Consider the following 144,179-nt stretch of genomic DNA (forward strand, 5'->3'; position numbering starts at 1 on the left):
GGACCTTAGCTGTCATCTGGCTTAACCCTTTCATTTTCTAGATGAGACAGCAGAGGCCTAGAGAGGTGAAGTTTCTTATCCAAAGCCCCAAAGGCAGTGCATGTTGAAGCTGGTATTAGAAACTTGCGTCAGTGACTCCAGTCCCCTCTCCACATTGCCTCCCATTAATCTCCCCATTGCCTCACCCAGTACAATGCACGTGTTTGGCACTTGGTAAGGATTTATTGAATCGAAAGATTTACATACTTTATGTTGAACTGCTTCAGCTGAAAAGAATGAGGCAGTGAAATGATTGCTAGGCATTATTACGTTTAAAAAAAAAACACAAAACATTACACATCATGTAGCAGGCCATCATTTATAAAAGCTCACTTATGTGTATTGTACATGTTCGTATAAAGTTCTTACCTTATGGTATTAATACATTCATAATAAAAGCCTTTTGTGGCAGTAGTATTAGGGGACGTGAATAAACCCTATATTAACAGAGTTCTTGGGTGTTTTCTTTTGAGAACAGCTTTTGTGTGTGTGTGTGTGATCTGGCTTCTTGGTGGAATTTTGTCTACTTAATTCCACTGTTCTTTCATGTGGGAATATGAAGACTTCAGGGATTTGAATGGGAGATGGATTGTTTTTAGGAGAGAAATCATAAATAAAAATCAGTGTTATTTATTCAGCACGCATTGAGTGTTTGGCATTGTCCCAAGTCATTGGGGAGTTACTGAAAATTCACATGGTAGGTTCTTCGATCTTTAAGAACTCACGATCTGAAGGACCATACCAGGGGTGGGGAACTGTGGCATCAAGGCCACATATGGCTCTCTAGGTCCTCAAGTGCGGCCCTTTGACTGAAGCTAAACTTCACAGAAGAAATTCCTTTAATAGAAGAATTTGTTCTGTAAAACTTGGCCTCACTCAAAAGGTCACACCCAAGGACCTAGAAGGTCATACGCAACCTTGAGGATGAAAGTTCCCCACTTCTGGGCCATACATACACACATTTATTTAATTTTTGAGATGCTAAATAATCTTTAAATCTGACATCAATAACTACAGTTAGAGTTGAAATCATGCTGATCCTTAGGAGGGGCTCCTATCCTTGAGGTCAACAGTACTAGGGAGCTTCCGACTCCCCATTTTTGTGTCTTCTAAAAACTTTCTACCTGAGCATGTACTTCAACAATATATGCAACACTTTTGTGGGTCTGTCTTCCTCTTCTTCTTCAGAATGTTTCAACTGCAGGACAAGGGAAAATCGCTCCTTGGAGGATGAGATAATCTCTCCTCTCCCAGGGAGGAGCTCTCTAGAGGCCCAGGCTTTTTATACATTGTATGTATCACATAGCTTCAAAGAGTAATGCTGTTGTGGTTCAGTCATTTTAGTTGCATTTGACTCTTTGTGACTGCATATGGTGTTTTTTTTGCAAAGATTTGCAGTAGTTTGCCATTTATTTCTCCAACTCGTCTTTCTCCAACAGATGAAGAAACTGAGGTAAACAGGGCTAAGTGACTTGCTCAGGGTCACATAGGTAGTAAATATCTGAGGCCAGATTTGAACTCAGGAAGGTAATTCTTTCTGCCTGCAGGTGTGGCACTCTATCTATTGTACCACCTAGCTGCCCAAAAGAGTAATAATACCACTTTTAACCTCTTTCTCTTCTCCCTTACTCAGAGTAGGTAAGTGCAAATACATCCAGCACCCAAATGAATTACCAAGATAAACAAAATAATTCCTTTCCGTATAGAAGGACCTATGCAAAATCTTGACCAACAGCTATGTGTTTGGGAGCATTTTGGAAACTTTTAGAAGAAAAATGGCTAGTCAAGGCTAACTCTACACCTGGTACTGTGTCAAATGGCTGTGTTTGCAAAGAATGGCAAAGATATGGTCTTTACCCTTAAGGAGCTCTCGGTTTTAATGGGGTAGACAAAATGCCACACACAAAAATACATATGAAATATACAATGGAAGTGGAAAGCACTCTTAGAGGAGAGTGTTCTCATTTGCCTCAAGACCTCTGTTCCAACATGTACCTTTCATTCTGCGATTTTTATTTACTAATTCCCTTAAGCTAACAGAACAGCCTCTTTGTGAACTATTTGCTTCAGTTTCTTCATCACCTACCCACTGAACTCCATTTCCTTCACATTGGAATTCCCATTTTCTCAAAATTTTAATACCATGGAATTTCAGAATTTGAAGGACTCTCAGAGGCCATTTAGTATAATCTTTATCTGAATCATAATCCTCTCTGTAATATACTAGACAAGTAGTCATCCACCCTTTGCTTGAAAAATTCCAGAGGGGGAACCCCAACCTGCTTAGGAAACCCATTCCATTTTTGAATAACTCTGTTAGGAAGTTTTTCCTGAAACCAAGTCAACATTTGCCTCTTTCCAACCTTCCCCCTTCCTCCTTTGGGGCTAAATAGAATTTTGCCCTCTGAGGACAAATGAAATAAAATCTTCATCATGAAAGTCTTTCAAATATTTGAAGGCAGCTCTCATGTTCCTCCAGTCTTGCCTTATTCTGGCTAAGCATCCTCAGTTCCTTCAGTCATAATTCAAGGTCCCTCATCAGCCTAATTTCCTTCCTCTGGACATTTAAGCTTATCAATGTTCTTCCTAGAGTATGGTTCCCAGAAATGATTACATTATTCTAGGTGTCATCTGGCTGGTATGGAATAGTCAGAAGGACCACCCTCTCCTTATTCCTGGAAGCTATGCAAGCTTCTCAATTTAGCCAAGATTAAGAGGGGCATAATTTCCTGTTCCTTCTTTTGAAGACAGGGCTTTCCTTTCCCCACTTGGCATAGTTACCTTCCCTGGGAAAATGTCTCTGTCTGTCTGAAGGTGGAGATCAGCTCATCCATAAAGAACCTTTATCTTTTCAATGTCTTGTGCCTTGTACCAGGAGTCTTGGCTCATGCCTGCAGCTTTACTCCCTGTTTGGGGTTTCTTTATTTTGAAGTGCTTCCTCTGTGAAAGATATGCCTCATAAAGCAGAGTTCATGAGGAAAAATCCCTGGATAGCAGAGCATGCCAGCACCCAGACTTATGGCAGCATCTGGTCCCAGAGAAAGGCTGTTTTCAATGGGAGGGTATCTGGGTTGGAAAAGTCTTTCGGAAATTCTGCCAATGGATACCTGAGGCTGCATCAGAAGGAAAGAGCTCAGGAAAAGGGAAAATCTTGTTTTGGTATTTTCACTCTTGTTCTCATCCAAGACAAGTTGGCAAGTAGCTTTGTTTTAGACTTACTTTCTGCATCTCTCAAAAGAATAGTTTTACACAGAAGCTTTGTAGTTGTGACTCCTCAGCCACCCACCCTCTTTTCTAGGTTTCGATCAAAGAAAATGCCCTCACCAGGTGGGAGCAGTGGATTCATGCTTCCTGTTCAAATGCTGTAGAGATGAATCTTAACTCACACACCAGCATGTCCTCAGTCATTCTATCATATTCCCTTGATTGGAATTAAAAAATCGATAAAAATCAGGCAGATGGATAAAACACTTACTATGTAGAGGGTACTGTGCTAAGCACCTAGGACACAGATAGAAGCAATCAAGAGACTCTGCTTTATGAGCTTATATTCTAATAAGGGAAGACAAGACATAAAGAGGTATTGGAAAACAGGGGAGGGGGCATGGTAAATAGGCAGCAGGAAAGTGGGGTAGAGGCCTGAGACTCGGCAGGATAAGGTGAAATTTCATCCATCAATCTATTAATGTATGCTGAACCCAGATAATCTTAATATTAAAGTTGGAGTCAGATGGGGCAGACCTGGGGAAGTCACTTAACCCTGTTTGCCTCAGTTTCCTCAGCTGTAAAATAAACTGGGAAGGAAATGACAAACCACTTCAGTATCTTTGCTAAGAAAATTCCAAATGGGGACACAGAGAGTTGGATGTAACTGAAAAATGACTTAACAATAAACAGTAATGCGGAAGTCATTAGTATGTGGAAATACAACAATTTATAAAATATCAAGCCTGTCAAGGACATCTTTTCTTGTTACTCCTGAGGAACTCACTGGAATACCTGGGTAGTTTGTTCATGTGTGCATTATTTTAATATTTTGAAGAGCCTTTAAAAATTCTTAATATTTTATTTTTTCCAATTACAAGTACAAACAATTTTTGAATTTGTCCTTTTTTAATTTTAATTCCAAATTCTCTCCCTTCCTTCCTCCCATCACCTCTCATTGAGAAGGCAAGCACTTCCATATATTTCATTCAGGGGCAGTCATGTAAAATATTTCCGTATTAGTCATGTTGTGAAAGAAAACAGACCAGCAAAAGAACAAGTAAAATAAAGAAAAGTATGCTTCAATCTGCAATCAGACTCCATCAGTTCCGTCTCTAAAGGTGGATAGCAATTTTCATCATGAATCCTTTCAAATTGTCTTGGATTTTTGCATTGCTGGGAATAACTAAGTCATTCACATTTGATCGTTGTACAATATTGTTGTTACCGTGGTCTCCTGGTTCTGCTCACTTCACTTTGCATCAGTTCACATAAACATTTCCAGGCTTTTTTTAAAGCATCCTACTCATCATTTCTTATAGCACAATAGGATTACATCACAATCACATACTACTACTTATCAGACATTTCCCAATTAATGAATATCCCTTCAATTTACAGTTCTTTACCACCACAGAAAGGGCTACTATAAATATATTTGTAGCCATATGTCCTTTTCCTTTTTTTTACATCTCTTTGGGATACAGACTTAGGATCAAAAAAAATTATACAAGGTTTTATAGCCCTTTGGGCATAGTTGCTAATACAAATTAAAAAGCAAAATAGTCCCTGGTTTAAGCTGGGTTGAAAAGTGTGGAAGAGGAGAAAATAAAGAAGTGTAAAGGCCAGGGGGTTAGGAGAGTAATGCCTGATGATAATAATAGTTTGCATTGACTCTGTTTTGTTTCCCCAACCCTGCTCTCTGCTTCCTCCCCCGCCCCCCACCCCTCAGTTTAATAACAATTGGGTCACCTTAATGAGAATTATATCTCATGACAGTGAGATAGTTTACTTAAAGTATCTAGTCATGTTTACAGCAATAACTCAATATATGCTTAGTTTATGTGAAGTGACCTTCAAAAGACAGAGAGTGGGTTAGAGATAGGGAGAGAAAGAGAACAGAGTTGTATGGAGAAAGGCAAAAAGAAAGGGAGAAGAGATGAGGGAAGGGGGAGAGAGACTGAGGGAGAAGCAGACAGACAGAGGTATAGAGAGACATAGAGAGATAAAAAGAGACAGAGGTAGAGAGAGACAGAGAAACTGGGGGAGTTGATAACAGAAACATGGAAGAGGGGAGGAAGCAGATAAAGAGGAAGGGGAGAGTGAGGGAAAGGAGGGAAGGGAGAGCAAAGGAGAGAAAGGGTGAATAATTCTGAAAGTCCTCTTTGGAAAGCCTTTCTACTGGTTAACAGAGGGTGCTCAGACACTTAAAACAAAGCTGCTCAGCACATTTGCTTCAGTAGACCTTTTCCGAGGAAACCAGGAAGGAAAGATGCTTTAACTGAGACCCCATTCAGGGGAAAAATGCTTTCCCCTTCAATATTATTAAAACATACACTGTTGCCTTTTACACTTGTTCTATGATGCATGTCAGAATTTTGAATTAAATATTTTTTAGGTGTTTATGTGCAAAGAATGTTTGTTGTTCAAGCAGACTGAAGACTGAGGAGTGGGACATCTCTATATGGGCAGTAAATCTCCATTATCAACATGACTTTAAGAGCATAGTTTTGTTATGTTATCTAAATATTATGATAGGCCAAAATATTAATAGATATCGACCATTCTGTTCTAGAAAATCTAATAGCAAGCTCGTTGGCCAGGTTAGACAGTGGTTTTATCGAGGTTTCTTTTTTTCCTTTATTCTTTCATTCTTTGGTTGTGAGCTCACTGACCTCACTGAGCTAAATCGAAGGTACTAGAAACCATTTCCTATGTTCCCCTCCTTATAGTCGAGGATAAAAGTCCACATGCTAACTTTACGGAGCTTTTTCATCAGCTCCTGAAGTTTCTACAAAAGCCTGTTGCTGACCAGGAAACTGGGTCATGCAATTGTTCTGCAATAAAGATGATCTTTTGAAGTACCTCAGCAGCAGCCAGCCTTTAACAGGAGTCATGCGGTTCATGCTCTTCACAAATTGAGCTTCAGGCCTCAGATATTATTTCTCTTGCTTTAATAAAAAAAAGTCTTGCCTTCCCCAGCCTCTGGGCCCCTAACCCCCGTTTGTCTTAGGATTTTCTGACTGATGAGCGTATTCACTTAAATGGAAAGGTTTAAAATTGCTTTAAAAATTGAACCACTCCCCCAAATCCATTGGCAAGCAAAGAGTATCCCCCCAAATTGTGCTAAGCTGGTAGGCATCTTGCTATATTGTCATAGGATACATGTCACTGGCATGGCCAGGCAGTGAATGATGCCATGACTCAAGTTGGATAAGACCTAATCTTTTGTAGTCATTGCAGGTATTTTGCCTGCCAAGGAACCATTAAAAACAATTCCCCAGTGTTGTAAAGAAGGTAGCTGTGGTTTTATTCTGGCCAGAACTGACAACATGGGCAAATGCAGAATGATAGAATAGTGCTGCTGTAAGTCATTGAATCAGAAACGCTTTCACGGGCATATGAATTATGAATCAACGAAGTGAGCTGTCACCAGCTATGTTACCTTGTTATTCATAGACCAAGCAGGCAAATGTGGGAAGCATCTGCAGCACACTTTGTGATAGGCCCATTTCCTCTTTCAAGATTGACTTAGAGAACAAAGGAGAAGAGGAAAGGATGGTGGAGGAAATATTTATGAGGGCACATTTTGGTTCTCAGGAGAAAATACCAAGTGATCAGCAAGATGGTATAGTGGAGGAGAGAGGGCTGGGTTTGGAGTCAGGAAAGCCTGAATTTGTATCTTGTCTCGCAATAGTCTCTCCAAGTCTCAGTTGTATCATCCATAAAATGGGGCTAATAATAGCATCTACCTCACAGGGTTGTCTCAAGGATCAAATGACATAACATATACAAAATTTTTTGCAAACCTTAGAGTGCCATACTTTTTGTTGGTTTGTTGTTTTGGTCGTGTCTGATTCTTTGTGACCTCGCTAGGGGTTTTCTTGGCAAGGATGCTGGAGTGGTCTGCCATTTTCTTCCCCAGCTCATTTTTCAGATGAGGAAACTGAGGCAAAGATGGTTGAGTGACTTGCCTAGGGTCATACATCTAGTAAGTGTCTGAGGCCAAATTTGAACTCGTGAACATGAGTCTTCCCAATTCCAAGCCCAGCACTCTATCCATTGCACCACTTAATGGCCAGCTATCTATCTATCTATCTATCTATCTATCTGCCTATCCATCTACTAGTCATCAATATCATATTGTTAGGTGAGGGCCCCAATTAATTTGGGGTAGGCTGAAATCTGTCAACCTGGGCAAAAATCTATTGATGTTTGATTAAACTGACCTGAAGATTTAACAACCCCATTTTCATGCATATACTTACATACATATGTACATACATATATATGTGTATATATATACATATATGTGTGTTTATATATGTATATGTATACACACATACACACACACACATATATATATATAATATATATATATATATTATATATATATATATATATATATATACATATATATATATATGAGGTATTAAAACAACAGGAAGAAAAACAACCCTCTCCTGTATAAAACAACCATTTTCTTTCCTACTTGTTTGTTTTTTTGTCTTTTTTTTAAGCCGAGCAATGCAAGCACTGAATCATCATAACTATGTATCTCTCTATCCCTGTGTTCATACTTTGCCAATGGAAGCAGCACTGGGCAGCCACACAAAGAAATGTTTTATTTGAGGATGTACGTACCTTGATAAAACTCAAAGTGCTAGATATTTACTCTGGCTGACACGGTAGTATATCCACTTGGAGCCCAGGCCATAAAGTGATCAAGGATACCTCCAATAACAACTTCAGAGGTGATATAAAAATGTTAGTGGTAAATATGCTCAGGCCTTAAATTTCCATTCAGGGTGGCAAAATTCATTTCCTTTCACCAGTGGCTAAAAGGGGATTTAAATTCTGGCTCTCTACCTGTGGGTTATTTAAACTCTGTTTCAAATGAGGATTCAAGGAGGAGCTTTAAGAATGTTACTTCCGTTGGGAGCTTTTCGATTCTAAAATAATCAAAATTAGATTTAAAAAATAGGGCAACTAATCTACATGTATGATCGCCAGGTCTTTAGCTTCCCAGTGTTCCTAGTAAAATCTCTGAAATTGAAGCAAAGGTGATATGGGATAACTTCTTTTCTAAGAAAAGATAACTGGCCTATAAGAAATGAAAACAGAAGATGGTGGCTGGAAAGCAGGGACTAGCGTGAGCTCCCCACCAAGTCCCTTCAAAATCCTATAAAAAAATGGCTCTGAACCAATTCTAGAACTGCAGAACCCACAAAATAGTAGAGGGAAGCAGGGCTCCAGCCCAGGACAGCCTGGATGGTCTCTGGGTAAGGTCTATCCCGCACGGAGCTGGGAGCAGAGTGGAGCGGAGCAGAGCCCAGCGTGGGTGGCATGGACCAACCAGACCCGGAGCCCGGCGGGGCGTGCCCTAGCGCCCTGAATCAGTGAGCTGCAGCAGTTACCAGACTTCTCAACCTGCAAACACCAAAGACAACAGAGAAGGTTAGTGGGAAAAGCTTGGGGAGTGGAAGGAGTTCCCGGTTTGGCTACCACCCAGGGAGCAGCAGAGGTGGGGCAGCTACAGAACTACAGCTGCAGTTGCTTCCGGCCCCAGGCCCACCAGGTGGGAGGAATTAAGTAGCGGATCAGAGCAGGAGTGAAGAGCCTGTGGAAGATCTAAGTCCAGTCTGGGTTGGGGGTTCTTGGGGAAGGAGGAGTGCTGGTGTGGCAGAGTTGGCACATCCCCCCAGGCATGGAACATAGTTCTTTTAACTCTACAAGCCATCAAACCCCGCTGAAAAACTCAAGGGTCAAGTTAGTTGGCTGGGAATATGACCAGGCAATGAAAACGCACCCAGATTCAGTCTCAGACTCTGGAATCTTTCTTTGGTGACAAAGAAGACCAAAACATACAGCCAGAAGAAGTCAACAAAGTCAAAGAGCCTACAACAAAAGCCTCCAAGAAAAACAGGAACTGGTCCCAGGATTTGGAAAAGCAAGTTAGAGAAGTACAGGAAAAATTGTGAAGAGAAATGAGAAGAATGCAAGAAAACCATGAAAAACAAGTCAATGACTTGCTAAAGGATACCCAAAAAAATACTGAAAAATACACTGAAGAAAACAACACCTTAAAAAATAGACTAACTCAAATGGCAAAAGAGCTCCAAAAAGCCAATGAGGAGAAGAATGCCTTGAAAGGCAGAATTAGCCAAATGGAAAAGGAGGTCCAAAAGGCCACTGAAGAAAATACTATCTTAAAAATTAGATTGGAGCAAGTGGAAGCTAGTGACTTTGTGAGAAATCAAGATATTATAAAATAGAACCAAAGGAATGATAAAATGGAAGACAATGTGAAATATCTCATTGGAAAAACCACTGACCTGGAAAATAGATCCAGGAGAGATAATTTAAAAATCTTTGGACTACCTGAAAGCCATGATCAAAAAAAGAGCCTAGATATCATCTTTCAAGAAATTAACAAGGAGAACTGCCCTGATATTCTAGAGCCACAGGGCAAAGTAGAAATTGAAAGAATCCACTGATCGCCTCCTCAAATAGAGCCCAAAAAGAAATCTCCTAGGAATATTGTCGCCAAATTCCAGATCTTCCAGATCAAGGAGAAAATACTGCAAGCAGCCAGAAAGAAACAATTTGAGTATTGTGGAAACACAATCAGAATAATCCAAGATCTGTCATCTTCCATATTAAGAGATTGAAGGGCTTGGAATATGATATTCCAGAGGTCACTGGAGCAGGGAGTAAAACCAAGAATCACGTACCCAGCAAAACTGAGTATCATGCTCCAAGGCAAAATATGGATTTTCAATAAAATAGAGGACTTTCAAGCTTTCTCAGTGAAAAGACCAGAGCTGAATAGAAAATTTGACTTTCCAACACAAGAATCAAGAGAAGCATGACAAGGTAATCAAGAAAAAGAACAAGAAAAAGAAATTGCAAGGGACTTACTAAAGTTGAACTGTTTTGTTTACCTTCCTACATGGAAAGATGATGGGTATGATTCATGGAACCTCAGTTTTGGAGTAGCTGAAGGAAATATGCATATATATATATATATGTATATTTATGTATATATATGTATATGTGAGTGTGTATGTACGTTTATATGTGTGTGTATGTATATATATATATATATATATATATATATATATATATTAAAAGAGAGAGAGAGAGAGAGAGAGAGAGAGAGAGAGAGAGGGCACAGGGTGAGTTGAAGATGAAGGGAAGATATCCAAAAGAAATAAAATTAAAGGATGAGAGAGGAATATATTGAGAGAGGGAGATAGGGAGAGATAGAATGGGGTAAATTATCTAGCATAAAAGTGGCAAGAAAAAGCAGTTCTGTAGGAAGAGAAGAGAAGGAAGGTGAGGGGGAATGAGTGAATCTTGCTCTCATCAGATTTGACCTGAGGAGGGAATACCATACATACTCAATTGGGTTATCTTACCCCACAGGAAAAAAGGAGGAAGAAGATTTAAAAAAGGGGGGGAATGATAGAAGGGAGGGCAGATGGAGGTGGAGGTAATCAAAAGCAAACACTTTTGAAAGGGGACAGGGTCAAGGGAGAAAATTCAATAAAGGGGGATAGGTTAGGAAGAAGCAAAATATAGTGAGTCTTTCACAACATGAGTATTGTGGAAGGGTTATCCATAATGATACTCATGTGGCCTATGTTGAATTGCTTGACTTCTTAGGGAGGGTGGGTGGGAAGGGAAGAGGGGAGAGAATGTAGAACTGAAAGTTTTAAAAACAGATGTTCAAAAACAAACAAAAAAACGTTTTTGCATGCAAATAGAAAATAACATACACAGGCAATGGGGCATAGAAATTTATCTTGCCCTTCAAGAAAGGAAGGGAAAAGGGGATGGGAGGGGAATGGGGTGACAGAAAGGAGGACTGACTGGGGAACAGGGTAACCAGAATATATGCCATCCTTGAGTGGGGGGAGGGTAGAAATGGGGAGAAAATTTGTAATTCAAACTCTTGTGAAAATCAATGCTGAAAACTAAATATATTAAATAAAACAAAGTAAATAAATGAATAAATAAATAAATAAACAAACAAACAAACAAATAAAGGTGAACAGAATAGGAAGACTCTTATGTTTTAAGGGCTGGGATCAAAGGGCACTGAGAACAGGAAAGGCAAATATCTGAATTTCTGGTTGTCTCCTAGGGAAGTCTCTATGTGTGTTTTTGTGTGAGTGTGTGTGTGTGTGTGTGCATGTAATATATCCCCCCCCCACACACAAACAATATAGCAGGGGCCTGTGATGATTTTATCAGTGTGAAATATTCCCAACGTAGGAAGTTCCTCCTCACCAAAGCTGGTAACAACCCATCTGATTTAGTAAATAAGTCCTACAGAGTTTCTTTAGGATCACTGAAGTTAAATCACTTCCGTGGGGTCACAAAGCAAATAAATGTCACAAGTAGAATTCAGACATAGCTCTTTCTGAGTTGAAGTCCAACACCCATACTCTAGGCTCCATTGTCTCTATAGATGCTTCATATAATAAATATATTCCATGTTCAAAACAGCATAACATCCCTCCAATGTGATTACTGTCTTCAGAGATATTTGGGATTGTCACATGGAAAAAGGAATATACTTATTTTGCATGTCTTCTAAGGGAGTAAAAATAGGACACATGGGTGGAACTCACAGGGAGAGAGTTTTCAGGGCACTAGAAAAAGAAATGCCCTAACCAATAGACATTGACAAAATTAAATAAATGAGTTGCTCTATGAGACCAACTTCACAGGATTTTGACTGTTAAAATATTAGTTTCATCACTAGCAGTTATGGAGAGGAACTTGTTTTCTTGTGAGAGTTATGGGACTGCATCTTAAAATATAACAATGACTTTTATTTTGCATTCTTTTACATGTTCACTGTTCTCATTTTCTCATCACAGACCAAGTCCATGTTTAAAACTAGATTTGACTGTAATAAAAAAATTTGTTATGCTGTGCTTAGATCTATTAGCATCTAATTTATCAGATATATATATATGTATATATATGCATATATATATATACATATATATACATATATATATCTGATAAATATATATACATATATATACATATATATATATATATATATATATATATATATATATATATATATATATATATATATAATTAGAGTTTCTATAGCAAAGGCTGGTTCTCCATTTGTCAGGGATGTGGTAGGTAGTATTCTTGTTGTTCCAGGTCAGAGATAACTCAATGAATTCTGAGAGTCCTTCCAACTTAAATTTTTGCAGTATGTCAATCACTATGTCATAAAGTACTGTTATATGCTCATGAAATTAGAAAAACAAAAAAAATAAAAAAAATCTATCTGGGTGTATTCATACATTGCTAGTAGAATTGCAGAAATGTAGTCTCTCTGGAAAGCAATCTGACTATATACTTTAAAAATGATTGAAAATAGTCAAACTCTTGACCTAATAATTCCATTGGTAGAAATATATCCCAAAATGTTTTCAAAAAAGAAGGAAATAATTCTGTTTAAATATATGTCTAGCAAAATTACTTGCAGTTACAAAAATGAGAACTCATCTGAATGCCTAATAAAAGAGAATAGCTGAATAAATGGTGATATAAATAATATAATTAATACTGATAAGTATGAGACTATAAGGAAATATATAGACACATATAGAATAATTCACAGAAAAAAATGTACACTGTGATCTTATAAAAAGAAAAGTATAGGAATGAATTAACAAACATGAGAAATGAATAGGGATACAAAATTAATGACTACCAAGTGCTTATGGTGATCTTATAGTAGAAATTCATTTCTTCAAATGAAAATAGCTGTGCGGCAAATTTCATTGACTTTGATATTTAAAGTTAAGTTTAAAATAAAATATCTGCTTTTTTTTTGTTTTGGCAAGGCAGTCAGGGTTAAGTGATCACTCAGTTAGTAAGTGTCAAGTATCCGAGGCCGGATTTGAACTCAGTCCTCCTGACTCTAGGGCCAGTGCTTTACCACCTAGCTCCCTCTACTTACTTATTTAAGAGAAGCAAGAAGAAGTAGAGAAGCTGGACTCCTGACCCACTCTTACATAACTAACACTATAACGTTCCCAAGTGTGCTTTATTAGACATAGGAGAAGGCAAGGACCCTGTTATTTTGGAGTTTTTGGTCAAGGCTAGGGCAAGATGGTGCACATTCAAAAAATTAAATTCAATTAACATTTATTAAGAACCAATTATTTGCATAGCACTGTTCTTGGCACTAGAGATGTAAGGGAAAAAAGAATAAGTCTACATCCTCAAGAATATTGCATTATACAAGGGGATACACAGATAGAAGAATAGATATACCAAATCAGTAGGTAAACGGGACAATAAGATAACACAACAGTGCCTGAGCTCAAGGGTACTTGTAGTTGAGGAGAAGGTGACAAGAACTAGACAGTGTAGACAGAATCAGCCTTGGGGAAATTTTTTAATGAGAGTGAATTTTGTCCAGTGTACATCTCTTGTTCCCCCTTTGTATCCCTTATCTTTGTGTCCTAAGTTTCCTATACATCATATAATCAAAGCGGGGCGTATGCTCTAATGTGATGAATAAGCTGCTCATGGGATTTAATGGTCATTTCCCTCTTCCCTGGAATTTATTACACCCCAGTTCTTCAGGCACCCCTGGTAGCATCCCATGAAAATAATGGTTCATATTTCTTTAGTACTTTGTAGTTAACAAAATACATTCATGTATATTTTTTTTCATTTTATACTCACAACCTTGTGGGATAGCCCCATTAGGCATTATTACATTCATTTGATAGCTATATTAAATCCCATTTAAAATTGAGGTTAAGTGATTTCCCCAAGGTCAGACTATGATATAATATACCTGTGGCTTAAAGGCTGTTATAGATATCAAATCACTCCTTTGGGCTGTCCCTGAAAATAGGAACTATGAGCTGGTGAAAACATTTGGGGACATCAGTGTGTGCCACATTTACTCTCTTTAGGCATTGGGCCAACTTGGCCTAAACAAGGGGGTCAATGGGGAAGTTAGCCCTGACAGTGTTGTGGGCAGATGCTAAGAATGAGACACAAGTACTATCCACTTTCTGTCAGCAGCTCTTCTTGGTTTGGACTTTATGAAACATCATGTCCTCGTGCTTGGGACCACATGGTAGCTTCCCCAGCCCTTTTCACCTTCCTTCTGTGGCTTGTCTCTGTGCATTATGTTTTCTGCTTCTTGAGGGCAAGGACTTTCTCTTTCATGTTTGTATCTCTTTCACTTTGAACAGTGCCTGGCATGTAGTAGGCACTTAATAAATGTTAACTGAAATGAATTTATTGAATTATAGAAGAAAGTCATCAGTTTTCCCCTGATCAATCTGGGAGGATTTCACTGAAGAGGCAAGATTTGCGTAGTTACAGACATGACTTCCCCTCAGCTAACCTGTGAATTGCTGATTATTCCAGGACTGAATTGGTTCCCTTAGAGACTAAGGGTAGTAGTACTTGTGCAGTAGCATCATTACAAATCAAGGTCCATAGATAAGTAATGTAAATCAATCTTAGCAACACTGTCTTTGGGGTTTCAGCATTGTTACTGAATCTATGTTTGAGGAAGACTTTTTCTTTTTTGTGGGAAACAAAATCACCCAGATAAAGGTAAGGCACTTAATGAAAAAAGCAGCAGTGAATTTCAGATTGAACAGCCAACTGAAATCACTTTAACAAGCAGTAAATGTCAGTGTTCAAGAATTCATTTTTGCATTAGATAATTTCAGATGCTAATTTGAGTCAATGAATTAGATAGTTTAAGTTAGAGAGAATAAACCAAAACACTTTCTCTGAAATGAAAATGTGTTTTCTCTTTAGCAGATTATATTGCGAGGAGTCTTAAGGGAAGACATCATGAGAGGTGACAAATGGTAGCATTCTTTATAGAGACAGTCAGCTTGCATTTATTAAGAAGTCATAGCAGTGCCAGAGTAGAAACCATTCTGGACTCTGAGACAGGAGTACTGGGTTCAAGCCAATGCTGTAATGCTTTGCTAAATGTGTGATGATGGGCAAGTCATTCAGTGTCTCTGTGCCTCAGTTTCCCCATCTGTAGATTAAGTTTATAATTGTGTTATTATTTATTTTTTTTTCCTTAATGTACTTGTTTTTTTTTTAAATTAAATAAATTTCTTTATTTATTTTTAGTTTACCACACACGGTTCTACATAGTTTTGAGTTCCAGGTTTCTCCCCTCCCTCCCCCCTCCCTCCCCAAGACGGCATGAAGTCCCATATAACTGTCATGTATAACTTCGCATTGAATTAATTTATGCTCTAGTCAGGTCGTGGAGAAGAATTTTGACCAATGGAATGAATCATGAGAAAGAAGAAACAGAACCAAAAAAAAAAAAAAACCCAAAAACACAAACAAAAGAGAAGCAGAAAAGGCGAGCATGTAGTGTGCCTCAGTCTGTATTCAAACTTCGCAGTTCTGTCTCTGAATGAAGATAGCATTCTCCATCGTGAGTCCCCTGGAGTTGTCCCTGCCCTTTAGGTTGCTGAGAAAAGCGCAGTATGTCAGGGTTGGTCCTCACAGAATCCATATATCTGTGGCTGTGCACAACGTTCTCCTGGCTCTGCTCCGCTCACTCAGCACTATGTCGTGTAGGTTTTTCCAGGTTGTTATGTAGTCTGCATCATCCCCATTTCTTATGGCACAATAGTATTCCATCACCTTCATATACCACAGCTTGTTCAGCCATTCCCCAATTGATGGGCATCCCTTTGCTTTCTAATTCTTGGCTACCACAAAGAGAGCTGCTATAAATATTCTTGTACATATGGGTCCTTTTCCCGCTTGCGTGATTTCTTTGGGATACAACCCTAGAAGTGGTATTACTGGGTCAAAGGGTATGAACATTTCTATAGCCCTTTGGGCATAGTTCCACACCGCCCTCCAAAATGGCTGGATCAGCTCACAACTCCACCAGCAATGCAACAATGTTCCAATTTCCCCACATCCTTTCCAGCATTTATCATTCTCCTGATTTGTTATTTTAGCCAATCTGACAGGAGAGACGTGGTATCTAAGAGTTGTTTTGATTTGCATTTCTCTAATCAGCAGCGATCCAGAGCATTTTTCCATATGCCTGTAGATAGCTTTAATTTCTTCCTCTGAAAACTGCCTGTTCATATCCTTTGACCATTTCTCAATTGGGGAATGGCTTGTATTCCTATATATTTGGCTTAGCTCCCTGTATATTTTAGAGATGAGGCCTTTATCAGAGATACTAGTTGCAAAGATTTTCTCCCAATTTTCTGCTTCCCTCCTAATTCTTGTTGCATTGGCTTTTTTTGTACAAAAACATTTCAATTTGACATAATCAAAATTATCCATTTTGCATTTTGTAATGCTCTCTATCTCTCGTTGGGTCATGAATTCTTTACTTTTCCACAAATCTGATAAGTAAACTATTCCTTGTTTTCCCAAATTACTTAGAGTATCAACTTTTACTCCTAAATCATGAACCCATTTTGACTTTATTTTGGTATATGGTGTAAGATATTGGTCTATGCCCAGTTTTTGCCCTACCATTTTCCAATTTTCCCAACAGTTTTTGTGAAATAGTGAATTATTAGCCCAGAAACTGGCTTCTTTGGGTTTATCAAAGAGTAGATTGCTAAACTTGTTGATTTCACCTGCTTGTGTACCTATCCTATTCCACTGATCCACACCCCTGTTTCTTAACCAGTACCAGGCAGTTTTAATGACTGCTGCTGTGTAGTACAGTTTAATATCTGGTGTGGCTAAACCACCATCTCTAGCATGTCTTTTCATTAACATCCTAGATACTCTAGACCTCTTGTTTTTCCAAATGAATTTTGTTATTATTTTGTCCAGCTCAGTAAAAAAAAAATTTGGTAGTTTGATTGGTATGGCACTGAATAGATAGATTAATTTAGGTAGAATTGTCATTTTTATTATATTAGCTCAGCCTAACCATGAGCAACTGATATTTCTCCATTTATTTAGATCTGATTTTATTCGCGTGAAAAGTGTTTCATAGTTATGTTCATATAGGCCCTGAGTTTGTCTTGGCAAATAGATTCCCAAATATTTTATAGTGCCTTCAGTAACTTTGAATGGAATTTCTCTTTCTATCTCTTGCTGTTGGGCTTTGTCAGTAATGTATAGGAATGCTGAGGATTTATGTGGGTTTATTTTATATCCTGCAACTTTGCTAAAGTTGTTTATTATTTCAAGTAGTTTTTTACTTGATTCTCCAGGATTCTCTAGATAAATCATCATATCATCTGCAAAAAGTGATAATTTAGTTTCTTCTTTTCCTATTCTAATTCCTTCAATTTCTTTTTCTTCTCTTATTGCTACAGCTAATGTTTCTAGAACCAAATTGAATAATAGGGGTGATAATGGACATCCTTGTTTCACCCCTGATCTTATTGGGAATGCATCTAGTTTATCCCCATTACAAATAATGCTTGTTGATGGTTTTAGGTAGATGCTATTTATAATTTTGAGGAAGGTTCCCCTTATTCCTATGCTTTCTAGTGTTTTTAATAGGAATGGGTGTTGTACTTTGTCAAAGGCTTTTTCTGCGTCTATTGAGATGATCATATGGTTTCTGCTAGTTTTGTTGTTGATATGGTCAATTATGCTAATAGTTTTCCTAATATTGAACCAGCCTTGCATTCCTGGAATAAATCCTACCTGGTCATAGTGTATTATTCTCGTAATGAGTTGCTGCAATCTTTTTGCTAATATTTTATTTAAAATTTTTGCATCAATATTCATTAGAGAAATTGGTCTATAATTTTCTTTCTCTGTTTTAACTCTACCTGGTTTGGGTATTAGTACCATATTTGTGTCATAAAAAGAATTTGGTAGGACTCCTTCTTCACCTATTTTCCCAAATAGTCTACAAAGTATTGGAATTAGTTGTTCTTTAAATGTTTGATAGAATTCACATGTAAAACCATCTGGCCCTGGAGATTTTTTCCTAGGGAGTTCATTGATGGCCTGCTCAATTTCTTTTTCTGATATGGGGTCATTAAGAAATTTCACTTCCTTCTCTGTTAGTCTGGGCAGTTTATGTTTTTGTAGATATTCATCCATATCTCTAAGGTTGTCAAATTTATGGGCATACAGTTGGGCAAAATAATTCCTAATTATTGTTTTGATTTCCTCTTCATTAGAGGTGACCTCACCCTTTTCATTTTTTATACTGGTGATTTGATTTTCTTCTTTCTTTTTTTTAATCAAATTGGCCAAAGGTTTGTCAATTTTATTGGTTTTTTCATAAAACCAGCTCTTTGTTTTATTTATTAATTCAATAGTTTTCTTGGTTTCAATTTTATTAATCTCTCCTTTGATTTTCAGTATTTCTAATTTGGTATTTAATTGGGGGTTTTCAATTTGCTCTTTTTCTAGCTTTTCCAGCTGTCTGCCCAGATCATTGATCTCCTCTTTCCCTATTTTATTCATGTAGGCATTTAGAGATATAAAACTTCCCCTAAGAACTGCTTTTGCTGCATCCCATAAGTTTTGGTATGTTGTTTCATTATTGTCATTCTCTTGAATGAAATTATTAATTGTTTCTCTGATTTGATCTTTGGCCCACTCACTCTTTAGAATTAAATTATTTAGTTTCCAATTAGTTTTTAGCTTATTTTTCCATGGTACTTTATTAAAAATGATTCTTATTGCATCATGATCTGAAAAGGATGCATTGACTACTTCTGCTTTTCTGCACTGGATTGTGAGGTTTTTATGCCCTAGTACATGGTCAATTTTTGAGTATGAGCCATGTACTTTTGAGAAGAAAGTATATTCCTTTTTATCCCCGTTCAGTTTTCTCCAGAGGTCTATCATATGTGCCTTTTCTAAAATTCTGTTTACCTCCTGAACTTTTTTCTTATTTATTTTGAGGTTAGATTTATCAAGTTCAGAAAGGGGGAGGTTGAGGTCTCCCAATATTATAGTTTTGCTGTCTATTTCTTCCTGTAACTCCCTTAACCTCTCCTCTAAGAATTTGTATGCCTTACCACTTGGTGCATATATGTTAAGCAATGATATTGCTTCATTGTTTATGGTGCCTTTTAGCAGGATATAATGTCCTTCCTTATCTCTTTTAATTAGATCTATCTTTACTTTTGCTTTGTCTGAGATTAGGATTGCTACACCTGCTTTTTTTACTTTAGCTGAGGCACAATATATTTTACTCCAGCCTTTTACCTTAACCCTATGTGTATCCCCCTGTTTCAGATGCGTTTCTTGTAAGCAGCATATTGTAGGATTATGGTTTTTAATCCATTCTGCTATCTGCTTCTGTTTTGTGAGAATGTTCATCCCCTGCAAGTTCAGGGTTATGATTTCTATCTGTGTCTTTTTCTCCATCCTGATTCCCCCTGTTTATGCTTTTATTTCTCCCTTTCCCCTTCTCCTCCCCAACAAAGTTTTGCTTTTGACCGCCGCTTTCCTCAGTTGACCCTCCCTCTTTATTCCCCTCCCTTATCTTACCGTTACCCACTTGCTACTTCTCCTCTTCCTTCTGCCCTCCCCCCTCCCTTTTTCCCCCCTTTCCCTCCCACTTCCCGTAGGACAAGTTAGATTTCTAAACTTATCAGAGTATGTTATTCCCTTCTTGAACTAGATCAGATAGATAGTAGATAGTAGATAGATAGTAGAGCTCAAATACTGCTCTTCTCCCTCCCTTCTTTCCCTCTACTATAATATGTTTTTTTGCCACTTCCTTTGGTGTAATTTACCCTTTTCTACAACCTCCTTACCACTTCCCTCATATCCCTCCCTTTATATCTCTTATTTATATTTTATATCTTTACATCAGTTAATTTATACAGGCATTCACAACCTATGTATATCCCTTTCATTTGTCACAATAGTTGTACCATTCCCAAGAATGACTTATATATGTATATGTGTGTATACATATATATATATATATACATATATATATATATATATATATATACACATAGAGACATAAAAAACATACATAAGACGATATAATCCCACATAGAGATGTAAACAACCTAAGCTTATTGGTTAATGAGGTTTGTGGGGCTTTTCCCCCTGGTTACCTTTTTATGTCTCTCTTGAGTTTTGTATTTGGAGATCAAATTTTCCATTGAGTTCTGGCCTTTTCATCAGGAAGGTCTGGAATTCCCTTATTTCGTTGAATGTCCATCGCCTTGCCTGGAAAATTATGCTTAGTTTTGCTGGGTAGTTGATCCTTGGTTGTAGTCCCAGCTCCTTTGCCCTTCGGAATATCATATTCCAATTCCTCCTGTCTTTTAATGTGGAAGCTGAGAGATCCTGCGTGATCCTGACTGTAGTTCCACGATATTTGAATTGCTTCTTTTTGGCTGCTTGCAGTATTTTCTCTTTAAGTTTATAGCTCTGAAATTTGGCTATAATATTTCTTGGTGTTTTCAGTTTGGGATCTCTTTCAGGGGGTGATCGGTGAATTCTTTCAATAACTATTTTGCCCTCTGGTTCTAGGACCTCTGGGCAGTTGTCTTTGATAATTTCTTCGAAGATACTGTCAAGGCTCCTTTTTTCATCGTGGATTTCCGGTAGACCAATAACTCTCAAATTGTCTCTCCTGGATCTATTTTCCAGGTCAGTTGTTTTGCCAATCAGATATTTCACATTTTTTTCTATTTTTTCATTCTTTACGTTTTGTTTTATTACTTCTTGATGCCTCATAGATTCATTAGCTTCCACTTGCTCAAGTCTAATTTTAAATGAGTTAGTGTTTACATTTTGCTTTTGAGCCTCCATTTTCAATTGGTTGATTTCACCTCTCAGGGTATCCTTTTCTCTCTCTAGATTCTGAATCTCCGTAGCCATTTCGCCAATCTTATTCTTTAGGGACTTGATTTCATCAGTGAATTTTTTTTCCATATTTTCTTTTAGCTCCCTAATTTGGTTTTTAAAGTCCTCTTTTAGCTCTTCCAGCAGTGCTTTTTGGGCTGGAGACCAGATCATATTAGCTTTTGAGGTATCTGATGTATCTACCATGTCATTGCTATCTTCTTCTATGTCGATATTTTGATCCTGCCTGTCTCCATAAAAAGAATCTATTGTCCTCGGTTTTTTTGTGTTCTTCTTCATGTTGGATTGCCTTTTGCTGGCGTTAGAACGAATTTCTATCTGTGAGTCTCAGGGTTTTCTGTCCCAGCTTTCTTATTCTGGGGGTTGTGAGTCTAGAATTATAACCTTCAGTTTCCTGAGGTGTGGGGGAGGGGTCTGGCTCCCTGGCGTCTCACTCCCTATGGGTGTTCTCCAGCACTTGCTTTTCAGCAATGGTCTCAGCTGTTTGTTGTTTGAGCTGATGACTGGCGCTTCCCCTGGGGGAGCAAGATTACGTCTGGGCTCCTGGCGTTGACCCCTGCCCACTCTTCCCCTCTGGGACTAATAAGCTGCTGGTATTTGTCCAGTGAGGCCCTGCTACTCTCTCCTCTGTTTCAGTTCTCTTTTATTTTTTTCCCGAGGAATTCTCTGGATGAGGGGGGGAGGGGTTAGAGCCGTTTACCTGGCCATTGAGTCTTGCGGAAGTTCAAGAAGCCGGGTTCCTGGGTTTTGCAAGCGTGAGGAGTGGGTGTTTTCACGGCCGGTGGCGCTGCGCTGCCTCTCGTCGCTCCCACAGACTGCCGTCCTGTGTTGGGAGTCCTGGGGATCTCCGCCGGTTTCAGGCACCCAGCTTTCTCCCAGCCCGTCTCCCACGTGGATTTCCCGGCCAGCCGCTTCCGCCTTGGTCTGGAGCAGCTCCGCACCGTGCACTCTCTGAGCCTGCAGGTTCGTTCCTCCGGCCTTTCAAACTCTCCCGGCTCGGAAATTTGCCCCACGCACACTGCTCTCGGTTTCTGACTCTCTCAAATCTGCTCAAATTCACTTTTTTATGGGAATCTGACAGACCTTGTGAGAGAGCTCCGGTAAGACTCTGCCTTCATGCGGCCATCTTGGCTCCGCCCCTGTGTTATTATTTATTGCATGAGGTTTTTGGATGGAAAGTGATTTGCAAATTATGGTACTCTAGATAAGCATGAGTCTCAAGGGACTTTAACAATACTTTACGTCAGTCCTCTCATTTTCCAGATCAGGGAACTAAGGTTCCATCATGGATTCCATCATGGAATCATCAATTCATTGTTGGAAGGGAACTTAGAAATCACTGAGTTCAATTACCTGGGTATAAAGTTGAGGAAACTGCTTTTGTGGCTTGTCCAAGGTCACACAAGTATTTAATAGCAGGATTGGGATTCCAATATAGGTCTTTTGAATTCAAATTTAGTAATCTTTTCACCACCCAATGAAGTTTTTGTGGTATTTTATAAAATGTGAGTTGTGTGTTTCTTTCATGGAGTGGGGGAAGTGGGGAAACTTATCTGGAAAGTAGAAAAAACAAATGTGGAAACTAATTTAAATGTTTCTGAACAATGTTTGAGCAGGAAATTTATTTTTAAGATGAAAAAATGTAAGGGAACGGTCCATTGGCGGTGATAGGATTACATGACATTACCATATAAAAATGACTCCCTTTAAGATGATTCACTTATGCCCTAGCTGGGTGTATCCTTACATAGAGTACTAGAAGGATTTGTCATCCTGTTGTGTTGATACCTGTTAATTAAAGGGATCTCTCCCATAGAAAGAGCCCTTTAATGTTGGAGACTGTGGTCAATGCTACTGTTCCCTTATATACAAAAAATTCCTGGTCCCCACCTTTTTCTTCTGTTCTTGTGATCCATACTAGCCATAGGAGCTCAATTCAATTACATTCAACAGGATTTTAATTTTTTATAATAATAGCTAGCATTTATATTTTGCTTGAAAGTTTGGAAAGCACTTCCCAAATTTCTCATCTTGTCTCAAAAACCCTTGGAGGTAAATTCCCTTATTTTCCTCATTTTACAGATGAGAAAACTGAGGCAAAAAGAGGTCAATGACTTGTCCAGGATCACACAGCTCCAGTGGTCTATCCATTGTGCCACCTAGCTGCCATTAAAGTACATGATATATAAGACAATATGTATAGGATTTTTTCCCCTGAGTTTCAGGGGTCCAAATCTAAAAATGAAATAATTTCTGTCCTCAATGAATGAAAAAAATACTTATTAAATGATTATTATATGCAAAGCACTGAGTGAATTGTTAATACAATTTGAAAAGCAAAATAGTCCCTGTCTTCAAGCAGCTCTCATTTGTAATGACAAGCAGGGTGGGACTTTTTTATTGTCTTTTGTTTTGGAATGCTTCTCAGCATTAGGGAAATCAAGTGCCTTTGAGTCTTGCCTTTGTTTAAATCAAGAGTCATTGATTGGAAACTATACATATGATGTGGTGGTAGTGATTAAAGATCTTTCCCACACCCTTTTGCTAAGTAAATGTTAAGCCCCAGGGCCGTAAATAGGGTACATATCCTCTGAGGTTGGCATTTTGCTTTGGAGTCACACTCCTTGGAAGAATGGTGGTGTGGAGACTCTGGGTAACCGTTAAGGAACTCCAGCTTTGAAAACCCAGATGTTGGTGCTATTCTCTCTGGTAACTATGTATGTATTGCTATGGTCAGACAGAAGTCTGTCTGTTGATCTGTTTATATTTTCTCTGTTTGTAATTTCTGTTTGTATTTACTCTGAAGTTCAGGGTGCTGACTTTACCCCCTGAACTAAGTGAAAAAATATATGTATGTTTAATTAAAGTGAAATTGCTTTCCTTAGAAAATCAGATCAAAGAATCTGGGCTAGCAGCCCTTTTGTGTGTTGGTGCTATTGGCCTTACACAGCCACAGTAGCTGCAAGTAACATTGTTGTTGCATCATTCTAAAAAATGGAAGAGACAACTTCGACTGGAAGTTTCAGCTTCAATTCAGATGGAAAAGCTTAGTGGTCCTTAGGGTGTGTTGGCAAGCAGATTTCAATACACATTCTTTTTTTTTTTTTTTTTTTTTTTTTTTTGCTTTTTGGCAGGGCAGTTGGGGTTAAGTGACTTGCCCAAAGTCACACAGCTAGTACATGTGTCAAGTGTCTGAGGCCGGATTTGAACTCAGGTACTCCTGACTCCAGGGCCGGTGCTCTTCTGATTACGCCACCTAGCTGCCCCTCAATACACATTCTTAATCAACAAGTACTCATCAAATTGTGCTTGGTGCAAGATATAATTATAAAGAATGAAACAATTCCTATTTACAAGGAGGTTACATTTTAGTGGGAGCGGCAAGTATAAATGTAAACATGTACTTTAATGTTTAGTATCTATAAATACGTACTTAATATATTTTTAGTGTTATGATATCAAATATTATTGGTTTCTGATATTGAACCATTTGCCAAGGAATTTGGTGGCAGGAACTTTGTTTGTCCGGTCTTCAGTAATTTTGAGGAGGCAGGTGCTGTAGCATCCACAGAAACACTTGCCACTTGGCATCTTCACAAAGATTGATTCAATTGATGATGTTTTTTGAAACTGGGATGGACTGGACTGGAAATGGTGTTGTGGGACTGGGTCTCCTGAATGCCCTTGAGGTCAGGATCCTGGACTCTTTCCATCAGGGACATAGTGGGAGCAGTGGTCAAGGTGTTGCACTCACCTACATATGCCACCTCCTGAGAGAGCCCAGAATACCATGTTCCTTCAGCTAGACTTGCATTCTACTGCAGTAGATGGTATGCAACCCTCAGTTTCATTATTTACAGTTGAGTAGATATAAAGTATATGGAAAGGAATTCAGTAGTCATTGGTGGACTAACAACTGGAGGAATCAGGAAAGATTTTATGGAGCAGGTAGCATTTAAGTTGACCCTAGAAGAAAGCCAGAGATGCCAACAGGAATAGGCAATGCCATGTTCTAATAGGAGTTAGACCAGTACAGTGCATGAAGGGAATAATTGTAGATAAGTCTAGAAAGATGGTTAGGAAGAGGCCAGATTATGAAGGCTTTAAATGATATAGACTTTGGAAAAAGTAGGGAACCACTGAAGCTTCTTTAGTGATATGGTCATCCCTTTGTTTTAGGAATATTAATTTGGAATCTGTATGGAGGATGGATTAGAGAGAGGAAAATGCAAATTATGCAGCTATTGCAAAAGTCCAGGGTAGAGGTGATGAGGGCCTGAACCATGGTAATGGCAACCAAAAAACCTAATATGATCTTGTGTTATATAGCATCCAAGAACAAAAAGGCAATGGTCCTTACATATCCTACCCTGGTCAGACATATCTGGAGTATTCTGCTTATTTCTGGACACCACAGTTTGGTAGATAATCAGGGGAGCATCTGAAGAAAGGCAGCTCAGACGGTGAAGGGCCTTCAGTTCATGTCATGTAGGGATTAGTGGAAAGAATTATGGATATTAATTAATATTAATTAATGGATATTAAGCCTGAAAAGAGAAGATGAGATGGGAAAGCAAGGGAGAAACATGATAGCTGTCTTCATGTATTGGAAATGACTTCTTGTGGAAGAGGAATTAGAGTTACACTCTTTGGCCTTAACGAGTCAAACCAGAGACAATGGTCGGCAGTTGCAAAAAAAAGGAAATTTAGGACTGATGTCAGGAAGTTTCCTTGATTATTAAAACTAACTAAAAGTGGAATGGTTCACCTCAGAAGCTCTCACTCAGAGCTTTTCTAAGAAGCTAAATGACGTTAAGTTGGGTATGTTATGCTAGGGATTCCTTTTGGAATGTGACTGTGATTATTTGGTACATAAGTAATGAGAAGGGCATGGACAACCCTGTGGAGACAAACCAGTAAGACTAAGCAACCGATTGGGTATGGGGAGGTAGTGAAGCATGAAAGATGATCTCACCTATATTACTGCGACAGCCTCCCAACTGATCTGCTGCCTCATCTCTCCCTTCCTCAGTCCATCCAACACAGTGCTGCTAAAGTAATTCTTCTTAAACAAAGATCTGACCACGTGACTCCTCAATTCCAGTGGCTTCCTATTGCCTCTCAGATAAAATATAAGCTTCTCTGTTTAGCTTTTTAAGAACTACATGATCTGGCCTCAACCTATATTTCCAGTCTCCCTGGACATTAATCTCCTTCTCCCACAGTCTCTGATCTCTCCAAACTGCCCTTCTCTGTGTTCCTTAATAAATATAGAACAGGCAATTTTCTCTCTTTCTGTGCCTTTGTGTGGGCTATCCCACATGCCGAAAATGCATTCCCTCCTTCCCTCTACCCCATGGAATCCTTCCTTTAAAATGCAGCTCAGGTACGATCTTTGGGAAATTGCTTCTACATTTTTTATTTAAAAAATTAATATTTTACTTTTCCACAATTACATGTAAAAATAGTCTTTATCACTCATTTAAAAAAAATTTCAGTTCCAAATTCTCTTCCTTTCTCTGTCTCCTCCCCCCCTCATTGAAAAGGCAATTTATATAGATTTAATATAGATTAATACATGTACAGTCATGCAAAACACATTTCCATTTTAGTCATGTTGTGAAAGAAAACACAGACAAAAAACCCCAAGAAAAAGAAAGAAAAGGAAAAAGTTCTTTCTCTGGAGATGGCTAGCATTTTTCATCCTAAGTCCTTCAGAAATTGTCTTGGATCATTGTATCTGCAAGTGCTTTAGCCATGGCTGCTAAAGACTTAGAAAGGAAACTTCCTTCCATCCAAGTCCTTGGCAACTTCAAATGGTTCAGCATCAGAAACTGATAAGATTTTATCAGGAGAAGTGATGTTAAAGCAGAAGCATGAACATCTGCTTTGCTGCTGCAACTTAACAATCATGGGATTTTTCCATCTGGCTTGTACCTCAGACCTTCTTAGGCATTGTCTCACTGATTAATATGTGAACTTTCTTACTATTTTTTTTTTACTATTTTGTATTTCCAGTGAATCTCACACAACTTTGTACATCGCAAGTACTTAATAAATGCTTCATTCATTCATTCTGTATGAAATCTTTCCTGATCCCCCAAGTGGTAGTGTTCTCTCTTCAGAATGTATATATAGTAACTGTGTATATTTGAATTAATTTAATTTATATTTGTGAGAAATAAATACACACACAAATATATACGTGCATATTGTCCTTTGTTTTCAAAAAGAACCAGTGACATCACGGTTTGATATCTTGACTTGCACATGAATTGGATTTAAATGAGAAAGAGTTGTGCAAAGGCCTCAGCCTCAGTCTCTCATCCTGTGTCATAGAAGTCCAACAGCTTGGTATGCAGTGGATGACCTTGGCATCTTCTATGCCTGACTAAGCTCTAAGTGCTCCACAGCGCCTGTTTCAGCCATCTTCGTGGTCATTGGAATAAATTGTTCTCATTTGTCCATTCTGCTAGGGGAATCTTCACATGCTTGGGATAGACACCTCCCCCGCCTACCCAACTCACCAACAGATTTGATGCCTCTTGGTTACCCTCATGGTTCTGTGTGTGTGTGTGTGTGTGTGTGTGTGTGTGTGTGTGTATGTGTGTATGTGTGTGTGTGAAATTGTTATGTCTCACATTAGAATGTAAGGTCTTTGTGAATAGATTTTGTTTCATTCTTTGTAATTTTATCAGTAGCACCTAGCATAGATCTTAGCACATAGTAGACAATAGCAAAATGCATATTGATTGATTGAATTAATGATATTAATTAATGACTGGGATGACATCCTGGATGACTCAAGTGATAGTGGTACCCCTCAACAGAAATATGGAATTTCAGAGGATCAGTTGGTTTAAGGGAAAGAAAATGCATACTGTTTGGACTTGTTGAATTTAATGCTCTTATGAGACATTCAAATGGAGTTGTCTGAAAGCTAGCTGGTGAATCAGGACTGGACCTCTGGAGATAGCAGTGTTGGAGGTGTCAATTTGGAAGCTATCTGCATAGAAATAATAATTGAAATGATGGGAGACTAGAAGATCATCAAGAGAAAAGGTGTAGAGAGAATCAAGAAGAGAGGTTGAGACAGAATTCTGGGCTGCACCTATGCTAAGGACATTGGGAAGGGATGATGATATAGGAAAAGAAATGAAAGGGAAGTCAGAGAAGAACCAAGTGACATCAATGTCATGGAATCCAGAAAGGAGAAAATATTCAGAGGCAGGTCAGAGTTTACAAAGCTACAGAGAGATCAAGAAGGATTGGGTCTGAGAAAAAAATTGCAAACTGCAGACTGGCATTTCTGATCCAGGAGCTAAACCAAATTCAATCATGAGAAGTTATTTAGAAAACTATACTTATTAAAATTTGCCTTGCAAAAAATGGAAATAAATATAATGGGCAGAAATATATTGTCTGAGTTATATCTAGATGGGCTATAACACATTCTGTTGTGTCTTCACTTTTGTTCCAATGTTATAAACACACCTGCATTCTTGTATGGCTAGATAGACAAACTCTGAGCATTTTCCTTTTGAAGGATAGCCAATGTACTTCTAACACAGCAAAACATGGAAAAGCAAAGACTGACTGTAGTTGCTCTTTTGAGTCAGAAGTTGTATGCCACCACTTCCTTTAGTCACATTTTGCAGAGGGTTACCAGACCCCAAATTTGAATCATGTGGGTTAAGAAGGTCTGTTTAGTAGGCTATTATCTCTGGAAGGTGGAACTCCTGAAGACCTGAAAACAAAACAAAGACCTCACACTGATTAATTACATCTGGGCAAAGTTTATTAATATCTGCTTGTTAAAAGTTTTAGTTACTTGGTACTCTTTTCTTTCAATGCTTTCCTCTGCTGTCATTCTTCAGACATAGAAAAGAGTATTTCATAAGATACTTTCTAGTATGTGCTATTAAGCAAAACCTCCATGGGTGATCCTACCAGGCAATTTCCACTGTGGTTTATCTGACTATGGCCATCTTTCTAGCTTCTTAATCTTTCCCTTCAGACCCGTGAAGATGAAGGAGGAGAAAACCTCCTAATAAATTTACCCTGAATTGGAATGGGGTGCCTTGGGAGGAAGTGAATATCCTGTCCCTGGGGATCTTCTAGTCAGCAACAAACATTTATTAACTGCTTGCTATTTGCCAGGCCTCATGCTAAGTTCTGGAAAAGCTTTGTCTGCACTTGTCAAGTGTGTTGTAAAAGGGACCCTTGTTTGAAAACAGTTTGGACAAAATGACCTCTGACGACTCAAAGTCAGTGATTTTGTGGCTCTGTGATAGTGTGACCCCATGGACATTTATAGACCACTGACCTTTACCTCTCTCTTTGCCCTCCCCCAAACCTTCATTCCCCTGAACTATTTGCAGATAGGACTTAATCCTTCTAGGTGATTCTCATAGCAGTAAACCAAAGAGAGCCATAGAAAACTCACACAAGAAAAAGAACTCTATGTCACCACAGGCATGGGAAATCATTACCCCTAGTCTTCTAGTTTTCCTCAATGTACCATCCAAAAATGAACCTATGTAGGCTCTAGTTAGCCAAAAATAATCCAGCTGATTTCAACAATCCCAAATTCCAGTAGAATTTGGCCATTGCTAATAAATAACTCCTGGAGGTGGAATTATCATCTGCTGTTCCCATACTATTAGTCAACATTTCTATGTACTCAGTACTCATAAGGACAAAAGATTTAGAAAGCCCTAGCTCTGCATGACTGTGTGTTTACCTGTGCTTACTGACAGGAACAGGATTTCATCATGCACTTTGCCTAAAACACTTTTTAAAAATAGCAGTTGATTTAATTAATGTTAGAATGTCCTTTGCATTTAATGAATACAAGAGTGTTTTAATGAAACTAAGATACATTTATGTTAATGAAATAATGCAGAATCAGGGGAAAGCCTGCCGTGTTTCATTTGCAAAGACATCAATCAAGAAAAAGTAACATTATTGACAGGGTCATTGTTGTTTAAGGCCTTGGGAATAGAAACTTATGTTCAACAACTCTACACCCCAGAATCAGAGTGAATAACTCTGAGTGGTCCCTAAATCAACATGTTCAAATAGTAATGCTAATAATGAGAGGCACCAGATTCTCCTCCTTATTCTTTATCCTTCATTTCTCATTCCTTGTCCCAGGCAGCTCACCAACTATTTCTATAATACCAGACTGAGAGGTTCCTTTCCTCCCTGACTCACACAGTTTCAAGAGGGCTGACCTTTGCCTAGACTCTTTCCAATTCTGTGTTCCTGAAACTCAGCAGCCCACATGTGACTTTATTTCCAGGCATAGTGCAAAGATTATGCTAAATGTCAAAGAGTAGTTCCGATAATAATGTCTGTAGAATGTCTGGAGAGAGAATGAAACATCTCTTTAGTGTAGGGTGAGCAGAAGGACCATAGATTTGGAGTGGTAAGGGATCTTAGAGGTTACTTCTTTAACCATCTACCCAAAGGAGATGCCTCAGTTTGAACTCTGCCTCTGACACTTCCAAGATTTGTGATACAGAAAAGTCATTTATTTTTTCTAAAACTTGGTTTCATCCTCTAAAATGAGGTTAAAATATTTTTACACCTATCTTCTTTATAAACCATTAAGTCCAAAGCAAATATCAATCAGTCATCATGTATGTCTGAAATGCTTGCTATGTCATTCTGCTGGCTAGTATCATTACACAGACAAAAAATAAATATGTTCTTGCCCTTAAGGGTCTTACATTCTATGTGGGGGATGGAGAATTGGAGAAACAGTATGTGCATGCATAAATATATATAAAGCAACTATAAGGCAGTTGGAGAGGGGAGTTCTGGCGAGAAAGGTTTCACATTGAAGATGCCATTTGTACTTAGTTGAAAAAAAAAACAAAAATAAAACCAAACTCCTAGGAAGTGAAGCTGAAGAGGAAGTATATTCCAGGCAGAGGGAGAGCCACTGAAAAGGCAATGAGATGGAGTGTTGTGTATGAAGCACAGCAAAAAAGGCCAAATTGGTTTAACCATAGAGAGTGAGGAGGGGAATGATGATTGGCAAATTTGTAAAGTCAAGTTGGGGCAAGATTGTAATGGGGTTTAAAATGCAGAAAGCAGTTTGTAGTTGTTCAAAATTTATTTTATTTTTAATTCATGTAGCAAAACAAGCATCTCTACAATATAGCACGATAAAAAAAATCATTGCACAAAAAACTGCAAATCTACCATGAACAACTTGGTATTCCCTTCAAATATACAATGAAGTTATAATATAAATTTTTTTCTCCCCCCCCAGAGGTGGCAACCATTAGACACAAATACATTTGTGTATACATACATACATACATATATATATATATATATATAACATATATATACACACATATATATTTATATATACATACATGTGCACACACATGTATATGTAAAATTATTCTATACATCTATTTATCAGTTCTTTCTCTGGATGCAGATAACATCTTTCTTCATATGTTCTTTATAGTTAATTTGGGTATTTGTAATAGTCAAAATTGCCTACTCACTCCAAGTCATTCTTAAAACAATATTGCTGTTACTATGTACAATGATCTCTTGGTTCTGCTCATTTTGCTCTTCATTATTTTGTATGAATCTTTCTATATTTTCCTAAGATCATTGAACACATCATTTATCATAGCACAGTAGTATTCCATCCCAATCATAAACCACAACTTGTTCAGCCATTCCACAATTGATGGGCATCCCTGCAATTTCCAATCTTTTGCCAACAAAAAAAGAGTTGCTATAAACATTTTAGAACATATAGGTTCTTTTCCTTTTTCCTTAATCATCTTTGGAAACAGACCCCATCATGGTATTGCTGGGTCAAAGGGATTAGGTAATTTAATAACTCTTTGGGTATAATTCCATATTGCTCTCCAAAATGGTTTGAGCAGTTCACAATTCTGCCAACAATGAATTAGTGTCCCAATTTTCCACATCTCCTCCAACATTTGTCACTTTCCCCTTCAATCATTTCAGCCAAACTGGTAGGTATAAAATGATATCTCAAGGTTGTTTTAATTTGCATTTTTCTAATCAATGGTGTTCTACAATATGTTTTCATATGACTATAAGTCATTTTGATTTCTTCATTTGAAAATTGCCTGTTCATATCCTTTGACCATTTGTCAATTGGGGAATGACTCTTATTCTTACAGATTTGACAAATTTCTTTATGTGTTTGAGATATGAGACCTTTGTCTGTATATTTGATTTTGATGGGAATGGGGAGTCATTAGAATTTATAGAATAAGGGAATGATAATGTCAGATCTGTGCTTTAAGAAAATCACTTTATCAGTTGTTTGGAGGCTGGATTGGAGAAGGAAGAGAACCAAGTTGAGTAGACCAATTAAAATGTGGTTATAGCAGTGTGAGCAAGAGGTGACAAGGGCCCCTCCTGGTGACTGGGTTAGTAGAGAGAAAGAACATATCTAACAGATGTAGCAATAAAAGCATAACTGAACAGGTTGAGGTGAGAGAGAGTGAGGGGGTCAAGGATGACACTGAGGCTGTGAACCTGTGTATGTAAGGGAAAGATGGTGAGGTTCTCAACAAAAATAGGAAAATTCAGAGAAGAGAGAAGTTTTGGGAAAAATAATGAACTCTGTCTTCAACATGTTTGAGATGCCTACATGATATCCTGTTTGAATGTCCAATAGGCAGTTCTAGATATTAGGAACATAGATTTAGAGCTAGAAGAAACCTCAGAGGTCACCAAGTCCAGCTCCACAGATCAGGAAACTGAGGCCCGTAGAGGTAGAATAAATTGTCCAAGGTCACACAGGTTATAAAGGGCAGAGCCGGCTTTGAACCCAAGCCATCTCATTCCAAATCTACTCCTTTTTCTAATGTACCATACTGCCTCAGATATGTGGCTGAAGTTCAGGAGACAGACCAGAGCTGGATATATAGTTATGAGACAACAATAATAACATTAGCTATTATGATAACACTATATAATTATTATTATCATAAATCTAATCTCTAACAATCAGTCTCCCAGCCTCTACTTGAAGACACTCATTGACACTGAACTCACTCCTTCTTGATGTAGCCATTCTATCTTTGGATAGCTCTAATTATTAGGAAGCTTTTCCTTATGTTGAGTTAAAATCTATCTCACTGCAAGCTCCACCCATGAGGCTGATTTTTGGTTTTTGGAGTCAAGTCTAATGTCTTTTCCCATGCTAATTATCCAAATATCTGAAGATTTATCATCCTGACTGCCTTCCTTTGGATGTGGTACATCTAATTGTTTCTTCTAAAATGTGTTATCCCAAACTGGATACAATGCTCCATGTATGGTCTATTAAGAATCAAATACAGCTCAATTATCAACCCCATTACTCTAGACACAATGCATGTTAACACAGACTAAAATTGTTTTATTTCTGCTGAATGCTGCATTATACCACGTGCACTTTGTATGTGCATTTTACTTCAATCCCTACAATTCATGTACCCCCTACCTCTAATGCATCTAACTGTTCAAATACAAGTATGCTATGTCCATTGCCTTCTTTGTTCAAAAGTTGGTCTTATATTCAGTTCAATAAACACTTGTTAAGTGTTCACTATCTGTCAGTCAGGGGCAGCTAGGTGATACAATGGATAGAACACTGGGCTTGGAGTCAGGAAGACTCTTATTCATGAGTTCAAATCTGGCCTCAGATACTTACTAGCTATGTGACCCTGGGCAAGTCACTTAACCCTGTTTGCCTTAGTCTTCTCATCTGTAAAATGAGCTGGAGAAGGAAATGGCGAACCACTCCAGCATCTTTGCAAAGAAAGCTCCAGATGGGGTCACAAAGAGTCAGACATGACTAAAACCACTTAACAACAAAAATGTGCCAGGCTATAGAGATATAAAAAGAGGCAAAAGTCAGTCCCTGACCTCCAGTTGCTTACAATATAATGGGGGGGGGCAGGGAGGACAATATACAAACAAATATATGGCAAGCAAGCTATGTACAGGATAAATATGAAATAATTAACACTGTAATTGAGAGGATGAGAAAGGCTTCTTGTAGGAGATGGGATTTTATTTGAGACTTGAAGGAATCAGGGCAGAGCCAAGATGGTGGAGTGAAAGCAGCTATTTGCTTGAGCTCTCCCCCAAAGCCATCCAAACACCTGTAAAAATGACTCTAAACAACTTCTAGAGCTACAGAACCCATGAAATGACAGAGTGAAACAAGTCTCTAGCCCAAGACAGCCTGGATGGTCACTGGGAGGGGTCTATCCCACAGTGCTGGGAGAAGAACACAGCCCAACATGGGCTGCACTGGCACAGACCAGGTCACAGCAGGCTAGGTAGAGCATGCCTCAAGGCACTGAATCACTGAGCTGTGGCACTTTCCAGGTTTCTGAACCCACAAACGCCAAAGATAACTTAGCAGGTCATTGGAAAAACTCTGTTGGACCTGAGTGAGAGAAGGACAGGGTCCAGCCCCAGCCCAGGAGTCGTGAAGGTGGCTGTAGTCAGGTGGCAGCAGCAGCAGTGGTGCCTGTTTCTGGATCCCCAGGGCTACAGATGGCTGGGGGAAGCAAGTGGCTTATCAGAGCGGGAATGCAGGGATCTCTTTGCTGGCACTGAGGCAGGGTTCTTTTGCTTTGCCCTGCTTGGATCTGAGTCACAGTCCTAGGTGGTGGTCTTGGGGTGAAGAGGAGTACTGGTGTGGCAGAGCTTGTGGTGGCTGTGGAGAGGGAGTCCTCCTGGCAGTTACAAAGCAGAAAAGAGTTCTTGAAGTCACTCACAGACCAGAGCACAGGCCAGGAGAGGAGTAAAAACCTCTCATTGGATCATACCACCTCAGAAGAACTGAAAATTTACAGGTGCCTAGAAGTAGCTCTGAAAACAGCAGCACAAAAACCCTGAAGCTTGGGTCAGAGCACTCTCCACTCTCCACAGTTATACCATGACAAAGAGCTCAAAAGTCAAGTAATTTGCTGGGAAAATGAGCAGACAGTGTAAAAATTCAGACTATAGAATCTTCAGTGACAAATAAAATGAGATACAGCTGGAAGACAACAAAGTCAAAGACCCCACACCAAAATCCTCCAAGAAAAATATGAATTGGCCACAGGTCATGGAAGAGCTCAGGAAGGATTTGGAAAATCAAGTAAGAGAAGTAGAGAAAAAATTGGGAAGAGAAATGAGAGTAATGTAAGAAAATCATGAAAAACAAATCAACAGCAAGCAAATGGAAAAGGAGGTCCAAATGATCACTGAAGAAAAGAATTCCTTAAAAATTAGAATGGAGAGGGTGCGGAGCCAAGATGGTGGCTGGAAAGCAGGGACATGCCTAAAGCTCTCCCCCAGGACCCTCCAAACACCTATCAAAATGGCTCTGAACAAATTCTAGAACTGCAGAACCCAGGAAATAACATAGGGAAGCAGGGCTCCAGCCCAGGACAGCCTGGATGGTTGCTGGGTAAGGTCTATTGCATAGAGCTGGGAGCAGAGTGGAGCAGAGCCCCACTTGGGCTGCACCCAGACCAACCAGACTGGGAGCTGGATGGAACAGGCCCTAGCACACTGAATCAGCGAGCTGTGGCAGTTACCAGACTTCTCAACCCACAAACACCAAAGATGACAGAGAAGGTTAGTGGGAAAAGCTGCTGGGACAGAGTGAAAGGAGTTTGCAGTTCAGCCACTGCCCCAGAGGCCACGGAGGTGGTGCAGCTACAGAATCACAGCTGCAGTTGCTTCCAGCCCCAGGCCCACTTGGTGGGAGGAATTAAGTGGCAGATTAGAGTGGGAGAAGAGAGCCTGCTCAGATCTAAGTCGCGGTCTGGGTTGGCGGTTCTTGGGGGAGGAGGAGTGCTGGTATGCCAGAGCTTGCTATGTAGAAACAGCTCTGAAAGAAACAGCACAGCCCATCAAGCTTGGGACAAAGTATTCTCTACTCTACAAGCAGTCTTACCCTGATGAAAAACTCAAGGGTCAAGCAGTTGTCTTGGAACATGGCCAGGCAGCGAAAACAGACTCAGATTCAGACTCAGACTTTGGAATCTTTCTTTGGTGACAAAGAAGACCAAAACATACAGCCACAAGAAGTGAACAAAGTCAAAGAGCCTACATCAAAAGCCTCCAAGAAAAACATGAACTGGTCTCAGGTCATGGAAGAGTTCAAAAAGGATTTGGAAAAGCAAGTTAGAGAAGTAGAGGAAAAATTGGGAAGAGAAATGAGAAGGATGTGAGAAAACCATGAAAAACAAGTCAATGACTGGCTAAAGGAGACCCCAAAAATACTGAAGAAAATAACACCTTAAAAATCGACTAACTCAAATGGCAAAAGGGCTCCAAAAAGCCAATGAGGAGAAGAATGCCTTGAAAAGCAGAATTAGTCAAATAGAAAAGGAGGTCCAAAAGAACACTGAAGAAAATACTACCTTAAAAATTAGATTGGAACAAGTGGAAGCTAGTGACTTTATGAGAAATCAAGATATTATAAAATAGAACCAAATGAATGAAAAAAATGGGAGACTAGTAAATATCTCATTGGAAAAACTGACCTGGAAAATAGATCCAGGAGCGAGAATTTAAAAATTGTTGAACTACCATGATCAAAAGAAGTTCCTAGATATCATCTTTCAAGAAATTATCAAGGAGAACTTCCCTGATATTCTAGAGCCAGAGGGTAAAATAGAAATTGAAAGAATCCACAAATTAGCTTCTGAAAAAGATCCCAAAAAGAAAACTCCTAGGAATAGTGTCACCAAATTCCAGAACTCCCAGATCAAGGAGAAAATACTTCAAGCAGCCAGAAAGAAACAATTTGAGTACTGTGGAAACACAATTAGGATAACACAAGATTTAGCAGCTTCTACATTAAGGGATCAAAGGCCTTGGAATATGATATTCTGGAGGTCAATGGAGCTAAGACTAAAACCAAGAATCACCTACCTAGCAAAACTGAGTATCACGCTTCAAGGCAAAATATGAATTTTCAATAAAACAGAGGACTTTCAAGCTTTCTCAGTGAAAAGACCAGAGCTGAATAGAAAATTTGACTTTCAAACACAAGAATCAAGAGAAGCATGAACAGGGTGAGTTGAATATGAAGGGATGATATCTGAAAAATTAAATTAAGGGATGAGAGAGGAATATATTGAGAGAGGGAGAAAGGGAGAGATAGAATGGGGTAAATTATCTCGCATAAAAGTGGCAAGAAAAAGCAGTTCTGTTGGAATGGAAGAGGGGGCAGGTGAGGGGGAATGAGCCAATCTTGCTCTCATCGGATTTGACCTGAGGAGGGAATAACATACACACTCAATTGTGTATCTTACCCCACAGTAAAGAAAGAAGAAGGAGATAAAAAAGGGGGGATGATAGAAGGGAGGGCAGATAGGGGGAGGAGGTAATCAAAAGCAAACAATTTTGAAAAGGGACAGAGTCAAGGGAGAAAATTGGATAAAGGGGGATAGGATAGGAAGGAGCAAAATATAGTTAATCTTTCATAGCCTGAGTATTGTTGAAGGGTTTTGCATAATGATACACATGTGGCCTATGTTGAATTGCTTACCTTCATAGGGAGGGAGGAGGGGAGAGAATTTGGAACTCAACGTTTTAAAAGCAGATGTTCAAAAAAAAGTTTTTACATGCAACTAGGAAATAAGATATACGGGCAATGGGGCATAGAAATCTATCTTGCTCTACAAGAAAGTAAGGGAAAAGGGGATTGGGCGGGGAGTGGGGTGACGGAAGGGAAGGCTGACTGGGGAACAGGGAAATCAGAATATGTGCTATCTTGGAGTGGGAGGGAGGGTAGAAATGGGGAGAAAATTTGTAATTCAAACTCTTTTGGAAATCAATGCTGAGAACTAAAAATATTAAATAAATTATATAATTGAAAAATAGAATGGAGCAAATGGAAGCTAATGACTTTATGAGAAATCAAGAAATTATAAAACAGGACCAAAAGAATAAAAAAGTGGAAGACAATGTGAAATATCTCCTTAGACTTAAAGGAATCCAGGAAGGTCAGTAATTGGAGTAGAGGAAGAAGACTATTCTAGGTATGGGGGTCAGCCAGAACTAGATGGAGATCATCTTGTTGAATAGTATGTGTTAGGGAGTAAGGTGTAAGAACGCTAGAATGATTGGAGGGAACTAGGTCATGAAGAACATTTTGTGTTTGCTCCTGGAGACAATGGGAAACCACTGGAGTTTATTGAGTGGGTAAGAGATGACATGATTGGACTTACATTTTAGGAAAATCACTTTGGTATCTGAATTGGTGATGTACTGGAGTGAGGAGATACTTGAAACAGGAGACATACCAGTAGGCTACTGAAGTAGTTGAGATGTGAGGCGAGGAGGCCTGCCCCAGAGAGGTGGTGGTATCAGAAGAGAGAAAGGAGTCTATTTTAGGTGATGCTGCATACTGCTTTCCAGTTTTCCCAACAATTTTTACTAAATAATAAGTTCTTATCCCCACATCTTAAGATCAGATAACAGGTTATTATGTTAATTTTCTGCTTTAAATTGTATGTCTACTGTACTCTTTTGATCTACCTTTCTATTTCTTAGCTAGATTGTTTGGACAATTATTACCTTATAAGATAGTTTAAGATCTGATACTGCTAAACCTCCTTCCTTTACATTTTTACAACATTTCCTTTAATATTTTTGACTTTTTTATTCTTCCAAATAAATTTTCTTATTTTTTTCTAATCAGTAAAGTAATTTTTAGTAATTTAATTGGGATGGAGTTGAATATATAAATTAGCAAAGGTGAATTCAATTTATGTGACTTGTTCAACCCATTCTGGCTATTGGTGATCATCTCATCCTTTTCTACATAATCAAAAGAATCTTAGAGGCCATGTAGGTCAGGCCTATCATTTTACAGACAAAGAAATAGGCCCAGAGGAGTGAAGTTCAACATAGATTATTAAGTGGAGGAGCCCATTTGACCCCAGAGCCACTGATTCCAAGTCCAGCATACTTTCCAAAATGTTTTCACCAATAATATTTTGGCAGTGCTCTTCAAGTTGGAATTCCAAGTTGTGTATCATGGCATCTTTTCCAGACCTTCACATACTTTGTATGACCTATTCTATGATTCGCTAGTCTTGGACATTAGCTGCCTTTAATTTCTCTTCTATGACTTGTACCTGATTAAAGTCTCTTGCTTGCTGATCTGTATCAGAAACTTGTCTTTCAAAGCAATGGCATCCATCAAATTATGACTGTGGTGGCTAAGGGGGAGTTGGGGAGAGACAGACAGACAGAGACAGAATGACAGAGACAGACTGAAAGAGAGAGAAGAGAGAGAGACAGACACAAAGAGACAAAGGCAGAGAGAGAAAAACAGAGAAGAGAGACAGAAAGACGTAGACACAGAGACAGGCAGAGATAAAGACATGAAGAGAATGAGAGACACAGAGAGAGACTGTTGAAGAGCAAGTTCAGCTAAGCAAAGGAAGAGCTTGGAAACAGAATCAGAGAAGTCACCCCAAAGATTTACTCAGCTTGGCTGAGATGTTGATCCTTGTGCGATGTTATTAAAGGACAGCATGGACCAGCTCAGCAGTGGAAGCACCTTTTCAACACAGAAGCTACACTGAGGCAGAAAGGGATCACAGAGGTTTATAGGTCCAGAATTGTGAGTTACCTGGAGCATATAGTTTTTTTTTCATTCATGTGCTTCCTTGGCAGGTTTTTCTAAGTGTGTGTCCATGTTCCTCCACAGATACTGACAGTGTGAACCATATACATGTGGAGATTGTGATAGATTTTATTATTCATGCTAGCTGTGTCCACACATAGATTGCTAGACTTGGAGTCAGGAAAACCTGAGTTCAAATCCTGCCTCTTATACTCACTAGCTGTGTGATGTAAGGTATGTCATGTAATTCTCTCAGTCCCAGGTTACTTATCTCTAAAATGGGGATAATGGCATCTACCTCCTTTGGTGATAGTGAGGATCAAATGTCATATATATATATATATATATATATATATATATATATATATATATATATATATATATATATATATATATATATGACATTTGATATATATATATATAATATACACATATATATGTATATATTTGTATGTGTATATATATATGTATGTATAAAACCGCTTTGCAAATGTTAAAGCACTATGTAAATGCTATTTATTATTAAACGTTTGCTTTAATATATTAATATCTATGATAGATATTATTTCGTTTGCCTTCATCTGTCTACACTGTTTATATCTTGTATTTACATAGTTGATTGTATGGTGTCTCTTCCATTAAAATGTGATCTCCTTGGGGGCAGGGACTTTTTTTTGTCTTCCCAGCACTTAGCGTAGTGGCTGACACATAGCAGGTACATAATAAACGATTGTTTACTGTTAAGTAAACCCTTAATAAATGACTAACCACTCCAGTATCTTTGCCAAGAAAACTCCAAATTTTGTATATATTTATCTAGTCCACTTAGATAGTTAGGAAATAGCTCTTAATAATTGCTTTAATTTCATCTTCATTGCTGGTATATTCACCCTTTTTATTTTTTATCTTAGTAATTTAGTTTTCTTCTTTTAAAGTCAAATTAAACCAAGGTGTATTTTATTTTTTTTCTATAACACAAGCACTTAGTTTTAATTGTTAGTTCAATAGGGTTTTTTCCTTTAAATTTTATTAACCCTGTTTGTGATTTTTAGGATTTCTATTTTGGTGTTTAAATGGAAATTTTAAATTGTCCTTTTTCTGTTTTCTTAGCTGCATGCCCAATTCATTGATTTACTCTTTCTTTCTTTTCTTGATGTATGCATTTAGGGATGTAAAATTTTCCTGATTTCTTTGGCTGCATCTTCAAGATTTTGGTATGTTGTATCTTTGTTATCATTATCTTTAGTGAGCATGTTGTTTCTATGATTTGTTCTTTGACCCACTCATTATTTAGGATTCGATGATCTGTTTTCAATTAATTTTAATCCATTAGTTTTAATCAAGGACATTTGTTGAATGTAATTTTTATTCCATTATGGTCTGAAAAAATGCAGCTAATATTTTTGATTTTCTGCATTTGTCTGTGAGTTTTTTATGCCCTAATACAATGGTCGGTTTTTGTGAAGACATTTTAACTTTTTACCAGTTTATTTTATGGTTAGATATATCTATTTCCAAGAATGGAAAGTTGAGATTCCCCACTGGTATAGTTTAACTATCTATTTCCTCTTATAATTCACTTAATTTTTCCTTTTAGAATTTGGAATATTATTTGGTGCATATATATTTAGTATTAGTGTTACTTCATTGTCATGCCTTTTAACAAGATGTAGCTTCCCAGATTATCTCCTTTAATGAACTCTATTTTTGTTTTTGCTTTGTCTGAGATCATGTTTGTTATCCCTTACTTTTTCTTTTTTACTTCAGCTTAAGGAAGCATAATAGATTTTACTGTAGTCCTCCCACCACCTTAACTCTGTGCATGGGTCTGTTTCAAATGTGTTTCTTGTAAACAACATGTTGTTGAGTGCTGATTTCTAATCCAATTCTGCTACCCATTTCTGCTCTATGTATAAATTCATCTCATTCACATTCACTGTTAGCTTTGCTAACTGTATTTCTCTCCATCTAGTTTCTTCTGTCATCCTTCTCTTTATCTCCTCTCCTTAGAAGTCTATTTTGCTTATGACCAATGACTCTTTTAATCTCCATTCCTTTTTGTAACCTACCACATTGCTCTTATACCCTCCCCCTACTACTTCCTTTTGGATAAGATAGACTTCTATCCCCAACTGAATGTGTGTATATTCTCTCTTTGAACTAATTCTGATGAAAGTGAGATTCAAGCATTGCTTGTTCCCTCCCCCACTTTTTCCTCCACTGTAAAAGCTCTTCCTTGTGAGATAGTTTTTTTATGTGAGAGTTTTCCCCATTCTTCTCTCCTCTCTCTTCTCCCAGTGCATCCCTCTCTCTTACCCATTCATTTTTTATATCATCCCAACATAATCACCTCATTCCTGTGCCCTCTGCCTATGTAGAATTTTTCTAACTGCCCTAATACTGATAAAGGTTTTCAGGAGTTACATGTGTCATCTTCCATCTAGGAATGTAAACAGTAAAAGGTAAAAACCCTTTTATGTTTCTCTTGAGACTTATATTTGACAGTCAAATTTTCTATTCTGCTTTGATCTTTTATCAGGAATGCTTAAGAGTTCTCTATTTCATTAAATATCCATTTCACTCCTGAAGGATAATACTCAGTTTTGCTGGATAGGTTATTCTTTCTTATAATCCTAGGTCCTTTGCCTTCTGGAATGTCATATTCCATGCCCTCTTCTCCTTTAACATAGTAGCTGCTAAATCTTTTGTGGCTTTCACTGTAGTGCCATCGAATTTCAATTTTTTTCTGGCTGCTTGAAGCATTTTCTCTTTAACATGGGAGCTCTGGAATTTGGCTATAATATCCCTGTACATTTTCACTTTGGGATATCTTTCAGAAAATGGTTGTGGGATTCTTTTAACTTCTTTTTTTCCCTCTGGATCTAAGATATAAGAAGAGTTTTCCTTTATAATTTATTGGAATATAATGTCTAGGTTCTTTTTTGATCACGGATTTCAAGCATTCCTACAAATTTTAAATGATCTCTCCTAGATCTATTTCTAGGTCGGCTCTTTTTCCAATAAGATGTTTTACATTTTCTTCCATTTTTTTCATTCTTTTGACTTGGTTTTATTATTTATTGATGTCTCATGGAGTCATTTGCTTGCAATTGCTTAATTCTAATTTTTAAGGAATTATTTTCTTTAGTGAAGTTTTGTACCTCTTTTTCCCATTTGACCAATTTTATTTGTTAAAGATGTTATTTTCTTCAGTATTTTTGTGCCTCTTTTACCAAGCTTTTAATTGTCTTTTTATAATTTCCTTGCATCACTCTCATTTCCCCCAATTTTTTCTCTACAACTCTTATTTTATTTTTAAAATACATTTTTAGCTCTTCCAGGCTTATTTGTGTCAAATTTAAAGTTTTTCTTTGAGGCTTTGCTTGTAGCTATTTCGACATTATTGTCTTCTCCTGAATTTGTGTCTTGATCTACCCGGTCACCATACTAGCTTTTTATGGTCAGGTAATATTTTTGTTGTTTGCTCATTTTTTCCATCCTGTTTCTTGAATTTGAACTTTATATTTAAGTGGGGCTCTGTTCCCAGGGTGGATGGGGAGACTGTCCCAAGCTTCAGGCTTTTTCCATACTGCTGTTTTCAGAGCTAGTTTTGGGTATTTTGAAATTTTGGGTGCTTCCAACATGATGTGACCTGGCGAGCGGTGTGATCACTGCTCCCTTGGAACCAGAAGTGATACTGCTTCTCAGGGACCCTGTTCCCTTGGGACAGCAAGCGCTCCTCTCCACCCTGGAACTGTGACCTGAAAGTGTGTATAAGTGATGGCATTGCCAAATAGCTCCCTGTCCTGTGCTCAGTGCTGGCACAGTTTTCTCTTATAGTGTCTTTCTGACCAGCTGCCTGATGTGCTTACCATCTCTGGTTTGAGAGCTCCCAAACTGCTGCTGCTGTTTTTTCTACCTCTGAGGCCCACAGTTGGTATTGCTACCAAATGGGACTGTGGACACCTCAGTGTCACAGACCTTCCCTTCTGATTGCCTGAGTTTTCTTGAGCTGGAACAATGTCTCACCCTACTTTTTGTTGCCTCTGCTGCTCTAGAAATTTGATTCGAGAAGTTATTTTAAAGTTGTTTGGAGGGGTATGTTGGGAGAACTTGGTTGTTTACTCTACTTTGCCACCCTGATTCTACCAATGGAAATCCTCCCTACTCGTTTTTAAAGAAGAAACTCATGAATTCAGAGGATGGTGTCTCCATGGCCAGTCTGTGTTGAATGAGGTCAGGGACGTGGGGTACAGTCTGAAATAAAGAAGTCTATTTCTAATTAACTGCTAGCCTACTAAGTATTGCCTCTCTTCCTAGAAAAGCATTACATGACCCAATACATAACTTTATATGCAAACAATCCAAAATCCAAAGTCACACAGTACCAATGTCTCACCCTCCCCTCCTCTCAAAAGGTAGATGTGTAGACTTAGGAGTCAATTGAATAGAAGGAGGGAAGATGTTATTGTTGTTGTTATTGTGTGTTTGTCCTCCGTTCTCGAAGAGGACCGTGGCATCAGGCAGATGATGACATGACTTGCAGTTGACTTTGATTTGAGTGAGGGAGGGCTATGCAAGGTCACCAGCCTCACTTTCTCCTCCAGAGCCATCTGGGTCCAGTGACCTGATATTTACCAGGATGACTAGAGATGGTGCAAGATGCATTGGGAAACCGTGGCTCTTTTAGGCTGTCTTTTCAGGTGCTCACTATGAGTGAGATAATGCCCATTCAGTGACTAGGCCTCTTTAAGAAGTTAATCAAGGGATGGCCCCTTTAATCAAAAACAAAAAAAAAATCAACCTGGGAGGGGAAGACCCTCAGGGTTCCTGGCCAAAAGAGAAACAGTTACTATTTATTATTTACATTCACTCTCTGCTAGGACGGCAGGGGCCTATTGTCCAATCTATGAGCTCCAGAGTGAGGTGGGTTTAAGGCTTGGTTTTTGAGAAAGAAGTCTAGCCAGTAAACCCAAAGTAAAGGAGGCAGCCTTCCTCCCACCATCAAAATGTACCTGGGGGGAACATGTAGTAATAGATGAAATTACAGGACTTTGGGGACTCTGAGCTACAAAAGAATAGAACAGACTCAGAGCAGAATTGAGGTTGTAGAGAAGATGAGCATATTCATGATAGCCATGGCTTCCTGTGTCTGAAATATAATGATGAATGCTCAGGTAATCTGAGCTCTATCAGTTTGCCACAAAGGAAGTACTTCAGGAAGTAAAACCAAGACACTTACCAGTTCTCTATACTTCAGCTTATGAATACAATGTGATTTTTGTCCTGTTATGCTGGGGCAAGAGGGATTAAAGGGAAATGTAGTAAGTGGATGCAGTGCTGGACCAGTGGTTAGGAAGACCTCAGTTCAAATACTGCCTTGGATACTAGCTGTGCGATGCTGGAAAAATCATTTCACTTCTCTGGATCTCAGTTACTTAGGGTAAACATCAGGTCTGTATTAAATGATCTCTTAGGTGTTTTTGAGCTTCAGACTGACGGTGTTATGAAGTCCCCTAGAGGTATTGAAGGAATGTATCTTTTTCTGTATGGATGTCAATTTTTTTTTAAATTTGATTTCACTTCCTTGTTATGCTTGCTGTTTTTTTTTTTAGTTAAATATTTTTTTTCCTATTGGAAAAACATAGTTTGCCTGTCTTTCTACAAATCCCTGGCATAAACCTAAAAACATCATTGTACTAGGCCAGTAATATTTGGGATTGTAGGTAGATATAATTCTAGTTAGCACCCCTTTCTCAGAAGAGAACCGAATCGCTAGCCTCATGACCCATTCTCTTGCTTCCCTCCTTGCAGGAATTAAAGATGAAGAAGCAAGATTCCAAAGATATCTGTCAGTGCCTCCCCAAAGATGCATTTAGACAACTCATGTAGATGTACCTCTGTGGGCCCAGACACATCCTATTTATTGTCATGGCCCATCCTTGAGTTTTGGATATTTTTTCTAGCTCTTCCAGTTCTTTATATCTTTAAGGTGAATTTTGTAATTGAATTTCTACTTTTTTTGCATGTGCTTTGGGAGATTGACTTCCAAATATTTTATGCATTTTCTAGTTATTTTGAATGGGATTTACCTTTCCATCAGTGCTTCTTGGATTTGTTTTTATATAGAAACAGCATATGGAAATGCTGTTGATTTTTGTGGACTTTTTTTGTAGCCTGCAATTTTGCCGAAGCTGTTAATTGCCTGTATTAGTTTATTTACTGATTGCCTAAGACTTTCTAAGTAATCCTTCATGTTATTTTTAAGCAGTTATAGCTTTGTCTTCTCCCTGCTTAGTTTTACACTTTAAATTTCTTTCTCTTGTCTTATTGCTATTTCAATCCCTATGATCAGTTTCTCATGTCTTATTGCTACTGAAATTCCAGTTATCTTTTCTTTACCGTATGCCTTGCAAGATCTTCTCTGTCCCTGTGCTTTTCTACCTTTCTGGATTCCAGTTCCCTATAAAAGTTTGATTTCTTTTATTCTGAGGCAGAATGTTTTCCACAAAGACACAACATTCTCTCATAGGACACCAACTTCCTAAAGAGTAGACATACTGTAGAGTCCCCATATCCCTTTACAGAATATCCCTTTTCCCCTATGGGAATGTTCTTCGGTTAGATCCTCTGTCCACATTCAGTCAAGATTTTTCCTGCTTATATTTCCTTTCTTTGCTCCTATTTCAGCCCTTCCCTTTGCCCACTGCTCCCTACTCCCAACAAAACATCTTCTTAAAGTAACTGCAGGAGTTATTTTCCCTTAATTATTTACTTGTTGATTAGAGTATATCATAAATTTTTCTCTATTCTCTACCTTTCTTTTCTCATTTTTTTCATCCTTACATTCTGTAGTTTCATCTCATAAAATATATTGCTTTGCCTCTGGGGAGGAGATTTTCAGAAATTTGGTTCACAGTCCTATCTCCACTGTCACTTATCCTATTTCTTCAAATTCTATTTCCATGTTGTATACCTTAAAAATCTCTTATTGGTCACTTGTTATTTGAACGAATATGATTTCTCTTTTTTGGTTTGTATCTTTTAATAATCTCTAAATGTGGGGGTAATTCATCACTTAATTTTTCCTTGCCAGTTGCCTTTGAAAGTTGAATAATCTGCATGTGTTTTTTTAAAGGAACGTTACAAATCTTTTTCCATCTTTTTTCATTTGTGATCAGATCCGCATCATATGACATTTTAGCTCATATCTTGAACTTCTTTGCTTTTTGGATTATACTATTCAATTTCTTTTTAAAGTTTCTTGTAGGAGCAGTGGAATCTTTGGCTATTTGTATTTCCTTTCCTTTATATTTGAACTTCTTTCTCCTGGTTATTCACTTTGTTGTTTGTCTTTATAATTGTTGAATTTAACCACTGTGTCTTGTAGTGTGAAGTGTAGATTTTTTTTCTGGTGGAAATCTGTGGATTCACTTGGTTGATGTTTCCACCCCAGCCCCTCTCCCTGGTATTTAATTGTCCTGGGCATGTGTCTTGTATTATTCCTTGTTTTATATGTTCCAGTTTTTTGGATTGTGATTTTTTGGAGGCGATATCTATGGTTATTAAATTGTCTCTATATATCCCATTTTGCTTGCATAGAGATTGTGTTTTTTTAAAAAAAACATTATTTCTTTTTCCTTGTCTTGTTCTAGATTATACTTCACTTCACTACTTGCCACTATGGATTTAATTTTTTTTCTATTCTATTTATTCCTATTGTACAAGCCATGTGTTTTTCTATTTATTTTCTTCAGTCACTGATTTCTTTCTTGAACCTTTTTAGAACATCCTGCCATAGTTCCCTGCTCTCTTGGGAATTCACTAGTTCTGCTATCTCATCCAATGTTGATTTATTTTAATCTGTCAAGAAATATTTGTTTTGAAAGGTTTATAATCTCTTGGATGTTTTGCTACTCATATTCCCTTCTAATTTTAGTGTATTATCTACTTGTCCTCTCAATTTTTAACTTAATTTTCTTCCTTTGATGCTTTTAGCCTTTTTCATTATATTTCTCAGTCACTCACTTTCTGTCTTCTCAAATTTTGGTGGTAGGTTTAACTCTGTGTTTGTACCACAAAGCTGTAAATGCCTCCTCTTATGTTAGGGGATTTGCTTTTCACTAGCCTTGAACCCTTCCCCAAGTTGATTCTTGAGTTACAGGAATACCTCCATATGGATTTAAGTCCTGCATTCTCTCCCCCAACCCTATTTCCCTCTTTTCAAAGTACATTTTTAAGATTGGAAGAGGAAGGGGTAGGTATTTCTGGCAAAATTTCTGCTGCTTTCAACTTTCCCTAGGCAGAAGGAAGCCTGCTTCCAGTCATCTGCCCTGGTCCCTTCACATGATTGGACAATATCAATATCCAGTGCTTATTGTAACTAGGTGACAGGGGAAATTGAAATGGTGGGTTGTGCTGGTAGTATCTCTACAGCAAAAGAAAAGTCTCTGACTGGGTCCTAAATCACAATCCCATATTTTCGTTTGTGTGCCCTACTGGAAAATGGAGGCTATTAGGGGAAGAATACTGAATGAGCTGTGGGTAATCATTTTCCATAGTTAATGGACAAAGCTATTATTACCTTGTTGAGACTCTTGTTTTATTCTCCTAATACTCTGCTATAAGTGTTCTATTTCAGATATATCATTCCTTTTTTTGTTCCAGTTAGTGAGGACTGGAGAAAATGTCTACTCTCCCATTTTGATGATCATATGATCTTACTTGTAAATAAAGCTAATATGCTAACTTCCATAGATTCCAATATAAAATGTACATGTATGCTCCTTGAGAGCAGGGACTTTCATTTTTGCCTTGTATTGCTAGTGCCTATCAGAGTACTGGCACAATTTTTTGGAGTACACTTGCAATTTCATTGGTACAGAGGACTCCCAAGTGAGCAAACTCTACCAGTGCTACTCGGTGCCTGCTCTGCAATTCATAATCCAGCAGAGTTTTCTGGGGACACTGAGAGATAATGTGAAATATCCTTGTCAAAGTTGGCACAGCCAGTTAAGTGTCAGTGAACCCAGGTGAACCCAAGCCTTCTTGTCTCTAAGGTCAGTTTCCTGTCCACAATGCCATACTGCCCTTCTCTGGGCAGATAAATAGTGCTTAATAAATCATTGCTGATTTAAAAAGTTTAGGGCCCCTTTGTTAAGATGACTTTTCTTGGCTGAAGTTTACCATTTGACACGGAATGGCATCCTTTGATTTCATCAACCTCAACCTAAGTGGCTTTTATCTAGAAGCCAATTAAAGAGATAGTAAGTTGACCAGTTGGTAGGAACAAAAAGGTTTATATAGGGAAGTGTGGGTAGCTATTGACAGAAAAGTGGATGAAGCCAGAGACCTAAAACCCAAAGAGCAAATAAATTTGTTACTGTCATAATTTCTTTAAAATCCAGTTTATACTTTAAAAAATAATTGAAACCTAGGTGCCATCTTGCCAGGGCAGATGTGATAGCGATATAAAAAGGTTACCAAAAATGTGAAAAAGAGACTGCATCTAAGCAATCAGCTTCCTCATTTCTTCTTAATACTTTGTACCTGTGCTTGTGTGCTTGTGAGTGTGTTGGTGTTTGTGTTAATCATATGTACAAGAACCAAGAAGTGAGTGTCAGAGAAACCCAGTAGGAGAGTTGAATGAGCACCAAAAGAACACTTTTAAGATATATTTTTTGTTTCCTTGAACATTTGAGAGGAAGGAATGAGAGAGGGGAGCTATAGATTGAGCAAGAGTACCAATATAGCACTTTGAAGTGCCATTTTTTTCCTCCTGAGCATCAATGAATCTGAGAACAGAGGAAAGGAGAGAATACATGTGCACATCCTTATCACTCTCTTTCCAAAAATCCTTTGCAGTAGCTGGTTCACCTGCTTTCTTTCTGATTTTATATTTTATATATGACCATCCAGAAAGAAGAAAAGAGCCTTTCAGCTCAGAATAAAAATAAACCAGTTCATTTGTGCTGAATTGCCTTTCTTGGGGACAATTTCTTGCATTTTTATTATATCTAGTACTGGAGAAGAATAATATACACACACAAGAGAAGGCTAGTTGGGGGAGAATGTTGTATTTGTGGGCAAAAAAGTAGGAATATTTCATCATAAATGCCTTCACATGCCAGTTACTCCTTCATAAATCAATTACAGATAAAAGCTCACAACACAGATCTATAGTAAAAAAATGAAGAAAAAGAAAAAAAAACCTTCTTCAAAGAAGTTCACCCAGAACAGAAACAGAAAGCTTCTTAGACTCAAATGTTTCAACATCTTTTCAGCCAATGAGGAAAGTTACCAATTTAGAGAATTAATATTATCTATTTTTTAAGAGGGGAAGGGGGATTAGACCAATAATTTCATTGGCATATGGAACTCTTAGTGAAGAAATTTCCTCTACTAATGAGAATCAGCTACTGCTTCATAATTTAGCCTTACAGAATTGCCTCAGGCATTAGGAGGTTAAGTTGCTTGTCCTAGCCAGGATATGTCAGAGGAAGAACCTAAACCAAGAACTTCCTCACCCCAAGGCTGACTGGCTCTTTTCCCACTGATAAGCTGCCTTTCCATCTTGTCTGTGCAAAAATTACAATTAAAGTTAACAGACTGACACCACTCTAATGTCACTAATGTGACTGAGTAAATCAGTATGGTATGCAAGCATGCGTCATAGTACATTTAGAGTAAGAGAAGTCCTGGTTTTGAATTTTGGGTCTACTACTTATTACTTTGGTGAATTTAAGTAAATCAACCAGTGTCTGTAGGGAGTGATTTCCCATATTTACAATGTATGGATGGCCTCTAAAGTCCCTTCCACTTCTAACATGTTGTAATCACATAGAAGTTCTCCAAGATTGCATACTAGGTGCAAATTTCCATAAAAGGTAATACAAGATCACATATACTTACTTCAGGAATCTAGAACTCTCTAATTACAGACTCATTGAGCAGGCAACAACTGACATACTGTGAACTGTGCAATGAGTAGTTCCTTTATGGTTTACTCTTTTTAGGTATATGATGATTTTAAATGTCATTGCCATTCCTCTTGGACTTACTTTTTGAGTCTGTCATAGTCTTTTTGAGTCTTTCACAGAATCACTAGCGATGGTTCTTAACTCTAATTTGACGTTGCTTTTTCAACATGCTGGCAAGACCAAGGCCAAGTTGCAGTCTATCATCCGACTTTGTTATTTTAGCTTATGCTTCTAGGTTTTTAAGGTGATCTTTTCCACCCTTCTCCTTTTCCTTGGGACAATAGATAGGAACTGATATTCTAAGAAGGCTTGCTCAGGTTCTGTACTAAGGTTCTGTAAAGGTAGAAGATCTATGCAGAATTCGATTAGAGAAATACCACATGTGTGTTAGGTGCTTTCTCTATTGTTGCTTGTCCTGCCACCTGGGAGCTGTCCAATTGTGCTAACTTCCAATTAGAAAAGACTAGTGTACATACTGAACAACACAAAGCCTCCAATATCTCATCTTCAACAAAATGGCCTAGTGAAAAAAAAAAGAAAAGAAAAACAACCCAGGTGTTCTGGCCTGAGTTTTGTATGTTGCTATTAGGCTACTGTGGTATTTCTGCCCAAAGTCACAGTCTTTTGTTTTTTACAGAGACATGCATACATCCAGAGTTCCTCCTCCTGACAGAATGTTCCCCTTCCTTGCTACTGCCTCTAGCTGTGCTCCCTTCCTTCAAGGCTCAGTCAAAGTGCTACCTCCTGGAAGAGTTTGCTCTCTTGGTCCATCCTACTAGCTATATCTCCATTGTAAGAGTGAGGGGAAATAGAGGCAGAGTCCAGATCTGTGTATTAATTGGAGAAGGAAACTCCTGGTGAAGAAAATCTCCATGAAAATGAATAAGCAACTCTTCTGTAATTTTTGTCTTTGTATCCCAAGCACATGAAACATAACAGGTAATTCATAAATCTTTGTTGAGATATTAAATTGAATTGACTTTAAATACCCATGAATTTTCTTATTAGCAGGTAGAAGATAATTTCTATGCTATTTTAGAATGTTGTGTTTTTTACAACAGCTATATTCCCCAAACATATCCCTCTTCTTTATCTTCCCCAGAAATCCATTGCTTACAAGAAAGACCAAAAAATTAAGAAGAAAAAAGTTTGTCGAAAGTAATCCATACCGTATTTCACCACATAATAATCACCACCACATAATCGTGGTACCCTGTTTTTTCAATCCAAAAATTGGTTTATAACTTTTCATCATGTAATCATTGCATGAAATAATTCTGTTTGTCAAACCATTGAAAGGTAAACAGAGCAGCAATGTATTCATCGGTGGCATATGGATACACGTTTATCTCTTGTGCATTAAATTCTTTTTTTTGTTTGTTTGTTTTATTTTTAGTTTACAACATTCAGTTTCACAAATATTTGAGTTCTGAATTTTCTCCCCCTCTCTCCCCTCCCCAAGATGGCATGCAATCTGATATAGGCTCTACATATACATTCACATTAAATATATTTTCACATTAGTTATGTGGCAAAGAAGAATTATAACCAATGGAATGAACCATGAGAAAGAAGAAACAAAACAAAAAAGAAAGATAGAGACCAAATAGTATGCTTCAATCTGCATTCAGACTCTGTAACTCTTTCTCTGGATGTGGATGGCATTTTCCATCATGAGTCTTTTGGAGTTGTTTTAGGTCCTTGCATTGCTGAGAAGAGCTAAGTCTATCAAAGTCAGTCATTGCACAATGTGGCTGTAACCATGTACAATGTTCTGCTGGTTCTGCTCCCCTTACTCAGCATCAGTTCATATAAGTCTCTCCAGGTTTTTTTATTTTTGTTTTTTTTTTAAATTTTTGGTTTACAACACTCGGCTCTACATAACCTTGAGTTCCAGACATTCCAGACATTCCCAAGGAGGCATGGAATCCCACATATCCTCCACGTATAACTTTGCACTGAACCAATCCACACACTAGTCAAGCTGTGGAGAGGAACGATGACCAATGGAATGAACCATGAGAAAGAAGAAACAGAACCAAAAAAGCCCCAAAAACAAAAACAAAAGAGAGAAAAAAAGGCGGGGGGAAAGGCGAGCATAAAGTGTGCCTCAATCTGCATTCATACTTCATAGCTCTTTTTCTGGATATAGATAGCACCCTCCACTGTAAATTCTAAGCTCACATGCATTGTCAGTACTCAATTTTACTGTATTCACGAGTATTCCAAGCATCTTAATGTTTCACCAAAGACAGTTTAGTAATAAATGATTTTTAAGTAATCTTGCCACATTATAAAACTTCACATAATGATCACACCCCACATTTTCGCAAAAATTTGGCATAAAATTTTCTATGATTATGCAGCGAAATACAGTATATCAGCCTAGTCTGGTACTATGTATGTGTAATATTCCAGTCCCACAATCATCCCCCTCTGCAAAGGTAGGGAAATTCATTTTCTCTTCTGACCATTATAATTATCCAGCATTTAGTTTTAATTTTTTTGTTGCCACTATCGTTCTTCTTGCTGGCGATGTTGGTAGTGGTAGCTCTTTCCAAGTAGAGCAGAAGACATTGTTTTTGTCGTTGCGCATACTGTTTTTCTGGTTCTGCTTATTTCCCTTTTTGTCAATTCATCTAAGTTCCCCCATCTATTCTTCATCTGCATGCTTTCCTGTACAGTAATTTTCCATTATATTCCTGGAGCAGCAATTTGTTCTATTCTTAAAAGGAAATACATATTGATACTAATTTAAGACAAGTCACCCCATACTCAAGATGTCTAGTTGAAAAGGGTAGCATTGTATTATAGAGGTAAGAAGTAATGTAAAGTGGTTTTATATATAAGTATGTCTTCTATTTAAAAAAAGAGACTAATGTTATCCCTGTATGAAGTCTCTGAAGTGTAGCATGGACTCCTCCTCCCTTCCCTCCAAAAACAGCAGCAACAACAACCTACAACCATTCCAACACTCATACCAAATTCAAGTAATGCTAAAATAAGGCCAGGCAAAAAACTAGGTGAGTAAATTATTAGCTGACTATGCACCTAAAGGGCAAAGTCACTAAAACCTTTCCATTCACTTAAACTGATGGTGGGTAAATAACCATGTGCCAATAAACAGCGGAAAAGTGACTGACTGTATACTGTAGCTCCTTAGTAAGGTTAACAACTACATTAACCATTCACTCATCTGTAACTCATAATTAATCACTCCTAGAAAATTACATTGTATAATAAATGAGGACAGACATGATTCATTAAAACTTCTAATTAATTCTATTTAATACTATTTCATAGTTCATTGGTAAGTGCTGAGAGAAGGATTACATTGTAGGATATTTGATGCATTGCTGCCTAAGAAGTAAATAGGGCAAACATTATCTAAAATGAAACATGAATACTTGCAAATGAAAATGTCAGATGTTTATCACTGTGGCGCCTGCTTTTATACTCCAGGGCATTTAGGCATTAGCAGTGGGAAACTCTCTTTTTCAGGGCATTATCAATTGGTTATAAAAGCTCTTCTGGGTTCAACCTTGATGGTTACAGGCTCCAGCTGGAAATGAGCAGGTTGGTTTTATAATTTTAATAAATGTACATGCTGGGTTGGTGGCCTAATGGCTAAGAGCCAAAGTATATTGCAGGTATTTTCACATTAAGCAAAGGATCTATTTATAGAAGGAGAACTATACTAAACAAGAGGTGATCATTTGAGGATAGCTTCATTGCTTTATGAGTATATTTCTTAAACCAGACTCAACACAATTCAATTCCACAAAATATTGCTGATGTTTTTATTTATTACTATCATTTTCCTCATCTCATTCTTCTTTTTTAAAAAAAAATGATGGAGTTCAGATAGAAATGGCCCAAGGATAAGTCACTATCCTGTTATCACTCTTTTATATTTAAAGTTGCAGGGACTATTATACAGGTGAATGAAATATCTGCTTTTGTGGTTAAATAAACATATTAGGATGTAAATTCATTGTCTATAGGGCTCACTAAAAGCCTCTTTACAATGCCAATGGCAGACAAGATGATGAAGGTAATAGTACTTCATATCTTCATTCCGTATGATTTTCTTCTCTGTTTTCCGAAAAAAGTAAGGTCCTTGGGACTAGGTTTTGTCTGATTTCTTCTTGTTGTTCTTCTTGTTCTTGTTCTTGTTCTTCTTGTTCTTGTTCTTGTTCTTCTTGTTCTTCTTGTTCTTGTTCTTCTTCTTCTTCTTCTTCTTCTTCTTCTTCCTCTTCTTCTTCTTCTTCTTCTTCTTTTTGTTCTTCTTCTTCTTCCTTCATCTTCTTCTTCCTTCTCCTTCTTCTTCCTCTTCTTCCTCCTCCTCCTCTTCTTCTTCCTTCTTCTTCCTTCCTCTTCCTTCTTTCTTCTTTTTCCTTCTTCCTTCTTTCTTCTTCTTCTTCTCACCTAGCGTATTGCCTGGCCTGTAGTAGACCCTCGATAAATGCTTGATTATTATTGTTTTATTAATACATCTTGCTTTTACATTACAGTAATTTCTAGGGCCAGCTAGGCGGTGCAGCAGATAGAGTGCTAGGCATAGAATCAGGAAGATTCATCCTCTTGAGTTCAAATCTGACACTTACTAGCTGTGTGACCGTGGGCAAGTCACTTAACCTTGTTTTCCTCAGTTTCCTCATCTGTAAAATGAGCTGGAGAAAGAAATGACAAACCACTCCAGTATCTTTACTAAGATAACCCCAAATTGGATCATAAAGTGTCAGACCCAGTTGAAATGACTGAACAAAAACAAATTTCTAGTTACCTCCACCCCCAAACACACATGAGCCTTTCCTAGTAACCAAAAAAATCAATTGGGTAAAACCAACTGATAAATCAACCACGTCTGACAGCAGTTCAGCATTATACAATCATAGTCCAACTAAAAAAGTGAGGTGCATTTTCTTATTTCTTTTCCAAGGACAGAATTGGTCATTATAATTACACCACATGCTATTTTCATTTAATTGGTTTTTTTTTTGTTTACATTGTCCTAGTCATTTTCTACATTTTTTCCTAGTTCTGCATTAGGTTATATCAATCTTCCTGTGTTTCTCTGAATTCCTCAAAATTATCATCTATTACATTGAAGTTATAATATATACAATATGGTGCAAAAGGACCATTATTTGTTTAATCACTTTCCAGCTGATGGGTTGACAGACATTTATTAAGCACCTATTGCATCCAAGACATCCTGTTGTACTTCCAATGAAATGTTTCTCTATTCCCAGCTGAAACAATTCATTGGGAGTAAAACATGTCCATAGATAAACAAATACAAGTTAACCGTGAGAAGACAGATAACACACATAACTATGAGGATGAGGAAAAGTTTTAGGAGGAGGCACTTGACCTTTAAGGATTGACAACCAGCTCCTTCTTCCCCAACAGAAGTGTAACATGGACTGGGTGACCAGAGCTTTGCTAAAGCATGGAGAAACTTAAAGAGTGCTAACAGTTCTCCAGATTCTTTGGCCTAATCTGTTCCCTTTGTGGTGGTCTTGTTCTAAGATGAGCTTCCTCTCCCTCTAGTAGCTTAGAAATCTTTAGGTAGTCTATGTGCCCCCTACCCCTACCCGCATAGACCTCAAGTGAGCCCATACTACCTCCACCTACCTCAACCACTGTTACCTGTCCCAGGTACAAACTAGTCACAGTTCTCTATACCTGGAAAATAAGCTAACCAAGCCATGACTCTTTTTTTAGCTTGCAGAACCCAGTCTTGGGCCAACTGTTGGAATATAACCACATCATACCTAACTACACTGATTGTTTGGAACCATCTCTTAAAATAAAACCAAACAAAAGTGTTAGTGATTCAAAGGTGGAAGATGAGGAGTGACTACACTCTAGGCATTTCACTTCCAGGCTATCTCACTGGGCACCTTGCTACTGCAGTTCCCTCTGCTTTCATTTCTCCTCAGTCTTCCCTGTTCTGAGAACCATAATAAAATTAATACTGCCATTGCTACTGGAAAAAAAGGTATGGTATTATACTCTATTATGGCTCCATCTATCAGCCCTGTAATTTTCAAAACCAAAATACTGGCCACTACTCCCATATATTTGTTTTCTTCCCTTTTTATGTAAGACCTTGCACGATAATGAATGTCTTCCTTTTTGTATCTGTATGGAAGATGGAATGCAACTCATAAAACAAATAAGATAGGAGAAGCTACAAGATACCTCTATGAAGTAAGACCATCCATCAGTGAAATAATGAATTTTTCAAGGGGTCAACATTTATTATTACAGTAAAATTTTAATTATTCAGTTCAACAAATAGTTCTTAAATAACTGCATTACATACTGGGTTAAATGCAAAGTTTATACAAGATATAAGATCATAAATTTAGAGCTGGAATTGATGTCAGAGGTCATCTAGCTGACATTTTGTTTTAACAGATGAAGTAACCGAAGCCTAGAGAGATTGAGTGACTTGACCAGAACCATTCAGGTTATAAGTAGCAAAGTTGGGTTCTCTGATTCCAAATCTAGTCCTCTTTCTCCTATACTATTCTACCTCCTTGGTACCTACTTTAGAAACCTTGCAATTTGTTGAGCAATTATTTTATATCCACAAATTATAGTCTAAAATAGCATTTGGTATGTATTAAATAGGATAAAGGAAAGTACTATATACATTCTTAGAAAATGTAAGTTTATTACTGAATAGATATGGGTGGAAGATTAGGTAAGGCTTCTTGCAGAAGGTGTTCTTGGAAGAGAGCTTTCAGTCAATTCCATTTGGTTTCTCAAACATTTATTAAGAGCCTGCTATGTGTAAGGATCTGGGGTATAAAGACAAAGAATAAAATCATCTCTGCCCTCCAGGTGATTACTACGGGGTTTGCAGAAAACAAAATGTCACAGATAAGTCAGTATATTTTGAGTTGGGAGAGAACACTTATAACTGGGGAGAGGGAGTAATCAGGGAAGACTTTTGTGGGAATTGGCAACTCAGCTGAGCCTTGAGCAAGCTAAGAATTCAAACAGATAGAGATGAGGAGACAAGGCATTCCTGGCATTGGGAACAGCCTTTGTGAAGGTCATAAATTGGTATAGTATTGTATATACACTGTTAGCCTTGGAGTCAGGAAAACTTGATTCAAATTCTACCAAGTGTCAGAGACACTGTGAAATTAATTGTGTCACAACCTCTGTGAACCTTGGCATCTTCATCTATAAACTGGGCATCATAATACCTCTTAGTACTTACCTAACAGAATTGTTGTGAGACTAAAACGAGAGAATGCATATAAAGCACTTTGAATTTTTCCAACTTTAAAGTGATATGTGTGTACACAGACACACACACACACACACACATATACATCAACTATTATTATACAGATGGCAGATGAAAAGAGTTATTCAGAGAGTTTAGAACATAATTTGTTTTATTTCTTAAGTTCAGAATAAAATAAAGGAAAATAGAACATAGTATGTGTGAAGGAGAATGATGAATTTAGGTCTATAAAGATAAAGCAGTTACCTTTATCAGTTTCTTCATCTGTAAGAGAGGGAAGTTATATTTGAATATCTTTAATGTCTATTTTAGTTCTAAGATTTTATGATCGTCAAAGTCTTTAAAACTTGGGCTTAGACATTTGTATTTCATTCTAAAGAGAATAATGAACCATTAGAGATTTTTGAACATGGGAGTGACATGGTAAGAACTGTGCCTTAGGGAAATTATCTTGCCTGCTACACTGAAGATGGATTAGAGAAGGGAGAGTTTAGAAATAGTTAGCCTAAGAGATTATTATATCATTCTAGGTGAGATGGCTTGAACTTTGGGGCTGAGTGGAAAGAAGGGGATGATTGTTGAGGTAGAATGAATGAGACTTCACACTACTTGCCTTTGGGGAGTAAGAAACAGTGAAGAGTCAAGGATGACATTGTGAACCTGTGTAGAAGGATAGTAGTTCTCTTGCTAGGATCATGGGAATTTAACAGAGGTTTCAAGAGGAATATAATGTGCTCCATTTTAGATAGGTTGAGTTTGGGATGCCAATTATGTGCCAATTTCTTGATGGAGCTATTCAGCAGTTAGGGATGAAGAACTGGAATTTCAGAAGATTAACATTTTCTCATCATGACCAATAAACATTTATTAAGCACCTATTATGTACCAGGCATTGGGATAAGCTGTTTAGGAGCCATCTGTCTAGAGATGCTGGCTGAACTGATGTGAGCAGATGAGATCACTAAGAGAGAAAGAACAGAAAGAGTAGAAGGCTCTGGAGGATATCAGCTGATGATCAAAGCAGATGGTAGCAGATAGACCCAATAAAAGGAGACTGAGAAGGAATGGTGAAATGAGAATTTAGAGAAAACTATGTAAAGCCAAGTGAGAAGAGAGTGTCCAGGAGGAGAAGGTGGTTAACAGTGTCAAAAGTTGTGGAGACATCAAAAAGGGGGAGAACTGAGAAAAGACCACTAGATACAACAACCAAAAGAGATAATTGGAGGACAGTTTCAGTCAAGTGGTTTGGATGGGAAACCAGCTTTCAAAGATTCAGAAGTTAATAGGAAGTAAGTGTAGACAAAAGGTATAGATGGCTATTTGACAGAAGTTTGTCCATGGAAGGGAGAAGAGATAAAATATGCTAGTTCAAGAGGCTGGTAGGATTAAATGAAGGTTGTTTTCTTTTGGTAGAGCAGATCTGTGAATGTTTATTGTAGAAATCAAAGAATGAGCCATTGGGCAAAGAGAGATAGAAAATAGAGTTGGAAAGAGTGAGGAATAGTGATTGAATAGGCAGATCTTAAAGTATTGAAAAGATGGGATCAAAGGCATACAAGTAGGGGATTCATATTGTTAGAGAAGGGTCATTCATCCTTACCTCAGAGATCAGAGCAAAAGATGAGAGAATGGCAAATTATGTAGATGGGTTTTGAAATAGTTTGGTAGGAGAGTGATCTGTTTTATAGGCTGGGATGGTTTTTCTTTAAAGGGCAAAGACACTGTTCTCACTATTTTGTTCTGGAGTTTTAATGGTTGAACTACTTACAAGGTTTCATAGAGACCTGAGATATAGGAGGTCCAGCCTATGAGGAGTTATGACTCCTTAGGCTTGATGGAATTCCCGATATTATGCAAGTCAACATACTTCTCTGGTTGACACTGTTGCCATGATGTACATGGAGACAGGGCTATACGTTCACCTGAATCTAGTGATCCTTTTTTTGTGGATAAGTGGACCTCTGTTTTTAATAACCTATGAGCATCTCATCTAATTCTAATCCTGGGGTTGAACTACTATACTGACCTGAGTTAGAACAGGCCCAGACAAGATTCATAGTGGTAGAAAGAATGAACTTGAGGTGTTTGGTCTCAATTTTATTAGTAAAATATTAACATAATTTCTTTGGCAGAGAAAATGGTATAGAGTACTTGAGGAGAGTGGGCCTAGAATTCCCCATGCAAGGACAGTGGTAGTCATTCAGGGCTGTATAAAACAGTACTCTGAAACAATGCACAGTACATATTAGATAACCTTATAGGGCATTCAATCAGTACAGTGATATGCTCTTTTCTAGGCTTTGGCCAAATGAAATTAGCAATATGGGCAGCTAGGTGGTGTTGTAGATAGAGTAGTGGGCCTGGAATCAGGAAGATTAGGCACTTAGAAGCTATATGACCATGGGCAAGTCACTTAACCCTGTATGCCTCTGTTTTCCTCATCTGTAAAATGAGCTGGAGAAGGAAATAGGAAACCACTCTAGTACTTTCTCCAAGAAAATGCCAGATGGGGTTATGAAGAGTCAGCCATGACTGGAATGACTGAACAACAACTAACAATGAGACAAGGGGCAGAAGGTATCCGAAGTTAGAGGATGGCATATAATTGAGTTGTATGATCTAGGTTTTGAGACCTTCAACAGAGAAAGGTGAGGTCAGATGATGTACTGAGAGAGATAAAGGGCTATGGAGAGGTTAGAAGTGGTGGTGAGGATGAAAAATGGGTTCATGAAGAGTGAGGCATAGGAGGAGATGTAAAGACCATGTATTGTGAATGGGAGGGGAATTTCAGAATCACGAAGGTGGCATGATGATAGGTGAGGTTGAGATCTAAAATATGACCATCTGGGTATGGGTTTACAGTAAAATGATAACATGTCATGGAAGCTGAGGAGGCCAGGGAGTTTGACGTAACCTCAAAGTGTACGTTGAAGTCTCTAGGCATGAGGGCAGGAGTTGGGTTGGAGAGAGATTATGAGCCAGGAATGGGATTCCTTGAGGAAGGCATAAGAGTAGGCAGGGTGCAGAAATAATGATCTGGATAGAGTGGTATAGACAGAAGTATTGAACTCTAAGAACAGAAGCTGCTCTGTGATTTACAAACAACAATGGGAAACATGGAGTATGTTCCTGTCTCCTCTAGTATTCTGGCCTAAGAGGAAAGCAACACTCAGTACTGAAGAAGCCAAAGATCTGGCGTCTTCTGGAGACTATCAGAGTTCTCAGAGGCAAGGAAGGTAGAAAATAAGTGGAAAAGGTCTAGAATGATGGGGAGTTATTTTGTTGACAATAAAGTTAGGATTCCAGAAAGCACAATGGGCAAGAAAGGCAGAAGAAGATAAGAAATGGGTAGTTGTGGAACTGATCTGGATTAGGATGAGAGGGGAGGGATAATAGAAGGAGGAGAGGTTTCTATCTTCAAAGAGGTGACCCTGCATCAGGGGTATGGGGAAGGGAGTTTTCTACTTTTAGAATGGGGAAAGTAACAGTCATCTGACGCTGTCACCCTCTAGGATCCTGTGGTATGATGATGGGGAATACAAACCTGTTCTCTCTTCAGATAGCAGGGGAATGATTAGGGAGGCAACAAGAATAGTTTGATGTTCTAGATTGGCTAAGAACTGATGACAAGTAGCCTGATTGGATTCACACTCAGTTCCTTTGTCTCATCCAGAGATGACCAGGGATGATACATTCAGAAGATATCACCTGGTTGGCTTTGTCTGTGATTCTGTCTTTTTAATTTATTCTTAATGGTTAGATCCATGGAATTATTTTTCTTGAATAATTTGGTTGAACATAATGGAATTGGTACTTCTTCCATATAGAAATAGGTTATAGAATGAAGAAGCCTCCAAATCTATTGCCCAAGAGGTCTAAGGTTAGAACCCAGCCCTCAAGTGTCTAGTGGTGAAGGGAGCAGTAGGTTTTGGAGCCAAGTTTAAGTAGTGGTCAGATGCTGTAGCTAAGTTGGGGAGGCAGGGGCTTTACTTCAGTTACTGACTTTAAAGGGGAGGTTTGTTCACCCCATTGAAGTCTAGAGATACCTTCCCTGTCTCTTTCCTATTTAATATTGCTAGAGGGAGAATACTAGCCTCTGCCAGCTCAAATTCGTATGAGTATGAGAGCATTAACAAGTAAAGGAATCAGGCAAGGCTTCTCATAGGAGAAATAACATGAACTGAGGTTTGAAGGAAGCTAAGGATTCTAAGAGGCAAAGGTGAAAAGGTAGTGCACTCCAGCCATGAGTGACAGCCTGTACAGATGTAGAGATAGTTGACAGAATGCTGAGCAGGCTGGTTTGGTTACAATAGAGAGTGGCTAAAGAAGAGTCTTATTCAAGAAGCCTGGAAGGTTAGATAGGAGCCAGATCATGAAGGTCTTTAGATGTGAATTGTGAGGTGTGAAGGAGTTTCTATGCTATCCTAGAGACAATAACATAGCCACTGAAATAGCAGGAAAATGAAATGATAGAAGTTCCCTTGTTCATATTTTTCTGAGCAGTTTCATTAAAGTATACAGTATGTGGTGTATAGCTTGATACAGGGGGTGGAGAGTATAAAACCCATCATTTATTGGTGAATGATATATTTAAACATTTAATTATGGAATAATGAACTATCATTTTACTTTTTGAATCTCTTTCAAATACAAATTACATCTCAAAATTGGTTACAAAGCTACATAATACATCTTCAAAACTAAGTAATAGAATTTTTCAGTTAAGCAGTAGTTTTGAAGCTTAAACTAAGTTATTTACCAAGGAAAAGCTAGAGAGAATACTAGAATCACAGTATAAAAATATAGAGGGCTAGCTTTAAAGAGCATTCAGCCCCTACCCTGGCTTCACAGAAGATTTATGCTTAAATCCCCAAACACCTAAAGATAGGCATTTGACCATTTGTTTGTTTGTTTGTTTGTTTTCCAATTTCTCCCTAGAAGACCTCTGTCAGGAATACTTTTCAGCACACATAACTTCCATAACCATCCTCCTTTTCTTTTGAAAAAAAATTCCAAGGGACAAAGGTAGAGAGAAACGATTCACAAAAAAAATTTGACCTTGATTTGATACCTTTCTAGATGGCTATAAAAAGAAAGCCCAAAGAAAAAGAGTGCCCTCAACTTCCACAACTATCTATTCTTGGGAGTAGAATTTTGCTATAGAATTCTGAATGCCTGTTAGAATATGCCCTGGTACTCTAGCCTTAATGCATAACCAGTGGTACCTCTGGTATACATGGTCACCTTAGGCTGCCTCAAGGGACACCTTCATCTGTTAACCAAGCAGACAGTTATCTAAACAGTATTTGTTCCCCTTCCCTACCTAACATATCTCTTTCCACAAGCCAGTCACAGTGCCTCAAAGTTCCATCATTATTCTATTATGATGAGGCATTGGCCTAAGAGGAGAAAACAATAAAAAACATTCTTTCCCTGATAGAATATAAAGTCTTTGAGTGCAGGAACTATTCTTTTTCTGTTTTGGATCCCCAGAATCTAGCACAATGCCTGACGTGTAGTAGGAACTTTTTAAAATATTTGTTGATTGATTTAATATCCAGGGATCTGTGATCTCCTTGGTGTGGGTATCACGTATTATAACCCATGCCCACTAACTCTTGTAAGTGCCTCTCTTCCACCTAAAATCCTTTATTGTGATTCCACCCACTCATAAACTGGCATTTGTATAGTGCTTTAAGCTTAATAAAGCTCTTTGCCTGAATTATCTCTTTTGTTTCTCACAAAACCCTGTGATATATAGCAGGTATTAGTATTATCACTTTAAGATGAAGAAACTGAAGTTCAGAGAGATTGTGATTTGCCCATGGCCACACAAAGTTTTAGGTACTGGAGTCAGAATTTGAACACAAATTTTCCTGAGTCCAATTCTAGCATCTAACTGCTATTTCAGATCAACTTAACGTGGCTATTGTTGGGTTGGATTGTCAAGTTTTCCAATTAATTTTCAGTATGGTTATTTGGAATCAATTGTTACAATTAGAAAACATCTCAGAGGTGAGGTGAGAATATACTGATAACTTAAAGATATAATTCTGTCTGCTTTATAAATTACGTGCCTAGATTTCCTCAGCTAAAACATAAAAAGTAGAAAATTGATATGATCCTTTAGGCAAATCAAAGTAGCATTAATTATATTGCTGTTGTTTGTCAAAGAGGACCTTGACGTCAAGAATATGATGCCATGACTTGCAAGTGAGTTAGATGTGAGGGAGCGCTGTGCAAGGTCACCAGCTTCACTTTCTCCTCTGGAGCCATCTGGGTCCAGTGCCAAAATATAGATCAGGATGACCAGAGATGGCCCAGCATTAATTAAGGATAGGGAATGGACCTGCAAGTTCAATGGTACAGGAGGCTTCCATACAAGACAACTCCCTCCACCAATGCAGGTTGGCCACCTTCTCTGACACTCACAATTAGAGAGCTGCCTTGAGAACTGAGAGGTTAAGTGATTTGCCCAAGATCCTGCAGCCAATAAGTATCAGAGGCTGGTCATGAATCAAGGGCTTCTTTGCTTTGAGGCCAGTTCTCCATCCACTCTGCCATGATGGTAATTGTGGCAAAAGTAGATTATTTTTTTTTATTTCTGTTATTTGGATAATGGACCAAATTATTGCCATGTGTTGACTGTGAAGCCTGATTATATAGGTAGTAACTAAATAATTTAATACTGATTAGCTACTGATGACCAGGAAATTATTTCTCCTATGTTGCCTCATAGCCCTATAATAGTATTTAAGCGTTCATTAAGGAAAACATTTTATGAATATGAAATATTAGTATCTCCACATGCAATAACCCTGATACATTCCACGATTGGTACAGCTTAGGCCCTAGACAAAACCACCATCTTGTTGGCTTCGTACAGGAAGGAGCAGGGATATAATCTGCTTCTCTAGCCTTTCTTAATAGCAAAGCAGATCATTATGTACATGGTATTAAGCTTCTTTTCCTTGCAAAAATATTTGATCCATCGACCTGGTGCAATGCCTAGAATTCTCACCATCAATCATTCCCTTGAAGGGCTCAGATTTTTTAAAATAACTCTATATCTGTATCTATGCATATATGTATTTATATATACATATATGTGTTTATATATGTGTCTATGTATACACATAAAACACATGTGTGTATATATGTAAGTACATATGGAGAGGGGGAGAGAGAGAGAGAGAGAAAGAAAGAGAGAGAGAGAGAGAGAGAGGGAGAGAGAGAATATCTATCAAACTGTTATGAGATCTTCAAATATTTCAGTTCTGAGGTACTGAATTTATCAAATTAGGTATAGTAGAGAATGATACCCAAAGAAAATGGAGCAGATAAATTCCACCAGGGACAGGAAATTCAGGAAAAGTATGGTGTTTGCTGCTATTAATAGAGCGAAAATGCAACATTGATCCTTAGGAGATGATTGTCTTCTTAAAGGAAACATGCCTCCAGTTCTGGAAATTGTTTGTGGTGCATAGTTGTACATAATAATGGACATGTAAGTCTAGTGAATTGACTACCTTCAAGCATAGATAACTGAAAAAAATCAGAAATGGTAAATTATTTGTAAATTATTTGACTATACTTTTCTAATAAAAATATAGCTGAATTTTCAATAGTTTAATGATTTTGGGGGGTCTTCTAGGTGGTGCACACACCTGTGCAGATGGAAAAATGTCTATACCTTCCAATCCATGAAATGTTTGCCTATATATTTCCACAAATCTTTTTTTTAAAAAGTTTTATTTCAGTATCATATTACTTGCTTTCTCAAGAGGTGGCAGAGGAGGTAGATAGAAGGGAGGGAGAGAATTTGGAACTCAAAAGTTAAATGAAAGTAATGTTGAAATTGTATATGTAATTGGGAAATATTTAATGAAATAAATAAACGGGCTAAGAAATAGAGTGGTGGATCAGAGGGATAGGTTAGGTACATAAGGCACAGTAGTAAATGACTATAGTAATCTACTGTTTGATAAACCCAAAGACTCCAGCATTTCAGATAAGAACTTACTATTTGACAAAAACTGCTGTCAAACTGGAAAATGGTATGGCAGACACTAAGGACAGATCAGCATCTCACACCATATACCAAGATAAGGTCAAAATGGGTATATGATTTAGACATAAAGGGTGATGCCATAAGAAAATTAGGAGAACAATGGAGAAGGAAGAATTTATGACCAAATAAATGATAGAGAACATTATGAAAGGCAAAATAGATAATTTTGATTCCATTAAATGAAAAAGTTTTTGCAGAAACAAAACCAACGTAACCAGGATTAGAAGGGAAGCAGAAAGCTAGAAAACAATTTTTATAGCCAGTATCTCTGATAAAGGCCTCATTTCTCAAATTTACAGATAATCAAAAATATGGAGAACTGAGTCAAATTTGTAAGAATACAAGTACTTCCCCAATTGATAAATGATCAAAGGATATGAACAGGCAGTTTTCAGATGAAGAAATTAAAGCTATAGAAATTAAAGTCATACAAAAAGTGCTTTAAATCATTATTGATTAGAGAAATGCAAATCAAAACAACTCTGCGGTAGCACCTCACACTTTTCAGATTGGACAAAATAACAGAAAAGGAAAATAATAAATGCTTTAGAACATATAGGAAAATTGGAACATTAATGCATTGTTGGTGGAGTTGTGAACTGATCCAACCATTCTGGAGAGCAATTTGGAACTATGCCAAAGGCAACCAAACTCTGCATACCTTTTTATCCAGCAATGCGGCTACTAGATCTGTATCCCAAAGAGACCATAAAAAAGATAAAAGAACACACATGTGCAAAAATAATTATAGCAGCTCTTTTTGTGACTGCAAAGAATTGGACATAGAGAGGATCCCCATCAATTGGAGAATGGCTGAACAAATTGTGGCATATGAATGTAATGGAATACTATTGTGTAATAAGAAATGATGAGCAGGCAGATTTCAGAAAAATTTGGAAAGACTTACATCAACTGATGCTGAGTGAAGTGAACAGAAGCAGGACAATATTGTACACAGTAACAACTTAGTGCGATGACTGACTACAATAGACTTAGTTCTTCCCAGCAATGTGTTGATCAAAGACAGCTCCAAAAGGCTCATGATGGAAAATTCTGTTCATATACAGAGAATGAACTATGGCATCTGAACACAAATCAAAGCATAATCTTTTCATTTTTTTTCTTTCTTGTGGTTTTCCCCTTTCGTTTGGATTCTTCTTTTGAAAAATGACTAATGTGCAAATAGGTTTAACATGATTGTATTTGTATAACCTATATCAGATTGCTTTCTGTCTTAGCGGGGAGGAAAGCAAGGATGGCAGGAGAAAAATTTGGAAACCAAAATCTCATAAAAATTAATGTTGTAAACTATCTTTACTTGAAATTGGAAAAATAAAATAGTATTAATTAGAAAAAATAAAATGCCACTGCTAACATTCAACTATTTCTGATCTTTGCCCTCCCCTTCCATTGGCATACTTTCCAAATTATAACTCTCCTAAATCACCTTGTTTCTATGTTGTGAATTTTTGCATTTACTTATGCATGGACATGTTATTTTCCCTGATACAATATAAGCTCTTTATGGTAGAAATCTTTTCTGTTTTCCCAGTGCCTAGTTCAGTGCCAAGTATGTAGTCGATTTTCAATAAATGTTTGTTGTTTGATTGAATGATCTAAGATTTAGAACTGGAAGGGACCTTAAAAGTCATCTAGTTCAACCTTCTTATTTAAGTAATAAGTGAATTAAAGCTTAGAGAGATTAGGTGACTTGCCTACGGTCAAACAGGTAGTAAGTGACTGATCAATTACTCTTTTCTGCTAAATTTAGTTCATCCAGTTCTTCCAAATTATGATGAATTCTTGACTTTGTCATTTCGTATGGTACAACATTATCCTCTTACATTCAAAAGTCACAATTTATTCGGCAATCTTCTGATCCATGGGCCTTCATCTTGTTTCCAGTTTAATTATGATTCATTGGTGTTCTAAGTTCAATGGTATTTTTAGGATTCTTGGTTCTTATGCATTTTCATGACTGTCACTGAAAAAAGCAAAAGAACCATATCGGAAAGAGGCTAGTTCTGTATTCTTGTTCATTTCATGGGTTGCCAATGTCCAGCGTTCTAGTGATGAAGTTCTCTATACTCAACAAGGACAACAAACTTATAATTTGTTGCTAGACTTGTCCTTGGAGATGCTGTTGTTCAATAGAACCTGTTAGAGCTTCTAATAGTATAGCATTCAAATCTCTGAGTCACCTCCACACCATGATAAAGCAATCCAATATGACTTTTCCTGAAAAAAAATGATACACATAAAATATAACTCTTTAGGGGCTGAGCCAAGATGGCCGCATGAAGGCAGCGTCTTACCGGAGCTCTCTCACAAGGTCTGTCAGATTCCTATAAAAAAGTGAATTTGAGCAGATTTGAGAGAGTCAGAAACCGCGAGCAGTCGGCGTGGGGCAAATTTCCGAGCCGGGAGAGTCTGAAAGGCCGGAGGAACGAACCTGCAGGCTCGGAGAGTGCTCGGTGTGGAGCGGCTCCAGACCAAGGCGGAAGCGGCTGGCCGAGAAATCCACGTGGGAGACGGGCTGGGAGAAAGCTGGGAGCCCGAAACGGGCAGAGATCCCCAGGACTCCCAACACAGGACGGCAGTCTGTGGGAGCAACGAGAGGCAGTGCAACGCCACCAGCTGTGAAAACACCCACTCCTGATGCTTGCAAAACCCAGGAACTCGGCTTCTTGAACTTCTGGAAGACTCAATGGCCAGGTAAAAGGCTCTAATCCCTCCCCCCCTCACCCAGAGAATTCCTCGGGGGAAAAAAAAAAGAGAACTGAAACAGAGGAGAGAGTAGTGGGGCCTCACAGGACAAATACTAGAAGCAGGGGTCAACGCCAGGAGCCCAGACGTAACCTTGCTCCCCCAGGGGAAGTGCCAGACATCAGCTCAAACAACAAACAGCTGAGACCATTGCTGAAAAGCAAGTGCTGGAGAGCACCCACAGGGAGTGAGACGCCAGGGAGCCAGACCCCTCCCCCACACCTCAGGAAACTGAAGGTTTTAATTCTAGACTCACAACCCCCAGAATAAGAAAGCTGGGACAGAGAGCCCAAAGATAGAAATTCGTTGTAACGCCAGGAAAAGGGAAAACAACAAACATGAAGAAGAATACAAAAAAACCGAGGACAATAGATTCTTTTTATGGAGACAGGTAGGATCAAAATATCGATATGGAGGAGGACGGCATTGACACGGTAGATACATCAGATACCTCAAAAGCTAATATGAACTGGTCTCCAGCCCAAAAAGCACTGCTGGAAGAGCTAAAGGAGGATTTTAAAAACCAAATTAGGGAGGTAAAAGAAAACATGGAAAAAATGGAAAAGTCCCTAAAGAATAAGACTGGCGAAATAGCTACGGAGATACAGAATCTAAAGAGAGAAAATGACACCCTGAGAGGTGAAATCAACCAATTGAAAATGGAGGCTCAAAAACAAAATGTAAACACTAACTCATTTAAAATTAGACTTGAGCAAGTGGAAGCTAATGAATCTATGAGGCATCAAGAAGTAATAAAACAAAACGCAAAGAATGAAAAAATAGAAAAAAATGTGAAATATCTGATTGGCAAAACAACTGACCTGGACAATAGATCCAGGAGAGACAATTTGAGAGTTATTGGTCTACCGGAAATCCACGATGAAAAAAGGAGCCTTGACAGCATCTTCGAAGAAATTATCAAAGACAACTGCCCAGAGGTCCTAGAACCAGAGGGCAAAATAGTCATTGAAAGAATTCACCGATCACCCCCTGAAAGAGATCCCAAACTGAAAACACCAAGAAATATTATAGCCAAATTTCAGAGCTATAAACTCAAGGAGAAAATACTGCAAGCAGCCAAAAAGAAGCAATTCAAATATCGTGGAACTACAGTCAGGATCACGCAGGATCTCTCAGCTTCCACATTAAAAGACAGGAGAAATTGGAATATGATATTCTGAAGGGCAAAGGAGCTGGGACTACAACCAAGGATCAACTACCCAGCAAAACTAAGCATAATTTTCCAGGCAAGGCGATGGACATTCAATGAAATAAGGGAATTCCAGACCTTCCTGATGAAAAGGCCAGAACTCAATGGAAAATTTGATCTCCAAATACAAAACTCAAGAGAGACATAAAAAGGTAACCAGGGGGAAAAACCCCACAAACATCATTAACCAATAAGCTTAGGTTGTTTACATCTTTAAGTGGGATTATATCATCTTATGTATGTTTTTTATGTATATATATATATATACACACATATATAAATCATTCTTGTGAATGGTACAACTATTATGACAAATGAAAGGGATATACATAGGTTGTGAATGCCTGTATAAATTAACCGATGTAAAGATATAAAATATAAATAAGAGATATAAAGGGAGGGCTATGAGGGAAGTGGTAAGGAGATAGTAGAAAAGGGTAAATTACACCAAAGGAAGTGGCAAAAAAACATATTATAGTAGAGGGAAAGAAGGGAGGGAGAAGAGCAGTATTTGAGCTTTACTGTCATCTGATCTAGTTCAAGAAGGGAATAACATACTCTGATAAGTTTAGAAATCTAACTTGTCCTACGGGAAGTGGGAGGGAAAGGGGGGAAAAAGGGAGGGGGGAGGGCAGAAGGAAGAGGAGAAGTAGCAAGTGGGTAACGGTTAGATAAGGGAGGGGAATAAAGAGGGAGGGTTAACTGAGGAAAGCGGCGGTCAAAAGCAAAACTTTGTTGAGGAGAAGGGGAAAGGGAGAAATAAAAGCATAAACAGGGGGAATTAGGATGGAGAAAAAGACACAGATAGAAATCATAACCCTGAACGTGCAGGGGATGAACATTCTCACATAACAGAAGCAGATAGCAGAATGGATTAAAAACCATAATCCTACAATATGCTGTTTACAAGAAACACATCTGAAACAGGGGGATACACATAGGGTTAAGGTAAAAGGCTGGAGTAAAATATATTGTGCCTCAGCTAAAGTAAAAAAAGCAGGTGTAGCAATCCTAATCTCAGACAAAGCAAAAGTAAAGATAGATCTAATTAAAAGAGATAAGGAAGGACATTATATCCTGCTAAAAGGCACCATAAACAATGAAGCAATATCATTGCTTAACATATATGCACCAAGTGGTAAGGCATACAAATTCTTAGAGGAGAGGTTAAGGGAGTTACAGGAAGAAATAGACAGCAAAACTATAATATTGGGAGACCTCAACCTCCCCCTTTCTGAACTTGATAAATCTAACCTCAAAATAAATAAGAAAAAAGTTAAGGAGGTAAACAGAATTTTAGAAAAGGCACATATGATAGACCTCTGGAGAAAACTGAATGGGGATAAAAAGGAATATACTTTCTTCTCAAAAGTACATGGCACATACTCAAAATTGACCATGTACTAGGGCATAAAAACCTCACAATCCAGTGCAGAAAAGCAGAAGTAGTCAATGCATCCTTTTCAGATCATGATGCAATAAGAATCATTTTTAATAAAGTACCATGGAAAAATAAGCTAAAAACTAATTGGAAACTAAATAATTTAATTCTAAAGAGTGAGTGGGCCAAAGAACAAATCAGAGAAACAATTAATAATTTCATTCAAGAGAATGACAATAATGAAACAACATACCAAAACTTATGGGATGCAGCAAAAGCAGTTCTTAGGGGGAGTTTTATATCTCTAAATGCCTACATGAATAAAATAGGGAAAGAGGAGATCAATGATCTGGGCATACAGCTGAAAAAGCTAGAAAAAGAGCAAATTAAAAACCCCCAATTAAATACCAAATTAGAAATACTGAAAATCAAAAGAGAGATTAATAAAATTGAAACCAAGAAAACTATTGAATTAATAAATAAAACAAAGAGCTGGTTTTATGAAAAAACCAATAAAATTGACAAACCTTTGGCCAATTTGATTAAAAAAAAGAAAGAAGAAAATCAAATTACCAGTATAAAAAATGAAAAGGGTGAGGTCACCTCTAATGAAGAGGAAATCAAAACAATAATTAGGAATTATTTTGCCCAACTGTATGCCCATAAATTTGACAACCTTAGAGATGTGGATGAATATCTACAAAAACATAAACTGCCCAGACTAACAGAGAAGGAAGTGAAATTTCTTAATGACCCCATATCAGAAAAAGAAATTGAGCAGGCCATCAATGAACTCCCTAGGAAAAAATCTCCAGGGCCAGATGGTTTTACATGTGAATTCTATCAAACATTTAAAGAACAACTAATTCCAATACTTTGTAGACTATTTGGGAAAATAGGTGAAGAAGGAGTCCTACCAAATTCTTTTTATGACACAAGTATGGTACTAATACCCAAACCAGGTAGAGTTAAAACAGAGAAAGAAAATTATAGACCAATTTCTCTAATGAATATTGATGCAAAAATTTTAAATAAAATATTAGCAAAAAGATTGCAGCAACACATTACGAGAATAATACACTATGACCAGGTAGGATTTATTCCAGGAATGCAAGGCTGGTTCAATATTAGGAAAACTATTAGCATAATTGACCATATCAACAACAAAACTAGCAGAAACCATATGATCATCTCAATAGATGCAGAAAAAGCCTTTGAAAAAGTACAACACCCATTCCTATTAAAAACCCTAGAAAGCATAGGAATAAGTGGAACCTTCCTCAAAATTATAAATAGCATCTACCTAAAACCATCAACAAGCATTATTTGTAATGGGGATAAACTAGATGCATTCCCAATAAGATCAGGGGTGAAACAAGGATGTCCATTATCACCCCTATTATTCAATTTGGTACTGGAAGCATTAGCTGTAGCAATAAGAGAAGAAAAAGAAATTGAAGGAATTAGAATAGGAAAAGAAGAAACTAAATTATCACTTTTTGCAGATGATATGATGATTCATCTAGAGAATCCTAGAGAATCAAGTAAAAAATTACTTGAAATAATAAACAACTTTAGCAAAGTTGCAGGATATAAAATAAACCCACATAAATCCTCAGCATTCCTTATGAAACACTTTTCACGCGAATAAAATCAGATCTAAATAAATGGAGAAATATCAGTTGCTCATGGTTAGGCCGAGCTAATATAATAAAAATGACAATTCTACCTAAATTAATCTATCTATTCAGTGCCATACCAATCGAACTACCAAAAAACTTTTTAATGAGCTGGACAAAATAATAACAAAATTCATTTGGAAAAACAAGAGGTCTAGAGTATCTAGGATATTAATGAAAAGACATGCTAGGGATGGTGGTTTAGCCACACCAGATATTAAACTGTACTACACAGCAGCAGTCATCAAAACTGCCTGGTACTGGTTAAGAAACAGGGGTGTGGATCAGTGGAATAGGATAGGTACACAAGTAGGTGAAATCAACAAGTTTAGCAATCTACTCTTTGATAAACCCAAAGAAGCCAGTTTCTGGGCTAATAATTCACTATTTCACAAAAACTGTTGGGAAAATTGGAAAATGGTAGGGCAAAAACTGGGCATAGACCAATATCTTACACCATATACCAAAATAAAGTCAAAATGGGTTCATGATTTAGGAGTAAAAGTTGATACTCTAAGTAATTTGGGAAAGCAAGGAATAGTTTACTTATCAGATTTGTGGAAAAGTAAAGAATTCATGACCCAACAAGAGATAGAGAGCATTACAAAATGCAAAATGGATAATTTTGATTATGTCAAATTGAAATGTTTTTGTACAAAAAAAGCCAATGCAACAAGAATTAGGAGGGAAGCAGAAAATTGGGAGAAAATCTTTGCAACTAGTATCTCTGATAAAGGCCTCATCTCTAAAATATACAGGGAGCTGAGCCAAATATATAGGAATCCAAGCCATTCCCCAATTGAGAAATGATCAAAGGATATGAACAGGCAGTTTTCAGAGGAAGAAATTAAAGCTATCTACAGGTATATGGAAAAATGCTCTGGATCACTGCTGATTAGAGAAATGCAAATCAAAACAACTCTTAGATACCACATCTCTCCTGTCAGATTGGCTAAAATAACAAATCAGGAGAATGATAAATGCTGGAAAGGATGTGGGGAAATTGGAACATTGTTGCATTGCTGGTGGAGTTGTGAGCTGATCCAGCCATTTTGGAGGGTGGTTTGGAACTATGCCCAAAGCGCTATAGAAATGTTCATACCCTTTGGCCCAGCAATACCACTTCTAGGGTTGTATCCCAAAGAAATCACGCAAGCGGGAAAAGGACCCATATGTACAAGAATATTTATAGCGGCTCTCTTTGTGGTAGCCAAGAATTGGAAATCAAAGGGATGCCCATCAATTGGGGAATGGCTGAACAAACTGTGGTATGTGAAGGTAATGGAATACTATTGTGCCATAAGAAATGGGGATGATGCAGACTTCATAACAACCTGGAAAAACCTACACGACATAATGTTGAGTGAGCGGAGCAGAGCCAGGAGAATGTTGTGCACAGCCACAGATATATGGATTCCGTGAGGACCAACCCTGACAAACTGCGCTTTTCTCAGCAACCTAAGGGGCAAGGACAACTCCAGGGGACTCACGATGGAGAATGCTATCTTCATCGAGACAAAGAACTGCGAAGTTTGAATACAGACTGAGGCACACTACATGCTCGCCTTTTCTGCTTCTCTTTTGTTTTTGTTTTTGGGGTTTTTTTTTTTTTTTTTGGTTCTGTTTCTTCTTTCTCATGATTCATTCCATTGGTCAAAATTCTTCTCCACGATTTGACTAGTGCATAAATTAATTCAATGCGAAGTTATACATGACAGTTATATGAGACTTCATGCCGTCTTGGGGAGGGAGGGGGGAGGGAGGGGAGAAAAACTGGAACTCAAAACTATGTAGAACCATGCGTGGTAACCTAAAAATAAATAAAGAAATTTATAAAAAAAATATAACTCTTTATTTAAATAATATTGTAAATCTTTAATTACATTTGTTTTACAAAGCTAAATCAAGACTCAATGATGTAATAGAAGGACTATTTGAATATATACAAACCATTAGATATTAAATATCTTCCTCCACTGACTTCATCTGTTATCAATAGCTGCTTAACTAAACTTTGGGATTTCCTTCTGAGTTTTTGGAAGACTTTATCTGTTTCTCACCTATACTGCCTTCCTTAAAATACTCATGGCTGTTGAGCTGTCCTTAACCTTCCGATAAGCCACCTGTAGTTGGATGTTAAGAACTCTCATGACCCTTCAACTGGTTTCTTGCATTAATTAAAAATAATTCAGGGCTTCCTTAGAGCTTACTAATTAGCTCTTCCCTCTCCCTAAAGAGTACCTCCTTATGTGTAACAAGGAAAGCTTTTGTTTTCCCTCCTACACCTCCTACTTTGTGATCCTTCCTCTTGCAGGTTAAAAACAAATGATGGAGGAAACTATTGTACTGCCCTGTCTGTCTCTGAATACATGACCTCTACATCTCCCTCTGTCTTAACTTCCTTCAATTCAGGAAGAAGTTTCCTTTGCATGGAAGTTATTTACTCAACAATCGTGTCTTCTTCTCATTTATTAACACATAGTTAGCGTTTGATCAGTTCTTGTGGACCTTAGTCTCCATGGATCTCATCTACCTCACCTATTGTTTAAAATATGTTTCGGTCAAGAAATCTACCCTACTTTCCAGTCAACTCACCACTCTAGGTGGTCCTGAACATTTAAAAATCTAGGTAAACGTAACAGAATCATCTATAGCATTAGCTGTTGGGTGGCCAACTTTTTAATTATAAAAATGAGGAAACTGAATTTCCCTGATTTCAAACCCAATACTCTTTCCACTGAATTTCACTATCTATTTAGATTTTTACCATAGTTACACATGCTTTTCTCACAAAAGGTCTGTCGCATGGGTGCCCATGGGTCAATGATCCCTGGATGAGGTCCTGTAGAAAAGGAGACCTGGAGAGGAAGAAGACACAGATTGTACTGAAAAGGCAAAATGTGAAAAAGTCTGAACTTGAGGTTGGAAAAGAGATGATAGGTACAAAAAATTTTTTTGCTTTGCCTCAACATTTTCTCTAGGGCAATTCTGGCTCTTCCTACATGGAAGTGCAATGCAAACCAGAGCAAAATGTAAGGCCTCAGTGTTCTCTTCTTTATTTCAGGAGGTTAGCCAGAAAAGAAGGAGCCATGCCTGGAGGGAAAATTGAGATTCTATTCTAGCATGAGGGTGGGGAAGAACATTGAAAAAACTATGGTCACCTTTAGAAAATGAAATGTGTCTTTTTTTAAGCCAAAGAATCTTTGGTTTCATCTCCAGAAGAGAAGCATATAACAAAAGCACAAGTCTCTTAATTAGGTCAGAGGCCTTAGTTTACATAGGGTACAGATGTATACATTAAAAATAGATTATGTGACATATTCTAGGGAAAATTAGGGAGCCTGGGATCAATCCAAACTGATCAATTTTTAAATTAGATTATCTGGTGAGGGGAAGGATGCAAAGGGAATTGAGAAATGAAAAGAGACGATTTAACCTCTGCATTCAGAAGGGTACATGAGGTAACACTAAGTTGAAGTTCAGCCAACCTAAGCAGTAACCTTGGGATGCTTCTGCGCTGGTCAATATTTATGTCCAACTCTGGCTGAATGGAAATTGCCTTAGACCATGAGGGAAAAATAAATAGAAAGCAGGGAGAAGTTGAGTTTGACTTTAAGTTGCTTCTTGTTCCATAAATCCTGCTATCTGGGTAATTTGCTTGATCTGAGTTTGTACCTACCTGAATGCAAACGAGCTTGGAGCAAAAAGTAAACTGAGGGGGAAAAAGCCCTAAAAAAGGCATGTATTTCTGCAGTCCTTTGTGAATTCAGATTCATCCCACCCAGACCTAGTGTCTCTGCATTTTCAATATAACACTTAAAAATTTAAAAAAAAGAGTGGATGGTATTCCCCAATGAAACATTATATCCTTAGTTCTAGAAATGAATCCCTGTGATTTTCCAGTAAAAGCCTATTTACATTGATTAATGCAAAGGGAGACTTTTGCCTTTGGCAATGAAATCACGAAATTGGTCCTTATTTAGTGCTTTATTAATAAGAAATACCAAGGAAGAAGATAGGCATTAATATGATGCCATTTCAGTACCTAACTAGTGACTTGGGCTTACAGAACACTAGATTGAGTCTTCTGAGTTTATTCAGGAGCTCAGAGACCTGACCTGTGATCCTTTCAGTGCCTATATTCTTTCTTGGGACCACACCCTGAACCTCTCATAATAAACAGAGGAGAAATTGGTATAATCATCATTGCCCTTAAGGGAAGAAAAAAGTATCATTTGTCTTAGAGGATGAGCAGTATTAAATTGCTATAGCAAAGCTAGCATTGAGAGGCAGCACGACAAGAGGACAGAGAGTGGTCCTTCAAGGAGGAAGGAGGAGAGTTCAAGTCCCACCTGTGATGAAACTGGCTATAAGATACTGGGTAAATATCTTAACCTCTCATTAGCTCACTAAGATTGTAAGTTAATGAGAAGGTAGCCATATGCATCAATCAAGAGAGTCCCTACAAGTTCTCCTGACCAAGGAAATCTCATAGGTCCAGCATCTAACCCAGCTGTATCTGAAGTAGATACATATACACACGTCGTATGTGTTTGTATGTATGTGTGTATGTATATGTATGTCTGTGTGTAGGTGTAGGCAGCTAGGTGTTGAATTGCCAGGCCTGGTTTCAGGAAGAACTGAATTCCAATTTAGCCTCAGATAATTACTAACTTTGTGACCCTGGGCAAGTCGCTTAACTCTCTTTGCCTTAGTTTCCTCATCTGTAAAATGAGCTGGAGAAGGAAATGGAAAATGACTCTAGCATCTTTGCCAAGAAAACCCCAAATTAGGGTCATGAAGAATTGGACCATGAATTGAAAATGACTAAAAACAACAATATGTATACATATGTATACACACATGTGTATATATGAATATATGTATGTTTGTATGTATCAACACATGCATATGTATATATACATACAAACATCACAGGTTCCCCACCCCTGTACTAAACACACACACACACACACATGCTTCTACATATTTATCCTCTTTTACGTGCTATTTATTGACCTGGAAGGGGGCAGATTGTCTGGTAGGGTATTTATACTTTGAAAGAGTTAATTTCCCTTTCTAGCTATGTCTGAACGAACACCATGTGCTAACTAAACAGATAAGGTACAACGAGATTGGCATTTCATGGCTGGTTATTGTTGTAGTTTTAGCTTTGTGTATTTTTAGGGACCAACGATATGGTCAACAAAGGTACATGCTAGTTTTCCCGGAAGACACCCAATTATCACAAACAGGACTTCTTTGTTCCTGCTGGCAGGACTCAAGATTAAAATGTGTTGAGAAAAAAGGGATCACTGATTCAAGTTGCATATGGTCCTAGAGGCAGAATATTTTCTTTTTCCATCATGACCTCTCCCATATCTGTCTTCCTTTTTACAGTAGGAAAGAGCATTATGTCACTCAGTTCCCAAACACGAAACTCGGATTTCTCATTTTCCTTATCTTTTCATATACAGGCAATGATTCAGTCCTGCGGCTCTTTTCTTCACAATGTTTTCCAAATTCTCTCCTCCTTACTGACCCTAAAACTCAAAGCTTTAGCTTTTTGCCTGAATGGCCCTTACTCAGAGTAATAGGATTTAGACTTGGAAGAAAACTTGAAGATTATCTAATTCAACTCTCACTTTCTTAAATAAGGAACCTCTGAGTTTCTGTAACTTAACTGATGTTTTAGAAGCAGTGAGGAGTAGGGTTGAGATTCTGACTCACATTATCTGACTCCACTTCTCTGCAATACAGCACACAAGCCATATACAGAGGGCTGAATGTGCATATATGGTGGTGAACTTGGAGTCACAGGAAATCAGTTCGAACCTCAGCACTGCCATTCACTCTAGCTGCGACCTTGGGCAAGTCATTCTATTTTTCTGGGCCCCCATTTCCCCATCTGTGAAATGTGGATGTTGATCTAACCAACATAGGGTTAGGGTTAGATGAGGTCTAAGGTCACTTTACATTTGAGATTTGTAATTCTTTGAAAAGTCAAACCTTCTTATTGAACTCTGTCTCCAGAAACACTCTTTTCTAGCACCTTGGGACACTTTTCTTCTCCATCTATCCTTTTGATCCTACCAGTCTCCTCTAGACAATTCTGTGATATGGTTCTGTTTCATTAGAGAACTTTCACTTATTCACTAGATCATTGAATCCTAGAACTGGAATGGGTCTGATCCACCCCTCTCATTCTCACGGTAAAGGAAACTAGGGGCCTGAGGGGTAAAGAGGCCACACACACAATTTATAGCAGAACAGAAACTTTATGTCTCATGATTCCTTATTGGACACTCTATTACACCATGATACTTCACTACGTTCATAGTTCATATATGTTATTTAATTTCTATAATGGTTCATTGTTTGTTTGATCGTCTGTACTTACTTGGTGTTCCTCCCTGCTAGTGTTATCTGCCATAAGTGGGGCAGCTACATGGCATAGTGGATAGAGTGCCAGGAGGACTCACCTTTGTGAGTTCAAATCCGGCCTCAGATATACTTACTGGTTGTGTAACACTGGGTTAGTCACTTAACCCTATTTGTCTCAGTTTCGTCATCTGGAAAATGAGCTGGAGAAGGAAATGGCAAGGCACTCCACTACCCACCAAGAAAACCCCAAATGGGGTCATGAAGAGTTGTACGTGACTGAGGACAACTGAACTGAACTGCTATGAGCAACTTGAGTTCGGGAATCTACTTAAGTCATTTCTAGAGCGTTTAGCATGGTACCATGCCCAAGCACTACTTCATTCTCCTGTGAATCCATTGATGATAATAGGAATGGAGGTTGAGCTAATAATTCATAGCCAGAGGTAGTGAATTGTTTTCACATGCTTGGGGTGCTGGGAGGTAATAGCAGCTACTTAGTATCTGTTGTTGCTTATCTCAATTGCCATTAAAAAATCCCCACAGAAAAGTTCTCATAAAAGGCCAAATACTTTTGCAGATAAAGTTATATCTGAGCAAAACAACAACAAACATGGCCCTCTCAAACTAACAGGAGGAAAACACATATCCACAGTAATCCAGGGAGATCAATTCAACAGTTTCCTCGATTGGTAAATATGGGTCAAATATAGAAGGTATTAAAAAAATGAGTAACTCAACATGTTCAGGACTGAGCTGATACCTGACCAATGGCTGTCATGGGACTACTTTCATAGTGAGAGATTCAGAGACATGTCACATGACTTATTCATAAGCATTCAGTGTGCCAAACTTGCTCCTGTAGCATTGCCCACCTGCCATAATTTCTATTCTCCTGTCAGGTAATTAATTTTTGGCATAATTAGCAAACTTCCCCCCTTTTCGCAGGGTCTGAGCAGCAGTACGTTATCATACACAGGCTTGTCACCTTGGGCCATAAGTGATGTCTGAGTATAAAATGTCACAAGTTGAAATGGGTAAAGGACCATTCTGTGTATTTATGGAAAAAAAAAACCAAAAATGACTATCTCTACTCTCAAAATGGATAGTCCATTGTCAAACTGTGGATTTGTTGATGAGTTGTTTACCATAAAGAAAATTTTGTTCACCAGTCACTTAGATTCTTAAGGTAGTCTGCCCAGGGTTCTTTCTAAGCCTCCAGGTAGGATAACCTCCCTTAATTTCAGACCAACTTTGGCAGCTTAGAGAAATGCCTCCTGGGATTTCTCCATCCTGGTTGGGATTGTGTTTGTGCCTGTGTGTACATGTGTGTGTGGCATCCCTGGGGTAGCTCCTCTTTCTTTTTCCTCTGGCTGCTCCTCACTGATTGGTACACCCTAGCCTGGTTGCCCTGGACACACAGCTCAATCAGTTCTTTGCTGCTTGCAGCCAGGGCTCATGGGAGCCAATTACTGCTGTTACTCTTCTGATAGAGTTGTTAGACCTGTGAACTCTGTATGGCATCCAAAGGATTCTTGGGAGATGTTTGTATTCAAAGGCTTGAATCGTTCATTCAGTCAAAGGAAAAGGCAAAAGGACATTACAAGAAGAGAAGGGCCTATTATAGTATGTAAGTGCACAGAAAGTATTGCAGGTGGAATATCAGGTCAAACCCATGATTCCTCTTCCTTTTCTACCTCCTGAGGTTTTTTTTTTTCTCCCATTCATTTACCTAGTTCATTTACGAGAGTTCTAGACCTTCTTTATAGATTTTGATGGTTTATTTTGCTTTCAGATGAGCTATTCAAATTCTATCTTTTGCTCATTTGAATTATGAAAAAAGATGAACTCACAACTTAGTGTCAGATCTGCAATGTCATAGAACAGACCCAATCATGGTAGATTAATTCAAATGCTGAATTTCAGTGAGGTTTATTATTTTTTCTTCCAAGGATACAACCTGAATCTTGAGAATTTGATATTTCTGAATCAATTACCACAGCATCTTTCTTCCTAAAGGTCTTGCCTTTCAAATTTCTTTGGTTAGTAGTACATACTATGTTCCACATTTGGGATGGGATGAGCCTATTATGGACACGAAGCATTGAGAAAGCTAAAATGAGGTTCACTAATTTAAAATCATATCTTTGCAGTTAAAATGGAATTTAGAAGCCATGTTCAACCCCTTCATTTTATATATGAGGAAACTGAGGGACAAAGAAACTAAGTGATTTTCCCAGGGTTGCACAGTTAATAAGTGTCCGAGGCAGGATTCATACCCCTGGTCTTTGTAAGCCCAGAACTCTATCTACTCTGCCATCTAGCTGTCTCAACAGGAAGAAGAAACCCCAAATAGGAACTTTCCAAGTGGAATTGCTTTGTTATTTTCCTGTCCATAGGCTTTATTGCCTTTACTTTAGAAAATCTGCCTTGATAGTTTGAAGAAATCTATTTTGAATCCTATGCATATCACTAGTTCTTGCTGGGGTCTGTAATGAGATCTTCGGTAGTCGCTGGTATGAGAGAAACTGACTGAAGAGCTTCGCCTGTCCACACAAGGTATTTCTGAGGCTACTAAGGATGATTTTAAAGCAGTTCAGTAAGATGGCCTTGCCAGTTAGCCACCTAATTAAGGAAAATGACTTGTCTGATAAATTTAATCCTCTTAATGACTACCAGATGCCCACAAAAGTCACTTGGGATTACAATGAGTAATGATTACTTAAAACCACTATTAACCATTTCACACTAGGATATTCTCTATGTCTGAAAGCCTTCCAAGACAAAATTTCTAAACCAAAGGGGCAAACAGCAAAATTCACTTAAAAAAACCACACGAAGAAACATATATGTCTACAATTTCAGAGAAGAAAAACAAAAGCTACGCTGGAATTTATTATGAACATACATTAAAAAAATTAGGTGGGTAATCTAATTTAGAGTAGTATGTGGGGGGTGGGGTTAGAAGAGAGCACTGTTTGGATGGTGTCCAAATAGAAATTTACAAAGACAGTATAGTGACAAGAGAAGAGCCCTGCATCAGAAAACCTAGTTTTGAATTCAGGCTACATCATTCAACAGAAACTTCCATTTCCAGAGTTATCAATGATTTTGTAATTGTCTAATCTAATAGACTTCTCTAATTCTTATAGGAGGCATCCAATAAATGCTTGTTGAGTTGAGCTGAATTGAACTCTCTGGGTCTTAGTTTCATCATCTGTAGGTTGAACTGGATGCTATTCTGGCTCTATTTTTTAATGATCCCATTACGCTTAATGAATTTAACCACAATGGATGTTCTGGATGCATTGATACTGATGCCAACAAAGCCTTTTTTGTATCATACTCTATCTGAATAAGAGTTGGTACCTCACTGGGGGCAACAAGAATATACTGGACTCCCTTTTCCCTCAAGATGGCGTCAAAGGCGAAGAAGGAAGCCATTGTCCCCACCAAGACAGAAGCCAAGTCCAAGGCCTTGAAGGCCAAGAAGGCAATGTTGAAGGGTGTCCAAGGTCACAAAAAGAAGATCCAAACATCCCCCACCTTTCAGAGACCCAAGACACTAAGACTCCAAAGGCAGCCGAAATACCCTCGGAATAGTGCCCCTTGGAGAAACAAGCTTGATCACAATGCCATCATTAAGTTCCCCTTGACCAGAGTCTATGAAGAAGATTGAGGACAACAACACCCTAGTCTTCATTGTGGACGTCAAGGTCAACAAGCATCAGATCAAGGAGGTGGTAAAGAAGTTGTATGACACTGACGTGGCCAAGGTCAACATGCTGATCTGGCCTGATGGAGAGAAGAAGGTCTACGTCTGACTTGCTCCAGACTACAATGCTTTAGATGTTTCCACAAAATTGGAATCATCTAAACTGTGTCCAGCTATCCCACTCTGCCTGCAATAAAAGGTTTTCCAGTAAAAACAAAAGAATATGCTGGACTTCTAGTTGTAGTTCTTGCTGTGATTACTTGAGCAAATCATGTCATTATGCCACAAGATTGCAGAGGTAGCATGCAAATAAAGCAATGATATGTGTGAAGGAATTTGAGTTTCTTGAAAGAAAGATACTATAAATTCAAGGCAATTGACCATCATTTCAAAGTGGGTTCTTAACACCATCTCTGATGAAATTCTTCTCTTTTCATGTCTTGCACCTTAAAGACCTTATGAAAGCTTGAAATCCTTCTATATTTCGTTGAATGACCATTGGTTCCCTTCATATATTTGTGCTTAATTTCACTGGGTAAGTGATTCTTGGTTATAGTCCTAGCTCTTTTGTCTTCTGGAATATCATGTTCCATGACCTCCTGTTCTTTAATGTTCCAGCAGTTAAGTTCTATGTAATCCAGATTGTGGCTCCCAGATATATGAATTGTTTCTTTCTGGCCATTCACAGTATTTTTTCCCTTGACCTGATAGTCCTGAAATTTGGATGTAATATTCATTGGAGGTTTTATTTTGGAATCTCTTTCTTAAAGTGATCAGTAGGCGCTTTCAATGCCTATTTTGGCCTCTGGCTCCAGGGCATCAGGGCAGTTTCTCTTGGTAATTTCCTGAAAAATGCTGTCCAGGTTCTCCTTTTGATTATGGCTTTCAAGAAATCCAATGATCCATGTCAGTTGTTTTCCCTATGAGGTATTTTACATTTCTTCTATTTTTCATTCTTTTGTATTTGTTTGATTGATTCTTGATGTCTCACAGAGTCCTTAGCTTCCACTCGCCAAATTCTAACTTTTAAGGACTTGTTTTCTTCAATTAGCTTTGGTAATTTCTTTTCTATTTGGCCAATTGTGCTTTTTAAGGAATTGCTTTCTTTGGTGGATTTTTGTATCTCCTTTTCTACTTTTTAAGTAGTTCTCTTTTTTTTTAATTTAAATTTATTTATTTAACATATTTGCTTTTCAACATTGATTTTCACAACAGTTTGGATTACAAATTTTCTCCCCATTTCTACCCTCCCCCCCCACTCCAAGATGGCATATATTCTGGTTGCCCTGTTCCCCAGTCAGCCCTCCCCTCTATCACCCACCTCCCCTCTCATCCCCTTTTCCATTCCTTTCTTGTAGGGCAAGATAAATTTCTACGCCCCATTGCCTGTGTATCTTATTTTTTAGTTGCATGCAAAAACTTTTTTTTTAACATCTATTTTTAAAACTTTGAGTTCCAAATTCTCTCCCCTCTTCCCTTCCCACCCACCCTCCTTAAGAAGTCGAGCAATTCAACCTAGGCCACACATGTATCATTATGTATGACCCTTCCACAATACTCATGTTGTGAAAGGCTAACTACATTTTGCTCCTTCCCAACCCATCCCGCTTTATTGAATTTTCTCCCTTGACCCTGTCCCCTTTCCAAAGTGTTTGTTTTGATTACCTCCACCCTCATCTACCCTCCCCTCCATCATCCCCCCCCCTTTTATTTTTTTTTTATCTTCCTCCCTCTTCTTTCCTGTGCGGTAAGATACCCAACTGAGTATGTATGGTATTCTCTCTTCAGGCCAAATCTGATGAGAGCAAGGTTCACTCATTCCCCCCTCACCTGCCCTCTCCCCTCCTCCCACAGAGCTGCTTCCTCTTGCCACCTTTATGTGAGATAATCCACCCCATTCTATCTTTCCCTATCTCCCTCTCTCAGTATGTTGCTCTCTCATCCCCTAATTTCATTTTATTTCTTTCAGATATCTTCCCTTCATCTTCAACTCACCCTGTGTCTACTCTCTCTCTTTTACATATATATATATACATATACACACACACACACATATATATATATACATACATATACACATAGATATATACATACATACACATTCACTTATATATATACATAAACATATATATACATATATATGCATATTCCCTTCAACTACCCTAATACTGAGGTCTCATGAATCATACACATCATCTTTCCATGTAGGAATGTAAACAAAACAGTTCAATTTTAGTAAGTCCCTTGCAATTTCTGTTTCTTGATTACCTTTTCATGCTTCTCTTGATTCTTGTGTTTGAAAGTCAAATTTTCTATTCAGTTCTGATCTTTTCACTGAGAAAGCTTGAAAGTCCTCTATTTTATTGAAAGTCCATATTTTGCCTTGGAACATGATACTCAGTTTTGCTTGGTAGGTGATTCTAGGTTTTAATCCTAGCTCCATTGACCTCCAGAATATCGCATTCTAAGCCCTTCGATCTCTTAATGTAGAAGCTGCCAGATCTTGGGTTCTTCTGATTGGGTTTCCACAATACTCAAATTGTTTCTTTCTGGCTGCTTGCAGTATTTTCTCCTTGATCTGGGAGCTCAGGAATTTGGCGACAATATTCCTAGGAGATTTCTTTTTGGGATCTATTTGAGGAGGCGATCGATGGATTCTTTCAATTTCTATTTTGCCCTGTGGCTCTAGAATATCAGGGCAATTCTCCTTGATAATTTCTTGAAAGATGGTATCTAGGTTCTTTTTTTGATCATGGCTTTCAGGTAGTCCAATAATTTTTAAATTATCTCTCCTGAATCTATTTTCCAGGTCAGTGGTTTTCCCAAGGAGATATTTCACATTGTCTTCCATTTTTTCATTCCTTTGGTTCTGTTTTATAATATCCTGATTTCTCATAAAGTCACTAGCTTCCACTTGCTCCAATCTAATTTTTAAAGTAGTATTTTCTTCAGTGGTCTTTTGGACCTCCTTTTCCATTTGGCTAATTCTGCCTTTCAAGGCATTCTTCTCCTCATTGGCTTTTTGGAGCTCTTTTGCCATTTGAGTCAGTCTGTTTTTTAAGGTGTTGTTTTCTTCAGTGTATTTTTCAGTATCTTTTTGGGTCTCCTTTAGCAAGTCATTGACTTGTTTTTCATGGTTTTCTTGCATCCTTCTCATTTCTCTTCCCAATTTTTCCTCTACTTCTCTAACTTACTTTTCCAAATCCTTTTTGAGCTCTTCCATGGCCTGGGGCCAGTTCATGTTTTTCTTGGAGGCTTTTGGTGTAGGCTCTTGCACTTTATTGACTTCTTTAGGCTGTATGTTTTGGTCTTCTTTGTCAGCAAAGAAAGAATCCAAAGTCTGAGACTGAATCTGGGTGCGTTTTCGCTGCCTGGCCATATTCCCAGCCAACTAACTTGACCTTTGAGTTTTTCAGTGGGGTATGACTGCTTGTAGACTACAGAGTTCTATGTTCCACGTTTGGGGGGGAGGTGCCAGCTCTGCCACACCAGCACTGCTCCTTCCCCAACCCCCAACCCGAACTGGGCTTAGATCTTCGGCAGGCTGTGCACCCCTGCTCTGATCCGCCACTTAATTCCTCCCACCAGGTGGGCCTGGAGCCGGAAGTAACAACAGCTGTAGCTGCCCCACCTCTGCTGCCCCCCGGGCTGGAAGCCGAACCGCTAACTCCTTCCACTCCCACAGCTTTTCCCACTAACCTTCTCCGCAGTCTTTGGTGTTTGTGGGTCGAGGGGTCTGGTAACTGCTGAAGCTCACTGATCCAGGGCGCCAGGGCCCCCTCCACCCGGCTTCTGGTCTGGATCTTCCATGCCACTCAGGCTGGGCTCTGCTCCACTCTGTTCCCAGCTCCCAGCTCCGTGTGGGATAGACCTCACCCAGAGACCATCCAGGCTGTCCTGGGCTGGAGCCCTGCTTCCCTCTGCTGTTCTGTGGGTTCTGCCGTTCTAGAATTGGTTCAGAGCCATTTTTTATAGGTTTTTGGAGGGGCTCAGTACTCCAGTGCCTGCTTACCAGCTGCCATCTTGCAAGTAGTTCTCTTTTTTAAAGCTGTTGACACTTCATTTTATATAATTCTCTTGCATCGCCCTCATTTCTTTTTCCCAGTTTTTCTTCCATCTCTCTTATATGCTTTTAAGTTACTTCTTGACTTCTTTCATGAGTTCTTTCTGGGCTTGAGACCACTTCTCATTTTTCTTTGGGGTTTTGCCCATAGGTGTTTTGACATTGTCTTCTTCTGAGTTTGTGTCTTGATCTTCCCTATCACCGTAATAACTTTCTATGGTCAGATTCTTTTTATGTTGTTTTTTGCTTATCTTTTTTGGCCCCTTTCCCTTCTCTTAAATTTGATTTCTAAACCCAGGGTAAAAGGTACAGTGTCTCAGGCTTCTTGTGCCAGTGGCTGCAGCCCTGGCTGTTTAACTGGTGCAACACTGATGTTGTCCTGAGGCCCATGGGGAACCCTCATGTCTGGTGCTATGCTGAGGGTATTGGGTGGGGTTGGCTGGCACTGCTGGAGGCTGTAGTGATCTGGCAGCTTACCTGGTGCTGAGCCTAGGTCCTGTTGCTGGTATCTGGTGTGTACTGAGGCTAATGGGATGTTTCTGCATTTCCCTGGGCATACACTGAAGCACATAGAGGGGCCTGGCATCAACCTGTTTGCCAGGGATTATTCTGAAGCACATGGTTGTTCTCAGAGATTGAGTGTGTCCATCTCCCTGTTGGTGGGCCTGCTCCACCACACTGGGGCTCTGGATGTACCACTGGTTTGCTGATGTGGGTTTTTCTGGGATGCTTCTAGTTCTGGACTGTATTCCCCTTTTACTCAACTGAGACAGATCTTTCCTGTCAATCTGCCAAGTTTCTTGTGCTCAAAGATTGTTTCACCCTGCCTTTTTTTCTGATTCTTATGTTCTAAGATTTGTTTTGAGGCTCTGTTTTATGATTGTTTTGATGTGAATATGGAAGAATTAGGGCAATTTACTGTTTACTCTGCCATCTTGGCTCCCAGTAGTCCTTTTCTCTGTTTATTGTCTAAACTTCTTGATCAAACTGTCTACACAGTGTGCCTCCACTTTCCTTCCTTTCACTCACTTCTAAACCCTATGAAGTCTGGCATTTGACTCCATCATTCAACTGATATTGACCTCTCTCTAAAGTTACCAGTGATCTCTTAATTGTCAAATCTAATGGCCTTTTCTCAATCCCTGATCCTGGAACATAATAGGTCCTTATTAAGTACTTGTTAACATAACTTGACAACTCGCTGCATCCTTTGACACTGTTGATCACCACTTCTTCCTCTTATTCTTTCTCTTTTCTATGTTTTTGTGCCACTATTCTCTCTAGGTTTTTCTCCTGTCTGACCACCTTTCTGTCTCCTTTGCTAAATCTTCGACCTCGTTACTCTTAATACCATCAGACTCCCCCCACCAAGACTTTGTCCTTGGGTCTCCTCTTTTCCATCTACAGTATCTCATTGGTCATCTAATTAGCCCCCATGGCTTCAATTGTTATTTCTATTAAAATTATTCCCATATCCATAGATTTAGCCCTATGTTTTAAATTACAAATTGCCTTTTAGATATCAACTCAAAACAGAACTTATTATCTCTTCTGAATTTCCCTATTACTGTTGAGGGCAACACCATCCTCTCAGTCATTCATCCTCAGAATCTCAGCATCATCTTTGACTCCTCATTCTCACTCACCCCACACATGAAATCTGTTGTTATACTTGTACGACATGAACAAACCTTGCAGAATCTTTCATATTGCTCTACTTACATAGTCACAGCCCTATTACAAGCCCTCACCCTTATCATCATTGGTTTCTCTGCCTAAAGTTCTCCCTACTCAAACCTATCGTTCATTTAGCTGCCAACATGATTTTCTCTAAAGTTAAGGTCTGGCAATGTCATCTCCCTATTCACTAAGCTGCATGGCTCCCTATTTCCTCTAGGATCAAATACAAAGTACTCTTGTGGGCATTTAAAGTACTTCACAATCTGTATCCTTCCTGCTTTAAATATCTTTTGACATTTTACTCTCCTTGGTGAAATCTATGATCTAGCTGTCCTGGCCTATAATTATTCCTCCACTCTTTGCCACATGCTTTTTCACTGAATGCTCCCCATTTCTAGAATGCTCTTGCTCCTTGACCTTTTCTTCCAGACTTCCTTCAAGACTCAGCTCAGATTCCACCTTCTGTGAAGGTATTTCCCTATCCCTCCCCATGCCCACTAGATGCTAGTGCTATTACCTTCTGAAAATAATTTCTGTCTACTCTGTTTATTGTTGTTTGTTTGATGTATTCCCCTTTAGAAGGTGAGAACAGGGGCTGAGTTTTTTTTTTGAGTACCTCCAGCATGTAGGGCAGTACCCAGTATATGATAACTGCTTTAAAAATGCTTTTTGACTGATTGATTGAAAGATATTGTGAAGTGGTGGTTTTAGGGCCAGTCTTGGAATCAGAAATCACCTGGATTCAAGTTCTGCCTTGCACCCTCAGCAGTTGTGTATCCAAAGGAAAGCAATTTAATGCCTCTGTGCCCTAAGCAACTTTCTAGGTGGATGAATTGCAGGTAAATTATTGATCTGCATCAGGGAAAGCATTTCTACATGAGAAGTTCTTTTTCCTACTGAAATCACCAGGTCCCATTTTTTCCAAGAAGAACACTCATGACTAATTTGTTTGGAATTTGTATACAGTTTATCAGGACTGAGTTACCCAATCCACTCATTTAAGCAAATCAACAAGCTGTTTGGAGGTCATATGATAGCTTCATCCTGAGCTTCCTCTGAAGTATAACTTAAGAAGATATGTTCCCTTGTTTCTGCCTTATTTCTTGCCACCAAATGGATAGATCACACATATGTGAATGAAAGGCTTTTATCAATATGATATCGATAAACATTAAAGCATTATTACTGTGACAGCTAAGAATGAACATCCAGGAATGTATGAATTTCTTTTTGTAGCACCATTATGAGAAAATACATTTGAGAGCTCTTTGGAAAAGTAAGTACTAATCCCATTAAAGAGCATATGCATCTGTTAGACACATATGTAATGAACTATTCTTAGTAGCAATTTTAGTGTTAACAAGAAAGAAAAAACAGAAACAGAAACAAATTGAATGGATACCCATTAATTGATAAATGGAATGACTGAACAAATTGGGGGATATTAATGTAACAGAATATTATTGTGCCATAATAAAAGACAAACATGAAGAATTTGGAAGCTAAGAAAGATTGTATATCTAGAAAAACAGAACAATTCTCTCTCCATATATACATGCATATGAATACACACATATATTAAATATCCATACTTACATCTATATATGTTTATATATGTGTGTATATATACATAGGTAGCAGGAATATGCCAGGAAATATGTATACATACATAATATATGTACTTATGTGTATATATACAGACATACTTATATAGAAACACATTTTTGAACTCAGATCAATGCATTGGTCAGCTTTGACCGAGGACTGATAAGGTGTTTGTTGCCCACAGAACTATTGTGATATGACTTATCTAAAGGTGTCTGTGGGGAAGCATAGATGGACACATAGAATATTACCCACACTTCTCCAATGGAAACTGAGTAAGAGAAGGGGCCATGAGGAAGGTCACTATGTTGTCTTGGAGGGATGCACATACTAGAATTATATCTCCCCCCAAAATATTTATCAGTCCAGGGACAGAGCCAAGATGGCAGCTGGAAAGCAGGGACCCCACCGAGTCCCTCCAAAAACCTATAAAAATGGCTCTGAACCAATTCTAGAACTGTAGAACCCACAAAACAGCAGAGGGAAGCAAGGCTCCAGCCCAGGACAGCCTGGATGGTCTCTGGGTGAGGTCTATCCCACACGGAGCTGGGAGCAGAGCAGAGCGGGGCGGAGCAGAGCCCAGCGTGAGCGGCAAGGACCAACCAGACCAGGAGCCGGACAGAGCATGCCCTAGCATCCTGAATCAGTGAGCTGCAGCAGTTACCAGACATCTCAACCCACAAACACCAAAGACAACAGAGAAGGTTAGGGGGTGTGGGAGTGGAAGGAGTTCTCGGTTTGGCTAACGCCCAGGGGGCAGTGGAGGTGGGGCAGCTATACAACTACAGCTGCAGTTGCTTCCTGCCCCAGGCCTACCTGGTGGGAGGGATTAAGTGGCAGATCAAAGGAAGAGTACAGAGCCTGCTGAAGATCTAAGTCCAGTCCGGGTTGGGGGTTCTTGGGCAAGGAGGAGTGCTGGCATGGCAGCATATCCTCCGCCCAAGCTTGGAACATAGTTCTTTAAACTCTACAAGCAGTCATACCCCACTGAAAACTAAAGGGTCAAGTTAGTTGGCTGGGAATATGGCCAGGCAGTGGAAACGCACCCAGATTCAGTCTCAGACTTTGGATTCTTTCTTTGGTGACAAAGAAGACCAAAACATACAGACAGAAGAAGGTAACAAAGTCAAAGAGCCTACAACAAAAGCCTCCAAGAAAAACATGAACTGGTTTCAGGCCATGGAAGAGCTCAAAAAGGATTTGGAAAAGCAAGTTATAGAAGTAGAGGAAAAATTGGGAAGAGAAATGAGAAGGATGTGAGAAAACCATGAAAAACAAGTCAATGACTTGCTAAAGGAGACCAAAAAAATGCTGAAAAATATACTGAAGAAAACAACATCTTAAAAAATAGACTAACTCAAATGGCAAAAGAGCTCCAAAAAGCCAATGAGGAGAAGAATGCCTTGAAAGGCAGAATTAGCCAAATGGAAAAGGAGGTCCAAAAGACCACTGAAGAAAATACTACCTTAAAAGTTAGATTGGAGCAGGTGGAAGCTAGTGACTTTATGAGAAATCAAGATATTATAAAACAGTACCAAAGGAATGAAAAAGTGGAAGACGATGTGAAATATCTCATTGGAAAAACCACTGACCTGGAAAATAGATCCAGGAGAGATAATTTAAAAATTATTGGACTACCTGAAAGCCATGATCAAAAAAAGAGCCTAGATATCATGTTTCAAGAAATTATCAAGGAGAACTGCCCTGATATTCTAGAGCCACAGGGCAAAATAGAAATTGAAAGAATCCACCAATAGCCTCCTAAAATAGATCCCAAAAAGAAATCTCCTAGGAATATTGTTGCCAAATTCCAGAGCTCCCAGATCAAGGAGAAAATACTGCAAGCAGCCAGAAAGAAACAATTTGAGTATTGTGGAAATGTAATCAGAATAACCAAAGATCTGGCAGCTTCTACATTAAGAGATCGAAGGGCTTGGAATACGATATTCCGGAGGTCAATGGAGCTAGGATTAAAACCAAGAATCACCTACCCAGCAAAACTGAATATCATGCTCCGAGGCAAAATATGGACTTTCAATAAAATAGAGGATTTTCAAGCTTTCTCAGTGAAAAGACCAGAGCTGAATAGAAAATTTGACTTTCAAACACAAGATTCAAGAGAAGCCTGAAAAGATAATCAAGAAAAAGAACAAGAAAAAGAAATTGCAAGGGACTTACTAAAGTTGAAGTGTTTGGTTTACATTCTTACATGGAAAGATGATGTGTATGATTCATGAGACCTCAGTATTAGGGTAGCTGAAGGGAATAAGTATATATATATGTGTGTGTGTGTGTGTGTGTGTGTGTATGTTTATGTATATATATATATATAAGTGAATGTGTATGTATGTATATATGTATGTGCGTGTATGTATATATATATATATATATATATATATATATATATATATATATATATATATATATAGAGAGAGAGAGAGAGAGAGAGAGAGGGCACAGGGTGAGTTGAAGATGAAGGGAAGGTATCTAAAATAAATAAAATCAAATTAAGCGATGAGAGAGGAATATATTGAGAGGGAGATAGGGAGAGGATAGAATGGGATAAATTATCTCCCATAAAAGTGGCAAGAAAACGCATTTCTGTAGGAAGAGGAGAGAAGGCAGGTGAGGGGAAATGAGTGAATCTTTCTCTCATCAGATTTGACCTGAGGAGGGAATACCATACATACTCAATTGGATATCTTACCCCACAGAAAAGAAGAAGGAAGAAGATAAAAAAGGGGGGGATGATAGAAGGGAGGGCAGATGGGGCGGAGGTAATCAAAAACAAATACTTTCAAAAGGGGACAGGGTCAAGGGAGAAAATTCAATAAAGGGGGATAGGTTAGAAAGGGGCAAAATATAGTTAGTCTTTCACAACATGAGTATTGTGGAAGGGCTATACATAATGATATGCATGTTGCCCATGTTGAATTGCTTGACTTCTTAGGGAGGGTCGGTGGGAAGGGAAGAGGGGAGAGAATTTGGGACTCAAAGTTTTAAAAACAGATGTTCAAAAACAAAAAAAAAGTTTTTTGCATGCAACTAGAAAATAAGATACACAGGCAATGCGGTGTAGAAATTTATCTTGCCCTACAAGAAAGGAAGGGAAAAGGGGATGGGAGAGGAGTGGGGTGACAGAAGGGAGGGCTGACTGGGGAACAGGGCAACCAGAATATACGCCATCTTGGAGTGGGGGGGAGGGTAGAAATGGGGAGAAAATTTGTAATTCAAACTCTTGTGAAAATCAATGCTGAAAACTAAATATATTAAATAAATAAAAATTTAAAAAGTATTTATCAGTCAATTATTAAACATTTATTAAGCTTCTACTTTGTGCCAGACATTGTACTAAGCACTAAATTGTATAGAAGAATGACTTTTTAACGGTTCAAGTCACTTTCCTTTAATGGGACTTTAGAAAACTGGTCAATTGAACCATAAAACATGAATCCAAAGGACTGAAGTTGAGAAAAGCAATGCCCCCAGAAGAGAGGTGATAGACTTAAAATGGAGAAAGATATATACATTTATAGACATGGCCAATGTGAGGATTTATTTTTCTGGATTATTCATATTTGTTATGAGGCTTCTCTTTTTCAAATTGCCCATTGGTGGGAGGGTAGTGGGAGAGAGATATAGCAAATGATTATAAAAGTAAATGAATTCATTAGTTTTTGAAAAGGGAGGGGATAACCCCATGCTTACACAGGCTTTACTCCTTTTTCACTGGCTCACACCCACATACACCCACACCCACACACACATACACACACACAAACACACACACAAACACACAAAACCAAACCTATCACAAATAGTCGATAGCAAAAAACTCCATTTATCCAAGCAGATGACTTATAGAAATCAGAGAAGTTCTACAGATTGGAATATACCAGGAAATATGCAAAGTGAATGAATTCTCTCTCAATGAGAGACCTTTGTTTAGATCAATGGATGAAGAGACACATTCCTGAAGTCTTTAGGGAAACAACCTAGAAATTGGGGACATTTTAAAGTCCCACCCTCACTATTCATCATGCTCCCAGAAGTCTGTTTCTGTATCCCAAAAGTCAGTTCCAAAGAATGGTGTGTATCCTCTATTTAAAAAAAGCAATGAAGAAAACTATCTCTTATCTGCAAAGCTCTCTTGTCAACTCTCAATCTCATATAGTCATTCTACTATATTCTACATTCTATGATATTTTACATTCTATTGCAAGTAGTCATTTTCCCACCAATCCTAAGCCCCACCTGGTAAAACACGTGATTTGAAGTCTAGGTTACACATGTATTTCTCCTTTCAGTGGTGATGCGGAGTGTGGAGTGAGGCATATGCTTTCAGAACTAGCCATTAGGGATTTCATTTTGCTCATCCTCTTCATATGGTGCAGTTGGATGGTGCAGTGGATAGAACACCAGGCCTGGAGTCAGGAAGTCTCATTCTCCTGAGTTCAAATCTGACCTTGGACACTTACTAGCTGCATGACCCTGGGCAAGTCACTTAACCCTGTTTGCCTCAGTTTGCTCATCTGTGAAATGAGCTGGAGAAGGAAATGGCAAACTGCTCTAGTATCTTAGCCAAGAAAACCCCCAATGGGGTCATGAAGAGTTGGACGTGACGGAAACAATTGAACAACAATGATACCTTGTGTAGGCAAAGTTCCGTTGAGGGTGGTTTCACTGGAAAATTGCACTGATATAAAAAAATCAATGCAACATTAAAAAATAAAAAAGTACTGTGCAAATGCAAAGTATTACTACAGTCATTGTCATTGTTGTGTTAACATAATGCAATTACATGAACATCCAAACAATAGTAATTATGTAAGTAGAACACATGGGACTACTCTGGGTTTGGATAGTCTTGCAGCTTTGCTTTTAATTTTCCATGCCTCAGAATAAGCCCAGACTTCGTAGCTCCGAACTTGAGGCTTGTCTGATAGAAAACACATTAATTTTTTATTCCTTGAGTGTGGAAGCAAAGGACATACTCACTAACTATTTTTATTATGAATCTGACCTCTTCCCGGAACACAAAAGTCTTCACCGTGTTGTCTATAGTCTGTACAACTCCTTCCATTGTGATTTACTGTGTGCACAGGCTGAACCTTGGCTGGACTTTGCCAGTGGTTCAGGCTGAGTAAAGAGAGGTTGAGCCTGCCTCTCCATCCGATTGGTATGGAACTCAACACTGAAGCCCCTTTACTGCTTCTCGGGCCCTAATTCATCAAATGGTATATAATACCTGCTGAGAGGTCAATGTCTCCTAGCCTCACCAAGAATGAATAGCAGTAACAATGATATTCACTGTTTCTAGAGCAATATTGTCATGATACCGTGACTGGTTAAATTCTGGTAATCAGGTTCTTACCATAGCTGCTTCCAAAGAAGACTTTAGAATTAAACCCAATCCTTTTTATTTTAAACTCAAAGATTAAAAGAAATTGCCCAGATTTTTTAAAGGGGAGTGATGGGATCATGGAGAAATGTGATAGGGGCAAACTCAAAGGGTTTCTGTGAAGTGTAGTAAGTGACCATATGTCCTTCAGGTGAAAAACTCCTCAGATATCCTCCTTCAGTAACAGGAATTGAGTTGCTGGGGAAAGTTAACCTTTTGATTGGTCCATGTTGGAAACACTTTACAAAGGACACCAGTCACTTCCACAGATATTTCCAAGAATTGGATTGAACATTACCAACTGAAATAGAAAAAAGGAGCTAGGAATAGGTATCTTTTGCCTGATTTTCTTACCTGCACGTTGGAGACTATTGTTCTAAACCTAGCAAGAGAAGCCTACTTCGAGTTTATATGGGGAGAGGATCACCTCTCCGGTTACTTCTTGCAGCACGTGGGGACCAGATGGACCCCGGAGTGTATGGCTTTGCACAGAGCAAAAGTCTCTTGTGGATTGCTGGATTATTTCCTTACCAGCCTCTTAGAGGAATGCAGAGAAGTACACATGTGGAGGCTGCTGTCTAATTCTCTGTAATCATTTCTACCGTGAAATGGATACTGGCTGCATTCTGAGCAAAGGATTGGAGAGTGGGCTAAAGGTAACGGCAGAAGTTCAAATGTTGGCTCCTATCCCCCATTATTCTTGGGGAGAGTCTTTCCCCTTTGCACTTACTAGTTGAGAACCCCTATGGTAGGTTCTGTGGTCTCCAGACATGTGTGATCTGCTAGTCAGGATTAGCCCCAGTAAATTCTGTATGCATTTAGTGTTGCTGATCTTCCCATCTCCTAGCTTCCCTATGCCCTATCTTACCATCCCATTCCATTCTATATCTCCTCTTCCTCTTTTGAACTTCAAAGCTCAGTGTAATCAGATATAGTCATTTGTCTTGCTAAAGTATGAATGCTTGATAATGGCTTAAAATGTCCCTCCTATAGGTCTTAACATTCTTACAGGGTGAAAACATTGAACTAACTGGATAGGGATGGACCAATGATTTTGTTGATGCCAGATGGACTTTGATGAAGAAATGCCTTTTCCCAATCACATCTCAGTATCTTCTAGACTAAGAGATTTAACTTGGATACTGAGAGATTAAGTGACTTATTCTGAGTCAAATAGTCAATAAATTGCAGACTTGGAACTTGAACCCAAATCTCCCTTGGCTCTAAGGCTGACTCTCTATCCACTACACTAAGTTACCTAGATAAAATTATACCATGTAGCACAGCTGGTGAGGGAGAATTTTATGTGTGCAGGGCCATCTGGTCAACCTTGATGATGACTCTGAGAAACATAGATTTAGAGCTGGAAAAGACTTTAGTGGTCATTTAGTCCAGTTTTATCGCTTTACAAGTGAGGAAAGTGAAGTCCAGATAAGTTGGAGAGACTTACTCAAGGTCACGCATATAGTAAGTGGCAATCAGGTTTTGAACTTAGGTCCTGTGATTCCAAGTTCAGTGCTCTCCATCTCTTCAGTCTGTCTCCATATATCATACACATATACATATTCCATCTGTATGTAATGTTGGCATTGCTATTGGCCTCTTTTGCTACTGGAAAGCCCAAAAAGGTTATCCTCCAGGACATTCCTCCATATATTCTCAAGGTATACTATCTTACTTTCTAAAGCAAGAAAGAGGATTTTTAAGTTTCTTTTTTCATTATTTCTTATAGTTTCCTTTCATCACCTAGCACAGTACCTTACACCTACTAGGCACTCAGCAAATATTTATTGAATGTTGAATGTGTGACTGAATGAATGATGAGCTGAATAATCCAAGTTATTGGCAATTACTATGATATTAGCCTCAAAAATAGCCAAATTCATAGACTGGTGTTTATGACCTGAAGAAAAGAAGGAAGGAAAGAAGTATTTATTACTTATAAATTATTATTTATAAATTACTTATTATTTATTTTTTAATTTGCTAATTTATTTGTAAATCACATATTTATTACCTATTATGTTCCAGACACTGTGCCGAGAGATTTACAAATACTGTCTCATTTGATTCTTGCAACTGTTCTGAGAAGTAGGTGTATTATTATCCCTACTTTACAGTTGAGGAAACTGGGACAGGCAAAGGTTAAGTGACTTGCATAGAGTCACAGAGCTGTTGTGTGTCTGAGCCTGGATTTGAACTCATCTCTTCTTGGCTACAGGTCTGGCACGCTATGCATTGCACCACCTAGCAGGCCCTTCTACAGAAATCATTTCAACAAGTGTTGATTAAAGACTTATTAGCTCTATAGCGCCACACTGTGGGTAATACAAATAAAGCAGAGGCAACAGTTCTCCCCCCTCCCCCAAACCCCAACCAAGCTCCTTGTAATCTAGATGGAGTGACAGGGCATATATACAGATGAAATAGCTAAAGAGTAATACTTTGGCACCATATAAATGCCGTAAGAAACAGAATGATACAGCAGAAAGACTTCTGGATTTGAAATTAGGTTTATATCCTCACTGGAAATATCTTTAAATATTTACTACCCCTCTGCTTCTTTTTTGGCTTTATAGTATACTCCATCCTTATTTAAAGTAGTTCCTTGAGGGTAGGGATAGTTTCTTTTTTCATTTTGTCTTTGTGATCTAGCACAGTGCCTGGCACACAAGAGCTGTTTACTGAATGCTTATTTAAATTAAATCGATCTTGGGTAAATTGCTTTACCTCTCTGGGTCGCAGTTTCCTCATCTGTAAAATAGGGGTGATGGTGGACTAGATGGTCTACAAGGTCCTTTCCAGTTCTGCATGTATAATGTAATGACCCCAAATGTTCCAGAGTGTGATGAACATAGTATATAAATGCTGGAAGACTTCAAAGTAAGGAAAGATCACCATAGAAGAGGTGAGTGTTCATCTAGGCCTGAAAGGTTGAGTAGAATAGAAATGAGAGAAAAGAGGAGAAAAGTCATAAGTTTTGCAGAAAGAATGGAAGAAGAGAAATGAATAAATTTAACTACCAGTGATGGAAGATTCCATTCAAAATAGATCATAACTCTTTAGAATCTTCTCAGCTCCCCTTGCTCAGTCAGAAGTACAGCTTGTCCCAGTGTGTGGCAAAGAATGAGGAGCTGCTTCAAAACGTGATGATTTTTCAGTTTTCTGAATGTCAGATTTTAAAAGAGTGAGGCTGGGGTATTTAGAGCAAGGTGTAGAGATGAATCCAGAGTGACAGCCAATCCGATGGATAGGGGGAAGACTTCTTTGTAAAAGAGAAAATGATTAGGAAGCCAGTAAACAAACATGGGGGACTGAAAGGGGGGGGGAAGGACAGAGGGGATGCTTATAATTCAATTAAGTCACTTTTCATCCAGCATGCTTCCCGAGTGTTCCACCAACATATGCTGAATCACTAACAGTGCCATTGTGGAGGCGCAGCCCTCTCAGAGGTGGGAGGCAGCAGCTGCTTAATAGCAGTCCTCACAGCAGTGCACGATGTAAAGAACAAGTCCTGAATGGGGCCCAGGAGGTACTAGGTAGATTGAAAGATGGAATGTATTCCATGCAGAAACCTAAACTGGAATATACAGGACTGTTGCCTTTCATATACAGAATCCTGTCAGAAATTGCTGGAATGGAGAGGTCGTCTATTCTGGTTCTAAAGAGCCAAGATTTCAAACTATTATGAGGATTCTCTATCCCTCACCCCACAAACCTTCCCTTCTTCTTTACCTCCCTACTGTTGTTGAGGATACCACCATTCTGCCAGTCACCCTGGCTCACAACCTAAGTGTCATCTGACTCTCTCTTACCTCTCTTATCTAATCAGTTGTTGAATCCTGTATCTCCTACCTTCCTAACATCTATTGTATGTGCTTCCTCACCCTCCCTTCCTTTGACACTGCAACCATTCTAGAGTAAATGCTCATCCCCTCATGCTGAGACCATTGTAATATCCTGGTGGTTGCTTGGGCTTCCTGCCTCAAGTCGCTCCCTACTCCAATCTGTCTTCCATTCAGTTGTCAAACTGATCTTCTTAGAATGCAGATTTGATCATGTCACGTCCTTGTCAATAAACTCCAGTAACTCTCTATTATCCCCAGAATCAAATATGAAATGTCTCCAGCTTTTAAAACCATTAGTAATTTGATCTCTTCCTACCTTTCCCTTATTACATTTTTCTCCTCTCTACATACACTATAATTCACTGACAATGGTCTCCTTGCTGCTCCTAACACAAGATGCTTCATTTCCCAACTCTGAATGTTTTTATTGGCTGTCCCTCCTATCTGGCTCTCCCTTCTCATCTCTGCCCCCTAACTTACCTGGCTTCCTTCAATTGTCAGATAAAGTTTGACTTTCTGTAAGAAGCCTTCTCTACTTCTCAATCTTAGTGAGTTCCCTTTGATACTAACCCAAATTTATCACATATATACAGAATACTTGTTTGTTTATAATTCTTGGTATGTTTTCTCTCCCATTCCTCTGTGAGCTCTTTGAGATCAGGGACAAGCTTCTTTTAAAAATTTTCATTTATTTTGTTTTAATTTATGAAATAAAACAAGCATTTCCATAATATAGTAGAATAATAAAAAGATGATTTCACATTGTTGCAGATAGAGATTTTACCCCAAGATATTCTGCCTCAAATTTTGTGTAGTCTATTGACAAATATGGTTTTCTTTGGTAACCCAGTTCTCCTCAGTATTTTTCTTCCTAATATGGCTAACATACCTCTAAACTTCTTACTCCTACCATCCTTGTCATCTTAATTCATTGTTTTAAAAACAAGACCCATCCTGATATTGCCCAACATATGTGCCCTTCTTGCTATTCTTCCCAACCCTACCTCCCCCAGTTTCTATTGTCCCTGGCCCTCCCTTCCATATGTAATTGTCAATAATCTCTCCATTTTTATCTCTTCATCTTAAATTTTTCCATCCCCACTAGAACGTCAGCTTCACAGAGCAAGTTCCAGTTTTTGCACTTGTATTTCCATGTCTAGTACAGTTCTTGTTATATAGTTAGTAAGTACTAAACACGTGTTGATTATTGATGAATTGATAGTTAACTAAAACATAGCTTCCCCTAATTGCTCCCAATGTATAACAACCTTTTAAAATTCTAGCCATTCTTTGAACCCCCTCTTCCATTCCCCTCCATTTTTCAGAAATTGGAGGTGATGTCAGCATAACCCTGAGTCCTCAGTGCCATTTCTAAATCCTTGTTCTGCCATTGCTAGTCAGCAACCTCTCATCCTTGAAGTCTTCTATCCTCATCACTCTTATCTGTCTAGTGACGGCCTGGATATCCTAACATGTCTCTCCCTGACTTCGTCACCTGGCACATAGTCTTTGTTTTATTTCTTCCCTTACTATAACCGTCACTGATGCTTCTTCAGTCCCTGCTCCCAATGGCTTACTATGTTAGTGCTATGCTTAGCACAGATACTCGATTGGCTTATCCCAACACAACTTAAAACTCAGAGCCTAAGCGTCTCCCAGTAGCAGAGATTACAGGCATGCATCACTTGTCCCATAAATATTTGTTGATGGTACATAGAGCTGTTAAAGAGAAAACTTTGAAATACCTTATTAAATTTGTGACTTATGCGGAGCTATATTTTCTTGATTCTCCTAATTCCTTTATGTTTTCTTTGCTTACTCATTTTTACACACACCCTGTCACCTAACTGCAGGTGTTCCACAAGGCTTAATCCTTAAATGTTTGCTTTTATCTCCCTACATTATTTTTTCTTTGCTGAGTTTGTGGTGCTTCTCATCACTTCCATGCTCCTAACTCCTAGGTCTAAATAGATCTTCTTACCCTCTTGCCTCAGTGAGCTCTTTTCCCATAACCTACTGGAACATTTCCACTTTCAACTCATGCCATCACCTCAACCCCAGCCCTTTCATAGCTAATGCCATCATCTTCTTTCCCCAAACTACCTTTTCTTTCTATTTTACCTGAATCTTTCAATGGGATCACTTTTTCCATTTTTCACACTCAGGTTTGAAATCTTGGAGTCATATTTATTTACTTTGTCTTTCATTCCCTAAAGCAGTTTATAATCAAATCCTAGCAGTTCTCATTTCTAAAAGTCTTTCAAATCCACCATTTCTTCCCCATTTTTACTGCTATCATCTTAGTCTGTACTTTTATCAACTCACTTTTATTTAGGATGTGCTGGTAAATGAAAAAAATGTATGCACACATACACACTTTTAAGTTGAATCGTACTTAATACTTTCTTTAGTCTAGAAAATAAACAAAGCAGTAAATCAAGCCCCAATTTCTACTAACTGCCAATTTCTGAGGTATTAATGTTTACACTGAAAATTTTAAAAATCATTCCCTTTAGAGCTGGCTCTAGCACAGCCCTGCTTGAATTACCGCCCCAGATCCTGAGCAGACCTATCTCTTTGGATTTCCTTTTCCTTCTAGTGCATCCTTCATACTGCTGCCAACCTAATCTTCCTTAGATACTACCTTTCATCATGATGCTTCCTGGCTCAGTAGTCTGCAGTCCTGAAGAAATCAATTTTTAACTCTTCTACTTGGCTTCTAAATCCCTCTATAATCAGGTTCCTAATCTACCTGTCTACTTTTCTGGCCCTCACTTCGTTCTTCGTCCAAATTAAGTCAGACTCCTTACTTTAATGTAATAATCATCAGACTCATTCCTAACCCCAGTTTCTTGCTAATGTGCTTCACTTTACTGTCTCTACTCCTTCAACTATCAAAGAATTACTGATTTTTCATGCCCCAATACACAAGTCGTGAGAATATATTTTTTTTTTCTTGCTGTATCACTCCATTACATGATGTAATGGAAAGAACGCTGGGCCTGGAATCAGGAAGACCTGGGTACAAATCTGGCTTGAGATACTTTCTGGCTGTGTGACCCTGGGCAAGTCATTTAACTGCTGTTTGCCTCAGTTGTCTCATCTGTGAAATGGGGATGATAGTAGCACCTAACTTATGGGTTGGTGTGAGGATTAAATGAGATCATTGTAAAGCACTTGGCAAGGTGTCTGGCACAGAGTAAGGACCATATAAATGTTATTACATCAATCCTTTATTAAATGAGTTTTTGCAACTTGAGTCACTGCGGCCCATTCTGTCCTCTTTCTCTTTTAAGAGACTACTACACTACTAGGATGACAATGATCCCATGGAGTTTGTGATGTAGTAACTGCCTTTGTATTATCACCAGAAGTTATAGGAGGATTACTGGTTAATTTCACATTCTCATAATTAAAAAAAAAATCCACTTATTTTAACTGACCAAGATTAGGTAAGATGTATATAGGCCATTTCTATCCCTTGGATTTTCCTTTCTTCAAACTGTGCAGGAGAAAGAACCTATTGAAGACCCCTTCTTTGTGTGGTATTCTTCTCTAGAGCCTGTCATATAGTTCTTACACCTGTTCCAGTGGGCAACTGTTTCTCAGGCTCCTGATGAAATCGCATCAGACTGGGGAAGCGTCCTGGGGAAGTTGTGTGTTTCTGTGAAAGAGAACAATCACACTTCACTGTGATAGACAAGGGTGGGGTATAAGGCGAAGAAGCTTTTTTTTCTTCCCTAAAATAGGATCCACTGGAATCCCTAAGGCCTCTCTCTGTAAAGAGCAGCTTTGACTGCTGTGATTTGGCACTAAAAGGGGGTGGGAGGGAATGTGTCAATAAATCCTTCCATTTAACTGGCAGAGCTCAAAAGAAAACATGGTATAGAAGCTGAGAATGGGAAAGGACCAGTAACAGTCATCTTTTTTTTTTATCTAGTGTAGGAGAAATAGCACTCGACAGGAAGTCGGAAGAGACTGAGTTTAGCTTACCTAATTGTAATAGGAGAGACGAAGCTACACAATGACCAAGTTCCCACTAAGATCTTATGAGTCTTTCTGAAATGATTATTAAGAATTGAATTTGGACGTGGCTTTTTATGATCTTTTTGGGATATAGACCTAGTACTGGTATTGCTGGATCAAAGTTGTATGCAGAGTTTGGTTGCCCATTGGGCATAATTCCAAATTGCTCTCCAGAATGCTTGGATCAGCTCACAACTCCATCAACAATACATTTGTGTCCCAATTTTCCCACATCCTTTCCAACATTTATTATTTTCCTTTTTTTGTCATATTAGCCACTTTCAGGTCACTTTGTAAAAAGGACATTGAATGTATGTCACAGAAAGATGTTGAAAGAACGGATCATGTTTATTAGCCCAAAGAAAAAAATAAATACTGGTGAGAGAATATTAGGGGACACAAGTAGACACAGATACATACACAGACAAACACACACACACACACACACACACACGCACACACACACCCTTTCCTAATAATTATATGTGTCCCAAAGTGGAAATGATTGCTGTGTGAGGTTACGGGTTCTTCCTCCTTAGACATAGAGGCTAGACGGAAATTTGTCAGATATGTTATGATGGAGGTTCCTTTTGTGTATGGGTTGGACTAGAGAGGTACTAAAGTTCCTTCTAACCCCCAGATTCTGTAATGCTATGATGCTGATTCTGCGATTTTTCACATTCCAATTAAAATTCCTGAATGAGTGATTCTCCCTTAGAGTTTTATACCTCAGTGGGTAAAATGGAATCATCTGGATCATCTTGCCAAACTGAAATGGAGAAATGTTTTATGAACCATTTCCCAGGAGTAGGTAAAAAACCCACATTCCACTTGACAGGGCAAAACTGCTTATGCTATCTTCATTTTCTTTTTCCAGTGGAAATGATGTTGCTGAAGGCATATCAGTGGTTTTGAAATTGCACTCCTTGAAACCAGTGCTGGTCTTGAAGTCAAGAGCTGTTTAGTCGTTTCAGCCATGTGTGACTCTCGATGACTCCATTTGGGATTTTCTTGGCAAAGATACTGCAGTGGGTTACCATTTCCTTCTCTAACTCATTTTATAGATGAGGAAACTGAGGCAAACAGGGTTAAGTAACTTGCTTAGGGTCACACAGCTTGTAAGTGTCTGAGGCCAGATTTGAACTCAGGTCTTCCTCACTCCAGTCTCTATCCACTGTACCACCTAGTTGCCCCCAGGTCAGGAGACCTAGGTTCAAATGCTGGGCTGACTCTTCCTAGCTGTGTGGCATTCAACTTCTCCCCATTTCATTTCTTCCATCTGTAAGATAAGATAATAACCAGAACCAAGAAAACCCCAAAAACAAAAATGAAAGAGAGAAAAAAAGGGGGAAAAGGTGAGCATAAAGTGTGCCTCAATCTGCATTCATAGAACTATGAAGTATGAATGCAGATTGAGGCACGCTTTATGCTCACCTTTTTTCCCTCTTTTTTTCTCTCTTTTGTTTTTGTTTTTGGGGTTTTTTGGTTCTGTTTCTTCTTTCTCATGATTCATTCCATTGGTCATAATTCTCCACAACTTGACTAGTGTGTAAATTAATTCAACGCGAAGTTATATGTGGAAGATATATGGGATTCCATGCTGTCTTGGGGAGGGGGGGAAGGAAAATCTGGAACTCAAAATCATGTAGAACCAAGTGTTGTAAACTAAAAATCTAAAAAAAATAAAAATTAAGAAAAAAGAAAAAAAAGATAAGATAATAACCAGTACTGGTTTTGTAACAAGGTTTTTATCGAGAAAATGCCAGTTAATAATTGGGAGTTATTAATAAGAATTTGTGTGCAGCTGCTTTATTTGCTTTTAGTAAAATGCGTGTTTACCCATTTCTCAGGAAATGCTAGTGCAGTATCCATCTGTAGCCTCATAGCTGGTTTACCTAACTTTAACCTTTCCCTCATTCTTCCACTTTACCTTGCAAAACCTTGCTAATTAATCTTCCATTAAAACATACACATCGTGTCATTCTTCAGCTCAAGAATCTATTTTGCCTCTCTGTCGCTTACTGACCATTCTTAAATTATCTACATGGCTTTCACAGTCCTCCATATCATCTGTCTCTTAGCCAGCCTATTCATTTATATTTCCTATCATTCCACAACCAAAACCCTGCACTCAAATCTGGCATTCTCTTCACTGCCTATGGAGAGTACCAGGTATGCCTCCAGAAAGGAGAAGAGAAGGTAAACTGGGTTTGGTATCCATAGCCTCAGATGTTCTGGTCTCACATTTGAAGTGGTGCCCTATCTATACGCAAAATAGAGTACAGCAAAGTATTATCCAAAGTTCTATATGTAATGAGCATATGCCTGCATCTCTAGTGAGCTCACCAGAAAAGCATGAGGGAGACATGGGGACAGGGCAGAAAAAACACATTTACTAATGAAGGGGATGCATTGAAGAAAATTAAAGGGGATACCTTTGTCTTCTCCCTTCATAATCTGAAGGAGAGTTAGAGGGGCCAAAGAAAAGGAAAGCTCATTGGAGGGATAATAATGAAAGGGTAGCCATAGTTCTTTCATTGGGCCTGCAGAAGACCCTCAACCACAATGAAAGACTTGGGGATACTTGTGTAATGAGACATCACCACTGTTTCAAAAGTTCATCTGGCTCAACTGCTAGGGTTGAGAATATCACCAATAGAGAGATCCACAGGGGCAGATTAACTGAGCATAGATTGTTATATGGTTGTGTGTGACATTTCTTCTAACTTTACAACAAAAGAGCTTTAGAAGACTTTCAAAGGTTTTCCATCACCTCTGCATGGTGCCACCAGTTTTTGATTCATTTTTCCTTTCAGATTCTTCAAGAGTCTCAAGAGCAAATAAGTATGTGGAGGATGGTCTCCATACTAGCTTTCAGGGAGCAAATTATATCAGTGAAAATTCATTTTTATAAGATAACACATAGAAGCATATGGGTAAGAAGGCAACATCCATTTAACAAAGACAAATATCTTGCCCAAGGTCACAAAGTAGTTAAGTAACTGGAATTTTCCACTATACCACCAAGTAACTGGGATGCTATGCCATACCACTGTGATTTACCGCTAAACTTCTCTAATTATGAAGGTGTAGGGTTGCACACTGTGTATCTGAAGAACTTCCCCTTTTGCTATGGAAAAATGGTTATTGCTAAGGGCACATAAGTGATTTCCAAAACGTGTTCCATGAAACTAGTGCTAGGCTCAGATTCAGATCTGGCTTTGAATATTGGAAAATATTCTTCCTAGCTGCGAGACCTTGAAGAAGTCATTCATGTACCCCACTTCAGTTTCCTATTCTATAAAATAGGTACAGCAATAGTTGTACTATCTGTCTCATGGGGTTGTTGTGAGGGAAGTGCTTTGTGTTGTGTAACTGTGAGCTACTAATAAATAGTTCCATATTGTTTCTCCTTTCTGTAGTGACAAAACACTTGGTTATTTACTCTTCAGAGAATGCTAAAGTGACCTGCCCAGGGCCACCTGACCAATATGTCAGAGTAGGGATCTGAAACCAGGTCTTCCTGACTCTAATGCCAGCTTTTTATTCACTATATCAAAATGATTATTTTCCACCTCTTTTTTATTAAATTTTTTTATTGTTGCCATTTGTTTTAGCACAAAATTCATTTTCCTTTAACTCAACCTTGAACTCCCTACAACAAAAAAAAGTTGAAAAGCCAACCAATACAAGGGGTCCTGTCTTAGAGTGCAGGGGGATGCTGTATTCCACATCCACAGACTCTCTCCTCCTTTTCTACTGAAGAAAGGAAAGATAGTTCTTTCTTCGATTCTCTTAAGAACAAGATTGTTTACTATAGTTCATTTGAGGACGATTACTTAATGGTGTTACCATTTATATTTTAGCACCGTGACCCCCACCCTCCCCCACAGTGTAACAGCAAGGCTGGTTGCAGCTGCTGTGGAAATATAAGGTGAATAACAGCAGCACACAGGAAGGCTGCTAGCACGGGTTCTTTGATCTGCTTTTCTAAGGAGAGCAACTTTAAGGGGTTTATAATCTCACTTTAATTAAACATACATATATCATTCACTTAGTTCAGGCAGAAGAATCAGCACCCTGAACTTCAGAGCAAACACAAACAGAAATTACAAACAGAGAAAATAACACAAATCAACAGACAGAATTCTAACTATCTGATCATAGCAGTACATACATAGTTACCAGAGAGAGAAGCAGCAATATCTGGGTTTTCAAAGCTGGGGGCTCCTTAATGGCTACCCAGAGTCTCATCTGGCGATATCATAGGAACAACCACGTGAGTCAAACTCATGTGACTTAGGCTTTCTTGTGACTTAAGCAGGTCATCAAAGACTCTTGATTAAAACAAGATTCTTGATTTAAAAAAAGGCAAGGCTCAATCAGAGGCACCTGATTACCTTAGTGCTGAGAAGTACTAGAACTCCAAAAGAAAAAAAGAGCGAAACAAAAAGTCCCACTTTGCTTGCCATTACACCCTGTGATCTCACTCTTCTGGTTTACACTGAACTGGAAGATTAGGTTCCCCAGAGAGCAATAGCTAATCCTCTCTTCACAGTTCTAAGGGTAACCTTGAGAGGTTGAAGCTTCTAGTGCTGTTACTTATTGACCCTCATCCCCATAGTCTCTGCTGATTTTCTTTTTAAATCTAATTAGTCTTTCAAAAGGGGATTTGTTAAGCAAGTCTGGTAGGAACAGTTGATACAAAAAAACCCAAAACTATGTACCTCTCTCCCAAGTTGGTGGCACACTCTCCCACAAATACACATAGGTTTTCTGGGGAGATTGGTCACATATTTAATGTACAATAATGATGAGGAACATATGTAGAGAATACATGGGGCCAAAGGGTAAGCTTACAGCTCCTGATTATTAGAAATTATGCCTTGAGTTCATAGCCAATATTCTTTTCTGGTACAAGGGTATCATGTCTTTCACGTTTTTCCCCTTTGTTGGCTTTCTTTTTTCTTCTACATTTATCCTCAGTGTGCCTTTCTCTGTTTCTGCATGTTTATATCATTTGTTATTGATCCAGTCTCTGACAGCATGATCAATGGGGAAGGTAGAGTGGGGAATAAGACATTCCCTCTGGGCTTTCTCTCTACCCACTTTGTTACACCCTGAGTACCAAAAAATGGGTCTGCCTCCTCAAGAGACTTTTAGAGTCTAGAACTTCTAAAAACTTGACTGTTTCACTGTTAGAATGGTGGGTTCTGAATTATTTGCTCTTTTTATATCATAGCCCAAGAGGTATGGTGCAGCTAGGTGGCACAGTGAACAGAGCCCTGGACCTGGAGTCAGGAAAACCAAAGTCCAAATCTGGCATCAGACATTTACTAGATGTGTGACCCTGGGCAAGTCTGAACACTGTTTGCCTCAATTTCTTCATCTGTAAAAATGAACTGGAGAAGGAAATGACAAACCACTGTAGTATCTTTTCCAAGAAAACCTCAAAATGGGGTCACTAAGAGTCAGATCCGACTGAAATGACTGAACAATAACAATACAGAGCTAAGACTAGTTATTTTTAGCTACTCTCAAAATATCTCCAGTGTGGGTGTCATCTGTCTTCATCCAGTTATTAGAACATCTGAACCCTTCCACAGTGATTAAGGATTTATTCATACCTAGTTTAATACTTTTGAGTGATCGATTCAGCAGAAGTACAAAGGTCTTCTGTAATTACATTCACCAAGGCACGGATGAGAACCCCTACCCTTCCACAGTACTGTAGTTGTGTATTATTTTCTTAATCTTATTTTCTTTGCCCTACGTCCCTCCATAAAGGTCTTTCCATACTTCTCTGAATTCCTTATATTAGGTTTTTCTTCCTATGCAATAATATCCCATTACAATTCGTGTATCACCATTTGTTCACCCATTCCCCCAATTGATGGCATACATTATGTTTCTAGTTTTTTGATACCACAAAGAATATTGCTGTGCATATTTTTTGTTAGTATGGGACCTTTCTTTCTTCTGTTGACCTCTTTGTAGTATATGCCCAGTACTTGTCTATTGCTGCAGCTACCGGTTTCCCTACTGCTTGTTCTAAAGTTTAAAACAACATCAATTTTTAAGGACTCAAAAGTGCTTTTCTATTTAAAATCAAACAAGACAAGCATCATTTTCATTCCAGCACTATGCTTTGCTTCTCGATGGGTGCTGAATATATAGATACTCACTGACAAATAATAATAATAAAAAGGCACTAAGTGATGGAAATGAGTAATTGCTCAGCAGCAAGTCTGCAGGGAGAAAGCTGACACTGTACAGCACATATTTCATGAATAATGAGCGGAGTCTCAGGGCTGTGCAATCACTGCCTATTGGGTCAGAAATTTCACATTAGTGGATTCATCAGAGCAGATCGGTGTCATAAAGACACTCTTTCCCGAGGTAAACATACCTTTTCCTTCACTGAACTGTCATCTCTGGGTTGTACAGTGGGTACAGAGTAAAATCTTCTTAGTCCTATTATGGGTATATCTGGAATATCCTTTAGCTCATATCCTTTCCACTCATTTACTTGGATAAGAAACACACACAAAAAATGCACAAGTGGAATTTATGTGTTTGCTGTTAACAAAGGGTTAAATACAGCTTGGGGAAGGGGTTCAAATTCATTAGCATCTGGCTTTTGGAGCTCCCTCTTAAGGATTACAGAACTCATAGAATTCTTGAGCTGGAAGGGCCCTTAGAGAGATGTCTCCTGGAGAGCCTTGATATGCTCTTTGCTGTTGCTACTTCTGCGGCTGCTTGAGCTGTTACAGGTAAGAGTGCAAGATAACTATTCTAAAAATAAAGATGCATCTTTTCAATCAAGAATGAGGAGTGCCATTTTTGCTTACTTTCCACATTTTTCACCCCTCTTTTCCTTCTCAGAAGGGTAGAACTGGCAGGGACCTTAGAGATGTAGGCCAATATCCTTCATTTTACTGATGAGGGAACTGGTTTTCAGAGAAGGGAAGGGACTTGTCTAAGGTCACACAACTGGTTCGTGCTGATTCTGGACTCAAGCCCAGTTCTTCTGATTTCCAGTTCCTCTCTTTGGAAAGGTCTATTGAAGAAGAGCCTCACTCCTTTTCACAGAAAAAGCTTCTATATAATGTGATAGATTCAATCATTAGGAACATTGGAAAAAGACCTTCTCACCCTCCAACTTTTTCCTTTAGATATACTTTAAAAAAATCACACCAAACTGATCCAGACATTCTGGAGAGCATTTTGGAACTATGCCCAAAGGGCTATAAAAAAGTGCATACCCTTTGACCCAGCAATACCACTGCTAGGTCTATATCCCAAAGACATCACACAAGTGGGAAAGGGACCCATATGTACAAAAATATTTACATCAGCTCTCTTTGTGGAGGCAAAGAATTGCAAATTAAGGGGATGCCCATCAATTAGGGGATGGCAGAACAAGTTGTGGTATATGAATGTAAAGGAATACTATTGTTCCATAAGAAATGATGAGCAGGTGGATTTCAGAAAAACCTGGAAAGACTTACATGATCTGATGCTGAGTGAGGGGAGCAGAACCAGGAGAACATTGACAACTACAGACACATTATATTTGTGATGACTAACTTTAATACGCTTGACTCTTCTCAGCAATACAAAGCTCAAAGACACCTTCAAAAGACTCATGATGGGAAAAGCTATGCACATCCAGAGAAAGAATTGTGGAGTCTGAATGCAGATTGAGGCAAACTATTTGCTCTCTTTTTTTCCTTCTTTTTTGGTTTTGTTTCTTCTTTCTCCTGGTTCATTCCATTGGTTATAATTCTTCTTTACAACTTGAGTATTGTGGAAATGTGTAATGCAAAGGTATATTTAGATCCTATATCCAATTACACGCCATCTTGCAGGGGAGGGAGGAGGATAGGAAGGAGGAGAAAATTTGTAACTCAAAAACTTGTGGAACAGAGTGTTGTAAATTAAAAATAAAATATTTTTAAAAGATAAAAGAATCCAGTTGTCACTTAGACAAAAGAAATGTCACAACTCCAAATGCATTCAACTTCTGATCTTTTTTCCCCTCTCCTTTCTGCTAATCTTGGTTTAACCTGTATGCTTCTCGCTTGTAAATTCCTATTTCCTAAGTAGCTATACTGTTTAAACCAGCAAAGGCTTCAGATTAGACTAGTAATCCTCCATAGGAAATTAAGTCACACTGTTTTGCACTATAGCCTACAGGCAAGATTAACTGGCAAATAGGTATATTCAAGCAATATGGCAGCATTGAAACAGCTAGGTGTCCCAGATAGAAACACAAATCATTGGTGATATATTTTTTTTTTCCTCAGGAATGAACCAGGAAATGCATATATTCTCTCTCTCTCCCTCCCTGTCTTCCTCCCTCCTGCCCCCTTCTCCTCTTCCCCTTCCTCCCACCCCCCTCTCCTCTTCTCTCTGTCTCTCTCTGTCTCTGTCTGTCTCTGTCTCTCTCTCAGTCTCTCTCTCTCTCTCTCTCTCTCTCTCTCTCTCTCTCTCTCTCTCTGTCTCTCTCTCTCTCTCTCCCTCTCTCCCCCCCGTCTCTCTTCCTAACTTTCTCTCCCTCTCTCTTTCTCCCCCAGTACCACTCCCCCTCATTCCCCAAGGAAGTCCTTTTGACCAAAAGTGTGTTTTTCGCACTTCTTTTCTGTTTCCAGAGGAAGAACTTTAGTTGCTGAGTTGATAGAACATGATTCAAAACAAATCAAAACTAAGAACAGCTATGAATCCCACTAAACAAATGCTGATGTTCTCTCCGATTTTTGTCTGAGGACAAAGATGGGCCAAGGACCAGAAAGACAACCTAGAACAAAATATGTTTTAGCCCCTTCCTCCTTTATCCACTATTGAATAAGAAAAATATTTTAGACACATGTAGTACAGGAGGACAACTAAATTGCTGCATTTTTGACATTATCAGCACTTTTCTATGAGAACATATATGGAGCCTTGGGAACGACCTAAATAAAATATATGAATATCTTTTTTAAAATTTTTTTATCCCCTTTAAAACAAGAAAAAAAAGGAAAAACGCTGGTTAACAACAAAACGGAAGTCATGTAAAAGCCCTGTATAAGAGAAATCATTTGTGAGGACTTGATTCTAGCATGAGCATCTCTTACAAGCCTTAAACACTTTCATCCATTGGCCATGTCTCTCCCAAAATCTGTTTCCTATGATTACAGTGCAAATAGGGAAATAACATAAAAATGGATAAATTCAACAGTGTTTTGAGTTAAACATTTGAAACCATTAGCATTTCCTATACTTTGAGATCTGAAAATGAATTCATAGTAGACAGCAAGTCAGGCAGCTAAGGCTTCCTTTCTCTGAATACTTTTAGATGTTGAACTTAACCTATTCTGGTCATAATTCTACTGGACAAGGGAGTGTAAGTAGTGAGGGAAGGGGTTATGTTATTTGGTCTTATGGAAGATATATGTAAAATAAGCAGGAAACAAGTATTTACAAGCATCTATTGCATGCGAGGCACTGTTTTAACCAATTTACAATCTCTCCTACTCAACCCTAGAAAGTAGGCACTATTTACAGTTGAGGAAACTGAGGCAGATAAAGGTTAAGCAACTTGCCAAGGGTTGTAAGGCCAGGAAGTATGAGTCTGGATTCGAACCCAGATCTTCCTAATTCCAGGCCCAGCACTTTTTCTACTTCACCACTTAACTGCTGGTGGAACCATGGATATTTTAATTATATTTAATTAGGCAGCTTTTTTAAAATTTGCAAGGTATTTTGCATACATCATTTGATTGTACCCTCATAACAACCACATGAAATTGAGGCTACGAAAGTCCCCATTTTAAAGAAGAGGTAACTAAGGCTCAGAGAAAGTGAATGAGTCGCCCAGGACTATATAGCTAGTTAAATCCTGAGGCAGGATTTGAACAAGACTCCTAACTCCAAGTCAAAGTCCACATCAGCCGCGTCATACTGATTCTCTGTAGTGACCCCAGTAATACAGGGGTTTGGCCAATTCACATTTCATCCACTCTTCTCCCCATGGCTTTTAGCCAAAGAATTTTGGCTTGTTTAATAAATGCTGCTTTGCTCTCCACCTTCATTCTAGGCCTGTTCTCTGCCCCCTTTTTACCCTCTAATTTACCAAGTGAATTGGATCAATGATCTTTCCCTTCCAAAAATCCCCCAACATCCTAAATCAAATGCATTTCAAAGGCAATGCATCTATAAACTACTTAAAATTCTTTGGAGTCTTGTATTGAAACTGCTGCTTGATTTCCAACGAGGCTTTCTGCCTAAGTTTTTGGCCAGCAGCCTTTTCAAGCTTAGTTCTTAGGAAACAGGAAGCAGTCTGTCTCCCCCTCCACGCCCACTCCCCTTTCTCCAACCCATACCTGTACTTGCCAAAGGTAAACAACCTTCAGCCTGTGTAAGTTCAGGTTTGATTGAAAATTTTGCCTACTAAGATGGGAATGGCTTGTCAATTTTGCCCAATGTACCACTATTCTCTGCTCCATATTGACGTGAGTTTCCAAGAACATGGTGTATGTTTCTCAATTCCAGAGGGATTGGAATTTTTGGATTCATGTGTTCATCATCTACTGCATGTGACGAGGAGGAAGCTTCCTTTATCTCCTCCTTTTATGCTTCATAGGAATTGGACCTCTAGTGAATTCTTTGGATGGGTCATACTCATGGTCAATCTGTCATTTATTACGTCCCTTGTCAGATGAGGAAAGAGTTACAATGGAGCAGTCATGTAAGAATGGGAATTCATCCTGATGACTTAGATGTATATGCAAATTTTTAGGTTTATCAGTTTAGGAAGCTTTCTATGTGGAAATTCCCTCTACCAATGTAGTTATAGTATTAGAAAGTAGTTAGGGTGGGAGCAATGACTTGCCCATGCTTATATCCCTACCATGTGTCAGAGAAAAGACTTGAACCCAGGTCATTCTGACTCCAAGGCCAGCCCTCTATGACATGTAGTGTGTGTGTGTGTGTGGGGGGGCCTGTGGAAGACAGAAATAGCTACAAATTCATTAATCTAAGCAATGATGAGCACATCTGGGAGAGCTGGCCCAGCTGCTTTTACAAACAGCACATAGGGAAAAGAAACAAGGGATCTTGTATTCTCTTGCTGTTGTTGCCTACAAATATTTGCTGAATGCAAAGTGAGTGCATGCTGGTGTATGAGATTTCTCATCTGAACACCAGTGGGTTCCTCAGAGGGACCAGGATGGGCCTGTCCCCAGAAACCTGCCCTGCGTGGCCCAGCAAGCACACCCCCACCAGCCTCATCAGCTAGGCTATTGCCATCTACGGGGCCTGAGCTAGGAGCATGTGTCCTAAGCCTGGGTTTAATCCTAGCAATCAGATCCCTCATGCTTTCTTCCTATCTCTGCGTGTATAGCACTGCACAGCCTGAAATTCTGAGCTCTGATGGAGAGCTCTGAATTATTCATCAGCCTGATAATTTCAGGTGATGAGATCTTTTCACGATATGTCCCTGTCAGTAGGTGTTTATTACTCTGTTTCACCAGCGGCCCTGCTATTACTGCAGGGCCAGAAGAACCCCACATGCTTGCATGACATGTATTGGTAGAGATAGCACTTTAAAGACTCCCTTTTGCTGGGAGGTCATCTGAAGGTTATTACGAACAAATTATTTCTTCATTTCCGCTGACTGAGTAGATAGCCTTAATGATCTGTCACCTAGCAATAGGCTGCCTGTTCAAACATAAAGAATGGCCTGCTGATGGGCTTGTAACTGGAATCAGTTCATTTTAGCTATTCTCTTGTCAAGCATGTTTCCAAGATACATATAGTATTTACATATTCATGAGCCTCTGCAGACACTGATGCCATGAGGGGGCCTGTCTGATAATGTGATACAAGTTTGTACTGTGTCCTCAGGCACTTAAAGTCTATTAAGTGAATAAAGTCTATCCAGCCCTGTTCTTCTTAGGTGGTATTCTCAGTCTTAAACATGGTGGGGTGAGGGGGGGTTTCTGCTTTCCAGATTACTTCCAGCCCTCCCTACTCCCACTGCATCAGAGCTCACTTCCCTGCCATCCTTACTGAACACAAACTCTGACTTAAAGAAAGAGACTCACCCTTACTTCTCTACATCCTTCTAAAAGGTCAAGGATTCAGTCGCATCCCCTCAGTGATAGCCGCCCCCCGCCCTACAAAAGCACTGTAAGCTTGACCAAAATGTCTTCACATTGCAATCCTTTGAGCTTAGTGTGGGCAGCGCACACTTTATCCTGTAAAGGCAAGCAGTCATACACACCAGGCTTTGTGGAATTTGGCCTTTGAAGGCATTTCCAGCACTCCATGGTCTCCTTGTAGCTAATCATTATTTCATGGATTTTACTATTTGATGCTGTATGATCTTGTCCGGATCCATCTCACTGATGATACTGCCCTGAGCGTGAGTCTTGGTATAGACAGAGTCATCTGGGCAGGACTAAGAATGGTCAATCAGATAAGGATTCAAATTATTCACTCCCTTCTCCCTATCCCCTTTCAATTTTGTAATAGAAAATGTGATTGTCATGTGGATTAATGTGTCTGTTGGAACATCTCTCTGAATTGCTATGTTTAGCAATCTAGGGGTTAGGTCATCAGAGACCATGTGGCTCCGTGGAGATAGGCTGCCCTAAAATTCAGGGACACCTGTGTTAGGTTCAGTGATTCCAAATCTGTCAAGGCCTCAGTTACTTCCTGCTGTTAAGTTAGGTTTTTAGGGATGTAGAACCTCAGAAAGGCCTTAATTACTACCTGAAAGCCACTCCAGTTCCTTAATTACTGCCAGGGAGTGACTTAAGTGCTAGAGAAAATAAAGCTCCATAAGTAACTTGTTTTGTGGACCTTGGATAAGAGATTTATCTTGTCTTAGAATCAGTTTTTCCACACGTAAAATGGGGATAATCACCCCCTGTTCCTTATCCCTTTCACAAAGATGTTATGAAGATTAATGAGATGATAATATGACAAATGCATTAGGAAACCCACAAGGAACAGGTGTTAAAATTAATTCAAGGTATCATTGTTTGGCAGATAAATAATAATTCCCTCATGCTAATCTTCTGCACTTACAGGAGTACCTTTCATCTGAAGATCTGAAAGCCAGCTCAATCCATATTTCATAGTATCCTATTAAAAGTTGTAGCATTAGGGCTGTCTCTGCACAAGCATAGACAGGAAAGGAACTTACAGAAACACTGATGAATTGGTGCCTCCTTAATAGCCACAGGGAGATTTGGGCAAATCATCCCCAAGTTGTCTCTTTCTTGGCAATAGGGAAAAAAACCCAATGTAATAAAAATAACGTACCCTTCTTATTTTACTTTCTTTGCAGCAACCCACTGAAGTCGATGATGTAAATATTATCATATTCTCAACTTGCATGTAAAGAAATCAAATTCTAAAGAGGTTAAATGACGTGTCCATGGTCAAAAAGTCAGTACGTGCCGCAGTTGGGATTTGAAAGCCAGTATCCTGACTCTAAGTTATAGCTGCAACTAGGGTTGGGTGACTAGAGCTTTGCCACACAGTAATGGAAATGAGAAGATATAAAAAGTTTAAAATAGCTATTATTTTAAATTATGTCATTTTAGAATGCATTTATGATTTTTCTCATATTTTCACTCAGCAGTATAGTTAGCAAGAATAATTAAGTAACCCAGGAAGCTACTGAATAACATTTTCCTCCACTTCTGGCAGCAACTCCTTGGCATAGCTGCCCTGCCCCATCCCATCCATGGGGGCCAATGTCCCAGATACTCTTTGTCCTTTTAATTGAATGATGTCTCAGATTATTGCTGTAAGGTCAATGTCAGATTTTCCCATCACTCCCATGATTAATTTGGGGGTCACATGTAGTGCTGCTTGCCCCTGGCACCTGAATTCCCATTATATCTCTGTTCCAAGTTCATCACTCTTTCTACTCTACCATTCCAAGTAATTCAAAGAAGTCAAACTCATGGCAATCAGTTCCACTGTGGAAGATGCTACCTTTTCAGTCCTTTATCCTTAAAGAATTCATTTATGCAGAAAATTAATGGCAAATTGCAATTTTTCCCTTGTATCTAGTTTGCCTTAAGCATAAAGCCATAATGATCCTATCTCCATTTCATAGACTGGAGTTTGGCTAGGATGGTGTACATTATACAGCAAAGCTTTTGATGGACATATGTAGCATAGGAGAAGTTAAATGAGTTAATGTCACCCAATTAAGTATTTGAAGACTTAGGCTTGGAATCCATTTCTCAGTTTCTTGGCAAGATGGCATTGATTGTTTAAAGAAATAAAGTAGTACAGATTTCCACTTCATTTTGTATATGTTAAAAATGGCAAGGGGGTATTTGGCTACTGGGACTTGCTTTTTTATCACTGTATTATAAACACAATCTGATATCTTGAAACTTCTCTTTCACGCTTTTTAAAAACAATCTCTATTCTCTTTCTTTTTGGAAATTGATGTAGTTTGGTAATGAAAATAAGATCTATTTAAGTCATAGCTTTTTAAGAAAACTAAGATTGCATGTATGCATTTTCAAATTAATATTTATGGCTTCAGATTAGAAGTATATCAATCTGATGAGAAAATTGACCTCTATATTTCCATGTAGTAGATAGATGTAGTCAATACAAGACCACAGACAAAAGGCTTTTATCTTTGTGAATGACTGGGAGTTTAATATAGTTTTAAACAGTGTCAGAAATAATATAGCTCAAAATTAAGATAGCATACTCATTTTCTACATTAACTCTCCAAAGATTACAGAAAATGAGGGCAACCTCCATGAAATAGCTTTCTTTTTGATACTCTTCAGCAGCAAAGAGGCATGGAGGTAAGACAACATAAGAGAAGGTGAGGTTGGGGGAGAAAAGGGAAATCTATACCCAAACATCAAAAGAGATTTTAATTCTATTTCCTTTGATTATCTGATTATAAAGGCCCACTGTAATAGACTAGAATATTGTGGCAAAAAATTCTAGTGCTTGGTAACAGCTGCTTAATTAATAGAGTACCTGCCAAATATCAGTCCTAAGTCATTTCTTTTTCTTTTTCAAAATGAAATACACTCAGAGTTCTAGAATGACAGTAAGAATTTGCTTTGTTTGTTTAATGCTTTCTGAGGGATTGCTTTAACAATATATTTGTCTGAACCTTGGGGAAAAAGAACCTCAACAGAAGGATGGTATTTGAGTGCCTTTTCTTGCAATAAAATTGGTCTTTGCTAAATCGTCTTATTATCTTTACTGATTATAGGAGAAGTATCAAGGCTCTTAGAGATATGTGAGGCAAATTTGTTGTTTTTATTGTTCAATACTGGAGTGGTTTGCCATTTTCTTCTCCAGTTCATTTTACAGATGAGGAAACTGAGGCAAACAGGGTTATGTGATTTGCTGAGGGTCACACAGCTAGTCAATATCTGAGGCCAGATTTAAACTCAGGAAAATGAGTCTTCCTGATTTCAGGTCCAGCACTCTATCCATTGCGCCACCTAGTTGCTCCAAATTCAGATGGTCCCAAGAAATGAACAGCTGGATGTGGGTCTCAGCCATTAAATTTTTGTTATTTAGAGACCCCTCAAAATTGAACCCTGATATCCATTATATTCTCCCTTTCTCATCTCTCTAACAAATGTTCCTATTTTTTTTCCTTCAAAGATTTATTTGCTAAGGCTAGATCTTGAAATATTTCTTACAGTCTGAAAACCTCTACTAGGATGTCTGCTCCCTCTCAGTCACAGCAGTGCAGAGGACTGTATAATTATCTCTTGAGTCTGTGTGACAGACAGCTCATCCCAAAATTCTCTCCTCAGACTCTTGCTGCTTCATTTACTGCTTGGTTAATACAGGCGTGTGTGTGTGTGTGTGTGTGTGCGTGTGTGTGTGTGTGTGTGTGTGTGTGTGTGTGTGTGTGTATGTGCTGCCTTTCCAGTGCCATGATCTTCTAAATATCTTAGTGCAGACCTGAGTTAATGAGTTACATTTAGGTTACACTAAGGGAGGCCCACATTACTTAACTTCAGGGTGTTGAAAGATTTATTGTCTCTACCACACATATGGCATTTTAATAACAACATAAATTCTGTGTTGGGGGCGGGGGAGAGAATGAAGTGGGGGGGGGAAATATATGTCGTACCTCCCTAGTTAGACTAGAATTTTCTTCTGGTTCTGGGACCAAATGTTATATTTCATTTTCCCTCCAACACCTAGCGCATTATCTTTCATACAATTTAACAGTTGTTTGCTTTTCTTCAGGCTATCACCACGCTTTGTGGGGACTATTTGCAATAGCCTTCTTGATGTGTTTTCCCCTCTCCTCTATCCTCCACACAGCTACCAAAGTGATTTTCCTAAAGCTTAGTTCTGAACATGTCACTCCTTAGCTCTATAAACTCCAGTAACTCCCTATTATCTCTAGGATCCAACAAAAAACCTTTCTGTTCAGCATTTACAGTTCTTTGCGTCTTGCTCCAAGCTACCTTTCCTGCTTTATTATATATTATTCCTCCTTCGTGCCTCCTATAATCCAGCTTGCAGTTGGTCATACAAGACAAACAAATCATCTCCTCTTTCCACACCTTTGCTCTGGCTGTCCCCATGCCTAGAACATTCTGCCTTTACCCTTTAGAACTCATTTACTTCAAAGCTCAGCTTGAGCATCTTCTTCTAAATGAACTCTGTCTTCATCCCTGTACATACTAGTATTCCACCTTCAAATAATAGTTTGCATTTACTTAGCGTGTATGTATGTATGTGTTGGTGCATATATATGTATATAAAATTGTACATATTGTCTCCTCCTCCTCAATAGAATGTAAGCGCTTTCATGAAGGAGCTATTTCCTTTTTATCTTTTTCTTTTTGGTAACTAGCATAATGCCTAACATGTGTAGGAACTTAATAAATGCTTGCCAATTGATTGGATAATTCTGTGATGGTGGATAATTTTTCAATTCATTGAATAACTTAAGAATCCATGATTTCATTTAAGTGGCTATCAACCCAAATTCCATTGACCCCGCTTACAAAAGTCATGGATTCATGATTTATTAAAAACAAACCAACATCATGTTAGGCATCATACTGTAAAGTTTCCCAGCTTGGCTGGACCTGACACCTATCCTTGGTTAGCTAGGCCTTTAAACATCTAGGGTCAGCTCCCATGCCAAAATGAGGCAGTGGTTTAGAACTATGCTGAAAGAAGACAAATTAACTCTTGGCAAAACTCATTGAAAAGAAAGTAGATGGGAAATACACAAGAAGAGACCACAACCTCAGGTCTGTCATTTAGATACATACAAAGGTTTATGGGGAATTCTTAATTCTACCTGCTTCAGAAGTCCATTTGTTACCTGGAGAGGGATTTTACTCTGTGTAAATTGATAAACCATTTAAGCCTGATGGAGACCGATGAACGTGAGCCTGCATTTCTAGCCTTTGTCACAAGTGAACTGCAATATTATGAACCTGATACTGATTCCAAGTTCACTGAGAACAGTCAATTAGAAGGTAAAGTAGAACATTGAGAAAATGGAATGGCGGCTTTTTGAGAATATGGAATATGTGGAAGGCTTCATTTATGTTTTTAATGATGTTTAGAGCATTTTTTTCTTTTTAAATATTCTCTTCTATATGACATGCCTACCAGCCTTTTTCTCCATTCTTTTCTTGTCTCCCACCCCTTCTCTAGAATCTTATTCAGAATAATTTTATATAAGAAAACAACATTACAGAGAGACAGTGAATCATTCCATCTTTAAGACGTAGGACTGCAATTCTTCTATGTAAAGCCTATCTAAAGCATTTCATTATGACCCTATTTTGAAGACTTAAGTTTTCTGTTGCTTGATCAGGGTACAGTCACTGGGAGCAGTGAGTTCAATTCAAGGTGGCACAATTTAGGAAAGATTTTGAAGAAGCAAGATCATATCCAGAATACAACTGGAGATCAGGGACCTTGAAACTATGAAAGGAACATAAATTGAAAGAACTGAGAATATTTATCACAGAGAAGAAGAAGAATCATAGGATTTTAGAGTTCAAAAGGATATTGAAGGCCATCTACCCATTTTATGATGAGGTAAAACTATTTTTTTCATGGTTACACAAAGGGTGAGATTTCGAATGTAGGTCTTTAAATACCATATCTTATGTTTTTTTCCACTCTTCTTTAACAGAACAGACTATATCCACTGTTTTCAGAGGTTTTTCTTTTTTAATATTTTAGATGCTAAGATCATAGATTTAGATCTGGAAATGACACTGGAGCTTATCTCATCTAACCATCTTATATTACAGATGAAGATCTGGGGATCCAAAGTAGTTAAAAGGTTTTCCCAAGATCACACAGATAGGAACAGAAGTAGGATTTAAAGCCACGTCCTCTGATTCCAAATCCGGGTTTCTTTGTTTTTAATTCCTCCTCCCCCTCTGATACTGTAGCACTGATTCAGAGCTAGTGAGGTGAAAGATAAGAGGTGAAATCAGAAAGATCTGAGTGCAATTCTAACCTCTGGTGGAAACTGAATGTGTGACCCTGGACAAGTGACAACCTCTCAGTGCTTCCAGGTGGTTCTCTAAAACCTTAAACCACATAGCAGGTGCTGATTTACCTTGGAAGAAGAGATAGTTTCCTAATTGTAAATTCCCTATAGTGTCTGGCATCTGGTACCTGGTGAAAAAAATGTAAACAAACCTAATCACATGTGAGGAGGGTCTGGGGGGAATAGAGATTAGATTTATGCTTTGCCAGAAATTAAAGAAAGAAGGGTTGGATTTACAGAAAGTCGATTTCAGTTTGATAGCAGGAACAACTTGCCAGCGAATACTGCTATCCAAAAGTAAAATTGACTGCCCCCAGAAGTAGCAAGTACCCGGGTTCTAGAGGATATTTAAGCAGAAGGTGAATGATGAGTCCCCTGGTTCTAGAGGATGTTCAATAATTTGGATGATGAGTTTTCTCGGGTGTCATAGAGAGAATTCCTTCTTGGGTATGCTTGGAGGTGTTGGGGCATAGTGCAAAGAATTCTGCATTTGGTGTTAAGTTACCTGGGTTCAAATTTCTATTGGGCTATGTGACCTTGGGTGAACTCTTTGAGCCTCATTTTTTTCTAAGCCTCCTCCAGCTATAAACTTATGATCCTATGAACTCTGAGATCCCTTTCTTTTTTTTTTTTGCTTTTTTTTTTGTTTTTTTTTTTTGGCAGGGCAATTGGGGTTAAGTGACTTGCCCAAGGTCACACAGCTAGTACATGTGTCAAGCGTCTGAGGCCGGATTTGAACTCAGGTCCTCCTTACTCCAGGGCTGGTGCTCTACTCACTGTACCACCTAGCTGCCCCTGAGATCCCTTTCAATGATGAAAATTTTATTGTTGCTGTTGTTTCAGTCATGTCCAGCTCTCTATGACCCCATCTGGAGTTTTCTTGGTAAGGATACTGGAAAGGTTTGCCATTTCCTTCTCCAGCTCATTTCACAGATAAGGAACAGAGGCAAACAGAGTTAAGTGACTTGCCTAGGGTCACATAGCTAGGAAGTGTCTGAAGCCAGATTTGAAATCAGAAAGAGGAGTTTTCCTGATTCTTGGCTCAGCACTCCATGCACTGTGCCACCCAGCTATCCCATGATGCTGAAAGTAGGTGATCCTAAATTTTAGAACATAGGCTCTTAACCTTTTCTGTGTCATGGACTACTATGGCAGGTTGGTGAAATGTATAGACAGACCTCATTTCAGAATATTTTTATTAATGAATGAAATAAAAGACATAAGATTACTAAGGAAGTCAGTTACATAAAATTCAGTTACCAAAATATTTTAAAAAATAAAATCTGTAGACTTTAGATTAAGAAATCATGTTTTAGAAGGAAGCATCCCATTTTCTTGACATTCTGCAGTTTTAATTTTATCTGCATCATTACTAGAAAATTAACTGTACCTTTAAAAGTGAAAAAAAAAGAATGTTATCTTTTTTTTTGTTTTTTAAACTATGAAAATATACTAAAGGAAGGAGGAAAACAGAGTCTAGCATTAGTATGTAGAACAACTAGGTTACCTTTCAAAGCACTAGATTAACAATTGTCCTAAAGGGTGCAGCCCTGGCATCTGTATGCCATCTTTGCTGTATAGTAGGAAGATTTAAAAAGTGACCAGGAAGATTTAGGCAGGTAGTCAAAGAGAAGCTATTAATTATATCCAATGCTCAAAGAAAAAAAAATGACTTGAAACTTCTGTATGCTTCTTTCAATTCACCTTTTGATTTGTTAGCTAGCTTGTGGAGGCCAATTCTACTCTGCTGCCCTCGATCCCCAGAATCCAATCAAGAAAATATTCTTCCTATAAAAATAGCAGTAATGGAAATTTCCACTCAACATATTTGTTGTTGATGACTCTCTTGCTCTATGAATTTAAAAGCTATAGCTGCATATGCAAAATGAAGGGGAGAATTGAAGCAATTATTCCTTCTTGTCTTTGTGTCCTATGTCTAACATAGTGCTCTCTATATAGTGAATGTTTATTGAATCGGATTGAATTGATGGGGAAAATAGAAGTTGTCCAGATAATAAACCCAAAGCTTTTGCCTTCATTATCTATTAACTATTTCTAATAAATATGACTCTTTTCTATAACTATTTATCTATAATTTTATCCATCTATCTGATTGAGGGAGATGGAAGGCTGAATAACCTGGATAATTGCTATAATTTTTCCTTTCATTCTGAGTGCATATATACTGCCTGAAGAAACAGAGCAAATGTGGCTCATTTCTACTTATGGTTCATATTGACATGAGACTAACATCCCTTGGAAGCCTTTTTTGATGGACCACGATTATAGTCTGCATTTTTCCATTATACATTGGACTCTGTTTTGACTTCCTAAAGCTGTGTTGATAAGGGTAATCTTTTTCAAACAGTCTTGTATTATTTGAATCAAAACATGTTCCCTTTTCTCCATATTCTGTTTACACTATCCAAGCGTTAGCATTAAAGTATCAGTGCTTCAGGGAGAGTAGTCAAGGCTTCTAACTATATGCTCTGCTCAATTTATCTTATCTGTCATACTTTGGTTTACAATCCTGTACTTTATTAAGGGGGAAACAAGGTGGCACATTAGAAAGAACCCCGGATTTGGTGTCAGAATCTAGGTTTGAATTCTAGCTTTGTCGCTTACTAGCTGAGTAACCTGACCCTCTCTGGGACTCAATTTCATCTTCAGCAAAATGTGTGAGTTGTATCACTTTAAAGTCTCCTACAGCTCTAAATCTAAAATCTTCTTCAACAAAAATATTGTGAAAGGAACAAGGGACTGGGAATCAGAAGACCTGGGTTCAATCCCCAGCTTAGTCATTTACTATCTATGGGCAAATCACTTAATCCAAGGGTGGGGAAGCTGTGGCCTCAAGGCCAAGTGTAGCCTTCTAAGTCCTTAACTTTGTTCTGCAAAATTTGGATTCAGTCAAAAGGATTTAGAAGGCTGTCACTTGTGGCTGTAAGGCTGCAGGTTCCCCACCCCTGATTTAATCTAGCTGACCTTTGGCCTGTTCAAAATGAGGGGAGTAAGACTTGCAATGGATGCTTCACAGGTTAATTGTGAGAACGTTTTGAAAACATAAATATGAGTTGTGCCTGCTAATGCCTATGTCTCATGAATAGTCAGTGACATTTTTTTTTTTTAGATTTGGAAATCTCCAGGGATAAATTTGGAAATAAATGCACCCATCAGAATATGCCCCCAGTGAATTCCTTTCCGTACATTGACTTACTCTCAGTAGACACAAGCTACATTAGTTAATTCTGTTACGGGACAGACTTAGAAATCAGGAGCAAGCGCAGATCTTGAGGTGATTCACTTTCACCTAAGATGTATTTAAATCAAAAGGTAAGACAATGAATTTTAAAGTAGGCCCTTTTAGAACACTTGCCACTAATTAGTTGATTGGCTTCTGGTATCCTTTCCCAAACTCCCTTGCATATCTTTTGTTTATATATTCTGTATGTATTTATATAAGGTAGCACAATGGATAAAGCACCAGACCTGGAGTCAGTAAGACCTGAGTTCTAATACAGCCTCAGATAGTAGCTGTGTGACCCTGGGCAAGTTGCTGTTTCCCTACATTTCCTCACCTGTAAAATAACCTGGAGAAGGAAATGACAAACTACTCCAGCACTTTTGCAAGAAAACCCCAAGTGGGGTCACAAACAGTAGAATATGACTGAAGTAACTGAACAACAACAACATATATAGATAGAATTTGCCTTGTAGCTGAGAATACCCAGATTCAAGTCCTTTCTTTTACAGACACTGGCTGGGGTATACTTTTGTTCTTTTCATGTCTCTTTTTTTCTTTCTTAAATGTATATAATTAATTTATTAGTTTTTAGTTTTCAACATTCACTTCTATAAGATTTTGAGTTTTGAATTTTCTCCCCACCCTCTCCCTTCCCCTCCCCAAGACAGCATGCAATACGATATAGGCTCTACTGATACATTCATATTAAACATATTTTGACATTAGTCATGATGTAAAAAAGAATTACAACTAATGGGAGGAACATGAGAAAAAAGAAACAAAACAAAACAACAAATCTGCATTCAGATTCTCCAGTTCTTTCTCTGAATGTGGATAGCATTTTCTGTAGTGACTCTTTCGGAGTTGTCTTAGAAGGTTAGTCATTGTACAATGTGGCTGTTACTGTGTACGATGTTCTCCTGGTTATGCTCATTTCACTTAGTCTCAGTTCATATAAGTTTTTCCAGGTTTTTCTGAAGTCTGCCTGCTCATCATTTCTTTTTTTTTTCTTTTATTTATTTAATTTATTTAATATTTTTAGTTTTCAGCATTGATTTTCACAAGAGTTTGAATTACAAAATTTCTCCCCATTTTACCCTCCTCCCCACTCATTCTCTTTTCCCAGTTTTTCTTCTACGTCTCTTACTTGACTTTCAAAATCCTTCTTGAGCTCTCCCAAGAAGGCTTTTTGGGCTTGAGACAAGTTCATATTTCCCTTTGAGTTTTTGGATGTGAGTATATTGACAATGCTGTTCTCTTTTGAATTTGCGCATTGATCTTCCTTATCCCCATAATAAGAATCTATGGTCATTGTCTATTTCTGCTTTTTGCTCATGGTGTTTGCCTAATTCCTGGCTTTTAGAGTTGATCTCTCCTGCTGGGCACAGAGGGTACTGACTCAAGCTTCTTGTGCTAGGAGCCTGGGACCTGGTCACTGGTTTTGTGTGTTGGGACCTCAGGTGCTGGCAGCTAGAGGCTGTAGGGGTCTGGTAGCTTACCTGGTGCTATTAGGGTCAGCAACACTGGAACTCTGGGGGTGGGAGTGGGGAGTCTGGCACCTTGGGGACCCCTGCTCGCCCAGGCCTTGCACTCAAATATTTGGCTGCTGGATGATGTCTGCCAGCCTGGAACTGTGCCTCATGGAGTTGTGCTTCCTGGAGCTGTGCTGAAGCAATGAGAGATTTGGCTGCTGGAGAATGCCAGCACAATGGTGGTTTTCTGAGCTGGTGTCTGCTGGGTCTCCTATCTGTGCCGAGGCACTTGTGGGTCCTGGTTTTGGCACTTGACTGCTCCACCACCCTGTGGCTCAGGATCTCCCCCTGGTTTGCTGAGGTGGGGCTTGCCTCTGGTCTACTGGGATACCTCCTTTCCTGTACTTCTCTCCCTCCCCCAGAATGAAAGGGGCCTTTCCTATTAATCCCCCAAGCTTCCTTGGCTACAAGACTGCTGCACTCCATCTTTCTGCTGGGTCAGGTGTTCCAGGGTTTTTCCTGGGGTGATATTTTCTGGGCTTTCTCAATAAGGGAATGTAAGAGTGATTTACTTCTTACTCCACTATCTTGGTTCCTGGAGGCGGGACCGCTTTTTACTTCTTCAAAGTAAATATCTCTGCGTAAAGGCTGATTGATTTTAAGTGGTTAAATGGAACCATGGCCAGTCTCTGGTACCTCAAATGGGGAGAACACAGTAGGGCTTCAGTCTGATGGCAGATGAGAAACACCTATAATCCCTCAAGGTATCCCAGAGCACCATGGGGCAGACGTAGCAGTACTGCCTCTGGAGTAGTGGAGCAGTGTCCAATGGGGCTTATTTTCTTTCCTAGAACAGCTAGATGATACAGTGGATAGATTGCCGGACCTGGAGTCAGGAAAACCTGAGTTCAGATGTGGCCTCAGACATTTACTATCTATGTGACCATGGGCAAATCACTTAACCTCTGCTTGTGTTAGTTTCCTAAACTATAAAATGCAAATGATAATAGCATCTACCTCCCTGGGTTATTGTGAGGATCGAATGTTTGTTAAGTTGTTAACACAGTGCCTGGTATGTAGAAGGTGCTTAATAAATGCTTGTTTCCTTCCTCCTTATTGAATGGCTATGATGGGGTAACAGGAGTCAGGGCTAATAATGTCAACTAAAACTGTGAAGCAAAGGGGGACAATGAAAGATTGACATAAAGATAGAGAAATCAGGGGCTGGAGAAGATCAGGAACATAAAATAGCATCTCACAATTTAGAGCATTATGGCTTATAATAAATTTTTTCTCTCTTAATCCCCATGTGTGACAGGTAATGCAAATACCATTTCCCCCATTTTACAGATGAAGACACCGACGATTGGAGAGATAAAATAGCAGCCACAGTCACACAGGTGGTAAGAGTATTGGGACGAAGTCTCTGTATTCTGTCTCAGTCTAGTACTCTTTTCATCACATTACATTGCTTCCTCATCCCCAGGGATCAGAATCAGGTGGACAAACTAAAGTCGGGAAAAACTGAATACTAGAATTGAAAGATGATAGGGGTTGGCAAAGAGTGTAGGGGAAGCACCACACAGCTTACACCCAAAAACTCCACCAGAAAGAGAACAGATAAGCTGGTTTGGCTGACCTCGATACGATTGTCACTGCCTCCTAATCCTGTTTCTCAGATTTACACCTATATGCCTATTCTGCCTGCTCTTTTTCCAGATTTCTTTCAATTCAATTAATTTCAAAAAGCTATTACTAACTGTTTGTTGTGTAATTTTTTAGGTCCCTACCTGATTCTTCCAGCTCCAACTGTGTGAAAGTGCATTCCATTCCCTGTGACTGTCATTACTTTTAAGTTCACCACCATCCTTCCAGTCACTCAGATTCACAGCATTGATGTCATCAACTCCTCATCCTCATTCTAGTATACCAACCAGTCGCCAAATCTTGTAATTTCTATTTCCATAGTATCATCACATTTGTCCCCTTCTCTCCACTTGCATATTCACCATTCTAGTTTAAGCCCTCATCTCCTCTTCCTTGTACTACATCAAAGCCTCTTATTTGATCAATCTTTTTCAAGTCTCTCTCCACTCCAGTCGATCCTCCACACCACTTTCAAAGTCATTTTCATAAAACATTAACTCTGACTATGTCAGATTTCCTTCCTCTCCTGAGTATGTTTCAGTGGCTTCCTTCTAGGATTAAATATAAATTCCTCTATTTGGCATTTAAAATTCTACACAACTTGACCCTTTCCTATCCTTCCAGTATTATACATCCACATCCTCTCTGGTCCTGTATGCCTACTCCCTGGTCCAGCCATGGTGACCTAGTTGCTGTTCCTCAAATTCCTCAATCTCCCATTTGATTGCTTTATTTTTGAATACTTGATTTCCTTCAAAACTCAGCTCCAAAGCTGTATTCTGAAGAAGTCTTCCCAAATTACCTTTTATTTATTCTGTATCTACATTTGTAAGCGTAGTTATAAAATCATACTTAAGTTTTTGGAGAAGTCAATACCATTCCATCCAATTTTAGCCTTTATTTATTAACTAAGTGAGAAACTGTCTTGATTGATCACTTATTGCAGAAAAAAAAAACATATGTAAATGGTTTCCAGGGATAATCAATAAATTGTCAGTCAAGTTGAAAAGAGATTGATATTTAGAAATTGGAACAAGTGTAGCTTTTCTGCACATCCCTGAGGAGTCCCCTGGGGATGGAGGAAGGAGAGACCTCAACTTTGGCTTGGCTTCCATCACTCTTCCATTTTGGCCTGAAAAGGATCTTTTGAGATCCAAAGGATCCAGAAAATTTTGGACTTTCCATCTTCTCTTTCGGATCCTAGTGGTATCTTTAGATCAGCTAGTTGCAGTTTTTTTTTTTATTTTTTATTTTTTTTTTGCATTGGAAGCCATGGCTCTCAGCAGATGTATTATGTTTATGGGAAAAATACTGAGCACTCCGTTGGGAAAAAAGAACTTCTGGCAACCTAGGGTTGTGAGTTACCCTTTTGCCACATGTGTTTTCTAGGTTCAAGTCTTTTTTCTCCTTTGAATGATCACTGAGAGTGTCACATACATTTGAAAGAATGTTTTTTTATCCACTGTTCTTAATGTAATACCTTAGGAAAGATCCCCTTTCTAAAAGGTATTTAAGGACAGCTGACTAAATGATTTTCAACTGATAATGTTGGATGGGGTTGAAGGGAGCTCAGGCTGTCTCTTCATCTGTAAAATGAGGAGAGTTATGAGTAATTCAGTGAGTTGTCATGAGAAAAATGCTTTATAAATGTGTGATCACTATCTAAATGTTCACTAGCATAATTATAACTCATTTAGATTGTCGAAGTTAGATCTGTTTTTTTTTTCTATTTAAAAGAGAAACCTAATGCAAAGTCATACAATGGAAAGCACGTTGACTTGGGCACCGTGGACATGGGTTTAAGTCCCATTTCTGATGCTCTCTACCAATGTGAACATTAGTAAGTGGCTGAACTTCTTTGGGATTCACTTTCCCAATATATAAAATGATTGGGTTGGACTAGATGGTTTCTCAGGTCTACTACATGTCTATATCTATGATCTTAAGTCATGCTTTAGGACTTTCATCCATGAACATCTCTGGAATGCTCATATCCAGGTGTCCTAGGAAAGATTGTTTTTTTGACAAAGGCCATTGGGATTTTTTACACTCAAGTAGCATTTTAATTTTTTCCAATTACATGTAAAGATAGTTTTCAAAATTCATTTCAATAAGATTTTGAGTTCCAAATTTTTCTCTCTTTCTCCTGCCCACCCCAAGACAGCATGCAATCTTACTTAGTTTATACATGTACAATCATGTTGTGAAAGAAGAATCAGAAAAAAAGGGAAAAACCATGAGAAAGAAATAACAAAAAAAGTAAAAATAATGTGCTTTAATCTGTATTCAGACTCCATAGTTCTTCACCTGGATTTGGCTAGCATTTTCCATTATCAATCTTTTGGAATTGTCTTAGAACATTACATTGCTGAGAAGAGCTAAGTCTCTCATAGTTGATCATCAATCACATAATGTACCTATTCCTTTGTACAATAGTCTTCTTGTTCTGCCCACTTCATTCAGCATCAGTTAATGTAAGTCTTTCGAGGTTTTTTCTGAAATCTGCCTGTTCAACATTTCTTATAGGACAATAGTGTTCCATTGTGTATGTGTGTGTGTGTGTGTATGTGTGTGTGTGTATACATTACACTCACACACATACATGTATAGATACACTTATGTATATAGCTCTATAGGCACAAAAATGTTGTTGTCTTTTTCCTGCATTTTTGAAGACGATCATGGCATCAGGGAAATGATGATATGACTTGCAATTGACTTTGGTTTGAGTGTGGGAGGGCTGTGCAAGGCCACCAGCCTCACTTCTTCCTCCAGAGCCATCTGGATTCAGTGACAAGATATTTATCAGGATGACTGGAGATGACCCACGATGCAGTGGGAGACCCTGGCTCTTTCAGGCTAAGGCTTTTTCATGTACTCAGAGTGAGGTAATGCCCCTTCAGTGAATAGGCCTCTTTAAGAAGTGAGTTAAGGGATGGCCCCTTTAATTACAAAAAAGAAAAAAAAATCAAGCTGGAAGGGGAAGACCATCAGGGTTGCTATTCCAAAGAGAAACACTTACAATTGACATTCACTCTAAGCCAGGAGGGCCCAAAACAGAAATTCACTGGATCTTGGGCAGGGACCTATTGTAATCTATAAGCTTCAGAGTGAACTGGGTTTAAGGTTTTGTGAAAGAAGAAAGAAAGAAGGAAGGAAGGAAGAAACAAAGAAAGAAAGAAGGAAAGAAAGAAAGAAAGAAAGAGAAAGGAGGAGCAGAAAGAAAGAAAGAAAGAAAGAAAGACAGAAAGAAAGAAAGAAAGAAAGAAATGAGCAAAGACAGTTTGACACCCTACTGTGTTCTCTGCATTTCTATTCTGTGAGGGTAGATAACATCTTCCTTCATAAGTTTAAGTCTTTCCATATTTTCCTAAGTCTGCCAACTCATCATTTCCTATACCACAGCAATGTTCCAATCTTATACTGTGTAGTTATTTTAAATAGTCTAAAACAATTTTGATTAATATGGCTGACATATAGTATGGTATCCCCATTTTTCTCTTTTGATTAAATCTATTTTAGCTTTAATTTTGTCCGAGATCATGATTACTCCTCCTGCTTTTTTTCCCCTAATAAATTCTATTCCTGATCTTTATTTCATGTTTGTGTTTCTCTTATTTCCTATCCTTCCTGATTCCTGTACTTTATTTCCACCCACTACTTTGCCCTTTTATTACTTAAGCAACACCCCCCCCCAGATCCTTCCCTTATCCTCTCCTCCCCTTTCCCTTTATCCTCTTGTTTCTACCTGAGTTTAGAATACTTTTATAGCCTTCTAAATACATGTTATTCCCTCTTTATCCCATTCCCATTAATCTAGACACCTTTCTATACTCCCTTAACCTAATCCCTTGCCCTCTTATTTCTTTATAAATTTAGAAGACATATTCCCTTTGAAGGGTATATATTGTTCTCTCTAACCCAGATCCATGTGAGTAGAGTTCCCTCTAAACATCTGTCCCTTATCCTTTCTCTTCTCCCTATCTCCTTTTCCTTCTTTCTTTCTAAATTTTATATGTATTGTTCCCTCTTTAATTCTTTCCTGATAAGAGTAGGGTTCTAGAACTTCTAATCCTCCTCCCCCTCATTCCTCTGTATAACTTCTTCCTCTTGTGCCTCATTTGTATAAGATGTTTGCTCTTTTTTGCCTTTTCCCAGATGGTATTACTTTTTAGAATCACATTATATTCAGCTCTACTGAATCTTTCCTTCAAACTACCCAATGACTAATTACAGTCTTAGACATACAGTTTGCATTTTCCTGTATAAAAAGTAAATAATCTGTCCTTATTCAGTCCCTTGTAATTAATCTTTGATGTTTACCTTATATTTCTCTAGAGTCTTGTATGTCAAATTTTCTGTTAAGCTCAGGTCTTTTTGCAGTAAAATTCTGAAAGTCTGGCACTTCATTGAATGTCTATTTTTTAAAAATTCAGGATTCTGCTTACCTTTGCTGGGTATGACATTTTCAGCCACAACTCCAGTTCTTTTGCTCTTTGATATATAGTGTTCCAAGAGCTGTGGTCTTTTAGTGTAGTTACTGTTAGGTCTTGTGTGATTCTAATTGTGGCTCTATCATATTTGAATTGTTTCTTTCTTGTTTCTCATAATATTTTCTCCTTGAGATGTGGGTTTTGGAATTTAGCTATGATATTCCTGTAGGTTTTCCTCATAGGATCTCTTTTAGGTGGTGATTGGTGTATATTTTCTATTTCTATTTTACCTACTTGTTATAACACTTCAGGGCACTTTTCTTTAATTATGTCTTGCATTGTTGCATCGAGATTCTTTATTTGATTGTAGCTTTCAGGTAGTCAAATTACTATTAGGTCTTCCCTTCTTGATCTATTCTCCAGATCAGTTGTTTTTCTTATTAGATGTTTCACATTCTCTTCAACTTTTTCATAGTTTATATTTTGCTTTTCATTATTTCTTGCTCTCTTATAACTCACCTGGCTTCTCCTTGCCCAGTTCTAATTTTCAAGGAGTCATTTTCTTCCTTAAGATTCTGGATCTCCTTTTCCAATCAGTTAACTTTTTTTTCATAATCTTGTCTTTCTTTGATTGTTCTTATTTAAAAAAAATTTCCTAAATCTCTCTCATTTGATTTTTATAGTCATTTGAAAGTTCTTCTATGAATTATTTCTAGACAGGTGAACATTTGATATTACTCTTTGGTGGTAGTAAAGACTTTTTCTTTTGCTTCAGTGTCTGTCCTCTCTGAAGCCTAATCCTGGTATTCTGTATACCCATAATAACTTTTTAGGGTTGGGTTCTTTCTCTTTTGTCTGCTCATTTTTTTCTTTAATTTATATCAACTTGCTGTGATCACTTCTAGTCCTGAGGTATAGGGGATGGTGCCTCTGGCCTCAGGTCCTCCTTCCGTTCTGTCCTCTGGCCTGGAAATGAAACCAGGAACTCCACCCTGTTGTAAATGTCCCCAGTCAGCAGCGTCCCCACCCAAATGCTTCTGCACTCACCAGGCATGTGCTGGTTCCTTCCACCAAGGGCTGTGTCTCAGCAGCACAACTGGACCTGGTCCTAGGTCCTTATCATCAGAGGTTCCCTCAGTCTTCCCCTACTCAGACGCCTGACTCCCACACAGTCTGGAGGTAAATATTCATTTGGCTGGAGCTGAGACTACCTGCCAACCCAGCTAGCACCAGGGCTTGCTGCTTGACTTTTCAGCTGAACTAGCCTGGAGGTGTTTATACTTCACAGGGGCCAAAACTCAGTTTTGGGATTTTTCATTCATTCTTCTCCATTGTCCATTATCCCCAATTCTTATTTACTTTTACTGCTCTCCAAATGTCCTGAGGTGCTATTTTGTCTTGTTTGTGGGGGAAATCTGGAGAGCTTGGAATTTTCTGACCTACTTCTCCATCTTTCCAGAATCTTCTTTGAAGTTTTCATTTGGGATGACTTTCTAGAGGTGATCAGTGAATTCTTTCAATGACTATTTGATCCTCTAGTTCTAAGAAATCAGGGTAATTTTCCTTGACAATTTCTTGAAAGATGCTGTCCAAGCTCTTTTTTTGATCATGACTTTCAGGTAGTCCAATATATCTTAAGTTATCTCTCCTGGATCTATTTTCTAGGTCAGTTATTTTTCCAATGAGATATTTTATATTTTCTTCTATTATTTAATTCTTTTGATTTTGTTCAATTCTTCATGTCTCATAGTCATTAGCTTCCAATTGTCCAATTCTAATTTTTAAGAAATTATTTTCTTTAGTTAGCTTTTTTTATATTATTCAAATTTATTTTCAGTTTTCAAATTCATTTCCACAAGATTTTCAATTACAAATTTTCTCCCCATCTCTACTCTCCCCCCCACCACAGAATGGCATGTATTCTGATTGCCTCTTTTCTCAGTATGCCCGCATTCTATCCCCCCTCCCATTGTCCTCTTTCCCCTTACTTTCTTGTTGGGCAATATAGATTTCTATAGCCCTTTGCCTGGATATATTATTTTGCAGTTGCATGTAAAAAGTTTTTTTTAACATTTGTTTTTAAACCTTTGAGTTCCTAATTCTTTCCCTTCTTCCCTCCCCATTCACCCTCCTTGAGAAGGCAAGCAATTCAATATAGGTTATACAGGTATCATTATGCAAAACACTTCCATAATAGTCATGTTGTGAAAGACTAACTATATTTCCCTCCATCCTATCCTGTCCCCCTTTATTCAATTTCTCCTTTGACCCTGTCCCTTTTTTAAAGTGTTTGCTTTTGACTACCTCCTCCCCCAATTTGCCCTTGAGCCTTCTATCATCCCCCCCCTTCCCCGCCTATTTTCCTGTAGAGTAAAATACCTAATTGAGTGTGTATGTTATTTCCTCCTTAAACCACATCCTATGAGAGCAAGGTTCTATCATTCCCTTTCACCTACACCCACTTCTCTTCCATTATAATAGCTTTTTTCTTGCCACTTTTATGTGAGAAAATTTACTCCATTCTATCTCTCCCTTTCTCCTTCTTGCAATATATTCCTCTCTCATCTCTTAATTTTATTTTTTTAGATATTATCCCTTCATATTCAACTAACCCTGTGCCCTCTGTCTATGTATATGTATATTCCCTTCAACTGCCCTAATATTGATAAAAGTCTCATGAGTTACAAATATGATCTTTCCATGTAGGAATGTAAATAAAGCAGTTCAACATTAGGAAGTTCCTTATGATTTCTTTTTCCTGTTTGCCTTTTCATGCTTCTCTTGATTCCTCTATTTGAAAGTCAAATTTTCTATTCAGCTCTGGTTTTTTCATCAAGAATGCTTGAAAGTCCTCTATTTCATTGAAAATCCATATTTTGCCCTGAAGTATACTCAATTCTGCTGGGTAGGTGATTCTTAGTTTAAATCCTAGCTCCTTTGGCCTCCAGAATATCATATTCCAAGCCCTTTGATCCCTTAAGGTAGAAGCTGCTATATATTGTATTATCCTGATTGTGTGTCCACAATACTTCAATGTTTCTTTCTGGCTGCTTACAATATTTTCTCCTTGACCTGGGAACTCTGGAATTTGCCTACAATATTCCTAGGAGTTTTCTTTTGGGGATCTTTTTCAGGAGGCGGTCAGTGTATTCTTTCAATTTCTATTTTGCCCTAAGGTTCTAGAATATCAGGGCAGTTTTCATTGATAAATTCTTGAAAGATGATGTCTAGGCTCTTTTTTTGATAATGGCTTTCAGGGAGTTCAATAATTTTAAAACTATCTGTCCTGGATCTATTCTCCAGCTCAGTGGTTTTTCCAATGAGATACTTCACATTGTCTTCCATTTTTTTCATTCTTTTGGTTCTGTGTTATAATTTCTTGATTTCTCATAATGGAAGTGGAAGTCACTAGCTTCCACTTGCTCCATTCTAATTTTTAAGGCCGTATTTTCTTCAGTGGTCTTTTGAACTTCCTTTTCCATTTGGCTAATTCTGCGTTTTAAGGCACTCTTCTCCTCATTGGCTTTTTGGAGCTTTTTTTTCACCATTTGAGTTCATTTTGTAAGGTGTTGTTTCCTTCAGTATTTTTTTGGGTCTCCTTTAGCAGGTTGTTGACTTGTTTTTCATGATTTTATTGCATCACTCTCATTTTTCTCCCCAATTTTTCCTCTACTTCTCTAACTTGCTTTTCCAAATCATTTTTAAGCTTTTCCGTGGCCTGAGACCAATTCATATTTTTTGTATGTTTTGATCTTTTTTGTTAATAAAATAAGATTCTATAGTCTGGTTCCTTTTACAATTCCAGCTCATTTTCCCAGCCAATTACTTGACTTTTTAGCTCCTTGTCGAGGTATCACTGCCTTCAGAGTGGAGAGTGCTCTGTTCCAAGCTTCAGGGGTTTGGAGCTGCTGTTTTCAGAGGTACTTCTATTCTGAGGTGGTATGATACTCCTCTCCTGACCTGTGCTCTGGTCTGTGAGTGCAAGCACTCCTTTCTGCTGTGTGACTACCACGACGACTCCTGCTCCACAGCCGCCACAACCTCTGCCACAGCAATGCTCTTCCTCACCCAAGGCATGCCAACCAGGACCATGACCCATATCCAAGCAGGGCAAAGAAAGAGAACCTTGCCTCAGCACCAACAAAGAGATCCCTGCACTTGCACTCTGATCAGCTGCTTAATTTCCCCCACTGTTTGTGGGCCTGCAGCCAGAAGCGGCTGCTGTAGCTGCAGCTACAGTCACTTCTGCTGCCCCAGGGCAGGGGCTGGACTGCGCACTTCTCTCACCTAGGTCCAACAGTTTTCCCACTGACCTGCTAAGTTGTCTTTGGCATTTGTAGGTTGAGAAGTCTGGAAACTGGCACAGCTGCCGGTGATTCAGTGCCCTGAGGCCTGCTCCACCTGTTCTACTCTGGCCTGGTCTGGCCTGGTGTAGACCCATGCTGGGGTGGGCTCCGCTCCCAGCACTGTGCTATTGACCCTTCCTAGTGACCATTCAGTCCATCTTGTGCTGGAGACTTGATTTACTCTGTCATTTCATGGGTTGCGTAGCTCTAAAATTTGTTTAGAGTTATTTTTTACAGGTGTTTGTAGGGATTTAGAGGAGAGTTTTAGCTAGTCCCTGTTTTCCATCTGCCATCTTGGCTCTGCCCCCTCTTCAGTTAACTTTTGTACCTCCTTTTCCATTTGGCCGATTCTACTTTTTGGAAAGTTGCTTTCTTCAGGGGATGTTTTTTTTTTTCTCACTTGGCCAATTCTATTTTTAACGGAGTTGTTTTCTTTAGTCAATTTTTGTCCTTCCTTTTCCAAGTAGTGATTCTCTCTTGCATACCTCTCATTTCTTTTCCCAATTTTTCTTCTAGCTCTCTTACTTGATTTTTAAAATCCTTTTCGAGCTCTTCCAAGAATGCTTTTGGGGCTTGAGACCAATTCATCTTCCTTTTTTAGGCTTTACATGTAGGTATTTTGACATTGTTATCTTCCTCTGAGTTCATGTTTTGATCTTTCCTGTTACCATAGTAGCTTTCTTTAGCCTGGGCTCTTTTATGTCTTTTTGCCAATTTTTTTTGTCTATTTCATCACTTTTAAAGCTGAGCTCTGCTCCTGAGGCACAATGGACATGGTCCTAAACTTCTCGTTCTGGGGGCCAGGGGACTGGTCGCTGACTTCCTTTGCCAGAGCCTTATGTGCTGGCAGCTTGCCCACTGTGCTGGGGTGGCCTGGCTTATTGCACCTATTTTTGCAAAGGGTTGCAGGGTTGTCAGATTGTTTCCTTTGCTGGGGCTAGAGACCTAACAGCTGTTCTGTTGTACCACTGGATTGCTGATCTAGGACCAAGGGGCCTCAGTTGCTGATCTGTGCCATGGTTAACAGCCTTCCACTGGCTTGCCTAAACACTGTCTTTGCTGTGCTGCCCTTTTACCCAAGTGAGACAGACCTTTCCCAAAGTCATTCTAAGTTATTTTAAACTGCAAAAGCACTTCACTCCATCTTCTCATGAGTTCTTTCATTCTACAATTCATTTAGAGGCTCAATTTAGGGTTGTTTCTGAGGAAAACTGGGGAGAGCTCAGGCAACTTCCTGGATTTTCTCTGCTGTCTTGCCCATTCAAAATTCTTGATTATACTATAATACGTACCACCTTGGGCTGCCGTTTTCAAAGATTTTACCCACTTCATTCTCATTTGGTCGTATAAGTCTTCCCAGGTTTCTCTGAAACTGTCCCTTTCATCAGTTCTTGTAGTATAATTGTATTCCTTTACATTCATATACCATCATTCACCCCCATTTGGTGATTTGGTGGTGACCCCATTTGTCACAGATTGCCATTTTGCAGTGTAGGGTTTTAAGATGGTGTGAGGACATCAAGGAGATATGGTCCCAGGTTCCTCTGAACCGTTCTTTCCAGTCACTGACGTTAGTGGATACTTCTGTCTCTGTTTCAATGCACCCACAACACACCATTACAGTAAAAACAAAGCAAACATCCTCCTGTAGTTTAATCAATTTGTCATTAATTTAAGCTATACTTGTTTGACTGCACATTTCCTCCTATAGAAAGAATGTGAATATTTTTCAAGATGGCCAGCATCTTTATTCTCACTCATTCACCAAAATAAATGATAGTAATCAGTTTGATGAATGGAAGAACATTGGCATCTTGTAAAATCACTTCAGGGATTGTAGATCATGCTAAAGCAGGGGTCCTTGACCTTTTCTGAATCATGGGCCCTTTCTGGAGGTCTGGTGAAGCCCATGGAGTCCTTCTTAGAATAATGTTTTGAAATGCACATATTAAATACAAAGGAAACTAATTATATAGAAATAATGATGTAATTTTCCCCACCTAAGTTCACAGGTCCCCTGGAATCTTCAGGATCAGGATCCTAGGTCTACTGGTGAAACATTTTTAGACTACTCTCTAAAGTTTATGTGGTATTCTTAAGTTGCTTTATATTATGCATGATTCCACGATGGGACAATATTGCTTCTCTTGCATATTCTCTTGAGTAAATGAGTGAAGGAATGAAGTATTTATTACGAGCTTATGATGTGCCAGGCTCTACGGTAATCACTGGCAATACAGAAGAAGGCAAAGAACAAAAAAACCAAAACAAAAAACATTCCCTGCCCACAAGGATCCATAAGCAGTACAGTTCAGTGAAAAGAGCATTGGCTCTGAAGTCAAAGAACTGAGGTGGAGATTCTTTCTCTGGCACTATTTGACTGTGAGCAACACATTAACCTTCCTGGGAAGTCACTTTCCTCATCTGTAAAATGAGATGGCTGAATGAGATCGTCTCTTACGTCTCTTCCAATTCTGTATCTATGAAACCCTAAGAAAGGGATTCTGACCCTGAGATCTGTGACCTTGTTGTGGTTTTAAGTTTAAATATTTAATTTATATTTCACTGTAGTTTCCTTTGTAACCCTATGCATTTATGACCACAAAATCATTATTCTTAGAAGAATCCATTGGTTTCATCAGACTATCAAAGAGGTGTAGGACACATAAAAAGAATAATACTTATTCTTTTTTTTTGGCAGGGCAGTTGAGATTAAGTGACTTGCCCAAGGTCACACAGCTAGTACATCTGTCAAGTGTCTGAAGTTGGATTTGAACTCAGGTCCTCCTGACTCCAGGGCTGTTGCTCTACTCACTGCACCGCCTAGCTGCTGCTTTAAACTTATTCTAAGATTTATATAGAATAGATGGAAGGTTGATGTTGCAGACTTTCAAAACGAATTCACAAAGTATAAAAAAAGAAGTTTGAAATATTTAGGGCTGATTAAGAGAGTTGAAAAATAAAGGTAGGACTAAGAATGGGTATTTTAAAAAATAAGCCATGATCCTATTAAAAGGCTGTTGATTTTATTTGGTATCTAATCCTCTTTTTTCTCCTCTTAAGCCCAGCTTTTATGGGTGATAGATCAATTTGTTCAGGTCTGCTTTAGAAGCAGAAACAGTCCAAGGCCTTCTTAGTGGTTAATGGGATTTTAGTAACTTAAAGACTCACCCATGATGCTTTGCTTCAAATAGTGGTAGAAGAGATTTCAGAACCACTTGCTCTTACTACCCCCCATTAAAATTTATTTTATGCTGCTTTAAACCTATTACCTTTCATAGTTTAGATGTGGAAGCATGGATAATGTTAGAAAAGAACGTAAATTGAAGAACACTTTTCAATTCAAAGATGGTTTCATACAGAAGCTAGAGGGTTTTGAATACAAGAAAATAGTTGTGTTCTATCAGGCCTCCTGAACTATCCCTGTGGTAGAACTCTACTGTCGGGGACAGGGAGGGAAGCACCATTGAAGACAAGGGGAAAAGTATGACTAGAGAGTTGGAGGATTTCCAAAAACAATGTATTTAAATACATTAGTGGTCAGTCTTTCCTAGAGGGTAGAATACCGCTAGATTAAAGAGGCCATCTGAGACTTGAGTGCAAGATACGTTTGGAGATGGCAAGAGGATGGCTAAGAGGCAGCCCAGTGTGGTGAACGGACATATTTCTAGGAGTCAGGAATACCTGAACTCAAGGCCTGCCTCTGATACATGTTGACTGTGTGAACCTGGGCAAAACATTTAACCTCTTAGTGTCCCATGCAATTCTTTACGACTGTAAATTGTGAAGCAGTTGCAAATCTGCATTTGTAAGGGGAATTTTCTCATGTTGAGTTTCGTTTACTAATGAAATCAGAGGACCAGTAGAGGTTGTGTGGTTTGTCCTTTGTTCTCGAAGAGGACCATGACATCAGGAAGTTGATGCCTTCACTTTCAAGTGAATTGGATTTAAGTGAGAGAGGGTTACCAGCCTCACTTTCTCTTCCAGAGCCATCTGGGTCCAGTGACCAGACATAGATCAGGACAACTGGAGCTGGCCCGGTCCACAACTCCATCTCAAACCCTCCTCTCTGACTTCTTTGTCCACTTACCTTCCAAGCCAAGGAGAATTTTGCTTCTGGTCTAAGGAAGACTGGGTATTTGACAGTAATTAGGCAATCCTAGTGAAGAGAAGGGCATTCTGTGCTCGCAGTTGAGGAGATCAGTTTAGGTGACAAGTGAAAAGCCTGATTAGAATGACACTGGGATGTCTGCGGAATACCCAGATCCAAGGGCTAAAAGAAATAGGAAAATCAGTATTGTGGAGTAACTAGTGCTGGAGAGAGAGATTCAGGGTCCGAGGATTCTGCAGGAGATTCAGGAATTAACTATTTGAGTGACTCTAACAGACTCCCCAGAATTTCAGTCTTTCTTTGTAGCTACCTGTTTTCTTCCGCTCTGAAGGTGGTATAATCATTAGACTCTTGTGAGTCTCCTTCACCCTCATTCACCCCTATTGAGCCACGGATACTTAATGCTCAGGAGATGCTCACCTTAAAAAAAGCTTCTCTCTTACTGGCTGAAAATGAGTGATTCACTTTATTATACTGCCTAAAATTCCACAAATCAGAGACGTGCTTAGGGACTATAAAAGGGGCTATCAGGCAGTTCACATGGTGTGAATAACCTCAGCCCTAAGAACTTTAGGGGAGTGAGCAGAACCAGGAGAACAATCTACACAGCAACAGCAACATTGTGCGTTGATTAACTGTGATAGACTTAGGTCGTCTCAGAAATACAATGATCCAAGACAGAGACGGGTGATGAAAAATGCTAACCACATCCAGAGAAAGAGCCATGGAGTCTGAATGCACATTGAAGCATACTATTTTCACTTTTTTGTTTTTTCTTTTTTGTGGTTTTCCCTTTTGTTCTGATTCTTCTTTCACAAAACATGACTAATGTGCAAATATGTTTAACATGATTGTACATACATAACCTATACCAGATTGTTTGCTGTCTTGGAGAGGGAGGAGGTAAGGGAGGGAGAAAAATTTGGAATTCAAAAATTTTACAAAAACAAATGTTTAAAACTATCTTTACATGTAATTGGAAAAAAATACTATTAAGGAAAAAAAGAACTTTAGGGGTCAAGATGCCTCTTAATTTGAAGAAAAAGGTATTTAATTCAGTCTTTTCTACCACTATATCCTATATAGTGCTAAGGCTGTAATTGTAGCATTGCTTATTGTAGCATTGCTATCTAAACTGAGTTCAATTGAATTTTAGGAGAGATGGGATTTTAAGATGCCTTAAGCACTGGCAACCCAATGGCAATGCTTATATAAGCAAAAAGAAAGATGGAACATGCCCTCAAAGAGCTTACATTCTAATTGGGGAAGCCAACACAAAAAAGTGGACTGAAAAACAGGAAGAAGTAGAGTCTACAAGCCAGGGCCAGTATTGGGTCTAGAACGTAGTCCAGCCTAGGCACCTCCACAAAATGAAGATCCAAGGAGGAAGTCACCCATAGAAGAAGGAGGTGACTCTTATAGAGAGGGGAGAATGACAGGGTCTGATGTGCACTAGTCTTTATTTAGAAACACATAAATGCCTACCCAACCAGGATTTGATCTGCTCTTTCTGGGAAGGACAAAATAATGCCTTGTATCTCTGTTGGGTAGCATCTTATCGCTGCGGAGGGGGGAAGCATCACATTGCTGCTCTAAGGGTTGAGTTTTAACCTAGAGGGTCTTGTGAAGTAGAAAGGTCCCATGCAGGAATAAGAGGTACTTTCCCTTTTCTGTAGAATGGTGCTTGTGGGGTTGTAACTGGGAACCAGGCAAATTTTATGACTGTAGCTGATGTAACTTCCATGGTCATGAATCAAGGAGAGTGGATTATGTATCATCTTTGTTTTTGCTCCGGATTTATGGGAGTGAAGGTTATTTCCCCCTCTTTCCAAATATCTTAAATCATTCTAAGGCAGCAGTAGACTTTGAACAGAAAATGCAAATGTAACTGGGACACTTACAATGACCTAAATGCATGCTGATTACCTGTTCTGTTATTGTTTGCCCTTAAATAAAGAAAATAAAATAAATGTCAGTGATAAGAAAAATGAAGGTAGGTCAGTCTGCAAAGCCATTAGATCAGAAACAGTTGGAGCAGAACATACTTTCTCCAGTGGGAAGTGGGAAATCAAGATGTAAATGAGAAGCATTTGAAGAATTATAGAAGTCCTTTTATTATCCCCTATAATTAGCAGGAGGGCATTAAATTATTGTGGTGGTTGCATTGTATAAATAGAACTCAAGCAGAGCTGAGATACAGGGAAGGCATCATTCACCCCAAGAGGATCCTTTTTTAAGGGGAAGTCCTATAGCATGGGTACTGAGGGAAGCAGAGTCTCACACCTATGCAATCAAATGGGCTAACTTAGTGTGTAGTCTTGGGCAAGTAACTTCCCATCTCTGCATTTCAGTTTCTTCAATGATAAAGGGAAGGGGTAGACTAATTGATTTCTAAAAAGGCTTCCTGCTCTAACATTCTATGAATCTAATAGGAAGGAAGCTCTAGAACTGCTGAATTTAAGGGAGGAAGGATCCTTGTATCTCTGTCAATGCCAACTGAACTCCAGCTCCCACACTACCACATGAGAAAGAGAAACCTTATATAATTTGGTTTTAGGGGATGCCCAGTGCAGTGCCATCAGA

This window comes from Trichosurus vulpecula, chromosome 9 (genome assembly GCF_011100635.1).
Source record: "Trichosurus vulpecula isolate mTriVul1 chromosome 9, mTriVul1.pri, whole genome shotgun sequence".
NCBI classification, from domain to species: Eukaryota; Metazoa; Chordata; class Mammalia; order Diprotodontia; family Phalangeridae; genus Trichosurus; species Trichosurus vulpecula.